Genomic DNA, 144,179 nt, shown 5'->3' with positions numbered 1-144,179 from the left:
ATCTCCTACTCCAACTCTTACATCTCGGCCAGTCAAGTAGACTAGGCTCAGTTTTCTATTAGTTGGGTTGGGTGTTACAATATAATTATGTAATCAATTTTGTATATATTCTACATAATGAGAATCTTTAGGATTCTAAGTTGTCCACATTTTGGAGGAGAGATTTGAAGACGGCCCCGACATTCAAGTGTGGACAACTTAAGGTGGTTGATAGCAGGGTATGCTAATCCCCTCTCTTCAAATAAATTGGATAGTCCCTGATAGAATAAGCCGAGCACTTGTTGGGTAATTTGGAGCTTCACTTAGATTGAGTCTTTCTTCCACTACGGGTGTGCGGATAGGATCTGTTGCCGCTGAAAACTGACTAGTCTCAGGTGCCGCAGTGATAGATATGACAATGTTGGAGAGCTCGATAGTTGCGGCTGAGATCCTCATCAAATAGCAGCACCCCGACCTAAAATAGCACCAAACAAGGAAGTCCTCTGGCTGGAACGTATTCGGCGAGAGACCCTTTGATGCTTAAGTCAGTGTAGTTCATAGGGAACAGAAGGAGGTTGTCTCTCAGGTTGTTATAGTATTTTCTATTGCTTACCTCTCTCCTTTTGTGTATGTTAGGAAGAGGAATTTACCTGCGACTAGAGGATGTGGGCACGTGGGTCGGCCTGAAGTGACTGGTGTGAGTACGGCCTGAATATCGAGCATGAATGTTTCGCACATGGACAACATCCTACTTGTCACATTGGTGGTGTCGTGATGATCACTAGGCCCCCCCATTAAGGATGCAGCCAATCCTTCTGATAGGTAAGCTCGGCGGCATGGCGCTAGGCCCATCCAGTGGACCGCTCCTCATCCGCCACGTGCTAGGGTTGTGGCATGCTTTGATTAGCAAGTCCTTCTGGTGAGTTGTAGCAAGATTGGAGGCAATCACTTGCCCCCCACTTCCACAACTGAGTCGAGCTATCCTGCTCGAGTTGCAAAAGTAGATCACCCATAAGGGCCTTTTTAATGAAGGTCGCCAAGTTGGACATATGGTGCCTTCTTTTTTTGGAAAAATGGAGTTTTTTTCAAATCCCGCATTTATGAAGGACGTGGCTTCGTTATCCTTCCTGGAGTGTTGTAATCATAGGTGAGGTGTCTGTGAGTTTAATTGGCATCCAAGTCTTGGCAGCGATCCGAATGGGTCATCCTGGGGCAAACGCCTAGGAGACATACGTCTGAGGGTAGGTGAAGTGTTTACCTTGGAAGGAGTTGCTCAACCCTCAATAAATAGCGAAGGTTGTTGTCATAACCCATTTATCTCACTCTTTTACAATTCAAAACATAGAGAGAAAGAAGGTGTGAAGTTGCAGGGTGTAACCTCTGCGATCCTGTTGCAACTTCCTCGTTTCTTGTCTCGATCAGAGTCTTGCTTTTGTTTCCTAGTCGGTTATTTTGCTTTTTTTCCCTTGTTGTCTTATTTTTGTTTAGAAGATATTCTTGGACCCATCTACTCAAGTCGGTCCTCCGACAATGAGGTAGTGGGTCGGGATTCTCCTGACCAGGTTTTTGTGGCCTCGGGGAAAGTTCATCTCGAGATATCTTCATGCCCGAAGAATGAAATAAGCTTTCGAGGGGAGTTTGATCTCGATCGAATCCAAATAGTATTCTCCATCTCGGAGGACTTTGTCGTTGAACGCCTAGGTCCTTCAGATCAAGTGATTTCACCTAGAGAGAATCTGATAGCCTTGTATGAGGAGCCTCTAAAAGTGGGTGTAAGACTCTCGATTCCGTCGGTTATTGCCGACCTGCTAGCCCAATACCAACTCATCCCTGCACAACTTGTCCCTAATGCTTGGAGGATGATTGTGGGCTTCCTTTGTTTTGTCCGGTTTTAAAGGATTATCCCTACTCTGGGGATGTTCCGACCTTCTTTCAAGTGAAGGCCCATCCTCTGAATAAGAGATGGTGGTACCTTTCTTGCAAGAAGGGTTACAACATCCTTCCTCTTGGCACTTCGTCCATTCATGGATGGAAGGGTCAGTATTTCTTTATGTCTTCGGCGATTCCTTGGGATTTTCCGACCCTATGGAGGACACCTTTTCCTTTTTGTCTGATGGAGAGCAGGAGTCCGTCAATCGGCTTCGTCTACTGAAGGCTTCACCTTTAGCCGAGCTGCTTTGGGAGTCGGCCTTGGTCGACGCTGGCCTGAGTCCTGCCTCTTTTGTCGGTATATTTAATCATCTTATTTGGCTTCTTTTCTATTGATTCGAATCTGTGACTGACCTACTTCTTTTTCGTTTTTGCAGCCATGAAGTTCAAGATGGAAGAACTCTTTCATACCTCGAGGAAGAGATAATCTGGCGAGGAGTGTACCCATGGGGTCGGTCATCGGGATCAAGAAGAAGTCCGCAGGTGGAGGACCATTAAAGGTGGAGGTGCTTACTACCCTCCCCATTGGCGTACTTTCATCTGCTTCGATGGTCATTTCTGTTCTGGGGACGACCTCTGCGACTATTCTGGCTTCACCGACCGCACCCAAGGCTGCCGGTCCTTCTTCAGCTCTGGAAGTGGGGCCATCTTCTTCTGTCGATTGCACCACCCCGGGCTGTCGGCTGAGCCGTTCAAGTCGGTCTTCAACCCTCCCGCTGGGGGGGTGTGCATGCGTCAACCTCTTCACTCCGGTCGACTTCCCAAAACACAGAGACAGGGACCTTTATGCTGAATTGGTCTATGAAGGTCTTTGATTCAGTATTATGCTAGGGCGATCCCCGCGTATGGGAGATGGTTCAGAGGTTCATACTCTCCAATGACAAGAGGGAGCTGCAGTGGAGATCACTGGAAAGTATAATCAACTCATCCTGCCGCACAGCCATTGAGGTAATCAGAATGGTTCTTCTGTTCTTTTATAGTATGTGGACGGTTGACTGCTGCATGTGTTGGACCGCAGCAGTAGTGCCTGAACTGGTTGAAAGAATGCTTGGAATTGTTCAGAGGTCACTGTCGGAGCCATCTGTGGCTCTGGTGGAGGTGGAGCCCTCTGCGGACTCTGTAAAGAGATGTCGGACTCTTTCAATGTGTTTGGCTGAGAAGTAGTAGGTGTTGGCTGAGCCCTTCAAGATTTCATAATGATGGAGAGACGAAACCTCCTAGGGTAGTCTAGGCTCTTCCTCTAGCGTCAATCTATTGCCGCTGAAAACTAACTAGTCCCAGGCACCACTGTGATAGAAATGATGATGCTGGAGAGCTCGATGGCCGCGGCTAAGATCCTCATCGGATAACGGCGCCTCGACCTGAAACAGCACCAAGCAAGAAAGTCCTCTGGCCGGAACATATCCGGCGAGGACCTTTCGATGCCTAAGTCAGTGTAGTTCTTAAGGAACAGAAGGAGGTTATGTCTCAAGTTGATAGAATATTTTCTATTGCTTACCCCTTCTCTTTTGTGTATGTTAAGCGGAGAAGTTTATCTACCACCAGAGAATGTGGGTACGTGGGTCAGCCTGAAGTGACTAGTGTGACTACAATCTGGATATTGGCCATGAATACTTCGCACGTGGACGACATCCTGCTTGTCACATCAGTAGTGTCGCGATGATCACTAGACTCTCTAGTAAGGATACATCCACCAGTAGATAGCTCCTGATAGATAAGGTCAGCGGTATGGCGTTGGGCCCGTCCGGTGGACATCTCTTGATCCGCCATGTGCTAGGGTCGTGGCGTCCTTTGATTAGGTGGTCCTTCTGGTGGGCTGTAGCTAGATTGGATGTGTATCAGGATCCATCAAGGGATTTTTTTTTATCAGATCCTACTGCTCACTTTTTACTAATGGTGTTTGGTGTATAAATTCACTATTTTAAAAATACAGGATTGTTTAACTTGCATCCCCAACTTCTTCAGTTGGTCGGATCAGCCATCAAAGACAAAGTCCCATTTGGAAAGGCATTGAACCTCTCAAAGTTAAGGGTTCCTTTGACTTGTGATCTGAAACAAGCTTCCTTTGGACAATTCTTACCCGGCTTAAAACAATGCAAAGCTTTCTTCTCAGCCAAGATCTGGGTTTGCATCAGTATCATATGCACCCTTCGATACAATACATTGAACATCTTAAGCTTATATATCTTAGGCTCTTAGCTGATATAAGCAGAGAAATTCCACCAATATGATATAAATATATCACCTTATCGATTGATATTTTTCAACCATATTTTTGCCTCTTCTAAATAAATTTTATAAAATAAATACAAATTAATGTTGTAATATAGTTGTTAGTTTTGGATTAATCATATTGGCCTGGATTTTAATATCTCGTCCTATAATATTGGCCGAGATGCTGGACCCCTAGTTCCCCTTGATCCGGTCATGGCCACCAACCAAGACACCTGAGATCCAGGCCTTCAAAAATCTTGCAATAGAATTGCTTTTCTGGGTTCATCAATTCATTATGACGTGTAGAACTGATTGCAGCTGCAGCTTGGATTTTTCCGGTTTGCCTGAGGATGCTAAAAATTTCACCTCTTATTTTTTTCTTTTATTCATCTACTCCCCTACCGTTGCCATTGTTGGTCCATGACTCCAAGAGCTCATGAGTTCGTTAATTGCCCACCGGTCCAAAAGTTCATAAGCTTTTCTTCATCTCACTAGCCTGATTCAGAGGCAGCACAGAATCGGACAAAAAGCGTTCGACAAGTCCATTCTAAACAAAACAAGCAGCACCACAAGCTGCAATTGTCGTCTGGACAAACACTGATCAGCTGATCATTATCAATAAAATACCTTTGCTCATGCTGCTTGGTTTACCGAAAGAAATTTCTAAGGATGAAAGCTCATCTGCAATCTTGAGCGAGCATGGAAAGGTTTGGGCAGTTCAGGAAAAAATCAGTTATAATTGGACGAAGCATTTTTCTGTTCCCGCTAGGGCATTTCCTTTACGGTTCTGGGATGCAACCGATGTGAACCACCCTCACATATAGTAGTAAAAGCCTGCTGACTACTGAAAACATTTCACAACTTGTGATATAATTCCTCCAGTGCAGAACTATAAATAATGTTACATTTAACTACTGAAAGGCCAAACAAAATTGAGAACCAAAATTAGGAGAACCCAAACAAAACAGGTGGAGAACAGTTCTTGTACAACAGATTAAGCATTTCCTGTGGCATTGCTCAAAATTTAAAACTGACTGGCAAAGCCAAGCAACACAGGTTGGCTTGCTTCATACAACACCAAGTCTTGTGTTTTCGAGTAGCATTGCTGAAGGATGGCTATCCTTATTGTGACTTGGGTGGAACAAAGGCATTGCAGTCAAACTCAGATCATAAATTAGCATCACATCACAGATCAACTGTCATGATACTGCTGCTCCGTCACTTGATTGTTTGAGAACCTGATGGACAAGTTTTTCTGGCAATCTTTTTGTTGCCTGGACTTTCCAAAAATAAGAAGAAAGAAGAAAAATATTAGGGAAATCACAAGTAGAATGCTTCAGTTGATTGCATCAGATAAAAGTTTAACAATGCGCTATGATCTATTCATTAGTTATAAATGAGATCCCAAGGGAGGGAACAGGATGTCAACTTCAACCAGAACATATTTATATTAAGTTTCATAATTTTCTCTCAAAAGAGATAAATTTCATAATTTTTTGAACAAGCCCAAAAATATATGGAAACATGTTTCTGATCTAAAGATTTAGAAGATTTAAGGATAAAGAGCAAGCAAGAGAAACTCCTTCACACAAGGACTATGATCTTGTCTTGCACATCAAAGTTCTTGATGCTGCCAGCTAAACTGCAAGTACAGAGTATAGACCATGTAATGCAGCTACACTATTGAGGGGGAACGGAGTCCAAAAACTCCGAAGCTAACCTGGAAGTGCCTCATGTGCAGAATTGGCTCACACCCGACCTCTGCAACTGATTTTCCAAGGGGTGTTGTTGCATTGAATCTGCTTGCTTCATAGGCCCATAGAGTACCGTCTTTGTCAGGAAGTTGGTGGCAAATTCTCAATAACGACCTAAGGGAGTTCATCTGCAAACCAAAGATAAGTAACTATATGTTTTTAAAAGGTCCTAACCACACAATGCTTATAAAATGGATGGTATCTCCATTCCTGGATTAAAGAATAATTACACCAGCAATGTCTTGAAGCAATATTTATTAAAGACAAAATATAATCATAGAAAAAAAATGGTCATGATATTATCTAGAAGAAAACCCTCAAAACATTCAGAAGACATTTTGGATTACATGATGACAGTGCTAAGAAACTAAATCACATGAAATGATTATTCGTGATGATACGGATGATGCATCCAAGTGTTACTTAGCTGTTTGTAATATTCTTCACCTTTAGAACATGTTTCACACACTCAAGCCATTACATCATATATCTCATAATAACGTAGGAAGTATCATGCTGGTGACTAATCAATAGTACTAGGTGTCTTATGCTCAGTTATTCATTCCATATGATGTCCCATACCTGGGTGAGATCAGTACTGTAAGTCTTGGATTCAGTTGAGGAGGTGGTAGAAGAAGAAAGGATTAGTCTAGTCACATGATCTCAAGATTTTCTGGATACAGCAGCTATCCCATCCCAATGGGGACTCCAATCTAGTGAACAAGCATCTCCACTACATCCACATTTCAAGTGCACCTCACATGATCCCAATATTTTTGGAGATACGACAGCATGGCTCAGCAGTATCTGACTGGAGACTCCAAACTAGCGACCAAACAGATATCTCCAGCACATAAACCCTTTCAGGTGCATCTCACATTTGTATAAAATAATCATTCATACATACCACAATTTGACACCCCTAACATAACCCTAAATTACAATCACCCTAAATTACAATCATAGGCCGAATATGAGAAAGAGTGACTAGTCTAGTACAGAGCAAGGGAGGAAAAAAAAAGAAAAGAAAAATAAAGAGGTAAAGATCCAATGATAATACTGAAAAAATAGAAGAAAATCTATGGGTTAAAAGCTGACAAGCGTCCCCCCCTTCACCCTTTTTTTAAAGCAAAAAAAAAAAAAAGAAGCTGACGAGCGTCCAGGCTAAAATACTGATTTCAGTGGCCTTAGCTGATGGTGATGATTTCTCGGACATGGTCGAACTTTGTATGCTAGTCATCCACATAAGTAGCTAGACGTCTTTTAGATATTCTTCCTTGAGAAGGCTATTAAATTGTATGTTGGGTATAAGCTAGCCGCACCATAGGAGGGTCCCCCTGTAATTCTATTTTGTAAGTCACAGCTTTTATTAAGGAACTAGCATATCCTGGTCGTCATGATGTGACAAAGTTAGACTAGCTTAAATACAGGGGATAAAAAAAAGTCTTGAACCAAAAAAAATTTGCATGCTGCTGCTACATGCCTCAGTATTTCCATATATAAGTTTCTATCATGTATCATTGGATAAGTAAAGAAACTGAGAGTTGATGCAGGTTATCACAAGTAAAGAGATGCTCACCTTCATATATGGACAAGAAGCACAACCACCATGAATGGAGCATCCTTCACCAGTTGCCACACCAGGAACAACAACCAGTTTAGCAAGATCATTTGCTGTAATAGAATCCAGCCCATGGGATCCATTCACTGAGGTTTTTGACACTGAATCTGATGAGACTGGGAACACAATCTCAACTTTAACTTTTGCTCTTCCAGAAGAGGACTCACTGGAACCTAGTAATCCACGAACTGCAGCCACAATGGAAGTCACCATGCCTGACTCTGTTCCTAACACAAACTGAAGGTGATCATCCCGGTTCCTGTCCAAAGCTTCCTGCACCCGAATTTTAATGAAATCTAATATATTCTGGGTAGAACCCACAACTCCCATTCCTCTCCTCTTTGCTTCCATTGCCAAAGAGAACATTTCTCCGGGAACTTCAAAGTGGGCCGTTAGGAATGCATCACAGTAGAGTTCTTTTATCCTCTCCACAACGTCATGCCCAAACATGTCATGTACAATACAGTTACCATCCTGTGAAATAAATTTATAAGCGATTTTACACAAATCGTACTAAAGTAACGAGAAAAGAAAATCAGATTCACTGTATAATAAATTTGAGATAGAATTTTCCACAGATTTCACATCAACAATTTTTTGTTAACTAAAATATCATCAGTCATATTAGGATGGTGTAGGAAATATCCCCATAGAAGTCTCCACCAAAAGTTTTAATACCCAATTAATCAAAGCAGTTCAACTCATCGTCAGTGGAGAACACCTAACTATATAGAACATCTTCCCCTACAAAAAACCTCCAACAATTCTACCTCAACTTTTGTCCATCTGTTTTTGTCACCAACAGTATTCAGGTATTCATAGCATGAAATAGAAATCATCAGAAATCCATCTTATCAAATCATTAAATGTAACTTGTCATTGTAACATTATGTTCAGAAATCTCTTAAATAGGAAAAGAATATCCTTGGATAAAGTCTTCTACCTGGACGCTTTCATCCGACTCCTGGAATCTGTGTCAAATACATATCCAAAACAGATATCAGACACGTCGATATTTACGAAGTTTTCTTAGGTGCAACTTTAAAGATTATTAGACATTTGGACTCTTCCAATAATGCATTTTCCCACTATAATGGTGTGAAAATTGATTTTTTATTCTTCGTTGAGATTGGCTAATAATATAGGTATTAAAATATTAAAATAACATTACAAAAATATCAATTTTCCAAAATCCTTGGACAAATTGGGAAGTTAGGATGAGAAACATGCATGTTGGAAGACCTTAATAAATAGTAATGAAAAATGGAGGTTATCACTCTATCAATGGTTAAGTGATGCACATAACAAAAGGAGATGCCAGAAGGCATGCACGAAGAAAAGTGTGATTTCGTTTGTGTGATTGTTATTGTTGAAAAGGATTCAAAATCAAAATTCTTAATACATAGGCAAGGTGTTTGGAATTGTAATATAAGGTTCCTTGAGATTTTCAGTCCTCTGCCAACGGAAAGTTTCCGGTTTGTCAATTACAATACTTCGAATTGCATTTTGTGTTTGTTCTCTGTAATTTCCAGTTCTATTACCACTTCGATAGTATACTAGAGTTCTAACATGCATCATCACATCAGCTTCGGGAACGAACAGTTCAAGCACCTGCACATTTTCTCATATAGGAACTCATTTCACTAACCAGACGATTTCACACCTTGTGTTCTCATAACCATAATGATCAAGCTGCACCTGCACATTTTCTCATATAGGAACTCATTTCACTAACCAGCCGACCTTGTGTTCTCATAACCATAATGATCAAGCTTTTTCCCAACTATTCACATGAGTTTTATGAATCACATGAGTTTTATGAATCCTCATTTGCCAAGCATTCCTATTTAGGGCTGTCTTCATGTAATTTAAGCTCTTACATATTCCTTCGCACAACTTCCAACCATGTCAGTTTAGGTCTTTCTCCTCTTCCTACAAACTTCCACAAAGACTGAAGTACTCCTTACTGGAGCTCCCGTAGTTCTTCGTTATACATGCCTATAGCATCTCAATCAACTCTCCATCACTTTGTGTTTAAATTCTGCATTTTTTATAGCTCCTCTCATCCTAACTTCTCATTCTAGGATTCCTAATTTTACCACATCCATCTCAAGCTTCTTAGTCCTACCACATCTTGTTTTCCTGAACCCTCATTAAGTTTTTATTTTCCAAAATTTGAGCCATACAATATTGCAGGCCTTGTTGTAGCTCTGTTGCTTTTTTGCCCTTTCAAGTCACCAGGGTATGTTTTGAACACATAATACCCTAAAACACCTCTCCGTTACACCCAATAATTTTTCAGTGGTACAAATATTACTTTGGTGTATATATATAGTCTAGAGCTATCAAAGAGTATATGAAATGTAAATATTTGATGGGAATAGTAAATTTTTAAAATATCAAGCCTTTAAAGACCCAGATTCATACTATTGCAACAAAGTCTGGTACAAAGAACTTCCATGTCAAAGCAACTAAGAATTAGGTGAACTAGGTCCTAAATTTTCAATTGGAAATGATTTATGTTCATTTCCATAAGCATTTCGAAATAACTTGGAAGAATTTGATTTGCATGTATAATCAAACATTAGAAATGTTAATAAGTATGTTGTGAAAATTATTCAAGAATTGCTTCCACGAAAGCACATTTAGAAGAAGGGCAACGTCAAAACCCCCTTCAACTGTTCACTATGAATAAATAAGTGATGTAGTTACAATAGACAGGTAGGAAGTAACATATCTTGAATATGCAGCAGAACATACGTTATTCAAGCAGATTGGTTGTTTGAAAGTAACAAACTGGAACTCCGAAGGAGCAAATGTATAATTGAAAAATATTAGATCAACTCTAGGAATCAATAAGGGAAGAAATGCAGTTATTACTGAAAATGCTAAAGTGATATATCGATTGAAAGTCACTTGACCGCAGATTGCCACGCAAAACGGGATTTGATTTACCTGATAATAATGCAGACGGGGTAATAGTGACTTTATGGAGTTCCTATTATGTTCTGGATGTATCTCTGCAATTTCTTCATCTGACATGCTAGCCATTTGGCGAAATAACTCTGCGATATTCGCACCCATGTAGGAATCAGGACCATACCAGACATCTAGATCTGGTATTTGAACAAATGCCTGAGAAGGATTTTATCAGGGATCTTATAGATGAATTAAAGAACAATAGTAAATACATATATCACATAATCAAGGAAAAAGCAAGTAATTGTTAGCCTACTTCAGAAGTGCAATAAACAAAGTAGGATATTCAACAAATTATGGGCCTTTTAGCAAAAACAAATAAGCAATACAGTCATGAAGTCTTGAAATGTGATCTAAAGCTTACCAACCTGCAATATGGTCGGCACAACATTAGAAGATGTACAAGTGATAGTTGGCACCAGTTCATGTCCTTGTGCTTTTGTCTCTAAGGAAGTATTTATGTAGATCACATGCAAGGAAGGGGGTGACTTTGAGGCTGCCTCAAGAAAATCCATATATGTTGGACTTGCTGCAGCATCTGCTAAAGAGCAACCAATCTGTTCATTTGACATCCTGTATACACCAACCTGCATGAAGTCTGTCATGCTTAGTATCCTACTTGGTGTTTTTCTATCAAGTGTCAATTTTGTTTGAAGATAACTGAATGATAAAGACAAAACAGAAGATAATTTAAACAATCTAAAGGGAGCTTTTGTCAAAGTATGTTGTCCTCCTAGATTACAATCAGAGTATGGTGCTTAATATATACAGCTACTGAATGGTATTTGTTGTTCTTAAAAATTGAATTTGACATGCCAGGATGTTTGCAACCATGATGACCAAGGTTGCTAAGGCAGGAAAGCATATGTCGCATATATTCTTGGTCGTCAAGACAGGCAGTCCCTAGTCGCTAGGGGCCCCTACCGCCTATGCACCATTTAGGTGATTAGGCGGATTTCCTTCTGTCTCAGATAGTCCTTTCAAAAAAAGACAAAAAATCATAAAAGGTTAGAACATAAAACAACTAATCCATTTTTTTTTAAAATCATGAGTATACATAGCCTAATAAACCTTAAGTCATAAGTACAAATAGCCTAATAAACCAATAACCTATAAGAGGAAGATTAATCAAAACCAAGGCATCATTTCATCACATATGAGACCAACTAGATAAATACAAGGGGGGGACAGGGGAAAACAGATAAAAAACCAAGTGAAAAAGTGAGGAAAAGAAGAAAAAGGCAAAAACCGGGGAAAGAATATGAGAAAAAGATGAAGACAGGAAGTGGAAGAAGAGATCTGGACGAAAGAAATGAAGGAAGGAAGAAAGAAAATAAGAAGGAATAGAAAAGAAAGAACAATCAAAAGAGAAAGAGAAGAAGTGGAGAAGAAGAGGAGAAGAAGAATGAAGAAGAAAAGGGAAGGTGAAGAAGGAAAGCAGAGGATATTGGAGAAAATGGAAAATTGAAAAATGGAAAAACTTACCTTGGGTAGTTGGATGGCAACCAGCAAACTGCTGGGTAAGCAGGTGGCAGAAAGTGAAGGGCAGCTTTACCCTAGTGTGCATTGAAAGAAAGGAGCAGGATAGATCAGCTGCATTGAGGGATTCTGAATTATGAAAGTTATAAGTTATGGTTTTTTTCACTCCCTATACTTTAAGTCACAAAAAAGTCAAAATTAATAAAAAAAGGGAGGGCAATTACAAAGTAAGGGGTTAAGTAATACTGTATGAACTTTCCTAAGCAGCCATTGCCCTAGCAGTTCAGCCTCTCTAGGCACTTAGGCAGACCACCCAGGTGCCTAGGCACCAAGTTTGACATCCCTGCATATATTATTGGATCTTGTTGAGCATGTTCTCCGACTAACATGGTAGTGGAGCCCAAACTTACATATGAGAGCTTGAAAAAGCATCGTCAAATATTCGCTTATCCATCTGGCATCTCTATATCCCAAAAGAGAAAATAGCAGCATCAACCAGGGTCTTCTATCATAGCTCAGCGAACTTCCACCTTAAAAGTTGAAAGCTACCTGGCCATCAGAACTGTGGACAATCTTCCAAAACCATCAGACTTCAGTACAGTATTTCCAAAGCATTATATGTCTCCTATTAGATGCCTGATAGAGAATTAAAATCCCATCCATTGGCCATTCTTCATATATACCACCAAATGCCTGATTTAAATATTTCAATCATATCTTTCCATATATTTTACTATGAGGTTGCAATTCTTAGGGCTGTTTTGACCTATCTCTTTTCAAAATAGTAAAAAGATCAAAACTATCAGCTAAGTGAGTTTGACCAATTCATCCACTCAGCTGACCACCCATAACCTACCAGTTGGATCCAAATCCAATCAGATTTAACAGTTAGACTTCTTCCCTTTCCATTCTGCTTCAAATGTTTCACTAGTTTTGCCTTGTAATTCTGAAACTTGTTGTGCTGTGATTCATGAGATTCAATTAATTCACAAAACAATTTCTAACAAAATCCAACAGTATGGACAAAATCTCTCTTGGAATTTTTTTTCTGGGATTACTAAATTAATTTGCCATGTAATAACTCTGGCAAAATTTTCATGGTGTTTGACCTCTTACAACCCATTTTACACCCATTTTTCATTTTTTCTCTCTTATTCTAATTTATTGGCGCTGGCTAGTCTTCTATAACCTCTATGGTGAAGTATTTTAGTTTTACTGTTATTGGAGGATTATTAAAGCTAAACTGTTATTCTTTGGTTTATGGGCTTTCTGAATTCTACTTTTTGGCATTTTGCCCCATCAATGATCCCCTATCAAATGACTTTCTGCAGTTATAAAACTACTTAGCCTATTTGGATGTTTTCTCTTGTTTCTACTTCTAATCTTATTTGGAGTTACATTCTTATTTGGAACCTCTTTGTTGCACCAACTGTTCAAAAATTGGAACACCCACACTTTGTTCCCCTTCTTATAGACTTGGCTGGACATGTATGCAAAGTTTCATCATGGCTGTGCCAGCCCCAAGTATCAATGTCAACAACATCAGCCATCATCATAATCAATGAGACCCATTAACAGCTCCTTTTGCCACTACCATACTGCTGGAAATATCAAGATGAGAATGCCAAGTTCATTAGGATGAGGTTGCACCAAAGCTTTGCTAATTTAGAAACTTTCTATCACTGACGGTTCTTCCAGAAGGAAATCATCCAAACTCCAATCGTTGCTTGTTTTGCTGCACCAGGGGCATTCAAGGTTCCTCTTCAGCCACAGAGTCCCTTTAAATGAATAATTTTTAGCACTTTCACTGCATGAAATGGATTATTTGTTGCCATAACTAACACCAGTGGCTTTGTTTCTAGCTCTATTTCCACCTCAAGCATGTTTATCTTCTTTGGTGTATCAGATCTGCTTGGCTTCTTGATTTGGATGTATTTAATCATGTGAATTGTACCAGATTAACTTTATCTCCTAACTTTCAGATTTAATATACAATTTATTTTAGTCTCTCAGAATGGCAGTACAGTTCCACTTTCTAGCACCACTCATTGTTTTCGACATTATCCACATTCCAAATTTGGCATGAATATAACTTATATCAACCAGCATGTAGTGTCATTGCACAGACTTATTCCATTCTTCTTGATTCTATAATTGAGCTTAGGTGTTGTGTTAGGCTTTGTGGACTTGAGCTATATTAATCGCATGCCTCCATCTTATTCCTAATCCAAGTCTCCTTCTCATCTTCTCCCTAATTTACATCAGACTCGACATGGGTAGTTGGTTAGCTCCAAATTGCCTAGGCCATGTTTCTTACTCTTATCACTTTTTTATGAATCGTAAGTTTCTACTAAAGAATAGAATTCTCCTTCCACTCAAGTTATTATCTTCTTTTGATCTTGTCTTCTAATCTTCTGAATAAATCTAAACTAGAACTGCATAATTATCCACTTAAAAGCAAAGTTAAAGATGTATTTTTGAAAAATAAAAACCAAGAAACAAAGGTCGATTTTTATATCAGCTGCTGCAACTGGAAAATCACCATATCTATTTTGCTATAAAGCAAAAATAGGGAGGATTATTTCGTCATATCTCCTCATAGAATGCATAAATCAAATATTAAGTGTGGGAACATTTCGGAGTTAAATGCCTGGGGTGAATGTCCATAACACCAAGTCTTTTGCTTTGTAGCATCAAATAAAAGAAGTGCTCCATATTCAACCATCCTCTTCTCAAACCCTTGATACCAACTCCATTTTACAGTTATGCAAGTAAAATAATAGACATCATTCACCCACTTTTCAATGGTCAGGTGTTAGCATGTATACTAGCATATCTACAAGCATGATATTTTCATACAAGACTACCTCTGTTAAGGTACACATAGAATCTAATCATGAATCATAAGAAATTGTCAGTCACTCAACTACTGCCAGACAGATTTTGAGCAAAGCATCTAAGTTTTTTTTTCCCTTGCAAATGCATGTGGTTTTTATAAGATAAGTGGAGGGCATACAATATTCATGTATTTATGTTAAACAACTGAATATGTACAAAAAGCAAAACAAGCAATGTTTTCTGATACACTTAAAATCAAAATAATATAATTTGGTTATAGAAATACCTTCTCAAAACCAGCTTGATCAAGTATTGCACGAACATTTTCTGACATAAAGTCCACACCAAGTACAGTGATATACTGGCATCCAGCTTCTGCCATCTTGACAGCTGTATCTGCCATTACTAATGAATCAGATATGTGGATGTGAGGCCATTGCTTCCGAGCAGCAGTTAAGATGCCTTGGACCTCTGGATCCATATAAAAGTGTGCAACAACACCAATTTTCTTCTCCCTCAGCACATTAACAAGTTCCTTAATCTTCAACTCATTAGGAGATAGAAACATTGCCTGCAATCACAAGCGAAGCTTTTGTTTGTGTTGGAACTAGATTGTAGTAAAACAGAATCTCCTTTTAACAGGAAGTTAATGTCTATCAGAGCTTTTGTTCATCTTTTTGTCTTACACTTAACACTAGGTATATGGATTTATGTTATGCTAAGACATAAAGATTATGGAAGTGCCAGCAAGAACTTTGTGACTAGTAAACAGCAGTAACAGTTATTGTGACAAACAAACCAAAACTCATGTCAACAGTATACAGACAAGAGACAGAGTTGAAAGTGAAAGAGGGAAATCTAACACAATATATCAAAAGGCAACAATTGTTCAAATTATCATTTAACATGATGCCTAATAAAAGACAAATCACATAACATATGATACAAGTCAACAATACATCTTGGTTGATAATAACATCTATTTCCATTGAAGACAATCTACGAATATGTACAACAGGTAATAAGGTTTCAGAATAATAGAGTAGTAATCATCATTAATGGATATGGTCTCTTTGATTGTGATGGAGCAAAGTCACACTCATTCTCTCAAGCTCCATTTCCAAAAAAGTGTTTCTGAAGGTTAGCAAAGAAATTTTAAGATGAGGTTGAAGAATAGTTAGGTTCCACTCATTCAATAAATCAGTCTGAAAAGATGATTTTGGTGCGCTAAACCTTCCATAAAATATCAAAATTTTAGGTTTTTCTTTAAACAATTTTGCTTTCCGTAATGCAAAATTTTAAGAAAGGTTGATAGCAGTTGCAACCTATAGCAGTAAAAAGACACCCAGAATATAAACAAACAAGATAAAATCTGGTGACAAAAGGTCATAGGGTTGCAAACAAATGATATCTCTGTATCAAAAAATCAAAATGGTGTCATATTCAAATAAAATTTAGTGTAAGGGATGAAATATGCAACCCAAATTATCATGCTAGTCAATTTACTGCGAGAACTCGAGAATATAAATAAAAGACAAACATATTACTGATATGTTGCTATTCTAAGCAAATAAAATTACAAGAAGCCAAAAACACAGTTTTCATGTAATACTCTTGTATCATAACTGAGCCTTCAATGCCAGTAAATAAATAGAACCAAAGATTTAGGGGTCAAGGCATGGACCCCCACAAGGTACAGTATGTACCATGTTAAGGGGGTGGTATGGGAAAAGTGAAGAAGAAAATGGAAAAGTGTACTGAGCAGTGCCACACAATGCGGACCAGTATGTGCATTTTAGGGTTTCGATCTCAAACAAGGCAGATTCCTAAGTGCCTAGATGGGTGCCTAGCTGCCCAAGGGCCGCTACTGTCTCAAGAAAACACTTTATTCTTTGATTTATTAAAAGCATTATATTTTTAGCTTGTTATATCTTTGAGTATATAAATATTACTTGAAGTGAAGAAGTGGAGTGCATTTTTTATTATAACTTGAAAGCGCATCTTCTAACCACATAAAATGATATTATTTTAGGATCACAACTATGGTCGGCGGAACCGTCCCGAACCGAACAATTTCGGCTGTTCCGAGCCATACTGGTGGCTTACCGGTACGGTTCCGAAGAAGGAGAAGTAAAGAGAGAGCAAGCGGGGGAGGGAGGGAGAGGGAGAGGGCAGGACACCGGCGGAGGGCCGGCGAGGTTGCAACAGGCGATGCCGCGGCCGGTTCCCTTATTTCGAGCGAAACAGAGGTCCGGCCGCGGCTTCAAAAATTTTGCGATTTTGAAGTGTTCAAAACAGAAGAACCGGCTGCGGCCTCGCCTCCCGCGGCCTCCGCCATCCCTCCACCAGCGTCCCTCCCTCTCTCCCCCTTTTGTCTCTCTCTTTTCCTCTCTCCCACGATACCGTGCCCTCTCCTCTATCGGTATAAGCCCGGCACAGTCCGTACCGACTCGTACCGCCAGAAAACCAGTACAGTACCCGATACCGGTTCCTCCGACCTTAATCACAACCATTCCTATATACATCTCCTAATCAAACAAATACATACAACATTTAACTCTTTCTAGCAGTCCCGTTAAACCCTCTCCATCATGTCTGGTTTCCTTTTTTCCCTTTTTTTTATTTTATATTTCTGCTCTCCAACCCTGTTTCCCCCTCCAGTCATTTTCTCTCATTTTTTTCCCTCTAATCCTCTTGCTGCTTCTTTCCTCCAAACACAAAAAAAAAAAAATGCAGGAAGCAGGCAACAGGTGGGTCCGTTATCACCTTCAGTTCTTCCCTTCTTTTTCCTTTTCGTTCCTTCTTTTCGTATCTCTATGATTCTATATACGGAAACACATGAAGCAAATTAATTCTCAGCACCTTTTTGCTTTAATCACCTGCTTGGCTGTCTAGGCATTCTGCTTTGGTCTTCAGGGGGGACGTTCTCAGGACCACCTTCAAGAATTGACAACCTTGAATGTATGTAACAAGTATCCTTAAATTACAATTTCACTGGTACCAAGATTTTATCTTAGCACAAATTAGGTCATCTAAGACTGAAAGAACATCAACCCATATGATCAACCATTCTTACATAAAAACATATAAATGGTAAGGATACTGATGAAGAAAAACGATGGATTGCTTACATTGTATGCAATGGGAAAAAATTGGAGCTGTGCAATTTGCACATCTCTTGGTGCATGTATTTAAAGATATGGACAAAATATTACTAGACTCCCAGATTCATAATCCAAGTATGTTTGATTGACATCTCAGAAGCTTCCAAGTTCTCAAACAGTCATGCTGTGGGTGACCATGTGCGTTTTGTGTAACATACGCTCTGAAATTAAAGTGCCTATGCAAATGAGTGATAGAAATCCCTTTGGAAATTTTCATCATGATTTACTTATATTTACCTCTACACTTCCAAACTTTCATCCTAAAATCCAAATTGCGATAACCATGCACAGAAATCAACCACAAGGAGAAGTTGTTAAATAGTTCCACTTACATAAGACTGTAGGATCCTCATCAAAGGCTTCTTGTTAGTGCTTCAAAAATAAACCTCGATGTAGGAAAGATCAGGTTTGGAACAAAAATAACTTTTTTTCTAGAATGTACAGAAAAACTTCCAAATGGCAATAACCCAACATCTAGATAAAGAACTTAATGATCTTCATTCAGCTCAATAGAATGACATCCTCCCAATTCATGATGTTATTTTTGGGCCCTTTCGAGCCCCCTCTCCTCCGGCCTCTCTATAACAGGGGCTCCGACCCTTTTTTTTTGAGTGAAGTCAATAGCAGCTGCTGACTTCGCTTTAAAAAAAAAAATCCAAAAAACAGGGTCGGCACCCCTATTTTGTTTCAAAAGAGGGGCCGGCCGAAAGAGAGGGGGCTCAAAAGCCCTCTCTCTCTCCCTCTCTCAGCCTCTCTCTCTCTCTCCTCCCGTCCCTCTCCCACTCCCTCTCTCTCCCTTTCCCTTCCTTTCTCTTTCCCTCTCTCTCTCCCCCCCTCCCTCATCAGTTTCTCGAACTGAGGAGTAGAACTGTGCTGGTCTACCCTCAATACAGCTCAGTATGCCCTGTCCCAGATGGTTTAGGGCGGTACCGCCTTCTTTGTATGCTTGTTAGTTAAAACTGATGTACTTAAATCAAGAGCCAGTTTGAGAAAATCTAGTTTCATATTTATGAAACTCTGGGTTTTTGAGCACTTAAAAATCTATATACTGCCGAGGAAATGGTTCTGGTAGTTCAATTGATATTCTTTAGTTTTATTTTACCTGCATTTAACATTCACATGTCATGTTGAGTGGAGTTTTAAGACACCAGCAATCTCTTCAAATGCCAGAAAGTTGTCCAAACAACACTGGCTGGCTTCAAGAAAATGTTAAATAGTAGATCAAATTTCCCAATACCTTTATTCCATGAGTCATACTTTGTCACTCTCCTTCCAAGACAAATCTTATCATCTATCATTTTCCAAATACATAAATGACAGAAATGCTTAATAGGTACATATTCAACAGATCATTCCATACCTTAACAAGTGTGAATTTCCAGGTACGTTAATATATAAAAAGCATACCCATATTCAATAAGTGCACCAAGTTTCAATTTTAAACTTCTCCCCTTTCTCTCCCAATCAGATGATCTGTTTGTCTAAAACAAGGTGAACAACCTAAAGTCCAGCAAAGGACTCAAAAGGATACAAAGAAAATAAACCCATAACTTCAAAGGATTGAGCTTGAAGGTAATCTTTGTGCCTGATGACAGAAGCTCAACCCTCCAAGCAATTAGTTTCTTATCAGACTTCAACTGGCATTTGTCCCTGCATTTCAGACATCTTATGAATCAAGTGTTTCATGAAATCTGTTAAATGGCATTTGATAAGTCACAACATGGCAAGTGGTTTCCCTGTATTCCATAATTAAGACCAATAAAAAGCGTTCCCTAGTTAATTCTAAGGCCCAACAAAAGTTCAAACACCTAAAATTATTATCACCTACCAACTTTTTGAGAGTCAAAAGCATCCACCACCTCAAACTCCAAAAAACCATCATGCAATTCCAGTGCTAAAATTTACTTAATTTAGTTTTAAACAAGCTTGTGGATAAAGAAACAAAATATATGTGAAGTTGGATAAAAATTGTTAACTATTTATTATTTAATGATTTCTGATATAAGAAATATAAACTAGAAAAATGAGGCAAATCAATAAAAAGCCACTATTTACCAGCTTATTTATAATACTGTAGCCAACAAAAACATTTGAATACATATATCCTTTTAAATACTATACTTGAAAGTTGAAACTAAGTGATATATCCATAACATCAAACATAAGGAAACTTAAAGTGGTGCTACCAATCTCCTTCAACCTCACATCATATTGATGTCTTATGTGCATGATGAACATGATTAACTTCACATCACCATCAAGAATGAAAAGAAAACCTCTATGCATATTACCATCACCAGCCCTCTCAAATTATCAACTCAGAATATCCAGGAAAAGAGTTACCTAGTCTTAGACCTCATATACAGATCCAGGATTTTAGTTGCAGCTTTGATGCTGGTTCGCTAAGGCGCCCATCAGTAATGTATAAATCAGCATCCTGTCACCATTTCGGCTGATACAAACTAAGATATTCCAATATATCAACCACACAGTACTAAATGTTGGCCAATATTTCCTAATTAATCTTTTTAAATCATAAATTACTTTTTTACTCTTAAATATTTAAATCAATATAGAATTGATTTACTATATTTACCGAGATTTTGATATCTTAGTTCCTAAAATATCAGCAGGGATTTCGGAAATCTTGGCCCACTTCTATCTTTTCCAACTTTCCTCCTCATGAGATAAACCCAAATATCTCAGTCAAAAAAGTTTAAGCATAAAGATAAATCACCTTACACAGGAGCTTCTTCAGATGCAAAGAGAAAATAAAATTTGTAAATAGAACTTCAAGGTTCTTCGTAACCAGGAGAGCTACGGGCCAATAAGAACCAGCATAGCCAGATATGCAAACATTATCAAAGATACTGTAGCAAAACTATGGTTTATAAAAGACAACTTTTTAATAGAGTTAAATTGAGAAACACCATGGTTTCAACATCTTAAATGGAAAATGGCTCATCCAAGCAGAACCATTACATAACAAGAAACACATCTGGATACTCATACTGAAAAATGGCTAATCCTAACAAATTGAACCATCTATTTGAATCAAATTGAGAATACATGTTACTGCTGATGGGTACAAAATCAACACACTGTCGCATATTAACAAGTTAACAACCATACAACAAGTACCTAAACTCTGAATTTTTTTGTCCGAGACTTAAAGAATTTTACATACAATAAAGGATCAGAAATAACAAAAACAGAAAACATAAAGGGATAATCATTCACAATCATCAGCAACCACGTGGCCCTCAAATTTATACAGATGCTCTAATGAAATTTTGGGTCCTTCCTGATTCTTCCTTGAAACCCTCCCTCCGCCAACCCCACCGCCGCCACCCCGCCCTCTCTCAACACACACACACACAAAAAAAGGAAATTTTGGCTTTTCTCATAGATGAAGAGCCAGTAGAAAGGACATACGAGATGGCTAACAGCCACAAAAGAAGCTAACATTATCTGACTGAAACTACGGCCCAATACCCCAACAGAGTATTGACAGAAAATTAGTAGCTCTGCGACAAATCCGAGAAAATGAAGAAGCACATATAAAATAAGAAAATAGATAAGACAAACTGCAAAAAAACTCCAGCATCAGTTAGGGAAAACTAGCGGCCATCCAAGACCTGATGTATAAAGCCAAACTTCTTTAAATGCACTAGTTTCAACAAAATTGAGAATAGGTAGTAATAATAGAAGGCCGTTAAGAAGTAATCATATTTAAAGAAAAAATGATATAGAATAACAACTGTCTCCCTTGGTACAAACAATAAAGACAGTCATCCCACCTTTGTTACTATATTATTCAAACTACTCAGGCACTATCAGACTAAAAGCATCCAATACAGCATTTATGTGTTACATATTTTTAGGCAGGAGTAAAAGGATATTTACTTGCTCTGAAATCCCATATGCTGAATTGAGAAATGGTTTAAACAGTAATAAATTAGAACATGATCCAGGTACGTAGTTGAAAAATTGTGACAATAATAACTGCAATTCCTTCTAAAGTGGTGTCTACCAAGGACTCGTTTGGTTCGTGAAAAATATTTTACCTCACTGAATTTTTTTTCTGAAAAGCAAATACCTGGATATGTGATACCTGAGAAAGTGATTTTTGCATGTTTGATTGACTATGAAAAAATGACATAGGAAACATACTTTTTAAAGTGACTTATGTTTGTTTAAGCATCTACTTTTTTGAAAAAATTATATAAAATACCTATTATATCCTCAATAAAGTTATGTAAAATACCTGTAAAACATCATATGAATAATTTTTAATAGCTATTTTAAATGTTTTAAATCTAAAATATTTAAAAATAGGAATTAAAAAATTTTATTGAGTTGAGTTTTGAGAGTTCTAACAACTTTTTTATATTGTGGTAATTTTTAATATTTATTATACTGTGGTATTTTTATATTTTTAATAGTTTAGGATTAACTATTAAAAATAGCTACTAAGAAGATCATGATGGCTTAAAGATATATTTGGTAAAAAAAATAAATACCACAATTTTCAGCCTGGAAAAAAGTAACTATTCCATATCCCACATGGGTTTTCTTTTCCATAAAATGTGAAAACTTATTCCTATAGAAAAGCTACTTTCCTATCTTTGTTCTTTGAAACCTCCAACTAAACATAAGACATTTTTTATTTTTTTATTGACCACACTTCCTCCTCTTCTTGTGAACCAAACGGCTCCCAAAACTCTTCTGGATATTTATTTCCAACAATCTACTATACAAGTCCATTTTCTTTCTTCTTTTGTCTAATTTAGCATGCACAGTTTATTGATTCTGTAAAGTCACATTTATAGGGGGAAAAAAAAAAGAAAGATAATATGCAAAAACCTAATTATTTTTAACCAAGCAAACTAAACTATCCAGCCAACTAACTTTTAAATAAATTCAATCAGCATAGAACAGCAAATACTGACGGTAACCTGTACTGGAGGGAAATTAATGTTTAATATTTGAATATTAACTCGATCTATTCTCGCAGCTTCTCTTTAGAAACCCACTTTTCCTTGAAAAAGATCATCTACTGGTGTCTTCCACATACATAAATAAACGTGATCACATATTTGCAGAAGCAATCTCAGATGGTTCAAACTTAGGCCTTTAACATTGCACTAAACATCCACACAGGAATCAACTTGTAACACAAAATAGATGAGAGGAAACATAGATGATTTATATTGAATTGCAGACAACAAAACATACACAAAACCCCGATCTGACTTCCTTTCCAAAGAACTAAAGGAAGAAACCTTTTAACTTTTAAGAGAACCTATGATAGCTCACCTGAGCTTCAGCGTAGCTCCCCTTCGCCTGAATCCCGTCCACCCCAATAACCAACGACGGGAACGGCTCGGCCGGCGTCCTCCCCTCCCCCTCGGCGATCAACGCCTTGGTCCTCTTCTGCATACTGATGAGCACGTTGTGCCAGGTGTTCACCCTCGAGTTGGCCCTCCCTGGCAGCCCGACCACGTTCAAGTCCCCGAAATCCTCCGGCTTCACGTCCAGCACCTCCTCCGGCAGCGCCCCGTCGAGCACCGAAATGACGCAGAAGCAGAATCCCTTGGTGATCTCCGAGTCGGAATCGGCAGCGAACCGCATGCGGCCGAGGTCGTCCAAGGAAGCCGTGACCCAGACCTGGGCGGTGCATCCCATGACGCGGTTGGAGGGCACCCGGTCGGCCTCGGGGAAGCGCGGGAGAGCGGAGGCGCGGGCGAGGAGGCGCTTGACGCGGTCGATGGGCTCGGGGAGGGAGCGGAATTCGTCGACGAGGCGGCGAAGGCGGAGGCGGGGGAGGTCCTGGGCGGCGGAGGCCTCCCGGGCGGCGATGGCGGAGCAGGCGAGGAGGGAGCCGGGGTTGGGGGGAGGGGTGGGGTTGGGGTTGGGGGTCTGGAGGCAGCGAACGGAGAGGGAGATCGGCCTCCGCCATGGCCGGCACCTCGTGGAGAGGAACGGAGAGGAGGAATTATGGTTAGGGTTAGGGTTAATGTTAGGAATCGGGCGGAGAAGTCTCCTCGCGATAGCGGCGGAGTCCATTCTCTCTTTCCTTTTTTTCAGTCGCTCGCTCCCTCTCTCTCTCTTTTATTACTTTCGTTCTCTGATCGATTGAGGAGAAAAAAATGGCGGGGTTTGTTCGCGAAGGTTGAGGAGTTTATAGTTATTTTTTTATTATTTATATGGAGGGAGTGGAAGGGATGAAATGTCGGAGGAAACCGGGGGGGCTGCGCTACCCTTTGGCTTTGAGCCGCTCGAGGTGGAGATAGGACTACTCTCTCGACTCTCGTTAGTTTTTCTCTCTCTCCCCTACTATTTTTTTTTTTAATTTTAGAGAGCAAATATCTCTTCCTCTATCTCTTTTTTCTTATTTTTAGAGAACAAATGAAAGTGAAAGGTGATATGAACCACTGATGATGAATAGGCGAAGAAAGAAAAGGTCCTGTTTGATCCAATCTTTCTATCTTTCTTCTTTTTGACTTCACGAGAGGGGAGGAAGCCAAGGCGAAGCATCTTTTGTCAGCTAGAAACATGGACGACGGGGAGGGTGACGTTGTTTTGTTTCTCCAGTGTCGATGCTTATCTATGTGTGGGGGCTTTTATGTGAAAAAGAATTTAGAATTTGATACAGTGGTAGTATTGGCCTTTTGTGGCGGCTTTTGGCAAAGTGCAGGCTGTGCAGGAGTGGGTGGCTCATTATATTTTAGTGATCGTTATTTTGTCCACGTTGGGTTTACTTCTGTTATTGTCTTAGATTGTTGACTAAAAAATACAGAAGTATACTAAAAAATCATTGCATTTTCATTGCTAATGTGACAATAAAAAATTATTGTTATAATATTTGAGAATAGTTTAGTCCCATCGGACACCCACCTGCCCTTTTATTTTGCACCAGTCCTTAATTGATAGAATCTAAATGAATAGTGGTGAAGGATAAATCTGGAAATCATATGGCATGAGGGATCTTTTGAGGCCCGTTTCATTAAAATTAATCTATTATGAAAGAATAAATTTTATATAAATAATTATATTTAGTTTAAAAAATATATTAAAAATAATAGAATAATGATGGATTTGATATCTATTTTTTAAAAAAGAATATAAAACAAATACTATGAGAGACAATGATATTTATTTTCTCATATTACTGATTAAAAGTAATCTAAAAATATCTTTTTTTAACAAAAATATACTTACTTTTATTATATTAATATTATAATAATTATATTATATAATTAATATTAATATATTGCATTAATATATTATCAATATATTGATTAATAATATTTATAATTATTTAATATACTAATATATTTATTAATAAATATTAATTATTAATAAATAATTAACAAAATATTTATTAATTATCAATAAATCTAACATAGAATTTATTAATAATTAATATATTTTTTATATACCAAAACATGCTCAAATTTATTTATAATGAGAAATATATCTTCTAATATATGTCTAATTAATTTAAAAATATTTTTTAATTTATATATATATATAATAATATTTGAAATAGTCATGATTATATAAGTGGGCCATAAATAGCCAACAAATGAATCAAGAAAAAAAAGCTATTATTTGAATTGTTTATTCAAAAGTATTATTAAAAATTTGACAATATTTTCGTATAAGATTATTTCCAAGCAAATATAGTAATCTTCTTCTTTTTTAGATTAATTTTTTCATCTAAAAATTAAAAAAGTTATGAACCACTTGATAAGATTAAAAAATTCGACGGACCACTTGATAACAAAAGACAGGCACGTGGAATTCAAAGTTGGGTCGCCATCATGATTGCAATATTAAGTAGGCTAAGAGACGCAAGCAAAAAAAAAATGGAAGGACAATAGATGGTGATGGATTCCAACAGTTTACAAATTCTTCTTGTGGGGATAGTGGCTAAGGAATCATTCAATTGTTGAGGATAGAACAAGACGAAGAGAATTGGTCAAGGCATATCAAATAGGAACCAATTTGGTAACTAGTATGATCTGCACAGGAGGCATAAGTCGAACTCAAAGGCCCCAATATAAATGCATTTGGAGGCCTCAATGCATAAATAAGAAAAGAGATAATAAATTTCTTTAGGTAAGAAATACGTCCCAATATAAATGTATTTGAGAGCATTAATACATTTATAGCTATAAAGATACGTAGTATTTGAGAGCCCCATATACATTGGGGGCTTCAATGTATTTGGATGCTCACATTAAAACTCACTATAATAAATACATTTGGGAACCGGGGTCTTAGGCGACCGCCTCAGTCGCCTAAGGGTTGAGCTAGCCCAGGATCTGCATAGTCTTCTCCTCCTATGAGTCTGTTAGAGGCTTGGAGGAGCAATGTAGAGGAGTTTGACCAAGTTGTAATAACATGAAGTGACACCCACAATCCCTTCTTACCAACATCCAAATAAAAAATTAATATATCTAAAATCTCTTCGATCGACATTGGTATTGTGGTGAAGAATCAAGTTTTTTTTATTTTGAGAGTTTTAAGAAGAAGAGTTTTTAATAAAAAAATTTAATTATTTGATAACTATATTTCACAACAGTGAAATTTTAATATATTTTCATAATCAAATAAAGTATTCTTAATTTATAAATTATTTATTTTATACATTTTAATTTACATAATATATTAAATCATATTAGTCAAAAGAGTGTGATAATATTATTATAGTATTACTATATTATAATAATATAATAATAGAATAATATATTATTATACTATATTATATTAAAATTTTTGCATGACCATTATCATTATTAAAATAATAAAATGAAAGAATATTATAGTTATTGATATATGTAGTAATAATATTGTAATATATTATAATTAATCATATTATTATATTGTCATACATTATGATAATTATATTATATTATATTATACTATAATAATATGTTATAATTATGTTATTATAATATTATTTTTATTATATTATATAATGTTATAATAATTCAGTAGGGGTGTTTTCATCTATTTAGAATTTTCATTAAAATGAAAACAACTTCTTGTGTTTTTCTAATTGGTGCTGTCACTCAAAAGCTCCAAATTGTAGCTTTCTCCTAACAAACTTTTTTCTACTTTTTGAGAGAATTGAAAAAATATTAAATACCTCAAAATCATTTAAAAAAGCTCTAACCCTCTAAGAAGTGTTTTATTAGCTATGTAACTGCAATACCAATGGAGCACATTAAGGAAAAGCTCCAATTTGGAGCTTTTGGAGAAAAGCTCTACTTGAGTTAGCATCAAGAAGTCCTAGAGAGATCTTGGATATTTATACTAGGCCAAGGAACCAAATAATATTTTTCAACCATTCTTTTTGAGTGAGATCTTGGATTGTTGCAGATAGTATCAAAAGATTCAAAACGGACTTAGCTTATAGCCTATATAGACTAGGACATACTGTAATAAATTTTTACTAGGTCTAACCATAGGCTGATTATAGTATTTTTAATTGGATTTGATTAGGCATGAATTCTTAGCATGGAAAAAATGCTAGGATTTCATCACCACACTGGAGAGCCTAAATCTCCGATCGAAGCCCCGGAATTCTTCGATTTTCTTCTAAACACCGACCACTACTGACATCGTTGCCACTGCAAATCGTTATCGGAAGCCACGTAAGAACTCAACAACCTCTGGTTAACTCTTCTCTCCCTCTTTTGTTACCTTTGGAAGCTCGATTCTAGTTAGCAATTGCTGGATTTTTGGCAGAAAAAGACGATGTCCTATTTTCCTTGTTTTCATAAAACCAACCCTTTTTCTTTCGATTTCGGTTGCCTTTATCGCTGGCGCTGATCGCCGAGGGCTTTTCTCGATTCCCCATGGTGGCTGGAAGCCATGGCCAAAGCAACAGCCACCAGGATGTGTTAGTTCATAGTTTAAGGGGTCAAACCCCTATTTTGATCGATTTTAGCGTCGCCCGCTGTATATTGTCGTCCGCTGCTTATTGGTTGGCCATGGGTTTCCTAACCCGTGCACCACCTGCAGCTACCCTCTTTCTTTCTCTTTCTGGTTAGAGAGAGAATTTTGTTCTCTCTTTCTTTCTCTTCCCATCCTTTCTCTCTCTTATTTCTCTCTCTACTTGAATTGTCTCTCTCTAGGATTGTTGGACTCGGTAAGGATGCTTTTTAGTGAATTTTGGATCAACCGTGGTAAAAGGGTCCTAATTCAAAATCATCGGGCGGTGTGCCAGCCCCCACTCTGGTTCTTACCAAACACTGATAGATTTGGTCACCCTCGATTTCTATTGAACCATCTGTACCCTAGTTCGAATATGATCAGATAAGTTTTTTCTTTATTAGACTAACTGGAGTGTCGAAAACTTCTGCTTGGTCGGTCCTATAAGGGTGTTGGAATTTAAGATTTTTATTTTTAGAATAATTATAATAAAAAATATAACTTTTGAATATTAGGCTTCAAAAGAAATTTTCAAAATTGTTTGGATATGGTTTCGTTTGCAAGGTAAGTAATATAACTTCTTTTCTAGATTTATCAACAAATTATATAATATTTATATTATTACATTTTTGAGTCATATTATTTGTGATTTATGAACTTGAAGCATAGTATTTATTTGTTGAATATCTCTTATTATGGAATATTATTGATGCATGGTCGAAGGCATTGATTTTATTATAGATTATGTTTAGTTAAATTCGATATCGAATGGTTTTGTGTTTTTCTTCAATTTGGAGCATGAAATCAATGTATGGAAAGAGAGGTTTGATTTAAGATGATTTTGCAGCCTGCTATGTATCAATACTCCGCTAGTGGGGGCTATGTGCTAGGACGTCAATACTCCACCAGTGGGGGTTATGTGCTGATACGTCGATACTCTGCTAGTGGAGGTTATGCACTGGTACATCATTATCCTGCCAGTGAGGGTTATGCATTGGTATATCGACGACCTGCTAGTGGAGATTATGTGTTAGTACATCGATACCCCGCCATTGGGGCTATGCACTGGTACATCAATATTTTGTTAGTGGAGGTTATACGTTGGCCTATAGACACTCTGTTAGCGAGGGTTACATGTTGGCATATCGATATCCTACCAGTGAGAATTATATGTTGGCACTTTGATTATTATTTAGCTCATATTCTGGCCCAGCCACGGAGTATAAATATGTCCATAGTTTATGATTGTCGAGATAAACTTGATATTTTAAAAGAATTTGAATTTATGAACGAAATTTGAATTTGAGAAAGATTAGATTTGAGATGCATATTGTTTTAATAATGCTGTATACTGAGATTTGGTCTTGAATTAATGCATTCCATATGCTTATTTTCTATAAATAATTATTTAATTTATTGTCTAATTAATCCGATTAAAGTGTTCATTGCTTATTAGGACTGTATAGCTCATTATTCTATATCTTACCATTTTTACAGATACTAAAAACTAAGATGACACGGGGTTATAATCGGAAGAGTAATTAGAAGCCGAATTTGAACATCTTTAATTTAGAACGGAATTTGACTAGAGTTTGATGTAAATTTTTTTTTTGAATATTATTGGTTTTGTAAGATATTAAAATTTAATTCTAATTATTTAAATTAAAATTTGAATATTAATTATTTAAATTTATTTTGTTGTTTGCTTTATACTTGACGAGATGTTTTGCGAACTTGTAGAAAAAATTTCTTATAAATATGCAGCGGTTGCCGCGACCCTCAACTCGTGATCTCGGATCAAGGGTGTGACACAAGCCGCTATAACCACACCACAAATGCCCAGGTCCTCTTGAACTTGACACTGCTGCATCATTACCCAGCCACAATGTGCGCATTTTTCATAAGAAACTATGACTCACCACTCCGTAAAAAATATTTCTGCAATCTATTCACCCAGTTTCCAAAAGCCACATACTGCGGCCTAACATTCTTTTCTCTTCCATTGGACACCTATTCCTCCGTATATTGCAACATTTACCAGATTCTAGACAGGTTAAGTGGCATGGCATGCGAGCAATCGTCTCTCCGACCAGCCTAGAATCTTAGAGCCAACAGTATTAAGATAAAGGAAACAAAAAGTTTTGGATAAAGGCAATTCTACATTGCTAATAATTAACACGACAAAAGGCACTCTCCAACTAATCATCTTCCAATGAAATTGTTTCACTCTCAGACTGAACAATTTCATAGAGAAAGAAACTCACCAGATATTGTTTATTGTTTATTAACTATATAAATGATTGATGCTGTCGATCACAGTTAAAAAAAAAGCAGATTCTCTCCACGAAGAAACTGCGTTAAGATGATGCAGCTGGGAAAATGACACAGTAAAAGAATATGTACCTACATTGAATGATCAGTAAAAAATTGCTCACCATACAAGGGACAACACAAAAATTGTCATATTCCAACACAGGACAGAACTTGAGCCTGATAAAATGATAGACGAATTTTGCTGTAAACTAACATAAAATATGTCACGCCCCGGACCCGGATCCGTGACACGGCCGTGCTATTGCCGACTACCGCCCATAATAGCACGCAGCCTCATACCTGGGTAACAGGGTAGTCAAACCAACCGAATCTTTTCATGTGAAAGCATTCTTAGTACAACCTGCTGGTCAGTACCCAAATACAGAGCTTCTATGTAGTTTATGTACATAATAGTATACTTGCTTTACCCCAAAAGAAAGAAGCTCTGATACCAGATTAACGTGTCTCTGGCAGCTATCAGTGGTAAGGATCTGAAAGAAAAAGTAAATGAACGGATATGAGCTACACGGCTCAGTAAGTAATCCTGCATAATCCTACCGGATCAACCAGTAGGCTAAACATGTAAATCAGGGTTTGAGAAGCTGACATGCATGTTTATCTAATAATCATCATGGCATAATATGTATGCAATTTAAACAAAGCAGTAGTGCAAATCACAAAATTTTCATAATATATACATATGAAACCGTGCCCCCCCGGCATGCCGTGGTCCTTTTTCTCTCGGATGCTACTGCGAAGTCAGACTCGACCACTGGCGGGGCCAGCTCAGTTACTATTCAGCCACTGGCGGGGCAACTCAGTTACTATTCAGCCACTGGCGGGGCAGCTCAGTTACTATTCAGCCACTGGCGGGGCAGGCCCAATTCCAATTCAGCCACTGGCGGGGCAGGCTCAGTTACTATTCAGCCACTGGCGGGGCAGCTCAGTTACTATTCAGCCACTGGCGGGGCAAGCTCAGTTACTATTCAGCCACTGGCGGCTCAGTCATTCTCAGTAGCATCTTTGAGCCCATTATAGTGCCTCTGGGCTAGCTAAGACTTTATAAACTTACATGCATAATTAAAATATCAGTATCATCATGTTGCATACATAGCCATAGCTTCTGGGATCATGCAAGTTACTTATGCATTGTAACATATCATGCATGAAACATATATACTTAGAATAAATGCGTAGGAAACATTAATGACATGATCCATAACAGGATTAGGACAGGTTACTTACATTCTTCACTAATCATGCATACAATTCAAATTGTATAAAGAAAAACACTGGTTCATCTTATAAAACGTAATACAAGATCTACGATAGGATTAAGACAGATTACTTACTTCAATTCGCTTTCCAAATTGCTCAAGTCCAGGTGACAAATCCTTAATCACCTAAAACAACATAATAGGGATTACATTATTCCCCATTTATTTATTATAAAATCTCTTAGTTCATCATATTATGAATTTACTTGCTTGGATCCCATCCAAGGATTTAGCCCAAGTCCAATTTGAAGCCTTTGGGGTTCGATTTAAAACCAGATTGGGTCTGCTGGAACTAACTCAATTTAATTGGGTTCGGACCCAAATCAATTTGGGCTTAATTCGGTTCGGATTTGACCCAATTTGCAGTTTGGGCTCGTCCAGACTTAGCCCAAATTTAATTAGGCTCGGGTTCAGGTTCAATTGGCTAAATCAATTTCTTATTATTGGGCTTAACGGGTTTCGGACCCGAACCCGATTCCGGCCCGTTAACCCACTCTTTTCTTTTCTCTTCTCTTTTTCTTTCTTTTTTTTTTTTTTTTCCTTTTTTCTTTTCTTCTCTTCTCTTCTCCTTTTTCTTTTCTTCTCCTTCCCGAAGCTTCCTCCCCTCCTCCTCTCTTTCCTTCCTTCTCTCCCGATCTCCCCCTTCCTCTCTTCTCCGACGATGGCAGGACGGCGAGCGGAGGGGAGGATGGCGAGCGGAGGGAGACGGCCCACGACCGGCGGCGTCCGCGGCCAAGCCCCGCGGCATCCCCGGCCGAGCCCGCGGCCGAGCTCTCGGCTTCCCCGGCCGAGCCCGCGGCCGAGCTCTCGGCTTCCCCGGCCGAGCCCGCACCGGCGACGCTCACGGCCGTACACGGCAAGTCCCCTCCTCCTCTCCTTTCTCTCTCTCTCCTTGGTTCCGATCGGAAGCCCTAGCCATTTCGGCCGGTCCTCCGGTCTTCTTCTTCTCCTCCGGCCGGATCTACGGCCTCTTCCTCCTCTCTCTTTCTTTCTTTCTTTCTTTTCTTTGGTCCTTCCCCTCCGGCACCACCCCATATTCTCTCTCTCTCTTACTCCCAAACCCTCTCTCTTCCTCTCTCCATTTTCCCCTGTGAAGGAAGAAGGGGGGTTTGGGAGGGCCGAGCCACAGTCGGCAGTGCCACCGCCGAGCTCGCGGCGTCCACAGCCGCGCCTGCGGCTGAGCCCACGGCCGCGCCTGCGGCCGATGCCCGCGGCCACACACGGGTGAGTCCCCTCTTCCCTCTCTCCTTTTTCTTCTTTCTTTCATTTTCTTTTCTTTCCTCCCTTCTTCTTCTTCACTGAGACCCCCTATCCCACTGAAGAAGAAGAAGGGGAATGGACTCCGGCCGACTGCAGCCCCCTACCGAGAGCCGGCAGTGACTGCAACTGAGGTCCATGGAGTCCCTCCTCTATTTTTATTTTGGTAACAGGAGCTTACCATTTCCGGGGATGACCTGCGGTGCCTCCTCTCCAACACCTCTGCCGACTTAGGGGTTCCTCCTTCCTCTTGGAGCTTCCGGGCTCTCTCTCTTTCTCTCGTTCGGTGTTTAGGGGGTCTGTCATTTTGGGGTTGCCGGCATAGGCTTAAGGGACTGTTTAAGGATGAGACCCCCTCTGAGAGGTCCCTTCCCTCTCCATTCCTCCATACCTCGGGACTGGCCGCCGCCCCCCTTGTCTCCGGCGCGCCGGCAGCGGCTGTCAGCAGGGGTGAGGGTCACCCCTCCCTGTCGGTCTTATCCCTTCGTTTTTATTATTTTTTATTTCAATCCTTATACAGCACTGCCCACAGTGGAATTTGGGCCCAACCCTTAACTGGGCCCATTTCTTATTGGGCCTAGTAGGTTCTGGGCCCGGACATTACATCCTACCCCCCTTAAAATAAATTTCGTCCTCGAAATTAAACATACCCTAGGTTCTGGTTTTCAAAAGTAGTCAACCATTGAGTCATCCTCTAGTTCTCGGTTAGTCTCCCTCTTAAAATGCTTGCTGATAAGATTTTGGCAAAATCATGGCACCTCAAAACTTGAACCTTTCCATCTATGACACGTAGGAGTTCTTTGATCTCTTTCAAAAGAGGCTTCCTGCCTTAGATTTTAAATGCTATGATTCTTGGCCCAAGAAATTAATTGCTCTCGATTAAGTCCACACAACGGTCGTAATCGGGTTAATAGAAATAGGTGAGAGCATTAGCATCACATACTTTTCATAATCTATAATCTTCTTTCTTCTCTTAACCTTGCCTACAATTTTATGATCAACTTTTATCCTAGCAAAACTTCAAACCCCTTTTAGATAGGTAGATCAAAGATGTCATAGCTAGGAGTAGGGAATATTTCAGGTCTAAGCCCAACCAAGGCACCATCAATCCGTTAATACTAAATTTAAGATGCCAAGATTCTCCCGGGAGTTACCAATAATAGAAAAACTCATGGGTGAAGATTATACAGCTCTCTCTCCAGATTATTCATAGAATCAACATCTTAATTCTGAATAAGAAGATCAAGTTTCTTTGTCAAAGTATCAACTGCTCTCGATTACCCGATCTATCGCAAAATTAGATCATAAACAACTTCAATCCACCCTTGATAGTTATTCATCAAAGTCAATTGACAACCTTAATTTCTTTCAATCAGATGGAGGGTTGATATTAATTAAAGAAACTCAAGCTTCAAGTTTAGGAGGACGGAGGTTTATATCAGCATATTCCAGATCTGAGATCAAAATTGATGATCCGTTAATTCTAGTCTCGAGATGCTAAGAATTTCTTAGCATGACATAAAACTGGAGAATTTAAGGTAGCACAGCGATATCCCAAAAAAAATCCGATCATTTTCTTTTCATTTATCAAGGAAAATCCTACTACAGAAGAAAACAGATCAAATCTTTTATTATTACAACTTTCCGAATCAATAGAATAATACTACAGACCAACTTAGAGAACTAATTCAGCCCACTATGTTTTCGCTGCGCACTCTGATTCAAAACATCAATTTTTTTTTTTTTTTTTTTTTGAATTCATTAATAACTTTTGATCGCCATACTATTTGTCTACCAACAGAACTATTTAATCCTTCATATGTATTTGCACTTCAAATCTTTCCTCCATCTAGATCATATGTTACTTAGCTAGAACTTCCTTTTACCTTTTCATGAACGAGTACAGAAAGGGTATCCCAACATAAGATCCCCTTAAATAAGTAACGATGCTTTAAATAAATTTTACATTTTCAGCAACTTCATTCATATAAAATGAGCCAAAAATATTCTTCAAGATTGGAAATTATCCCAGAATTTACTAAATGACTTTCAATCAAAATACCAATCTTGCATTGTAATTTGAAAAGATCTAATATGTCACATTCCAAGTAAACAAAGGAGAAACTCTTAAATGTCATTCTCAGATATATTTTCTTTCTATACAATAGTTTCATGCATAATTGTCATACCGATTTTAACCTCGAAGAATATAAAAGCTTTCCTTGTCCAAGCCTTAAACAACTTATGAATGAACCCTATCTTGCCATCAAAATAATTAACTTCAAACTAGAAGTATTATCCACAGTATCCGGTATCAAGTTAAACTTCCAAAATCACCTATATACTGATACACACTGTACTTTAATATTCCATGGCTGGTACTCCACTTAATATCAGTCAAAATATACTTTAATCATAATCCAAAATACAAATTACTCCATCGAGAAATCTCCAAACTAGCTTTTTCTTATTTTGGCATGGCTCGTTAGCATTCTGATTCAAAACACCAAAATCCTTAGTAGTCTTAAATCTTAAACTCTGATATCATACCTGTCACAATCATGCCCCGAGAATGATTTTGTATTAGCCTTAACTTCTTTCTTTTTTGTTGCTCATTGTCGTCTATCAAAATATTTATGTCAAGAAATTTTCGTGATTGACTGATGATACGACTAATAAAATCTTTTCTTTCCTTTCCGGTTATGCGGAATCTCACTAAATGAGACTTAACTACCCATTTCCTTATTAAAGCTTAAAATTTTTACTCATGGTTAACCTATTGCTCTGATACCACTAGATGTCACGCCCCGGACCCGGATCCGTGACACGGCCGTGCTATTGCCGACTACCGCCCATAATAGCACGCAGCCTCATACCTGGGTAACAGGGTAGTCAAACCAACCGAATCTTTTCATGTGAAAGCATTCTTAGTACAACCTGCTGGTCAGTACCCAAATACAGAGCTTCTATGTAGTTTATGTACATAATAGTATACTTGCTTTACCCCAAAAGAAAGAAGCTCTGATACCAGATTAACGTGTCTCTGGCAGCTATCAGTGGTAAGGATCTGAAAGAAAAAGTAAATGAACGGATATGAGCTACACGGCTCAGTAAGTAATCCTGCATAATCCTACCGGATCAACCAGTAGGCTAAACATGTAAATCAGGGTTTGAGAAGCTGACATGCATGTTTATCTAATAATCATCATGGCATAATATGTATGCAATTTAAACAAAGCAGTAGTGCAAATCACAAAATTTTCATAATATATACATATGAAACCGTGCCCCCCCGGCATGCCGTGGTCCTTTTTCTCTCGGATGCTACTGCGAAGTCAGACTCGACCACTGGCGGGGCCAGCTCAGTTACTATTCAGCCACTGGCGGGGCAACTCAGTTACTATTCAGCCACTGGCGGGGCAGCTCAGTTACTATTCAGCCACTGGCGGGGCAGGCCCAATTCCAATTCAGCCACTGGCGGGGCAGGCTCAGTTACTATTCAGCCACTGGCGGGGCAAGCTCAGTTACTATTCAGCCACTGGCGGCTCAGTCATTCTCAGTAGCATCTTTGAGCCCATTATAGTGCCTCTGGGCTAGCTAAGACTTTATAAACTTACATGCATAATTAAAATATCAGTATCATCATGTTGCATACATAGCCATAGCTTCTGGGATCATGCAAGTTACTTATGCATTGTAACATATCATGCATGAAACATATATACTTAGAATAAATGCGTAGGAAACATTAATGACATGATCCATAACAGGATTAGGACAGGTTACTTACATTCTTCACTAATCATGCATACAATTCAAATTGTATAAAGAAAAACACTGGTTCATCTTATAAAACGTAATACAAGATCTACGATAGGATTAAGACAGATTACTTACTTCAATTCGCTTTCCAAATTGCTCAAGTCCAGGTGACAAATCCTTAATCACCTAAAACAACATAATAGGGATTACATTATTCCCCATTTATTTATTATAAAATCTCTTAGTTCATCATATTATGAATTTACTTGCTTGGATCCCATCCAAGGATTTAGCCCAAGTCCAATTTGAAGCCTTTGGGGTTCGATTTAAAACCAGATTGGGTCTGCTGGAACTAACTCAATTTAATTGGGTTCGGACCCAAATCAATTTGGGCTTAATTCGGTTCGGATTTGACCCAATTTGCAGTTTGGGCTCGTCCAGACTTAGCCCAAATTTAATTAGGCTCGGGTTCAGGTTCAATTGGCTAAATCAATTTCTTATTATTGGGCTTAACGGGTTTCGGACCCGAACCCGATTCCGGCCCGTTAACCCACTCTTTTCTTTTCTCTTCTCTTTTTCTTTCTTTTTTTTTTTTTTCCTTTTTTCTTTTCTTCTCTTCTCTTCTCCTTTTTCTTTTCTTCTCCTTCCCGAAGCTTCCTCCCCTCCTCCTCTCTTTCCTTCCTTCTCTCCCGATCTCCCCCTTCCTCTCTTCTCCGACGATGGCAGGACGGCGAGCGGAGGGGAGGATGGCGAGCGGAGGGAGACGGCCCACGACCGGCGGCGTCCGCGGCCAAGCCCCGCGGCATCCCCGGCCGAGCCCGCGGCCGAGCTCTCGGCTTCCCCGGCCGAGCCCGCGGCCGAGCTCTCGGCTTCCCCGGCCGAGCCCGCACCGGCGACGCTCACGGCCGTACACGGCAAGTCCCCTCCTCCTCTCCTTTCTCTCTCTCTCCTTGGTTCCGATCGGAAGCCCTAGCCATTTCGGCCGGTCCTCCGGTCTTCTTCTTCTCCTCCGGCCGGATCTACGGCCTCTTCCTCCTCTCTCTTTCTTTCTTTCTTTCTTTTCTTTGGTCCTTCCCCTCCGGCACCACCCCATATTCTCTCTCTCTCTTACTCCCAAACCCTCTCTCTTCCTCTCTCCATTTTCCCCTGTGAAGGAAGAAGGGGGGTTTGGGAGGGCCGAGCCACAGTCGGCAGTGCCACCGCCGAGCTCGCGGCGTCCACAGCCGCGCCTGCGGCTGAGCCCACGGCCGCGCCTGCGGCCGATGCCCGCGGCCACACACGGGTGAGTCCCCTCTTCCCTCTCTCCTTTTTCTTCTTTCTTTCATTTTCTTTTCTTTCCTCCCTTCTTCTTCTTCACTGAGACCCCCTATCCCACTGAAGAAGAAGAAGGGGAATGGACTCCGGCCGACTGCAGCCCCCTACCGAGAGCCGGCAGTGACTGCAACTGAGGTCCATGGAGTCCCTCCTCTATTTTTATTTTGGTAACAGGAGCTTACCATTTCCGGGGATGACCTGCGGTGCCTCCTCTCCAACACCTCTGCCGACTTAGGGGTTCCTCCTTCCTCTTGGAGCTTCCGGGCTCTCTCTCTTTCTCTCGTTCGGTGTTTAGGGGGTCTGTCATTTTGGGGTTGCCGGCATAGGCTTAAGGGACTGTTTAAGGATGAGACCCCCTCTGAGAGGTCCCTTCCCTCTCCATTCCTCCATACCTCGGGACTGGCCGCCGCCCCCCTTGTCTCCGGCGCGCCGGCAGCGGCTGTCAGCAGGGGTGAGGGTCACCCCTCCCTGTCGGTCTTATCCCTTCGTTTTTATTATTTTTTATTTCAATCCTTATACAGCACTGCCCACAGTGGAATTTGGGCCCAACCCTTAACTGGGCCCATTTCTTATTGGGCCTAGTAGGTTCTGGGCCCGGACATTACAAAATATATACAAGGCAACCACTACCATGTAGTAATTATCTAAATTATACTATATGCCAGCATTCACATCTCTTGACTCGGATTTAAGTTCTCATGAGGCCTTCATCATGCGAAGCCCTCCAATAACTCCCACTTTCTCATTTAATCACGCACTTTCATCGAGTGTCCAATAGTTCTGTTTAATACTAGAATTCTTACAAGCGTTCTAGTAGTACATAAAAATTATCTTTAGGATATGACGAGGTCAATTTCCACAGTTTAATACAAATAAAGCACAGCCATGCTTCTCAACCATCATTGACAGCGTCTGTCCCACTGTACCAAAGTCCTTGCTGCTCCAAACCTCTTTGCAATTACAAGAAGCTTTGCTGACGAAGCTGCTGCCAAGAACCGCAGTCAAGTCTGATATTCTTGCAGATATTAGCGTCCTCCAAGAATTGAGGTTGAAAAATGAAAGGTAAATTTCCCCTAAGAAAATATTTGGAAGGATATTAGCAAAGAAAATTGATGACACAGATAACCTTTATTAAAAAGCATTAGGAAAGATGCAAGCATGCTATCTCACGCAATCGTGCGTGCCCACACACACACGGAGAGAGAGAGAGAATTTGCAGAATGACTTCGTACTCATCTCTGCAAATAGTTCAGTGGGTCTACAACCTAATCAATTGTTACTACAGTTGGGTTCCTCCAGTGAGGAGATTAACAACTCAAAACAGCACATGGCAGAAAAACATTCCACCACCTGTGTCGTGGCCCACAAACAGGTGGAAAGTCAGAGCCATGTATACCACTCAAGATTACTTGTTGTCCTCAATAAGAAGGCCACCTAATCTTGAATTATTATATTGCATAATCCGATAATCTAATAAAACCCATAAATTTTCCATTGATATGAATCAATTTACCAACCCAAAAGTACATTCTTTTTTTTCAGTCGACAAACTCAACATTTACTTATTTGGGAAGTGCCACTAACCTCTTCTTCCAGTCGCAATCCAAGATCGGATTCCACCAGTGATGGTATTAACTGCATCAAAAATTTATCAGTAATCTCACTTTGTCATATGTGTGTACAAAGTAATAAACAACTTGACCTGTCACCTTTATCCGAATTTGTTGTTGCACATAGACCAGAATAGGTGTTCACAAGGGTTCCATTGTCATTTAAGCGCCACATCTGCAGATCTAAGGTAGGTTAGCTATTGAACAGTTAACTAAATATTCTAAAGGAAAAATAAGTTATTGAAAAAATACAGATCCTGTTTTAAGCTCATCCTTTATGGATATCTTCATTCATGGTAAATGTAAACTTATTCAGCCTAGCAAAAATTTGATTTAAATCTTTGCAACTTATAAGTTCTCTGTTGACAAAAAAAAAATAAAGAAGAAAAGGGGAAAAAGGTCAGACTTCTTATTTGTCAGCTGAAAAGGTATCATCTGTCCAACCACTAAATTGATGCTTCAAAAAATTACACTCCCCAAACCTAAGAAAGTTGTATAAATCAGGGTAAAAAGGTCGAATGGTGACATTTATAGTCAAAAGCCTATATGTTCACTCTAGATTATCTATAAAAGAGAATTTAGTTAAAAGATAGCAAGCCATCTAAGATTAAGCAATGCAATTCATTTGAGCAAATTAATTTGCTGTTTTTTTGTCACTTTTCCTTCATGCTGCAGAGCAAAAATGGTCCCAACAACATAGTATACTCAAAAACAAGAAAAATTGATTCCATGAAAGCAAAGAAGTTCAATAAATGACAATTTCAATTTTCAAGTTCTTCAGTTCTGTTTTTGGGGATCTTGTCTAAATAAAAATATCTAGAATTAAAACGAGTGGTTGAAAAATCAAATTTTAAATTATACTCTTCTATCTAGTCTGCATTCATGGTTTTCATGGTTACCATATATCAGAATTGATACAAAACAATGATGCAGACACAGTTGTATTTACCAATAACTAAAGTGAGTAATAATAAAGCACTAGTAGTTGGGTATGCACATCATACTTGGGAGGCATGCCGCTTACAACTGGACAAAAAAGTGCTGTCTCTTTCTGATGCTGTACGTTTTCTGTCCACAGATGCATCTAGGCAAGCCTCCACTGACTCAGATGCCAATAAGTGAAAATTTTCTTGGTGATCTTGTTCATACATAATCTCTTCCCCTCTGCATTAGCATAGAAAATTCATTACAATTAAGAAACAAAATCATGCATATTACTCTGGTTTATGGTTTAGAAGCAATCATACAATGTCAAAAGAGGCTTCCTTTTATAAAAGCAATATGACAAACTATCACTGTTTTTCATGTCATATTTACAGCATATCTGATCCAGCTTCCGATAGTCTCTTGCAATAAACCATCCTTTCGCTTTTTCATTGCTGCAGCTGGTAAGACCTAGCACCTTGTCATCGGGTGTGCCCATCACTTGACTCAGAAACCTCTGAGTAGAAGCACAACTTGTACATCGGAGATCTTCTTTTGAGAAGACATAGGGAAACTGAACACAATAAAAATGGTGACAACATAGTCATTTTCCATTTTTGTGCAAAAAATAATTAGACACATATAGACTGATCAACATTCAGACTAATCAACTTATCTCTTGCTCAGGTAACTGGAGATTTTTTATGGACAGAATACCTCCATATTTTTTGTGCTGTAAGAATTTATTTCCAAAAGAGTAGGATTTGTGATAAGACCAAATGTCATCTCATCAATGTGCCTTAAATCTCCACCAAACATGAGAGGAGATTTAGCCATAGACCAAAGTGTCATCTGCATAATAAATATTAAGTAGCATCAATATAGCTTTGATTATTCCAACAGTATACCAGATAAAAGAATAAACATAAAGTTTGCACACCTGGGTTTTCTGTTCATCAAGGCTAAGGTTACATTTCCTGTAAGGACCATGCTTTGCATCTATCATTAGCAAATAAACAAATTATTATAGGGTTACATATATTAGAAAATATGAAACTATTAGGCAATGTAGAAAATAATAGAGCAATCAAAAGAAGATCAGCTGTATTAGAACATCAAGAACACTTTATGAAGCTCCAACTTGTAAAACCACTTCAATAAAATTGTTAAACCAAGCCACATAAAGTTATAAACCACCAGTATCTACTTTGAAGGAACCAATTTGGCTAAGCTAACAAACTCCTGTTTCTCGATAAAGAAACAAGAATTCAAGATGCACTCAGAAGAATGAAAATTCAAGCATATATGTAGTTTGGAAATAAAACATTCTCCACATTAGCTTATATTTTGTTCTCTACCATGAAGCAAAATAATCTCCTTCATATGTTCATTCATCCTATCAACCTCCCATAATTCTTCACACATAAGCAACTCAAGTAATTAGCCAGTTGTACTCAGCTCGTTCATGGAGTTGGAGATGTATAATCTAAAAATATCACCTAACTTTTTTATATTTATGTGAACTCTAAAGTTGGTTTCACTCAATGAATTGGAAAGATTACATCATACGTCAACCTAAAAGTATAGTGTCTACAATGCTTACTCTTGACCATGGCTAACATACATCAATTTGAATCCTATGCTTCCACTACACAAAGCGCATCCTGGAGCTTAACTTACAACTAGGGCTGAAAGCGGATCGGATTATATCTGACCGTATCCGTTTCTGTATCCGACTTGGGTCGTATTCGGATAACGTTCTTTTGGTCCGATCGAATTTGGATACAGATCCGGATAGTCTGTTCAAAAATCTCCTGAATACCGTGCGGATACACCTGATATTTCTGGATTCGGATCCAGATCCGGATCTGGATATCCATATAGCAAGAGTAATTGAAAAGAAGAAGTTTAAGTTAGGTTAAATCAGAGAACCAATTAAGTGGTTAACCAAACCTAGACTAAAAGAAACCCAGATATCGAATGACTATCACTTAAGACAGCAACTCGAATACGGAATACTCGATTCGAATAAAATCCTTTGAATCGCCCAACACGCCTGAAAGGCTCAAACTTCTTGTTCTTCGGTTTTGTTTCTCTTTTCTTTTTGTCGTTTTCAAGCAACTAGGGTCTCGTTGAATTTTACTCAAATTTGATTAATATCCAAAAAAGTATCCAATTTATATCCGTATTCAAATAAAAAAATATGGATATGTCTAATATCAGATTCGTATCCATATCCATTTATAACAAATATGGATTTGCTTAATATCCGATTTTTATCCGTATCCGTTTAGAACAAAAATAGATATTAATTTTGATATCTGTTTAATATATGTATTTGTTAAAAAATATGGATACAAATATGGATACATCAATATCCGATCCATTTTCAGCCCTACTTACAGCCCGATGCTAAACCCAAAACTCTAGAATCAAAAGCGGAAACTAACAAAACTTATCATCGTCATTATCATCACCATCATCGCCCAAGCCTTTTCCCTTCATAAGGTTGGCTATACTTAAAAATTAACAAGGCTCAGCCAAATAAATAGATTTTGCAATTGGTTGTCAACATGATGTCAACCTTCTAGATATTGCTACCACGTTCCTAGCCAAGGCAAACGTAGGAAGGAGAAGGGCCTGTTAATGAAATCTATATGGCCAATTGGCAGGTATTGCATCTTGCTAACAAACAAAGCCCATACAAAAGATAAATTCTTAAATCTAATAATTAGAAAAAACTTTTTCTTCATAGCCAAAATTGATGATGTCATCCACTGCAAGTAAGTTGGAATATCTACCAGGCTTTACCATATCCATTTATCAACTTGCATCAATTTATTGATCCACATTTGAAGCAGGAAATAGCCCTAGCATAGTTATAACATAATGCTCCATGTGGCGTAATGCCCTACAAACTTTTATTCATATCTATATAAAGAAACAATTATTTAAATTATTTTCAGTTAACAGTTTGAATTAGACTTAATTTTGAATAAGTTATAAATAGGAGTTGGGTTGGTTGCAATAAAATTTCTTGTTGAAAGTTGTTGCAATTGGGAATCAACCCGACCAAGGCATCGAGCTGGCTGAGCTACCGAGTGCTCAGATGATCAGCTACCAAGACCGCAAAAGTCGACTGAAGATCACGATGTCTCCGAGATGCGACATGGTGGGTGCTATGCTCGAGTGGCGATGGCTCCAACTCTGGTTGCTCCCGAGGTGATGCTAAGAAGAGGAGATCGTACTCGGACCTTCGCTCCAATGTTGGATCCGACCTAAAACAGTAATACGAAGAAGTCCTCTTGTCGCAGGAGATCCTCCGATGTCTAAGTTACATGGATTCTCAGAAAATAGCGGAGGTGCTGTGAGAGCATCAGCACAAGGTGTGGTGGGGAAGAGGCTCGGTGCCTTCTTCCTTAGTATCTTCCATTGCATCAGAAAGCCCCACAAATCTGTCGAGGTCATGAAGAAAAGTTTGGAAGGAAGGCTTAAGAAAAACATACCGAAGACCTACAAAAGCAGAAGAACTCCAATGAGGTGGCGAAACTCCGATGGAAGCACAGGAAGGAAATGGCCACAGAGGCTTGATCAGAATCTCTCGCTCTAGAAACCAGAGTGCAAGAAACTGAAATAGGGGAGATGCACCAGTCTCCTGCCTTATATAAAGCCTCGAACAACTCAAATCGTCACGGTGGTTCACCTATAGAGCCTTATATTGAGCCCCTGATGATCACTTGGATCACCATCAGCCTAAAGGTCTAATCATTGCGCCGATATTCCCGCCTCAAATGATACTGCTTTGGGAAGTGCGGCTACCGGCATGTCCTTCATAAATGTGGTATCTCAAAGATCTATGCAGCAAAACAAAAGGGACGGCCGAGGTGGCTCGGCCTGGCAACTTGATTTCACAATTCAACATCACGGCTCATCTCAATCGGTCGGTCTCACCAGGAAGTCTACTTCCATCACCTGAGCCAACAAATTAGCTTGACCTCAGAAGTGAGGGATAAGTGATTCGAAACCAAGGCCTGCTGAATCGGGCCGAACCGCCTGGTTCAGGCAGTTCCGAACCGAACCGGTGCGACATCGAGTCGGTTCATCATTTATATTCGATTCTGGCCCCTACCATCTAGAATCGATATTGGACCGGCTGGAACCGGTCCTTTACCGCCCGAAATCGGGCGGAACCCAATTCACACCAAATCAATCCGAATTTGAATCGGGTTGGATATGGGCCACCTACTACTGCCCTACCTGTTCGATCCGGTACCGAACCGTACCGGCCGTCGACTGGTATGGATCATGGTACCGGTTCAACGGACCTTGCTCAGAACCGACCATAACCAATGTGATAGACTGACCAATCAAAGCTTGCCACGTGGCTGATCCAGAAGCGCGCAGAGTTCTTCGAATTTCAAATTCTTCCCCCAGCTAGCGATACTTCGGGCATGATCACAAGCGGTTTCCATAATCACATGGATGAGATGTGTAAAGCGTGATGCGCGGATGAAACGTCCACATGTGATTGTCGAGATGTGCAATGGACTATCAAAAATGGCTGATCCACATGCCCGAATTTCTCGACGATGGGCACCAACCCTCGCCTATATAAACCATTCCTGGAGGATCCTCCAGGTAAGTGCTCTCAAGCCCTCTTACGCCCTTATGCTGCCACTCTACTGCTCTCACAAAACCTCCATTATTCTCTGAGAGTCCGTTTGACTTAGACATCAGAGGATCCCCCGCCAAACACTCTCTGCCAAGAGAATTTTTTCGTCTACATTGTTTTAGGTCAGATTCGGCATCATAGCAAAAGTCCGAGCATGATCTCCTCTTCCCAGCACCATCTTGGGAGTGACTAGCATTGGAGCCATCGCCACCCACGCACAGCGACCACCACCTTGCAACCTCGGAGGCACATTGCGATCTTCAACCAACCACCACAGTCTGAGCAGCCAATCGTCCAAGTCCTCCAACAGCTCAGCCAGCTCGGCATCTTGGTCGGGCTGATTCCTAGCGGCAACAAAAGTTATTCAGAGTCTTAGTTTTACTAAGAGATTCATTTAGCTTGTTATTAAATAAATAGTTAAAATAGAAAAACTAACTGAGCTTTGATTAATAGTTTAGGTTGGGCTCGATTGGTCGTTCGTCATTGCTAGATCCGAACTATATTATGATTAATGAGCATACCTATTAATCATTGATGCAGTCTTGATCATATAAGGCTTCAATGGGTTAAACTATGTTGTTTAGTCACTGAAGGTAAGGTCCAATGTTTGAGTCGATTCAGTGGATGTAAGAATTAGATGTGAGCACTCCTAGTGCAATTGGAGTTGAAGACTGTCAAATAGGAAAGAAAGACAACTCGTTGCTTGCTTCTAATCAAAGGTCTAGATGGGCACAATATAGGAGTCCTAACTCCTAATAGCAGTTGGAGTTTGAGATGCTGGGAGCCTAGGATGTAGTAGTTTATACTATATAAATAGGAGGCACAGGCTATAAGTGGAAATATGGGTACATTCTTTGTGGTAGCACGTCATCCTACATGAGGTTTGTATAGAGCTTTCAGTTCACTTCCAGGCTTTGGAAGGAAGATGTGTGAGTCAAAAAGTAACAGGTACCGAGTTAGCTATCTGAAGGTCTACTAAGTTTATATTATAAAACAATTTTCTGTAAACAGAATCTCTTTTGAATTTCTGCAAATAAATACCTGAACATCATATTATAGTTTTAAAATTTCTGTATATTAGAAATTATGTATTTTAAAATTATGAAACTAGGTTTTCTTTTAAACTAGGAATTCAGTAAATACATTTTGTGTAACAAACAACAGTAATCTTAATGTTTGATTACTAAACTTATTTATATTTTATCTTAGGAACTAATGACCATCTGAATATTACATTATTCATAATAACCATCTGAATATCCATATTTTGGTTTTAGAATTTCCTGTTACCATATTTATGCATATGATATTCTACTATAATTTCTGTGTCTATAAAATTCTGCATATTAATTCTTCTACCATAAAAAGTGTGTGTGTGTGTGTGTGTGTGTGTGTGTATAAAGAAAAATTTCTATGAATTATTAACCTGAAATTTCAGAATATAAACTAGATGGCCACTCTTTTTTAAAATAAACATAACAGAAATTGATTTTTCAGGTTATACTATTAAAGTTGGTCAATTCTAGCATATTTAGGGATTTTGTTGGCATGGAGCAACTTTTAGGCTTTGTTTGGGAGCTAGGGGTGACTTTTTATAGCCCTAAAAATTGTCTAGGTTCTATGGGTATCAAAAGCTTTAGAATTTTATTTCACAATTCATCATGACCATCTTTTGATCAAAATATAATTCTTGGGATACTACATTCTGGAAGTTTTTTTTTCCAAATTAGTTGGGCTTGTTTACTATTCATGCTTGCGAGATAAGTAATATTCACCTTTCCTAGAGAGCCATTAATTTATTTGCCTCCGAATAAATATTTGATGTCAAATAAATTATAAATTAGCCAACATGCAAATTTTGAATTTATGCATCTATGTTAAAATTATGTTTTATATGGAAAATAAATTTGTAAATTAAAAGTATTACTTTTGTTTGTATTTCCAAATGCTATGCATATTTTTGTTTAGAAATCTTTTGTTAAATATACATATTTTGTCTTAGAATTGACATCTGACCTATCAATACCTTTGACATGTTTCGCATTTTTAACACTCAGCCTAACTATATTATGGACACCTTCAATGGGGGTTATATATTGACACTTTGACTGTTCAAGAACTCATTATTTTGGCCTATTCCGTAAGGTATATATATGGTACACTAGTCCACCTTGCAGGGTATAATGCAATATTCTGGCGCACTCAGCAGGGTATAAATATGGCTTTCTAGCCCTACCACAAGTATAAATTTAGCTGTAGTCTCATAGGCTGAGTTAAAATGCAAATTATAAATATGAATATTTGAGCATATTTAATTATTTTATCATAACAGTTTTTGTTAAAATATATTAATTGTTCCATAGATTTTTTTGGTACTACCATAGATGTTTAATATTAGCAAAGAAAACTTATTAATTTATTACATGACCAAACTAGTTAAGGTATTAAGCACTTACTGGTTTTTCAATCTTATTATTTGGTCTTTTCCTTCTCTATAGATCTAGAGAACTAGTGGCTAATCGGGTATTGTCATGGGATTGTGACTAGATGAAGGAGCAGAATCCTCCGTACAGCCTGCAAATAGTCCTTATTTCTTAGTAAGTTGTTGGAACTATTTTATAGGTTTTCTTTCTTTGTTATACTAAACATTTGAAGAGTTGCTGAAGTTAGATTCTTGTGAACAAATTTCTTGAGGTTTTTGTTAGTTTTTGTGCTTGTTAATTATTAAATTTGGAAATTTAGTTGCTCTATTTTACCCCACTGCATGTGTTGAATTTATTACGTTATCATGTTTATATTGATCTAACACAAAGTGGATGTCTTGAATGCTTGTAAAGCAATGCCCTATGGGTATACTGCAGTTGCAATGTCTCTAGCTCGTGGTTTCAAATCAAGCGCATGATAAGAGGCAACAATTGGTTCAAAGATACTCCCTTGTTGCAAAAATAAAAATGTGAAAGTAGATACTAGTGGATCAAACTTTGAAACACATGTTTTGCCCCTTACTATAAAGGTGTCTGGCTTGAGAAAGAAAATAGAGGAGCTACTTCACGTAGAAATACTTGGACAAGGCGAGTAGCAAGACATAAATCTCCAGGTTATTTAGAATTTATAGTATTTTAAGTCTTCATGTGACATTAAATAAGAGTGTTGTACATCTATTTTCCTACTGTAATTATAACTATTGCTTATTAGTGGCTTTTCCCCCAACCACTGGATTCTACCTTGAGTTTATTCATATATCTTTTGTATGTCCTAATATATTCTTCAATTAGTTATCATGAGTATGATATTGCATGGGTTCCAATATGAGTTAAAAGTAGTTGAGTTATGCGAATCATCTCATCCTTGTAAAACTCTATACCATTTCATGGGATGAATGAACATATCTTCAACCACATGAAATGACTGATAGTCTGATACCATCTCAATATTTCCTTTGCACTCACCTTCCATTCCTAGACAGGCTTGGTACACCATGTACCCCTAAAAAGACCCATCAGCAGAAGGAAAAGGCCTTGTCTTGGTCATTCAGGAGACAAAGAAGGCATGTAAAGAAAAGGTGGCATGACAATAATCTAGATTTCCTAAACATAACATAGAAAGGGTGGACTATGGTACTCTATATTTCCTAAACATAGCATGACCATCATATGTTGCAGCTTTTGGGATCTTATCATGGATCCAGATGGTGGATGGACCTGGCTATACATGCAATGAACTTTGTGAAAATCCTTTCCAACCTTCGTACTTCCTTTGATCTTTGGTAGATTTGTAGATGGACAAAATCAATTCCTCATCAATAGTAAAGTGATCCACTACAAACACTATCAAGCAAAAAAAAAATGTGAAACCTTTTATCAATCAAAGGTAGTTGAATATGAAAGGATATAAAACCGAGCAGGAAGGAGAATTACTTCATAAAAATCCTTGGAACGTACAATATGAGATGTAAAGGGACAGATTGACCTTGTCTAGCAATAAAGGTAGTCTGTAGGAAATTTAAATTGACTCTACATTCAACTTGATTCTAGGAAATACAAATTGATATCAGTTTTTGGGCAAACTAAGCAGCTTAAAATGATTACAACTTCTTTTCAAGCAAACTGGTCTGTTCTGTATCATCTTTCAAGCACTTAAGAATTATTGAGTATATCATGGTAGATATTCTACAGAAAAGAAATATTTAATAGCTGGACAAATTTTCTATAAATACCAATGAACACATCTTGCATTTGAAGAAACTCACTGTATCATAACAATGCTTCCTGCTTGAAGTTGATTTAGGTTTTATTTATGATTGATAAGTTTGGTCAGCTCGGATGAGATCAACTAATCCAATATCCTCAGGAAAATTTTCTGGGTTGTCAACGGTAAACTATTGTGGATTCATACCACTGGAAAAGTACCCTCAAAATTTGAATTGTAAATAATCTTATTCTATATCAGATTTGGTGATGCCTTGAGTCTAGATCATTGCTTTGATCATTAGACAATTCATAGCTACCGGCAGATCAAATGATTGAAATTATATGGATGAAATTTGAATATTTTACAACAGAGTTTCAGAATTTACACAGCAGGACAAGTGACATCTTCCTTTTCATCATTCTACCATATCATGCAATCAACTGACCTTCATGCGATGGATTCAATAGATCCATTCTATGAAAACATTTCTCTAGTGGCAAATTTTCTTTCCAATTGGATAAGCACTTTGAACTGAAATATAGTTTTTGTGCTTAGATAGCTATCAGCACACTCTAAGACTCAACCTCATGAACAGGTGTAAATATGAAGACATGCATCTGACTCTATTTCCATTTATTTTTCTCATGCTCTTATAATTCTTATACCTAGATCAGGGTCGGCGGCAAGATGTTGAGGACCCCCGCAAACTGCGCCACAAGCCGAGCAACGACCAAGCACCAACCAAAGGCTAAAGTGGCCAAGTGATGTGTTTTGTGGCTGGTCGACCCTTGGCCAGCCACGAGGTTCATCCACGACTTCGGCACTATGTAGTATCAGCCCGCGCGCCAGACCTCGCCCCATCAACCCAACGGGCCCTGCCAAAGGCCGAGCCGACCTCAGCCAAGCCGACCTCAGCCAGGCCAACCTTGGGCCCTGCCAAAGGACGAGCCGACCTCGGAGCCTGCCAAAGGCCGAGCCGACCTCGGCCAGGCCGACTTCAGGCCCTTCCAAAGGCCGAGCCAACCTTGGCCAGACTGGGACTCCCGGGTTGCGCGACCCGGTCAACCGGGACACGCGTCCCGCGCATCCGGGACGCGTGTCCCAGCCAGCCTTGCCTCCCAGCCATCTCAACCGTCCATTCAGCGAAGGAAGACTAAGTCAAATTATCCGAGATGCGTGAGCCATGCATCCGGGATGCGGAATCTATGCAAATCCGGGAGATAAAGATTGGAGATCTTTTAGGGCCCCTCCAAGCCATTGATCATATGCCAATCAACGGTGGAGAAGCCTTGGATCCGTGGAAAGATTATTTACCATGTTTATCTTAGGAAGAGTTACTTAAGTTTGTCTAGGGTCTTGGGTCTATAAATAGAGTTGTAAGGGGCCACTGTGGGGCATCTCAGAATAATCGAGAGTTGAGTTTAGTCTTGTTCTCTTGTGAGAGAGTCGGTCGTAAGGGTTGGGCGACATTTGTGTCGATTTCGGTCCTTAGATCTTGTATTCTAGGATTTCGGCTAGTGGTAGATACATCAATCTCCACTAGATTGGGCTAGGAAGAGATCTCTTCAATCCCTTGCTAGATTTCTTTTGTTTTCTTTGTTCTTGTTATTTGTTCTTCAATTGAGTAGAATAAAATTCAGTTTGCTTTCATTATTGATCTTTGTATTGAGTTATTCCACCGGCGTTACCTACAATCAGTCCATCATCAGCGATTTTTGGAGGCGCACGCAAGGAGCGCGAGAAAAAGAACATGGTGAGGGGCTTTGGACCGTGAGCCCCCATCACAAGAGTCGGTATGGGCCTGCATCGTGCCGTGCCGGGCCTGTACCGATAAATGAGAGGGCGACACAGACCATGGGAGAAAAAAAGAGAGAGAGAGAGGAAAAGGGGAGAGAGAAGGAGGCCGGCGGACGGTGACAGAGGCCAGCACCTGGGCTGGAGGCAAGGCTACGGCCAGTTCTCCTGTTTCGAACGAAACAGGGGTCCGTCCGCTAAAAAAATTGCGATTTTTAAGTGAAGTCGGCAAATCGCTTGCGGACTTTACTATAAAATCGCAAAATTTTTGCCGACTTTACTTAAAAATTGCGATTTTTTTAGCAGCCAAGCCTCTATTTCGCTCAAAATAGGAGAACCGGTCGCAGCCTCGCCTCCCGCCCAGGCGCCGGCCTCCGCCGGCCCACCGCCGGCTTCCCTCCCTCCCTGACTCGCTCTCTCTTTTTCTCTCTTTCCTTCTTCTCCACCTCCAGCAATGATTTTCGTTTTCATTGCCGAAACTCGCCGGTACGGCTCAAAACGGCCGAAATCGTCCTGAATCGGAACGATCCCGCCGACCCTGATTTAGATATAAATGTTGCTCGAAACCAAGGTTTGCTGTGCCGGAACCGGAGCCCAGACTAGTTGTCCAGTGGCACGGGTCGGTACGCCCGCGTACCGTTCCATGTTGAGCCCATACCAACACAATAGAAGAGGCAGAGAAGAGGGAGAACAGGAGAGAGAAAAAAAGAGAAGAAAAGAAAAGAAGGGAGAGAGATGGAGGGGGGCGGAGGCCGGCGAGCTCGCGAAGGAGGCGGAGGAGGAGCTTTGCCTCCTCCGCTCTTCCTTCCTCTCCCTCCCTCTCCTACTCGCTCACCCTCTCTTTTCCTCGCTTTCCTTCTCCTTCTCCCCCTCCGACGGCTTTTCATTTCAATTGTCGAAACCGTCCTAGTCCGCCGCCGGTACGACTCAGTACTCTCCGAGCTGTCCAGTTTAGAACAGTTCTGCCGACCATGCTTGAGACAAGGTTCAAAGTTTAAGTAGTTCTTGTTATAAAGCATTTTCTCAACAGGAATATCTGAAATGTGAGAAGTACTTGAAACTTTAGCGGCACTAACAAATACAACTTTGGGAATGCCCGAACAAAGATTGTTGTACCAAATCAAACCATGTAGTTCGGTTGGTACGGTACAAACCATGAGCCAAGATGGTTCATGGTCCTGACATGAAATAGGGCTCAAACCAAGGAATGTTGTATAGCCCCGAACCGGACTAGCATAATTCCACCCCTCAGTTCGAGAAATCTATGAGGGAGGGAGAGGGAGAAAAAAAGAGTGGAAAAGAGAGAGAGGGAGAGTGAGGGAGGAAAGAGAGAGAGAGGAAGGGGAGGAGAGAGAACGAGGCCAATAGGAGAGAGAAGGGGCTTTCAAGCCCTCATCTCCTTTGGCGCACAAGAATAAGGGCTCCAACCCCTTTTTTATTAAATTTTTTTAAGTGAATTTTTTTCGAAACAAAACAGGAGCTCCAACTTTCCTGAAAAATTCAGAGAAAAAGAGGCTAGAGCCCCTATTTCATTTCGAAGTAGGGGCCATGCCCCTGCTCTTGTGCACCGGAGGAGATAGGTGCTTGAAAACCCCCTCTCTCCTCTCGGCCTCTCTCTCACCCCCTCCCTCTCCCTCTCTCTCCCTCTCTTCCTCCCTCTCTCTCTCTCCCTCTATTTCCTGTCTCTGTCTCCCCCTTCCTCTACCTTCCTCCACCCCTCTCTCCCCCTTCCTCTCTCCTTCTCGCTCTCCCCCTCTCTTGCCAACCCTGCTATGTCAATAACGGAATGGCATAGTTGTATGTTGTACTGTACCACTAGAAAACCGATACAACAAATCTTGGCTCGTATTGATGTCGGTCCTTACCAGGCCAAACTGTTCGATTTTAGCGGTTTAATCTCATAAAGGGATATGCTACCAGCATGATTAGCCTCTCCCCCCTCAGTTATTAAGGTAGAAAAGGTCACCATGCCCTTTGATCCCTCTGTCACGCCTATGAGCAACATAAAAGAGGAGAAAAGAGAGGAGAAAAAAAGAGAGTTTTGAAGGATTAGCAGGGAAGATATACAAACGTTCAGATAGGTATTTTTCTAAATTTCTTCTACCATGTCCCTTTTCTATTATATCCCATAAATGGGCAGGAAATAAAAAATATGAAAAATCATGCCAAAATTCTATACTTTGGTATGATTTCATGATATATTGTAGATCTTAAATAATAAAGTTTTTGATATTTATTTTATTATTTAATAAAAAAATATATTTTTAAAGAAAATAATAGAAAAAAAGGAGATGTTAGAGTCCAAAAATAAGTACTATGTTCAGGGTCTAGCATGCTATCTACTATCTTTTTTTGACAACAATTTGATTAATTTCTGACATATTAATTACTTCTCGAATAAAAGCCCAATTAAAAGTAATTCCTAAATTAATTAAGCTTTAGTGCTTAATATGGACAGAAAAAATATATGTGGTACTCCTATTAGAGGTTACATTAGATAGAATTTAAAATTTAATTTTCAATATTTATTTGAATTAAATCTTCTTTTAATAAAATTATGATTATTACAAAAATTTATGAAATTCCCGTAGCATGTAAGGAGATTTTAGACATGTTTTTTGGAGCATGTACCATATCTTTTTGATATTAATGCAATTTATTTATTTAATTGTAAATTTAATATAGAAAATACTAATGAAAATTAGTGAAAATCGGAATTATATACATATATTCAGAAGTAATTTTTTAGGCAACTAGCACTTTTTAGGAATTTTTTGAAATTTTCTACATTTTTTGAGTAATTTTAAATTTAAAAACTAATTAACTATGAAAAATAATGGATAATTTATAGATGCTTAATGATAATTAATGCAACTTTTTTCTGAGATTGATGATGAATGGTTTGAAAAATTTCAGGATTAGGCAGTCAACAAAGAAGCTGGAAAGCAAAAAAAGGAATTGTAGATCAGGTGACAATAGGGCGAGATAGTAAGTGGCCTTCACCATTGGAGGTGCAAATGGTATTCCTTTGAATAAAGGGGGTGGGTCACCAAATTGAAGCACCACCTGACTAGTCGACATTTGGAGTTTATGTCCTTAACACTCCAAGAATTTGGGAGATTATGAGGTCACAAACCCAAATAACATGGAGGAGGCCCAAATTCAGGCTCCCCTCCTAGCCAATAAGGAGCAATGGCGGATGGATGAGGTGGCTAAGTATAGAGTCAGCTTGGACCCTCACAATATGAGGGAAGCTTGAGATCCGCATCCTCTATACCAGATCAAGGTTTAAGGAGGACCCAATTAGTCAAGATTCTTGGTGCCAGTAGGATAGCATCCATGTTCGAGGCTTTCAATGGTAGGAAAGGCAAGAAGAGCGGAGAAGTGTCTAGATTTCGTGCAACCATTGTACATGCCTTCTCATGCAGAGACACAACACAACAAGTATTGATAGCATGTTGAAGGATACATATCCCAACAAGAAAAACAATACATGGAGGGCTATTGGAATGTGGTTCCACTTTACTCATATCCCAGCAAATGCTGCAAGCAACACATGCTAACGCATCATAATCTATGCCATTCACAAGCAAGATATTGATCCATTAGGTCTGAGGGACATATACGGGGAGCTACTTAACGAGCACAAGGATGAATTGCAGACATGGATAGGGTCCTATAAAAATAAGTGGCCTACATTTGGACTGACATTAATGTTGATGGGTTGTCTGTTCCAAACAAGCCAAGCATTATAAATCCTTAAATACCATAATCAAAAACATTCTTCTACAAGTCAGTTAATGCTTCGAATAAAGTGCATGATGGTTACTACATCATCAGCTTGATGGAGAAGGTTATTAACAACATTGGAAAGCGGCATGTCGTTGGTGACATAATGGAGCACAATATAAGAAGGCGTTGCTAAGCCGTTGATGATAAGAAGACCACATATCTTTTGGACCCTATGTGCTGCCTAGAGCATTGATCTAATTGGCGGGAGATGGGAAGCTTTGAAGAGTGAAGCAAATAGTGGAGACAGCCCAACCATACCAAATTTATATATAATGACACATGAGTGTTCGTACTGATGAGAAAGTACATTGGGGGAGACATACTGAGACTAGTAGTTACCCACTTCACCACATACTACATTGGCCTTGACAGCCTAATCGAAGAGACAAGTTGTGAGCCATGTTCCTCAATTAGGAGTGGTTGCAGAGCCAATACGTCTGTGATGGCACGGAGAGGCACCATGTGGAGGGGATAGTGATAGATTAGCGGTTCTAAAAATAGGCTCAGGAAAAAATTAAGGCCATTGTGCCACTTTACTAAGTGCTTAGAGTTGTTGACAACAAGAGATACCCCAGATAGGGTTCCCCTACCCCATGATGATGACGGCCAAGGAAGAGAACAAATGGTTGATCTCATGCATGCTGATGAATACATTGACATCATTCAAGAGAGATAGGATACCCAAATAGGTAAGGACTTGCATCTAGTTGGTAAACCAGCATTCCTTATTAAGCGTCACTAATATTATAAGTCTGATTGAATTAAACACAAATCCTGGTAGCTTATTACCTCAATCCAAAGTACATCTATACAATCCTTAAGATGGATATTAATGAACGGATCTTGAGTATGTTGACGCATGTGAGCTACAAGATGGATTCCGATGCATAGATTGTTGCTCGAGCAATAGCAAAGGTAAGTATTACTTAGATATCAATCACCAATTATAATGTCTTTGATTTGTGAATCTTAAACAATAATACCACAAGTTATGTGCATCATAGACCAAAGAATATAGGGAGGGAAATGGTACATTCTCAATGATGGTTGTATTTGTTGGTAATGGAGAAATGTATTATTCTATGTTAAATCTTGTTCATCCAATGTATCAATGCAAATTTGGGGCCGACAGGCAATGGCTATATTGATGTCAACAACTAAGTGGTGGTTTCACTATGATGGGACAAACTCACACTTGAGAAAATATGCAATCAAGATCCTCTCACCGACGGTCTCAATTAGTCAGTGAGATTGCAACTGGTCGACCTCTGCACTGATCCATAACAAGCAAAGAAAGCATTTTTGTCTCAAAATGGACAAAATGCATTGGTCTATGTGCACTACAAGATGCGGCTAAAGTTGAAATGTCTTTAGCAAGAAGTTGATCTAAAGTATCAGGACCTAGTCTTCAATGACTTTGTATGTGACAAGGAAGATCCTATGATAGGTTGGTTTGAGGGCTAATAAACCCAAATAAAGCTTGATGAGCTACCCTAAGCCAACCAGCCTTGTAGCCAGCAAAATAGAGTGAATGCAGAGATCTGAGCGAATCGGCATATGCCATGTCCATAGCCAGCCAATGCCCAGTAACAACAACCATTGCAAAGTTCGTGGAGAAGCCAGTCAAAGTCACGATATGGTTCAGAGTCGAAGATCTCCGGTCAAATATCGAAAGATGAGTAGAGGTCACCAGGGCACTAGAGCTAGCTAGTGCAATAGGGCCAACTAAGAAGGTAGAACCAATTAGGGTAAGCTGTCTATTCAAGCCAACTAAGAGAGACAAGGATGTAGATCGAGCAAGGGTAAGAATCTAGTTCCCTAGATATCCACTCAGGTAAAGCAAAAGAGAGAAAAGAAGAAGGTACATCCATTACAAAGAGTGAATAGGAGCCAGTTCATAGTAATTCCGAGATTACCAAGACATATGATGACAGATAGCCCAGGTCATATTGTGATACAAGCAATGATAACAATGATTCTTCAAGTGATGACAGATTTAATGATCAAGGGGGAGGCGATGGACAAGGAGGGGGTGGCATGTAGATACTTTTGCTTACTCCATTTACTGGTGACTCCTAGTTTAAGAATGCGATGCAGGATAGGGACAATGGGCATAGGGCTAGAAAGGGGCACCATAGCATTTAGGAGGAAGGGACCTAAAGGTGGTGGACTCGTACCAATATGGCTGATGAGGTGCCACATCGAGTGGGAATCTTAGATATATCAGGATCCTATGGTACTTAGGATCATCATCCTATAACGAATTATATCCTCTCGTGCTAGGGTATGACCTATATAGATATGCACCTCTAAGTCTCATGTCCGAGTGAGTATCATCCTCCCCGCTTAGTGAAACTAATGGATCAGACCTTTCGGATCCTTTTTTGGATTTTCACCACCGTACCTGACAGAGCAACAATGCCAACATGGCTATCCGGTATAGGCAGAATACCAGGATCCTAGGTGGGCATAATACCAAGGCCGAAGTCAAGTTCCAAGACTCGATTATGAACGCGACTCAGATATATATGAGGGACATCAACACTTGACCTGGAATAGAACAAATACATATATATTGTATTTTCAATTTTTAATATAAGTATTTTACATTTTCAATGTTATACTTAGTTAATTTAAAATGTATTATATAATCACACCATCCTTTAAGTTAACATAAAAAATTAAATTATATTACATTTAAACATCAAAAATGAACTCACAAAATCTTGTTTTCCACTCAAAACCTTAAAAACAAAAAATTGAATATATATATATAGGTATTTTGATAAGGTTCAGTACAGTACTGGTATCCTAGGTACGCAATCTAGTACTGAGACTGTGAACCTTGGTCCAAATCATTATTGCAGATAAAATGCAGACACCAAAAAATAGACTAGCCTATTAGTATTTCTGAATATTGAAATTTTGGCCCAAATATTACTCAATTTTCAATCCCTACTTTGATCAGCTAGCATGCTCCCATGCATGCATTTAAATTCCATATTGACACCTTTCTTCCTAAAGATCATTGAGGATTTAATGAATATTAAATAGCCTAGGAGAATCATCATGGGTCCATTCTCCTTCTCACTTGCCATTGTACCTTAAGTATAATGGCTTTAGTAAAGCTATGCATCCAAAGAGAATTCTTCATGGACGTTGGTTTATATGTATAACATTCTGATCAAAAGTGACCAAGGATTCAGTTTATATGTACAGTGCCCATGTCATCCAATAGTGGGCAAGGCACCTGCCACATGCTATGCTATGCCAACACAAAAGCCTAGCATGGCTCTGGCCCACTGCAGCCATAATGTGAGTTGCAATGGCTTTTTTAAGAGTTGTTCCATGCATTCAGTGTCATACAATCAAGAATAAGAATATGTATATGTGCTGAATACTATATATTTTGTTATTTCATCTAATAATGCATCCTAACGATGCCCTAATTACTTTAATGACTATCCTTGCTTAATAGATAGTAATCATTCAAAAAGTTTTGGTGAAAAAAAAGTCCACTGATATTTGAAAAGCATAAGGCACGTGAGCATCTCGATAATTAGCATATCTTAGATGATAAAAATTGTAGTCTAAGATTTACGATATTTCTTACTAAACCTTTTGGCTCTTAGCAATGTTTAGATCATGATAAAATTTATGAGCCAAGGTTCGTCATCTTGGTACCAGACTCCATACCGGTGCCACACTAGCATAGTGTCGGTACCATGGTCGGCGCAACCATCCCGAACCAGATGGTTCGGAGAATATTGAGCCGTACCGGCGGTGGACTATGACAGTTCTTTTAACCAAAATGAAAAGCTGTCGATGGAGGGACAAAAGGAGAAGGGAAAAGAGGAAAAGAGAGAAAGCGAACGAGGGAGGAAGGGAGAGGGAGAGGAAGGAAGAGAGAAGGCCGCAGAGGCCTGCGAGCCATGCAGAGAAGGCGGAGCCCCTCCTCTACCTCCTCTGTGCGGCTTGCCAGCCTCAGCCACCCTCCTCTCTTCCTCCTCTCCCCCTTCTCTCTCTCTCTCTCTTTTCCTCTCACCCGCCTCTTCTACTGCGTCGGTATGGGTCCGACATGAAACTGTACGGATGCGTACTGACCTGTGCCGCCGGACAACCGGTCTGGGCTCCGATTTCGACAAAACAGACTTTGATCGGTACAGTACGACACATGGTGTTTTCGGCGTCCGAGTGTCGGTACGCCTTCCGTACCGTATACTGATACCAAACCGGTACGAACGGTATGTCTCGTACCTTCCGGGTTGGACTGGTACAGTGAACCATGTTATGAGCTTTTGATATTTGAGATATTCCTAGCATTTAAAACAAGCAACTTTGACGCAACCCAAAAATTTGAAATTTGTTACTGATTTCGACTTTTTTTTATCAAATTTTGATTTTAACTTATTTTTGTTGAACACAAATGGCAGGTAGTTACATATTTACATGTACATTTACATAAAAAATATTCAGCCAATAAGGTTTGTTTTCAGTAGTCTACCTGAGAATCATAGTCATGTTAACATATGCCTACCTCTAAGACCTTCAAATAGGAGGAGTGGACAGAGGGGAAGGGATTAAAGTTTTAATCCTTGGTACAGTACTGAGACCAAGGTTTTGAGACCAAGTGATTCAATCCCGAAGCTCACTGCCCCAATGTCGCATGCCAATCAGAGCCTACCTCTGAGATCTTCAAATAGGCAGAGATGGGGGGTGGACGGAGAAGGGATTAAAGGTTTAATGCTTGGTACGGCACTGACCATGCGGTGGCAAAATAAAGTAGCATGGTTTTGAGACCAAGTGATTCAATCCCGCAGCCCAATGCCGCATGCCAATCAGAGCCTGGCATTGTACCAGTCAGCACAAACTGGACGAGGCCATCACTTTGATCCCTAAAAGCGAGTTAAAAAAAAAACAATGGATCAATAAAGAAGTTGAAGCTGCTAAGAATGTTAGACTACCATTTTATCGTATTGGAAGCTTGCAAAACAGCCCAAGTAATATCATGTTGATGTATTAAGAAAAGAGAGTCCGGTCAAGCTTCTAATCTACTATCAAAAATCAAGCCATGGAATCCAATCAAGAAAGTCAAGATTCTTCAATAAGCAATTCAGATCATGCCTAGGATCTATATGGCATTATCCTAAATCAAAAACCTGGTATATAGAATTGGAAGTTACCTCAGGGTCTTAATGCATTTATTTCTCACTCAATTCCATCCATCATAATGGTTTAAAAAAGAAAAATAAGGAAAGGAAAAAAAGAAAACAAAAAAGATGGGGTTTGACTTTGACTAATAAGCTGACAATCTGTTCTTGTCATACAATTCCACCCTGGGGTCGCTTCTGTTTTATTTAGTCATACTATAATATTGATCATGGGAACCATAAGATTAGTTTTTAATTCTCGTCTAGACTATAATAAGGATGGGAAAAGGAAGGTATATTAGACTTTATGTTGGAATTTAGCGGAAGCTTGTTTTCTTCTTCTCTATTCTTATCCCCAACTTTCCTGCAGTTTGTTCACCCTTCCTTCAACTGCTGCTTGAGCAGTCACCTCCAAAAGAAAGAAATATTCCACCTAGATCATGGATTCAGTGTGATGCACCCTAGTCGGCATAAAAATCTGAAGTAAATTTCAGACTTAAAAGGAAAAACAAATGCCAAATCTAAATTTCATGATCACAATGATATCCCCTAGCTTGTCAGTATCAATTCAGTATAGATATAATCTGGGAAAGCAGTGTTTCATTTGTTTCTGATGGAGGACAGACAGCACAGGTTGTTGATAGCTAACTTGGACTGCGGCACTTGCTTATGGACTATGACTTTTGCACATTGACATGCATCAAGATAGATATCCGACTTTGTTGGTCATGTTAATGCGATCGGGACAGAATTCAAACTCCAGCAACTTTTACTTTCAGCTTTCGTTATTCAAAATGTTAATTAACCCCAAATATCCTTTCTTGTGCATATTACTGCAACTTAATATTGAGTATTAGAGTTGCCTAAAGTGCTTTACCTGTGTCAGTTCAATAGGAGGCCATCAAAATTCTTAAAACCGTAGAATTTATGCTAATGAAGGTGCATAATGTTTACCTAGAGGTTTATCTACTCAAGTATGTAGCCTAACATTTTTCATAAAGCTAAAACCATGCCAGATCCACTTTCATCATCTAGCATTTGTAAAGTAATAAGTATATGGATAATAGGAAATGATAGAAGAAATTATCCAGCTGGGCAAATAAGATTACTTGGATCTGCAAGCCATCCAAGTGGTAGCATGTCTAAGTCAGGCCATGATCTTCCTTGCAACCCTGCAGCCCCAGTTTTCTTTGCAGCAGCAAAATCCCTGAGTAGAAACTAAACGTAGATTGATAAAATTTGATAAAAGAATGTTGGATTGTTGCAACCAGAACCAGTAAGGAATAAACAAATAGTTTCAAAAAATACAAAGGTCAAAACAAAATGTTAAACTAGAATGTTAAACTAGAAATATGGAAACTTCATGAAAAAACCATAAGGATTTAAGCGCACTAGTATCTACCTTGAAATGTCAAAATGAGAAACAACATCTGTCCACTTATCCCAGTCATCCCCGGTTATTCTGTACATGTTCACATAATTACTAATGCCCTCAGCCATGGACGGAGTCACACTTGATCCAGGAGAGATAGATAGCACAACTGGGCGCTCAAGCTCTTTTAGAAGCTGCAGGAGTTGCATATTAGTTAATTTCAGAAGTGCATAAATTTAATGGACTATTATCACTTGACAGGTTCTTTATATGAAACATTAGGTTTCTATAGGTACCTTTGAAACTGTTATTATTTCTTGTGTATCCAAATCATCTCCAAAGACACAGTCAAGCTTCACTGCAAAGGAAACAAAACAACAAAGATGACCTCAAGCAAAAATCTGGATGAAACAAGATATGCGGCTAAAGTGTTCAACCATGTTTATTTTCTCTTAAAGAACACTTTCACAGTGAAGACAGGTATATGGTGTTAAATAACATTACTTATCCTTCAGCTTGAGTACTGAACACTCAAAGTTTAGTAATAATAAGTTAAGGGAAGTGAGTTTCTTTCAGTATGAATTTTCAAATTACCAAGACTGGGACTGGTAAAAGATTTTACCATTTCTTACAGAATATACAGATATAAAGGACATCTACTTACCGAAATCAACACCCCATTCAGCATATTGTTGATAGAGAGATCTGAGGAAGGCTCTTCCAGCTCCCAGATCTGTATTAACACTCATAAATCCATGGCTCATCCATGCACAGGTCTTATATTTCATACCTATGTCTGCTGCATACCACTGTCGACCAGACTCCTCATATGCACCTTTCTATGAATAAAAATTTGCCATTCAATTAGCATACAAGGAACAAAGCACAATATTAAATAAAAGTTTTCCAAACAAAAACTATCTTACTGTAGCCAACACTCATGCATATTTTTATTTTAAAATATAGGAATGATAATGTAAGTTATTGTAATCACCCATGGGCGGAACTCTGCAACTCATTCTTGATAGTCATTGGTAGCATTAGAACATAACAAACAGATCCAATTCTGATAAAAGGATTGAGGTTGAAAATTATTTTGTTTGTGGTGATCCAATTCGATCAAGATTTTTATGATCGACCAATTTATGACTGATGAAGAAATTTTGGCCGATATAGGTGTAGCTGATATTAACCATGAAGAAAGATCAGCGAGTTGCCAAGAGGATTGTGCTAATGGACTGCAAAAAATACTCAAAAGGAGAAGTACGCAGCTGCAAGGAGAAAGTATACCGTGTAAACATTTAAGATGGGTGTGCTGGCATTGACTGCCTCTGTACTTATTCCTCTCATGACATGAATTCCGAACTTCAGACCCATTTTATGAACCTTGCGAGCAACTTCTTTGAATCCTTGGCCACCTCGGGAGGATGGCCACCTTTCAGGGTCTGGGAATGGCCGGCCCCATTCATCAATGCTGTCATAACCATAGGAATCAACATACGCTCCATCCACATTCTTCCGAAACCACAAGAAATCCACCACAGCATACTACACAATTTTTTGGAGAAAAATGATCAATGAACAGTTGGTCACCAGTCCTCCTCTACTGGCATTCTATATGTTTTCTATCATAATTAATTGCTTCTTCATTATGGATCTGACCTCATATCCATAAGGTAGCAGTCTCTGAGATACGATCTCAGCATTATCTAGGAATTCTTGTTCATTGATAGCCCATGAAAAGGAATCATAAGAATTCCACCCTCTAGGAGGCAATTTGGCAAGCCCCCATTCTTTGCTTGCTACAGATAGTGCCCTGAAATGTGAATTACATGAATCATGAAAGGAGTGAATAACTGATAAAATAACAAACATATATCTATCAACCCTAAAATAACATCCCGAAATGGGCACTACAGAACATAATTTTTCATGAAAGTTAATTCTTTTGAATCCAAAGGCCTAAAAATTGTCGGCATATCTACCAGCTGGAGAGAGGGATTTCTGATAAATAGCAATTAAATTAGCAACCATAACTGGAATTTAACAATATTAAAAGCCAGGGACCATTTCGCATACACATCCTCCTAGACAGAATGTTCCCCATAAAAAATAAAATAAAAGAAAGAAAGAAAAGAAGAAGAAGAAGAAGCAAATTAACTCCCACCAAATCATCTAAGCAGAATGATAGCAGAAATAAACTCTTGTGTCACTTTTAACCTTTTTTTTTATAACAAGCTAGCAGATTTCATTACATTGTTCTGAGAAAACTTGGCACTTAGGTTTCATTTCAATTTATACAGACCCGTAGAAGACGAAGGTGAAGAAGAGAACCACCAAAACTGATGCTTTCATGGCTACAGAAACCTCCAGCCTGTGAATGATCAAAACTTCAAGGCTAATAACTGATTCATTTGAGCTTCCTACTCCAATAAATACCCGGGTTCCGATTGGGAATGGGAGCCACCGTTCTGATGTCCGGTGGGAACATTCTAAGCCAACCAAGTCCATCTTGGCTGTCGATCTTCTAGCGGATCCGGTGCCGTTCTGACGTCGAGAGTATAAATGGTTACGTAGTTCCTACAGAGCACTGCACCAAGCGGTCCCCCTTGGGGGACTGCATAGGGAAGCGGTTAGATACGGCGTCTAGCCAAGTTGCTGGAAGGATTACTGCGACAGAAATCACCAAGCGACACGCAATTCAACGACATAGCATAGGACAGGATTATTGTTTGATTTTCTTACTTTTTTTTATACTATATTAGGTTTTCATATAACAGTGAACTAGATGTTGGCATGTACAATGTATACATCAGATTGTTGAACTAAATGTGATTAAACTTTGTTTGTGCATGCAAATGAAGAAATAATTTATTGCAATACGTTGCAACCACAATATCTAAATTAACAGTTGATGGAACTGAGGGATTAAGATCGGATATGCGTTTATAAATTATTTTCTTTTCTAATAATTTGGGAATACCTAACACTAATAAGCATTAGATTACATCCACACTTCATTGTCTTCCATCCATTGAATGGGGGCAATAGGAATATATTATGTTCTAATCCTTTTCCCCACAAGGGAAGTGGTTCATTGGCTGAATTTTATGTTGTAGATCCTTCAAATGACTAATTCTTGATGAGTTTTAGGCATCCTCAACCTTCATCCATTTTCAGCCCTATTATAGTGCACTGAAGGTCTTAAAGAAATTGCGCACTAGTCCTTAATTTATCCACAAGCATTATGACCATTAATTCTATTCAGAAAAATTATGATTTCATCTAAAATTCATGTGGTTGCACTATATTCTTTATTAAACTGCATGTTGTATTCTCGTAAAACCACCATGACCCAAAAGGTGAAGGAACAAATATTCTCTCTATAGAAGTTGTCCTCATTTTGGTTCATATTTATCTTTCGGTAATTCCACAACAGCATTCTCTTCTCATGTTCACCAACTTTTCTTAAATCACAATTATCTACTAAATCCTATATTGCCATGAGCTTTTTTTTAAACTAGCAATTTGGTTTCTTTTGGGTGAAACAATCTCATGGACATGTTATTCTTGGTCAAGAGCCACTCGTTAATAAAAACTTCTTTTTAGACTTGAAAACCATAGGACCCATGAATGCATACAATAATATATTTTATAAAATAAATATTTTAGGAAATAATGATGACCAACACTATGAAACATGAGGCATTGGATTTAGTCAAAGCCCATCAAATAAATGATAAATATGGTAAGGCACAAAAGTAAATTATCAGAATAAAAATGAGACTTCATTCCTTCATCAAAACTAAGCTCGCCACTCGATCGTTGGCCATTAAGACACCTCCCTAAAAATTTTAATAGTTGTTTTGTTGGTTTTTCCTTCTTGGATCAGACATACTCAATCCAAGATCTTCGTGCAATGGCTAAAAATAATAGAGAGAGAAAAATAGTAGAAAAATTAGTTTAAATGGTGAAGTTATTCAATGCATGAATAAAAGATTAAGATTTACATAAGTGACACACAATTGGAGGATTGGTTGGGGAGGAAGAAAATAAAGGCCATCATTCCTCTTCCTATTAGAACTTCAAATGAATAATAGATTGGAAATTAATGCCATGTTATGAAAGAGTTAACGAGAATGCAAGAGAGAATAAAATATAGAAATAATTATAGCTCGTTTGATTTGCGGGAAGTTTCTCATAGGAATATGATTTCTGAGAAGCAGATTTTTGGAAAAAAGATGCCTGAAAAAGTACTTTTGGTATGTTTGGTTGACCATGGAAAAGTAACAGATTTCTAGAGTGCTTATATTTGGTTGACCATTCACTTTTCTTCGAAAGTTATGTGCAATTTCTATTATACCCTTAATAAAAATTAGGTCTTTAATGCTTTGAATCAAATAAAGATAGCTGAAGGGCCTTTTTGAAAAAAATATAAAAAAGGTTTCGATTTTCGGCTCACGGAAAAGTAACTTTTCTATATTTCTCATGGGAAAGACTTTTCATGAAACGTGGAAATCATATTCTCACGAAAATACAATTTTTCCGTCTCTCATCTTTGAAAACTCCAACCAAACAAGAGGCTTCTCTCACTTTTCCGTTGACCATACTTTTCCCCCTTCTTTTCCCACAAACCAAACGAGCTTTTAAAGAGAGTGTAGTAACATAGAAAGAGAGAGGGGGAAGGGAAGTGAGAAAGTCAAGCCGTAAAGAAGGAAGTAGTCCCCTCTGCCTATCTGCACCAACTCCTACCCCTCTCCAATAGAGGATACTGCTAGGAATTCTCTACTTTTCTCAATACCTAAACCATGTTAATGCCTCTCCATAACTTACCCGCTTTTTTAAAAGAGATTATCTAGGCAAAGAAAGTGATGCCTAGAGTAGCAGAGTAGCGAAGTATCTATAGTAGGTATGGTAGGCATTCCATGGGTGGATCAACCCAAAATCCATTCAAAAATAAAAAATTTGAAGTCCAAATAAGATAAGGTGGCTTTTCTAGTCTTTTTTGTGCAAGAATTACTATCGAAATAATCAAATGGAAAGGAAAGAAATTGCCATCAAAGCAACCAAAATCAATTTAAGTTAGTTGTGATAAGATTATTTTAAAATTTTGAATCTGATGGCAAACTTTTATAATTAGAAGAACCTAATAGCAAGTTCCTATTATCTAAATGCTCAAAAATTGACTTAAAATGATCTAACGACAAGTTGCTGCCATCAAACCACTCTAACTGCAAGGAACTATTATCATAATACTTAATAAGGGTTATTTTGAGTTCTGTAAAATGCGCTGAACTTCTTACTTGTTGCCCTTGTCAACGACTATAATAATGACCATATATAGATAAAAATATTTATTAAAAAAAATTGAAATTGCAAACACATGTCAAATAAGTATTTCGGCCAAGGATTATGTGCAACACTTAATAATTTGAGCATATATTTTTTTTTCTAGACTCCAAATTGAGCTATGTTTCTTGCGTTGGATTTGTCACTTGATGCTCTTTCCAAAGTATAGTACCAACCATGTCTAGGCTTACAAAAAATATAAAAGCAAATGAAGAATCCATATATTAGAATCACATGTAGGCACTTACCTTTTTTGATACCATGTATATGGGAATCCCATATATAGCCACTTCCCTTTTTTAAGAGAGTGCCCAAAACACGTAATTAAGTTGGCGGGGGGAATCCCACGAGACAATGACATATCCTTTCCCTTATCCGTCAGGATACTGATATTCAAAAAGCTTTTCACCAAAGTCAAAATGACACGATCACTAACAAACGTCTCTCATTTTTCAAGCAACCGATCTCGACTTATGGAATTTAAAAACGGAGTCAGATTAATATGCATTAGCATTTCTACCTTACCCCAGCTTCGCACCTCCTTAAACATTTCAAAGCCATTCGACGAAAAAAATGAATGATTATGTTCCATAAAAAAGGGATAATCCATAACGTGACGAGTTAGAACTCGAAATAAGGCGTTCAACACCAAATCGTCACGCGCTCCAGGAAGACAGGCGTAACCCAAGTCGGAAGTACCTGGAAAAACGAATCGATATATATAAATTGAATCGAGCTCCTCCTTTGGAAGAACTACCAACTTCAACGCAGAAAATTTATAACAACCGGTTAGTTTTTAGGCTTTTTTTTTTATTCGGGAAAGCTCTGCTGAAGAAAACTCTAACTTATTAGCGAAAGCTTTAGATAAAAACTCGATTTCCTTCACCAACAAATATAACAATGATTTAGCCATAGCTGTCTCGACACAATCAAACTGAACTCCACATCACGTAGCCACTAGCGAAAAATGAAAATTCGAGTTTCCATTTCCACCAGCGTCTACTATGTGGGTTCACCTCTAAAGATTTAGCTAAGAAATTAAATTAATGTGACCAGATTTATATGCAAGTGAATTTTTGAGTCAATTCATATATGTATTATACATGGATTGTACAAATCTATCAAACCAGCTTGCAACTTGATGATAGCATGGTATACAGAAAATATATGGTGAACAAGGTTCTACCATGCTATTGGAACAATTAAAGTGTATGCAAAAATTTGTTGCCAACTAAATATATGATAGATAGAAATTATAACATATAGTATGCAAGTTGGATCTCGTAGCCATACTCCCAATGATGTTAAGGTATTACTCTAATCGTTTATACTCATGCTAAGCTCTACCGAATCAAGTTCGCTCATTCAAAAAGTTTGTCTCATGTCATCACACAAGCCCAAGAGAATTTAAGAGATTTTGGAGGAATTTCTCATTCATTTCATGGCCTAAGGTGTCACATGCACGTGAGTGAGAAGATAGGGGGGAGCACAATTAGGGGGCACCAGCCTCTCTTTCTTTCTTATATGCAGATAGAGAGGGGCCAATTCCTATAAAATGGGCCTCCTATTGCTTCTCAAGTAATTGACTTATAAAATTAATGGGCCTAAAGCTATTTGAAGCCCAATAATATATGATTAATTAGTCCACATACTCTATTATAATAGACCTATATCATATACAATCCAATAAATTCCTCCCGTAGCCACTTCTTCTAGAAAACTAGTCCATTTTGACAATCAAACTACCACTATGATCATTTGGAGGGCATACAAGTGAATCCAGATATATGTATCCAACAAAACTTGCCAAAATGTATGTATGATTTTCAGAATAAGCTGAATTAACCATGGATCATGTTGACCCACACCAATATGCTAGGTTTGTGATTGCAATCATAAGGTACTAGATGTATGATTAATTAACACTTGATTAATTGAACTTATCATGTCACATATAATCCTAAAGCCTAAGGTTATAAGTCATATAGAAAAATAGCGTTACAATGTATCCCTAAGATATGAAGTGGGATAAAATCTGTCCATATAATAGCACATCTATTTGCTATTCCATCCTTCCACTTTAACCAATAACTCATATCAACCCTCGGAAAAAATGAGCATGCATTGTTGGACTTCAACAAGGCACTTAGGTTAGACCAAATAATTGCATTAATATATTCTCAAAGAAAGGGGTGATTATTGAAGAGGATCAGCACAATCCATGGTGCACTGAAATGTGCTTGACCAAACTTCAGCGCTCCATGACATAATTCCTTTGAAACTATCAAATGACCCTAAATCTATCATAGAAGAAAAGCTAAAAGTCGATATCTAGATCATCAATAATTGCATGCACCATCCATAAGGAGGAGATATTATTGGTGTAAAGCACTAAAACTTTAGAATATTCCCACTAACCGATATAAAAAGATGAGTGTTTCCCTCTCTTTTTTATTAAGAGAGAGGTATGCTAAAAAAGAACTTGTTGGCTGGTGGAAAGGTGTAGATTTTTATTGGCCAGGTCTAATGATTGTGCAAGTATGCCACCAACATTGGATTAGCTAGAAAGGAGGATAACAAAAGGATGATGATTGTGGCATGGGTCCAGGTGCCCAGACCTTCAAGAGCTTTCTCTATTATTACACTGTCTATTCAGAAAAGGAGAAGTTAGGTTGTAGCTAGGATTATGAGATATTCTATTGCTACCACTATGGATAAATTAAAATTTTACTAGGAAACTAAAGTATATGCCTCAAAAGCTATAAGCAAGGATAACTTAAAATGAAGATAAAGTTTAAATGGTTTGATTGATCTATGAAAGAGTAAAGATAACGATAGTCTAGTTTGATTGATTAGCAAAAGAATCCCTTTCATAGATTTCATTCCGTTATTTATATTAGAAGCCAAACAATGCAATAACAAATTACTCATAGCAGTAGTAGCACATATTTGGCTTATATTTCTGATAATTCTGGCTATTGACACAAATTGGCCTCCACTTTTCATGTTGTCATAATGGTCAAACCTTGTATCATCTGTCAAATCGATAACCATACTTGATTAGCCTTAAACCTCTCAGAATTAGTTTTCATTTGGCCTGTCTATAATAATTCACCCTAGCTGTCTCTCTTTACATAGCTTATAAAATGATGTCCCATCCATGGCACTTTTCAACCAACTTGGTTAGCTTTTATACGATGTATGTTACTTCAGGTTTAGTTATCATTGGGCTGTTGAAGCCCCTTTTAGTATTATCATGCCTTAATACTGCCATATGGCTAGATGTGCATATATCCCTCAAGTGCCATCACGATTCAAGATGCATTGTAAATAATATAATCCACATTCTATTGGCTACAAATTAGAAAAGGATGATGGGATGTATCGAGTATGCTCATATTTTGTGCAAAATGCTAGTGTCTAGTTTTTCAAATAATTGCATCTATAGAGATTGCCATTTTTCTTAAATTCGTTTCTATTGTTGTACAGAAACCATGCAGAGGTGTTTCTTCTTCCTCAATGTAATGGCCACATACTTGCATAATATAGGTTACTCTTAAAATCCGCTGTGACCCAATCCTTGAAGATCTTACAATCAATACAATTTTTTTCAGATTATGTCTCAGTAAGGAGCACTATCTAGCTATAAAGCGGATGTCATTCTTGTCCTTTTCATTACCGTCTTCAATCTCTTGAATCCCCACTAGTATATATGCAAATCAATCCCATAAATTGCTCTGTTATCATGGATCAAGCAACTGGATTTTGCTCTATTGCTTAATAACATCGAGATGACCTTGCTCGCATCGATGTTCTCAAGCATGTGAATCCTTAAATACTTATAAAAAATTCTGCTTTTTTATTTTGGCATTTTTTTCACTCCAAGGTTCCTAAGAGGCTAGGGCTCTTTGTTCCTTCATTCCCTATTCTTCTAAAAAGACCTTCCTGTATAAAAGGCCAGACAATAAAACTTTGGTTTGGAATAACCCAAATTGCCATCGCCTATGGTTGACCAAAGTCCATCTTTGGGATCTATGTTTCGACCGAGTCTTATGACAAAAGGCCACCATCTGGGAGGCTAATGGTCTATTTATTACTCTTTTTTTCCAAAGTTTCCTTCCATCATCAATCGTCCTTTACTCATTGCTGTTTCTTTCTTCAGGTTCCCAAGTCAAATATCTTTCATTTTAACTTTGTTATGTACAACTCTAGTTTTCTAGATCTAGGATTTCCCTTAAACATTCATCTTTTTGCTGGCATATTTAATGCCAATACTCCCGTCAAAATTTTCATGGGCAACTTGGCCCTCATCCATAATGTTGGAAAGATTTAGCCTCATTGTACTTCTTGATAGTTCGATGTAACGTTGTCCATTGGATTAAACTCAACTTTAAAATAGACAAAATATAGATTGATAAAAACATAATCACTATTTTGGACTTAGGCCCTGTTTGGGAGAGCTTTTGGAGGGCCAAAGAGCACTTTCTGGCCCTCCAAAAGTACTTTTAGATAAAAAATGGTGTTTGGTAAAATTTCCGAAAAGCTGTTTCAGCTTTTGCGGAAAGCTGAAAACAGCTTTTGGAAATAAGCTCCAATTTGGAGCTTTTCAAAATGCTGTTTTCAGCTTTGTCGGAAAGCTGTATTTTTGACCAAAATGCCCATATTAAAATATAATAATAACATAATTTGTCCCTTATAAATCTAAAAATCTGTTGGAGCCAAGAACCCTAGCTGTCAGACTCCCTTTCGCAAGAAAAATTGTTAGAAAGATAAATGATCATTCGGAGGATGAAAAATTAATGTACACTAATAATTAAAATATTTTATATCTTTATTATTGTATTATACTATAAATATAATATTATATTACATTACATCATAATACATTAATATGTTATTTTAAATAATTTAATATTATATTATATTATGAAAAATTAATTTATACTAATAATTATAATATTTTATACCTTTATTATTGTAAGTTTTGGCTTTTCAAGTTGCTTACCTGACCTATTGCCGCTGATCCCCGAATAGCGGAATATTATTATACTATAAATATAATATTATTATACGTTATATCATAATACATTAATATGTTATGTTAAATAATTTAATGTTATGTTATATTATGGAAAATTAATTTATACTAATAGTCACAATATTTTATACTTTTATTATTGTATTATACTATAAATATTATATTATATTACATTACATAATAATGCATTAATATGTTATTTTAAATAATTTAATATTATGTTATATTATAGAAAATTAATTTATACTAATAATTATAATATTTTATACCTTTATTATTGTATTATATTATAAATATAATATCATAATACATTATATCATAATACATTAATATGTTATTTTAAATAATTTAATATTATGTTATATTATGAAAAAATAATTTTTTCTAATAATTATAATATTGTATACCTTTATTATTATATTATACTATAAATATTATATTATATTACATTACATCATAATACACTAATATGTTATTTTAAATAATTTAATATTAACTCTACTTTAGACAGCTATACTTCCAACAGCTCTATTTCCAACAGCTCTACTGCCCACAGCTCCCTCAAACAGGGCCTTAATTTTAAAATAAATTAAATTCAAAAAATGTGTGCCCCATGAGAGAACATTTCCTATCTTGCTAACTCTTTCATTGTTTTTGACATATTTGGTTGACTACGAAAAAATAGCATAGAAAGCTCATTTTCTGAAGTGACTTCTATTTAGTTAAGCATTTATTTTTTTTGAAAAATTGTATAAAATATTTTTGTGCTCTTAATAAATTGATTACAAAGAAAAAAAATTATAAGTCACTTGGATTAAGAATATTTTTGAATAAAAAGAAGTTTACCTTGATTCTTAGCTGAGGAGCAATTGGGTTTTCCATACCCTTCTACTTGTTATGGAAAATAAAAAACTTATTCTCATTGGAAGTTTATTTTTTTTTAATTTTAAACTTCCCAATTATATATAAGCTATTTGTTATTTTTACTTTTTTGTTTTTCGTTGGTCATGAACTAAATGAGCCCTTGGATAGCTGTCGAGGTCTTCTGTTCTTTGAAATTGACAGGACTTTTTTTTTATGAAAAAAAAATGAGAGTACTTAAAACCGGCATTCTGCCCGAGACTTGGCACTAAACGCCATAAAAAGCTAAAACCTCCGAGGGTTTAACACTAGCCATTGCCCGTCCTCTCCTGTCCCTTTTCTAATCTCCTCTCGTCCCATCCCCTTCCTCTCCTCCCTCTCTAGTCATGGCGGAGCCGGTGAGGCTTCGTCTGGAATTCGAGGATCGCCGCCTCCTGACCAAGTCCCAGCGGTCGGAGGGCCTGAAGCGCTGCTGGGTCCTCCTAAGGCCCGATCTCACCACCGTTGACGACCTCGCTGACCACCTCGCCGACTGCTTCGCTCTGCAACGCTCTTGCCCTCGTGGCCTTGTCCTCTCCGTGAGTATTTCAACTCCTCCCTTTTTTCACATGCCAGCATTTGTTTAGAGGTGATGTGGTGTTTTGGGGCCTTTCTTTTCCATTATAATGGATGGAAAATAGTTAGGTTTTCCTGGATCGTGTTCTAAGACTGTAATTTTAGATTTTTCTGAAGCTATCGGGGTCCGAGAAGTGATTTCATGGGTCTGATTGAAAAATGTTGCTGATCTTGAGGTGCGTGCAGCGAGATAAATAAGAAAAGAAACTTCTTTGGGTGTTGTAACTTTTCCCTCTTTTTCATAATGTACTTTGTTTGCGATAGCTGATGCCCTAGATTTTTTATTATTAAGCTACATTTATCTTAGTCTGTTCATAATATATTGTTCCTAAAAAAAGTCTGCCTTCTAATTACAAGAGATATAAATGTTAACTTGCAATCCAAAAAAATTCCTTTGTTTCAAGTAAAGCGAAGGAAGGATGCCCTCAGGCTAACCATTTGGCACTTAGTTTCCAACATAGGAGAAAATTAAGTTAGTTTGTGAACTATGTATCTGTTGAGAAAGGAGTCGAGGTTTAAGAGCTCAGTTCTCTAGATATTCTGGTCCAGCCTGGGGAAAGGGATTTTCCAACAGTCTTCTATTTTTTTTAGTATTTTGCAACATGGGATGTGATGAATAAGCTTATGCGAATTAAAATTGAGATGATAATATAAGAACAAGAAAGACTGATAAAAATGTTTAAAGAGAAATTTAAATGTAAAAGTTGCATTAAAAAAATAAAGATGAAGGGTGTCTTTGAGCTTAAGTTGGTACAATGATGTGCACCTTTGGGTATGTTATGGATAGCGGGAAGCAAGGAAAATATTTTAAAGCTTCTGACATATTAAGAGGCTGTTGGAGGAGATTCAATGATTAGGTTGATAGAATATAGTTCTTTCATGATTTGAGAGCAAATAACAGGGAGGAGATTTTAGAGGAGCATATAAATTTTGGTGAAGAGGGAGGAGATTTTTCAATATTTAAAATTTTGGATTTAAATGAACATAAAACACTGAATTATTTCATGGACATTTGAAGAGGTAGGTGGTGACTAATTGCATTAAAGACTTGATAGCAACCCTAAAGATATTTGTGAAGGAACTGTTATTTTCTCAACAGAGCATTTTCCCTTGAGTGAAGGTTGAATATAGTGGGATAGAATTTGGAATTTTATAAAGTGGGTGATGACAAGTCTTGGTAGTCGGAGATGGATTTCAAGAAGTTCGAGAATGTGGGAGAGGCTCCTATTCAATGCTAAGCAGAATAAACTAAAAAGGTGTTTGGCAAAGGCTTTCAGGACATCTGATAATATTGGTTTCTTGGTTGCTCGACATATCCTTTATAATCATTATGCTAAGGTAGGAATTACGCAAATATCAAAAATTTAATTAATGAACTAACTACAAGAGGCATGGAAGAACAAATTAAGAGCTACAACTCTTTGATTCAAAGAAAAGGTATATTCTTGTCTGTTGTAAGGATGTGCCTTATTATTCTCCCCATGATCAACATACTTGTGGCCAAAATGAGGCCCAGATAGAAATATGTTGTTTGTTTGGTGAAGTTTAGAAACCCTTGCTTTATGTAGATATGCAGGATTAAGGGGCTTACATTCTTATGAAATTAGTAGATTATTACATTATTGATGACTTCTTTAATATGGTTGCACTTACTTGATGCCCCAAAATTCAGATTTTTTTGAACTTTAAACTATAATTGTACAATGTAAGGACATCTTAACTTGTGGTGCGTGGAATAAAGGCATATATGTAAATATTTTGCTATATCAGGACCGTCCTACCTTTTGCAAAGTCTTACTTTACCTGAGTCATTAGGATTTGCAACAATGAGAAATTTTAGTTAATGCTTACATTTTAAGGATTTAAACTAAAACTCAAAAGCAAAATGCTATCCAAGGGTCTTTAGTAGAAATTGGGCTTTGAGCTCTCTTGTAGGGGTTTTATTTTTCATTGCTGTTATTCTCCTTTCCTTTCTACATTGAAGTGAAAATAAGGCCTTTTCTAGTGTTCAGGGATCACCATCTTTTAACCAAGTCCTGGTGCTAAAAAAGCTCAAGCGGTGCTGGTTCCTTTTGGAGCTTGACCATGTTGCAAAACATTAGGGGTTGAGCCTTGTCCTTTTCCTAGGCATCCTGTTATCATGAAAAAACTAATCTGCTATTGCAGTGATTTGCTTGGCTTAACTGCAACAAAAGTGCAAAATCATTTTTAAAAAAACTGACTTATGCTGCTTTTAGAATAACCAAGATGAAGACTTTTAATTAAAAGAAGCTTTCAAATTTGAGACAGTTGTTTTGCTAGAATGAAAGAAGGCTGGGAAGCTATATATCGAAATGCATGTATAAGAGGGGGAAAAATTATGGGTTTCTTTTTCTTCATCCTCGTTACTACAATCTTAAAAGCTAAACTAATGATGGTGACAATAGATGTCCTGTTCTTTATTAACAAGCTATACCAATACTGATCACTGCAACTAATGTGTTTTCTAAATAAAATTACTCTCTTTTATGCTAGTTTCTCTTTATTTGATTTGCCAAATCCAGAATTGGAAGACATCCTAGATGCTCATAAGTCATAACTCTTGCTAGTCTCTCTGTTGAACCATACATAATTACAAAAGCTTTGTAGATATTTGTGGTTCTGTAAAAAATATTTGAGAATCATTATTATTTTTTCAATTGGTGTATTTGGGAAAAGAGTTTGTTTACAGATAGTTATTTACTTTTTACCATTTTTTCTGTTCTATTGCAGATGGATGAATTTGTTCTGCCGTCATTTGAGTCAACATGTATTTTCAAAGATAAGGACATCATCAGGTAAATTACTTGAGTTTGTGGTGGCTCATGGTTAGGCACTTGCAAATAAACATTTTAGGAAGAGACAAACCCAAAGTTCGCCATCTCGGTATCGGACCATGTACCAGCACTATCCTATTATAGTGTTGGTACACGGTATGGTACAAGACGGCGAAACGTACTGAGTGTTGGTATGGCACAAGACCGTACCAGTGTGGTATTTGTGCATGTGGTATTTGTGCGGTACGGTATGTCCGGTACAGTATGATTCCAATCGATATGGCATACCATGGACTAACCTTTAATTATTTCTGAAATGGATCAAAATTTTCACAAACAAATTGCTTTTTCTAATGAAGAAGAGAATCATGCATGGATTGTAAGATGTTGTGGGATAGCCTTGCCGCGCAACATAAGATAGTACCTTTACTACTATATACTCAGCCCAAGAAAAGAAATGAAATTGCTGAAAGTCTAAATGTAAGTTGATGGGATTTAAAAAAGAAATGGGACATCTTTTAACAATAAATTATGCAAGGAAGTTGGAACTTTAGTACAAAACCAAATGAAATTTCATAGCGGATGACCAATTGTATTAAGAGAATTGCTTGAGAAGTCCTTGGATAATGAAAGGTAAAACATATAAGTAAAGAAACTTGGTTGTGAAATGAGCAGGAAAAATGCCTCACCAATTCACTCTGGAGTCTGGACTCTTCTGTGCATGGGGCCCTTTGCCATATATGGAAAAGAGTGAAGAAGGGGAAAAACTGAATGGAGTTGCCAACAATGGGAGATGTCTCATGAAGGGGCACATTGGGAAAAGTTGGTGATATTATTGTTAGGATAGATGTTTTAATGCAAATTTAAGTTTCTTACCATAGCTGGAGCTCGTCAGTATGGCTTCGATGGTAGTTAACTTGATGCCATTTGGTATCCTCTGTATCTCTTCTAGTGTCTCTGTCTTGTTACGCACATCTCTACTTCCATTATTCAACGACTAGCTACTCTTCATTACCTTTATGTTTATTCTTATGATATTGTTTTCTCAAACACCCTCTTAGTTAAAGCTTGCAGACTCAACACCTTGGTCACAGCTTATAAATTTTGCTCTCAGCTAGATTGCCATCGGACCGTAGTTTTAGTTTTATATTGATTGATCTCATGTTTAAAGCTTTGTTAAGACTCTGAAACTGGAAGTAATCTTTTTTTTTTCGGTTTTGCACAGAGCCAATCAGAAATTGGGGCTTTAGAGTTTTACTATCACTGACTTATGAGACCAAATTTTAAGTATAGATGGTTCTTTGGCCGTTCTTTTGTCACATCTTGTTATCTTTAATTTCCAAGAAGCATTTCTCAAAAATCAATCTTGGGCTAGTCAAATTTTGAGAAAATATGGAATCATGATAATTGCATAAACATTATGATTATCATGTGTTTAATTGTCATCACTTAATAAAATAATATATGACATTTTAGCTTTTGCAAAATTATTGTCTTTTGGCTGTTATAGCATGAAATCGTTGTTACCACACAGTCGAAGGTCAGAAACAATGGAATGAACTCTACGAGGATGTTTACTTCATCTTTTGACTTGTTTTTGTTTCCCTTCTTTTTTCCTGCTTGATTTCCCTGGGTGCATATTTTGTTTTCAATTAGTTTTGGCCAAAACAACCAAAACTGGATCTGAAACTATTGAGACCACTGCCGGAATCACAATGCATTTGGCCACAAAAAGTGCAGAAGCCGATGTGGTTGTCGATCTATATCTCGTGGTACTGCTGGGTTGTCATTCTTCTGTTGAAATTTTGGGAATCGGTTCACCCATAGTTTAAAGAGGTGCCAAGGATGTTAAAAATAACAGAGTTTTGTTGATCAAAGACGGATTTGGTATGTGGATGCACCCTTTTTGAATTGACATGCTTGTTTGGTTTAGTATATTGGTAACATGCCCTAAATTCATGCCAATCCTTAATCTTTCTTTTTATCTTACATTTAACATGAAAGTATTATTTGTGAGCTTGCACATAGCATGAATATATAGATGATGGGCAATATTTGTAATTTGGTTATCTTTATTGGAGAAGAATTACTATTATTATTGGGACCCCCCCCCCCCCTCCTTTTCCCCCTCAAGTTGGTGATTTCAACAAACACTGGCTTCTGCAAACATAAACTCAGTTTAATGAGCTGATGGTGCTGTACTGTGACATTGCTCTTTGCTACCAGGGTGAAAAAGAAGGTTGGCCGACAGAAGCAGGTTATTGAGATACATGATGCATATCGCACTAAAGATTCTGACATTGTGGACAAGCAACCAGTACTCTCAAATGATAGGCTTCTGGCAATTAAAGATTCTGAAGACAATTCAGGTGGATACAAAAGCGAAAATGAAGCGGAAATGTGTGCTCTTGAAGAGAATGCAATCCATAAGCAAACTCCATCAATTGAGGACACAAATTCAAAGAAAAAAAGGAAGAAGTCAGATAAGCCTCAGAGCTCAATGTACTTCTTTGTGTGCCTTTATTTTGATATTGTCTATGTTGCTTATTATTTTGTTATTTTTTCAGAAAATTTTGCATTGGCATTGCATAGTGTCTTGGCTAACAAGTTGATATCAGTTCACATTGTATTTTTTTGTCCATTCCATTTGGTCTGTTAATTCATCATATTTGAATCTGATAATGATGAATTTATTATAACATTTTCTTAGTATGCTAATTTGCTTATATATTTTGGAAGAATAGTCAACCTTTTATAAAGATACAAGTGATAACTCGAGGATTTGTGCTTGCATCCATGAACGTTCTGTATTCCTGATTTGGCTGTGAAATAATTTTCTGTTATGAATGCTTGCAAGAGCAGAAATATGATTTCTCATTTCTTTGATGTTTGCTAGGATTACTTGGCCTTTTTTTTAAAAAAAAGATTTTTTGAAAGAACCTTCATCATCTAACTATCTAAGTTGGAGAATAAGAAAGCACTGTATTCTTCAAAAGCATCTTTATGTCGTGCAGGCTTCGATAAGGCTTAATCAAATCCCATTCTCAAAATCCAAATTGCATTTGCTCCAATTATTCATGATCTTTTAATCATAATTTTCTTGAGATTTCATGGCATACCAGCGAACCTCCCCCCCCCCCCCCCAAAAAAAAAAAGTCCGAATGCACACATGTTTCTGACAATTTAACTAATTATTTACTAATCACTCGTTATTCGTCTATTATAAAGTTTGTTGAATAATTACCTAGCATTAATACAACATTCTTTAATCTACTCTCAATCTAAAACTTTTATTTCTGACTTTTTCCCAATGTTGACTGAATCACTATTGAATGCGCAAACGTATGCTGAAATGTGTTTCCATTCTTTACTAAATGACAACAGCAGGGATTTGAATATATATGCAAAATGTAATCTTGATGATATATAAAGTCTTCTATTGTTTTGAGTTTGTCATGATTCTAGGGGGATTAAAAGCATGTATTGGAAATTAACCTATTGTGCTAGATGGAATAATATGACAATTTGTCAGCCATTTTATAACCTTATTGTTCATGTAGCATAATAGGTATATCTAGTTATGGTTTCATGATTTATTCTTTATGGCATTTAGAAGATTAAAAAGGTGATGATAAATCACTAGTGTACGGATTCTTAACATGATGATTTAAGTAGAGTTTGAGATACAACAGACTATGAATAACTTACTGTCAAGGTGGAAAGAATAAATAGGGGATTGATATAACCTTTTAGCTTAACAAGATAATAACTTTTGTTCTGTCATTCAGAATTCACATGTACTCTCAAAAATGTGACAAGAAGATATTTTGGCAGGTTTGCAAGTGGGTAACATATATTTGTATTTAAATCAAACGCAAAATCAAAATCTCATGGATCGTATTTTAGGCCCCAAACCTGGACCTAATCTCACAGTGCATTACGTTGTTTAGGAAAAGCTGGATATCGTCTGAGCAAATCCTACAAATGATAGCTCAAAATCCTCAGTCACTTGGGTCCATGTGCTCAAGCACAGCTCATGGTGAACCTGCTCCCACTGAGTAGCTGAAATGGCCTAGAAACTTTAGTCCTAAAAGGATAATAGAATAGAAATTGCATTTCTTCTATGATGAACCGAGATCTGAACCCATTACCCACATCTTCTCTACCAGGAGAGTGACTATGGTGAAGAAAGGAAAAGAAGAAAAACTGCTCTCTCTTGCAGTTAGGTTAGGAAAATAAACACAGGCCTTTGCCTATTTACATATATAGCAGTGCATTTTGCAGGGTCACATGTATATCAAGCCCATGTAAGCTCTATGTGCGGGTATGTATGCGCATATAGATAATTACTCTTTAAGAAAAGATAATAATATTTGTATGGAAGGATGCATTTTCATATGCATTATATAACTATTATATGCATGTATAGGTAGATCTATGCATTGTGTACTGATGTCTGATGCCTGTCAGTATGAAAGACATTTCAACATAAAGTTAATTACAATATGTAGAGATGAAATAGTAATTAGGAACTGACTTGTTCCTTCTCTCAATTATAAGTTTGTTGGTGATTTATAAATATTGTATACTGACATCTGAGGCCCATTAAGATGAAAGAAATTGCAACATAAAGTTAATTACAAGATGTAGAAATGAAATGGTAATTAAGGAACTGACTTTGTCCTTCTCATAAATCCAAGATGTCATAGTATTATTGATTAATCAGTATTAGTTGATTTATAGTATAGTGAAGAATTTGGTGAATGTTACGAAGCATGCAAAACACTAAATATTCCTCATATTCTTTGTATACCTTTGGGGAGGATAGGCCTAGGCTCATGACTTATCTTGTGGATCCTATGTTTAATGCGTCAATCATTTTGTTTGTATCACTACCGATTTCTGGATTTTTTTCTTTGTTATTTATGTAGGACTCATTTAGTAAATAAACATGGAAATTTCTAGATTGATGGCAACTCAATTTAACTAAGCCTTAATCCCAAACTAGTTGGGGTTGGCTACAGGAATCCTTTTTCTCCATTTTGCTCAGTTTAGGGCTGTACTTGCTGAAAATGTCAGGGTGGATTCTAATCTGTTCTAGTTTGCCATGATAGCAGGAATTACACATGTAAAACAAGCCATAGTTCATATTTGCGGTTAGCTAACTAAATGGTCATTGGCTGTTTGAGGTCAACTTATAATACATTCCTCATGCTAGTTTTCTCTATAAACCCTGGTTCCTTCCCTCCGTTCCTACACTTCCACTCGAATTAGAGGTCTCACCATCTTGTCATGCCTTAAGACTCAAATTTATTTGAAACTTGAGGTTTGACTATGCAGTTGATCAAACATGGATGCAGAAATACCCAATGAATCAATAATTGAATGGCATGTACATAACGGTCCGGGCGCAGGGGTTGGGGGGGGGGGGAGTGTTCATCGGGAACAGCTGATGGCATGTGCTATGTATCCAAAGCGGGCAAGTGCTCTATCGGATGCAATGCCCAAAGTAGACTGCTAAACATATCAATATTTTTCTAGTTATCAAAAATCAATATTTTGCATCAACCTCATGCAAAACATAATGGAAAAAAATCAACAGCAGAGCTATAAAACATCTTTCACCTAACATCATAATATCATGCCAACGCCTGTATAATGTAAGCGTCCACAATCTAATGATAAGTATCATCTGCCAAGCATGATAACATCACTTATAAGATAAGAATGTCCACAATTACATAATATCAACTATAAAGCAAAGACATCCAAAATCGTAAAATCAACCATGGAAGAAAGATGTCTACAATCATATAGCTTAATTCACCAAACAGACCGGCCTTCTTCCTCACTTCTCTTTCGAATGCACTATTTGTCTAGGGCACACAATAACTAAACCAGCCCATACTTTAAACAACCTGTTGGCCCAGCTGATTATTGGACTGGTCCAATGGGTGACCGGTCCAGCCTACTAATGAATAAATTGCTGAATTTGAACATATAGTGTAGTGGCTGCTATAGCAGGTTGTTGTTTGATGATATTGGATGCTTTGGACAAGTGCCATGTAGGACTGCTATGATAGTGTAGTGGTTTTGGACTGAAACTGCTATAATGGCCATAGGGGCTGATTTTTGAAACAAAGTAAATATCATTAATATTAACCTTAACCATCACCAAAAATGTCTAATAGTAATGGGACTAAGTTCGTTGTTCCAAAAAGCACTTGGCAGACATCCAGCTGCTGAGGGATGATCCATGGCATGCAGCAGATGGCAGGCAACATGAACCCAAGGGGGGATGTTGAACTGTACTAGTAATTTATATTACTAAGTATTGTACATGCAATATTTAAGATTTTATGCAAAAAGGAAAATGGGAAAATTCACCAATAACTAAATATCTTGATTAAGTTGAGATTTATAGTGCTGTAGCATATGCTTCAAAGATTTATACCACTAGAGGGTGCCAACTAGTGTAGTTAATTAAATTTTTGGGGGTTGATGTCTAAGGCCTAGGTAATGTGAAAATTGACCTGACCCAACCCTATTTGGGTTGGGTTTGGGTCGAGGGTTTTTTAGATAGGGTGGTATGGGTCAAATTTTCTAACCTGAACTTTAAATACTGTTGGGTATGGGTCAGAGCTTCGACCCGACTTGGGTCATGATGGTAGAGTTCTTTTCAGGCTGAAATAAAATAGCTCAGGTTGTTATGATCTTGAATAAGAACTTTTTGAGTGTGTTTAGTATTTTTCTTACTACTGGTTGTTTAAATTATTTTGCAAATTAGCTGGTAACCATTGTAAGGCTTGGATTTGATAAGTTAGGTAGGTCTATTAGGGACCAAGTCTTGCAACTAAGATTAGATTAGGGTCAAAACGGGTGACCTGAAATGACCTGTGGATGGGTATGAGTTGAGAGATCTTAACCTGATCTCAGGTTGGATATGGATGAAGGTTTTGTATATTGGTGTCCTTACTTCACCCAACCCAAACCTGACCTGCTCCCTCCCTTTGCGCCAAGTCCTGTTCTCATCCAGATACCAGCAGGGATTTCTCCCGTTAGTTCTCAAAATACATAAAAAATTATACCACTGCCTTTGTATCTGTTAGTTATTTTTTTGACATATTTCAGGTTTAATACTTGGTAATTGTTATCTAGTGTTCCTACATATTGACTTCACTTAGTTTTGTGTTCCTTGATGCAGGAGGAAGAAAATAAAGCTGACCAGCCCTGAAATGCCAATTACTACCACTGCAGAAGATGAACATATCCGATCAGAGCAGAATCAACGATGTTCTCGTAAAAAAGATCGTCAGAAAAGTTTAGATAGGACAGCTAAGCCATCTAATGAAGATGGCAGATCAGATACATTGGTTTCCCCTCAAAATGATGTCAGTGTTAGGCGCAGAACTAGTTCTATACCAACAAAAGATGGGTACATTCGAAACTCTGATTTAATTCCATGCACAAGTAATTTAATAGTGTACTCCATTTATTTAAGTTTTAGATTTGACTTGTTATTTGTAGCAGTATAACTGTCTAAAATATGTGAAAAATTCAACCCTACAATGTTGTTCCAACAATAACTTATTGTTTATATGTGAAATGGATTATATGGTGCTGGAAAATATCTATAAGGTTATTAGTGATGGGCACGTTAGATGGCTATATTAATGGTTAAGAAGGACTCAGAAGCTATTGTTAGTATACCACTGAACTGTTTGCTCTTGTCAAAACCATGTGATTTGCCATTCAAAAAAAAAAAAGTTTTTGTACATGAAGACCTTTTAGTTGCAAGCCCCTCTAATTTCATATAATTCATTTTCTTTTCACCACAGTAGCATAAGCAAAAAACTAAGGAAAGTTTGAACAAGATATTTATTTAATATTGACCAAGGTTTGCCGAAGCAGAAGCAGTACCCAAGGGGTACTAGTCGGTGACCAGTTGGGCATGGTATAGGTCTGTACCATGCCGTTCTGGGCATACCGACACAGGAAGAGCCAGAGAGGGAGGGGGGGAGAGAGAGCAAAAGGGAGAGAAAGGGAGAGAGAGGGAGAGGGAGGGAGGAGAGAGGGCTCGAAAGCCCTCATCGAAATAGAATTCCCTTGTGGGAGAGAGAGCAAAAGAGAGAGAAAGGGAGAGAGAGGGAGAGGGAGGGAGGAGAGAGGGCTCGAAAGCCCTCATCGAAATAGAATTCCCTTGTTTTGTTTCAAACCAGGGGATCCGTAATTATTTTTGCCAATTCCAGTTCCCTATTTCGATTAGGGCTTTTGAGCCCTCTCTTTCCCCTCCCTCTCCTTCTCCCTTCCTCCCTCTCCATCTCCCCCCCCTCTCTCTTGAGCACGGCAGGGCATTGTTCCGAACTGATGAAATGAACCATGCCGGTAACTGACTAGTCCGGTTCAGTATGCCCCGAACCAGTTAGTTCGACACAGTTTAACAGACCTTGATAATTGAAAAAGAGGGATTTGTCAGAATCCACTCAATAACTCTTATACTATTAGATTGGACCATGTGAACTTAGTGTGCTTGCAGCTTCAATTTTGAGGGATAAAAGTAATCTTTTTGAACCCTGCTGTTGCTTTCCTGGTTTTCCCGCTACAAGGATGTGTCTCATTGTGCTAGTCTATAATGTGCTTGTAACACATTCAAAGGATGTGTCTCATTGTGCTAGTCTATAATGCTGAAATGAGTCCTAATTTTTAAAACTTTGGACCATTTATTGGTCTGAGGAGTGATAAGGAAACTCCAGGAAAGGCTGACAGTAATTCCAACTTAGTGCTTGGCTGCATGCCACTCAACTAGAAAAGCAAATTGTTAAGTGAGTCCCTCATGTTCAAGAATTCGTCCATTGACATTTCGATTAAGAGTTTTAGGGCCTGAAAAAGTACAGGAAATTGGCCTCCGTGCAGGATCTTCTGGTTAATATTCTCACCCATCTGATTTTGCCTCTATTATGACAGTTTCCCTTTTGTCCCGATCTTAGAATTGCATACTTGCTTGGGGTCCCACTTTGGTCTGTGTGTGACCAAAGGAAGATTAATATCCTTCTTTGTCTTATTCTCACTGCCTGTAGGCTTATGCCTTATCCTCAACTAGTTGCAGAGGAATAGTACTACAAGAAGAAAATATGGCTAAAGATTTCTTTGCTTTAGTGACCCATATGTTTACAGATAGAAAGCTCAGCAGCTGCTTGACTATGCTGTCTTTTCAGGCACTTCCAACATTTGTTCACCTTGTAACATGAATTAACATTATCTGTCATTTCCTCATTTCTTTCCCGGGCTTCCTTATGCAACCTCCCTAGTCCATAGTGGGAAAGATGAATCAATGTTGAAAGGTGAATCGGTGTTGAATCAGTCCAGATGCGTCTCCAGCAAGAGACCCTTTTAAGAATATCCAATACTGAATCCCCAGACATTAAGAGCTTACTAATTCTATGCAGAAAACCCATCGAGACTTCTGTAGTGTCTGAAGCATGCAGTTACCCCCTATTAGTTTCTTTTGTCCTAACAAATGATTTTGAAAATCACATATACAAGGAAAATATTGCACTGCACATAGTTCTTAACTGCCACTTATGAGCAATGAGCATCTAATTGATAGTTTCTGGGTTTCTGGAGCCCAATCGAGTAATTGCTTCCTTTTCATGTCGAGTAATTTTTTCCCTTGTTATCTGTAGCATATTGGATTGTATGTAACTTGAGCTTCTTTTTCTAGGCATGATCCAGTTGAGGGGGATTGCCAAAAGAATACATGCACATATCATGCTGATGGTAGCACAGGGAAGGTTAGTAATTATTTAATTGTTTCTGTTTATTTTGTCTTGATAGTTTAAGTTGATGCATAAGCTGCTAGCGATCCTATTGCCTCAATGTTCATATGTTCTCATTTTAGTAAGTTGGACTGTATCGTATAGTTCACATTTGCATGCCCATTCGTACACATGCACATGCATGCATCATTTGAAGAGATATGTAAGAAAGCACTGTATTAGAATGGTACAAAAAGCAACTGAAGATCGGCCAAGTTGGGACAACAAAAGAAACCATTAAGAAAAAAAAATGATGCCTTTTGTTTTCTGCTATATTAATGCCTCAATATTATGAGGGTGAGTCTTGGTGCGATGGTAAGTGACATGGAGGTCAGGGGGTCAAAACATGGAAATAGCCTTGCATATGTGGGGTAAGGTTGTGCACACATGACGTTTCTCAGATCCCGCAATGGTGGGAGTCTCATGCCTTGGGCCGCTCTTTATTAGTGCCTCAATAGTATAGCAATTCTTGAAAGCAGTTGCACTATAGCACAAACTCTAAAAACTCTTGATTGGTAGTTTGAACTATTTCAAATGCAGTTAAGATCTATAACAATTTCATGTTAGTCATCTTGTCTCGATTGGAAAACCAATGTGAGCATTATAAGCCTGATCTTGTTAACTAACCTTGAGCCCAGAAGCTTGATCTGATAGGGAAAGGGTCAACAATGTGTATCAGACCAAACACACCACTACTCCCTTGGAGGGCCAGGACTACGCATGTGGAGGGATAAGTAAGGCAACACAGACTAGAATTAGAACTCATGACTTTCAGCAAACCTGAATTGATACCATGTTAAGTAAGCAATTGACCCCTGAAGCTTAAGTTGATAGAGGAATGATTAACAATGTATATCAGCTTTTTCATTTCTAAAGTGGGTGCTTCAAATTTTCCTTTAGTGCTTTGTTCATCACTTCTTCTGAATCTATTTTATTCATGTAGTTTCCAGTATTTAGTTTATTTTTCCACAATTGGGTAGGTGATGATACTCTTCAAATAGTTTTTGAATTCAGTGCATTTGACTGGAGGGGAGTATTAGACCAATGACTTAAAACACAAACTATCGATCTAACCCCCCCAAAAATGAAGAGATTATGGTTCGCTAGTTCAATTGCTTGATCCATTGGAGAGAACCATGATATCATCGTGACATAATAGAATACTGTTTGTAAACTATTATAAAAAAATAGATAAAAAATATAGGTATAAGAAAAATCAGAAAAATTATATTTTTCCAATTTTCTGACAAAGCAAAACAAATTCTTGTCCCCTTTGTTTCCTTTTTACTATAATTTGTGAGGTGACATATTATGCCATCACTAGTGTGATGAAACGTAAGTAAAAAATGAATTTATTTATAAGAATTTATGGGGGCAGTATAAGTTTATTGATCAAATTTATATGCAGATACCTGTTACTGATTTTGGATGCAAACATTACTAGAACGGGATCAATAATTTGTCTAAAATGATTGTTCTTTAATTGGAGAGCAAGACCCAAACAACGGAAGTGACTAGGCTTCCAGTGGACATTATCCCACAGAAAGTCATTTGGTGAGGGAGAGAGGGGTGCTTAGTCCAGTGCTAACGGGTTGAACAAGAGCTATAGTATGGTCTTGTTGTGAGGTCTCATGGTCGGGGTGGCAATCAGTTGAGTTAGGTCCAGCTAGTATTGGGTTTGATAGACAAGTATTCTTAGATAATCGGTTACCTGAATCCAACCAATTTAATAATCCAACATGCGCTCAGCCTGTTCATTTAACAAGTAACCTGACCCAATCTGTGCACCTCATTTGATAAATTGGTAAGTTTGCGTTATGTCGAAGATGACATGATGGGCCTAACCTAACTGTTTTAGGTGTCCAAGTATCTGGACACATTAAAAAACCTGCATTTTAAGTGTTTAGATATCATTGCCAAATTTTCAAGTTCATAACATTTTAAGTTGTCACATGGTCCACTTGATCATTTAAGTGCTCAGATTACGAGAGCATGCCTGATAAATCAAGGGAGCATGGAATGTATACCAAGCATCTAGATCAGTGTATCCATGAAGGCTTTAAAGAAAATCCATGGCTCTCATGACTTCACTTAAGAATTGAGGGCTGATATGGCAATTTGAAAAATTGGCTCACTCTCTGCTTGCTCATCTCCTTGGTCTGTATGTCCATATAATATTCCTGTCTCTTTCCCGCATCTGTGTGTGTGCATGCATGCTTAGGCAAGCATGCAAGTGGATTTCCCTGTTTTAGTAAGTCCTTGTTAAACAAGGGGAAATGTGATGCTTTTCAAAGTTTCTAGGGCTGAGGAAAAAGGGACATTTGCTGAGATTTATGAGACTTGCTGGTTGCTGCCCTTTTTATCTATTTCATTGACAGTCATGGTGTTGGATGCAAAGACTTATTTCTAATTTCTCATTTTTGGGCCTTGTTCTCTGGGCACCTGCCTAGGCATTGCCTGGTCCCCTGTTCTGCCACCTGCAGTCTTCTGAATCACTGATCCTCATTGACTGTCCCTCTTGTTGAAATGATAGGTCAATTGATGTCCTTACCTTATGAGCTGGAGTTGGTTTGTTATATGCAAAAATGTTGGTTATGATGCACGATTAAGGTTCTTAAGATGAAATCTAATGCGGCCAAGGCATTAATAGTTGACTAAGAGTGCAAATATCAATTTTTACCTAATCAGACTTGGGGCCTGTTCACAACTAGAACTTAAACTTTTAATCTGACTCTAAAAGGTTATCTCAAATTGATAAATTGATCTCACTTTTTTTTGGGGTGGGGGGTTCTCAGTCTCCAAGTAGAAGTGCTCGTCGTAAGAAGGCTAAAAAACAATGGCGACGCAAGATGCGAGAAATGGGTATTCAGCAGATGAAAAAGGTATTTGCTTTTTTTTTTTTTAAATGATTCGACATTATGTAGTTTAATTATATTTGTCTGCAGGGTTCATTTTTGTTTATTAACAACTGTTTATATTTATAGCTGGTTATGATCAATTATTAAATGTTCTCTCTGGAATCATTAGGATATGCAGAGCCAGGTGCCTGCAAATGGCCCAAATGATGCATCAGCAAAACATCAGACAGTGGATCAGATCACTGAAGAAGAGGATGACATTGTTCCTATCATAGTTCGACCCGGTCACATTCGTTTTGAGTCTTCGGGTATGTTTCAGATGCTACTATCCCCAAATCTCTCTCCCTTCCTCCCTTCCTCCCTCCCTCCTACCTGGATGCCTCAAGCTTCATGATGTTGATGCCAAATCAACATTGGCATCGAATGTGGTGAATGATTAGTTTTTCACTAAAATCTGAATTGTCTTCATAGCATTTTTTTTAAATGTCTTGCTACTGCATATATTAATGTATATAATGTACGGTTGGTGTAATTATGATTTTTCTTTTACACGAATTGAAAATATCTTTTTTTTTCTTTTCCAATTTGACCTATCATTCAAACATTACATCTTGTATTGGAAATTTATGCTCTGTTGTCATTGTCATTGCCAATTCATCCCTATAAGTTTCTCCTCAATTTTATGATTTTTAAATATCTTTTTCGGGGCTTTGCACCCCAGTCCTAATTTATGACAATTAACAGCTAATCCTGTTTTCTATGGTTTTCATTCTTATTTTTAGTAGCTCATTTGATCACCATATTATATATCCTACCACATTATGAGGGAAGGCTGGCAGACAGGCTGTAGGAAATTGCAGTAAATCGTAACATGTTGATTCAGTTGTTTGATAACATCCGATGATGATCGTAAATGCAAGCATTACTTCATGGATGCATGAAAGGAAACATATTGAGTTACATATGGATATTGTTTAATTAGTTTATTGAAGTGATGACATATAGGAAGCCAAATAAATAGTATATAAACGTGGGCTTAATTTAGAAATAAAGATACATAAAGATAATTCTCTAGTATTTTTTTCTAAACGTATCTGGGACAACATTTGATAATTGATGAAATCAAGGACTGCAATCACAATTTATATCATAATTGTTGACATTGATGAGATCCAGTTGCTAGAAGCATCAGAGGATATGGTTGGACCATTAGAACCATTTGACAACCCAAATTGTTAGCTTATTAAGTATATATTTGGTTTAATATTTTAGTAGGGTCTTATCTACTAAGTTACTTTTTTTTTAAAAGTTGTTTGTTAACTGGTACTTAAGTTAGGGTAGGATGTACATGTGTGTGTATGTATGTCTGTATATATGTTTAAATATGTGTGAAATAAGATAGTCCTGAATCATGTATTGTGTGCGAGTTTGTTCATAAAGAAAGTTGTTTGTACTCCTATCCATCTCTTTCCTCCCTCTTGCTACATACATGCATGCATGCATTCATACATGTTGCAGGCATACAAATATATATACGGGCAAGTTAGATATGATAGTCTTGAAGCATGTGTTGTATTTGAGTTTGTTGTTAAGAAAGTTATTTCTTTCCTCATTCTCTCTCTTTTATTTCGAATACATTGTGTTTACAATCCTCCACTACTGAAATTCCTATTTTATTGTCCAATACATCATGCTTATGCTACCAAAACTCTATTTTGTTATGGTTAATATAGTTTTGATGCCATTATTGGAACTTCTTTGACCTGAAGGTATTTAAAGAAATAAAATAAATTAGTAAAGAAACCCAGTTGGTACCAGAATCAAGTACATATTTCACATTGCAATTGCAGTTCAAAAAGAAAAGAAAAGAAAAATACCTGGGAACCAAATGCCAGGAAGTTTGGTGCTCGTGGCAGAGAGTGGGAGGCAGGTGACAGAGGGAAGAAATGAATGTCGGAAGTTTGACATGTATCGTGGAGAGTTGGAGGCAAGTGATAGATTGAAGAAGGCGAACTGGATGGTAAAGGGAAGATGAAACGTGCAAAAGGTTGAATTAGAGTTTCGAAAGCATGGTCTTTGTGGTTATTACAAAGGGCTATTATTGGGTGGGGCTGGTCGAAACCTGACGTGGAAGAAACAGTCTCGGGCTCAGGTTTTAGGTCCACGGCTGGGCTTGGGCTTAGAAATGGTAGCCCGAATAATTATTAAGTTGGGCCTTTGTTGAGGGTTTTGGAAAAATGAACTGGGGCCTGACTAATTTTCAGTTGGGGAGAACTGGCTCAAGGACACGATGGGGAGAAAGAAGTTGCATCTCTTACCATCACCACCATTTCTTCGAGAGGCAAAGAACCTCTTTGTCAATGACTTGATGCTAGACCTGCAAGAGCAACCCCCCCTCTGTAATCAGTGCTAAGTCTCTCTGTGTGTGTGGTTGTTTTTAAGTCTCATGAGGAGGAGAAGCATGTGTCACGGTTAGTTCTTGACGCAAAGAAGCATTCAGCCAGAATATTGTTGCTAGTGCACCAAAGTTCCTAAGGTAGCCAATGTTCTCCTTTACTTCCTTCCATAGCTGCAAAGTAATTGGTGAATCTGGCGAGGATACATAGTAGGTCGATTCCGATTTTCCTAATAATTAGAGCTTTAGATTTTCTGATTGCTATTGAAAACAGAAGATAGGATCTTATATCTATATAAAAGTTGTTATTAGGGTGTCTGCAGTAGTAAGGTGTAAGAAGCCTGAGTCTTTGAATTCTTGGAGACATTAGCTAAACAGAGGGGCTCTGGTTTGACAAGTGATATCATAGATGTTAGTTGTTTAGAGTGAAAAATTAATTACGTGATTTGCTGTGAGCTCTGTTTGTGTATTCTTAAGAACAAAATAGCTTGGCTACTGTAGCAGCATATCCAATTCAATCAAACACATTTATAAAAGCGTAACAGGAATAATCGTGATTACATTAATATTCGTAATGGGGGCTAATCAAGGTTGCCCAAACAGGTATTGTGACCCATATCTGTCAAGTATCGAGTCAGTACAGTGCGGTACCATATTGTAAATGGTATGCAACAGTGTACTGGTCAGGTATCGGGTTCGCCCAATCTAGTTTTTCACCCATGAATCTAAAGAGATAGATGGATGGGGAGTCAGGGAGGCATAGGTGTCCAGTGTCCCACTAATGGCATTCGAGAAGATGGTGGTGGTGGAGGTGGTGAAGCCCATGGAGATCGAGGGCATTGAGGGTGATCAAATATTGGAGGTGAGTTTGGTGGGGTTGGTGGTGAGGACAAGGCAATTAAGGGTGAGGGTCCCATCATGGACATTGGATCTTTGTCATTGGATGGCATTGAGGGCTTCAAAGCAAGGATTGCTAACCGAATGGGAGTTGGAGCCAGTGGAAGCTGTGGAGATTGTCTTGGAGTAGTCAAACAATCCAAATATTATGCTCTGGAAATTGTCCATGAGATCATTCAGCATGGCGATGGTCGAGAGAGAGAATAAAGAGACAAGGAGATACAGGGGTTGGTAACCGAATCAATGGGGGAAGAGACAGGATTTCTATAAATAGCAAGGTCAGTTTACAAGGTAAACATAGGATAAGGAGACCTTTTACCTCACAAAGAACAAGGGGAAGAGCTTCCTATGTTAATTGAGATGTTGAAAACTATTGGCAGGATTGTTGGCAAGGTAGCATATGTTACCGATGGCTTTGATGGAGGAAAGGAAAAGAATAGGGGAGAGACAAGAGAATGGTGAAGAAAGCTCAAAGGGCAAATAAAACTAAGTCAAAAAATTAAAATAAATTTAGAAAAAAGTTGAACATGTAAGGGGGAGTAGGGCGAGTGATTGGTTGTAGGGGCTAGCCTCAACTAGAAACAATGTTTGTTAAAATCCTATGATTCATGGTTTCAGTCTTATAATTCAGATCAAAATGACCCTAAACAATCTAGATCTCATCCTTAGATCTAGATCAGTTAGGATTATAGAATCTAGATCCGCATTATAGATTTTAAGGTCCTTTGGCTCTTAAGGTCCAACTTGGTCATTGCTATGTGAAAATATAATTTATATAGCTTTTTTAATAATATGAGTTTTTAAAATTATTTTTCACTATTGACTCTGGGGAGTAAAGTTTGCAAGCCTGTTATTGGAGTTTATGAAGTTAAAAATAAGAGGCAAATATTCAGATGTTTACAACCAGACATTATGCCTTATTTTTCTAAAACATTAAATCCAAAAGAATAATTGAATTGACAAGTTGTACATAAATATGTTAATTAACCATACACAACATTTGTTTCATGGCATGCTATGGGTCTGTTTGTTTGTGGATGCTGTAGCTTTTGGCCAAAAAGCAATTTTTGGCAAAAGCGTCATTTTGAGATCAAAAGCTGTTTCTGGGTAAAACAGTTTTTGCTGTAAAAGCGTTTGGCTATCAAGATCCAAAAGCTGTTTTGAAATTATTGAAGTGGTTTGCTGTGTGTTTGCCTGGTAAACTCAAAAGCTGCTTTTGAATGACAAAATGGCCAAAAAGGACAAGTGCCTAAAATGATTCACAAATTGTTTAGAAATAAGACAAACGAGTACCGTGATGCAAATAAATTTAATAAAAATCATATACCAGAATTTTTTGCATATAGCTAATGTGAATAACATAAAAGAAAAATAATATACCACAATTTAATAACAGTTTTACCATGAAACATCCTCCAGAAAAGTAGAATTTTCTTGATTCCTAGACAAAAATAATCAAGGATAACTAAAATATTGAAAAAAAAATGATTTTGTCGAGTAAAAATATTGGCAGATATCTGGTTGTTGCATTTCCCAATCTAAGGTGCAATGCGCTAGCTTTTAAATTTTTAACATCATTGCAAAACTCAGTTGCAACTTAGTCTCAGGTTTGCTACTTGCAAGAGCAGAGGACACAGCCACATATGATTCTGAACCATTTCTGAATCTTGCTCTCCTTAATCTCAAATCTCTTAAAGGAATCTTTATACAAGCCTTGTCCAATACAAGTACATGATAAGCATCAGGTATTACAACCAGCTCTCACTCTGAAATCAACTCTGTTTTGGTGCCAAATTTACTCTGAGCTTCTTTAACACCGATCTACTCATGATAGCATTGAAAGATACTTGATCGCTCTCAAAATGCTAATAATCGCTCACATTCATCAATTTTTTCCATTTACCTGTTCCTGTAATACGGAAGACACTCAAATATTTTTGCATGGCATTCTCAACCATATGTATTGGCACATTTCAGGGATTATATTATGGAGGTAAAAAACCATTACTAAAGAAATATGAATGCTATGATTCAAACAGGACATTGAAGGAGCTGTTTAACTACTGTAACTTGATTACTCTGAAGACATTTCCCACTGTCTGTCACTCCCACAAGACTTGGATAAAATTGGCCACTTAAAAGATGCCTACATGAGTTGTTGGAATAAGCCACTTCAGTTATATCGCGTTCTCAAAATGCACCAGATAGCAAAATCAATCTAATTCTAAACCCCTATCACAATTGCTCATATTCTCTTCCTCGTCGTCCCCTAAAGGTGAAACCTTATATCACTTAGTTATTTGCCTCGCCAAGTAATCCAAATCTAAAACTTTGACAAAATGCAGCCATTGGCACCCTCATAGACATCATAACAATGCCATAGCCTAGAGAAATATGTGTGGGCACTTTTTCAAACAAAGGAAATTAATAATCACCAAAACCATACTGAAACAGAAATACTTTCTTTCAAATAAACTGCAAGCGTGCATAGCTGTATGTGTTTGCATGTTTTCAAATTTTTTGAAAGTAGGATGTCAAGACAAGTTCTTGAACAAGATAAGCGCTTTTTTTCCATTCAAAAAAAAGCAGCAGTAAGCCCTTTTTTTGATGCAAATTGGAGGAAGTGAGAAACTTCCACCAAAATTTTATTGAGTGATAAAAAGAATGTACAGAAGATGGTACAATGCAGATAGAGAAGTAAAAGTAGGGTGGGAGAGAGTACAATTAAGAAAACAAAGGTAGAAAGAAGATAGTACAACAATCTCAGAATGGAGAGCAATCTCATGGTGGAGCACTGCCAGATTATGTGCAGCAAGTTTCTAGTGTCCTGGAATGTAATAAGGACCACAACAAACATGTCTATGGAACCCTGTTCTTGTTAAACTGAAACTCCATAATAAAAATATGATTATCTCACCTAATCGGATGGGAAAAATTGGTATACACCATGAAACTATGGGGAAACAAGATAGGAAAAAAAAGGAGGGGTAGGCGTGATTGAGACAGACCTTTTGGATGCCAATGAATGCTGTGGACTGATTTACTTGCGAAGATATCAAAGAGATGGGCAGGGAGGAAGAGATTGGAGGGGTTTCTTTTGTAGGAAAAGAAATAAACAGGAGAGATAGATAATCTTGAGAGAGTCCTAATACACTTGGAGCTCGAAGAAGCGGACGTGCGAGGGGCATTGAGAGGCTGTGCACTATTTTCTTTAGCAAAAAAACTTCTGCAAACACGATATTCTGCTTGCAGGGCTGCATCTACGAGAAGCAGGAGGAGGTCAGCTTTACGTAAACCATGTTGGGGAGAATTTTCAGTGCAGTACAAAATTACTTTTAGGTTGTAGGCAAACACTTAAAATTCTGCGTTTAGACCCAGAATCACTTTTGACGAGCACAAACACCCCCCCCCCCCACAAAACATGCTCTATAAATGCAATCATAATGGTGAAAACTAGATTTCTTGTATCTATGGATTTATTCTCCATCTGCTTTATGTTTAACTAGCATGTTCATGTCCATGTTTCATTTATATTATATTTTTAAAAAGAAATCAGACCAAAATCTTGCACTCTGCAATCTGATCCATGTCTAAATCCGATCTGACCACCATCCCTCCCTCCCCCCTCCCCCCTTCTAAGATATACTCCTCAAACCCAATTTTGACAACTTTTGTAACAATGCCTGAAGCCCAGCACCTAAAGCATCTAAATATCCTAGCAACCTACCTAACAATGTGTGCGCGCGTGTGCAAGAGAGAGGTGCACAAATGAGGGTGGGGTATTGGTTGCGAGGTGTGGTGTCACAGGGAAGGCTGTGGTGAAAAGTCAAAAACTGTGATACTGCATATGGTTACTAGGCTGAAGCGGAGATAATGTTGTATGTTTTTAAGTTGGTCAGGGCTATTTCATTAAATAAATTTAAGATAATGTAGTTTGCTTGAATGCTTTAAAAAATGATATGGCCAAAAATGAGTTTGATAGTATACACGAATAATGATGAAGGTATTGGCCATGCTTCATATATAAAAGTCCTAATATAAAAGAACATTGTATGAAGTACTCATGGCTCATTGTTAAGGAAGTCCTAATAAGAGGATGGTCAATGCATAGAATCGTCAGAATATGTGATGTTAAAATGTTGCTATCTTCATTCCTTTCTATTGAGCCCCAAATACGGTAGCAGTTTTACTATCTAATTAATAGTATTCTGTTTTTATCTCAAGTAATTTTACAAAAACTTAATATGAGGTAAATTAATTCATGATTAGTACAACATAATTCAGGTATGTGCATTCATGCTTGGGGGAGCATCAACAGAAAAGAACATGAACTACTAAATAGAATTGTCAATGCAGTCTGTATTTTTTCTTCCAATGGATGGAGTGGCAGCTTGAGTCACAAATATATGCAAAGGACGGAAGCCCTAATGGTTGAAGCAAGATATGCCGTTTCGGTATCGGATCTGGTATCGGTACCATCATATTATAGTATGCCTGGTATGGTGCCCAGTTCGACATTCCAAGTGTCGGTATGCCTCCGTACGACATACCGGTTTGGTACTGTTACAGTATGGCATGGTCGGTATGCACTGGTATCAACCGGTACGGCAAACCTTGGGTTGAAGGCTTCAAGACTTAATGTGGAAGTATGGATAGGATGTCTATTTCCCTAAGAGAATCTTAACATATTGCAGTTAAGGTAGATGCTAGTTTACCAGTAATCTGATTTGACCACTTATGATTTAATTTTCTTTTAATGCTTTAAAAGTGTTAGGCATTATATTTCCATTTCTACTTTTTGGTTCCTGGTATTTGACCATTCTGTCCAGACGTTCTCCCCGCCTCTTTCTGACAGTTGCTAGGATGGGAACATTAAGGTAATGGATGCTGTATTTTATCTTGTTCACATGATTTGCTGGGACACGTGGAAGGACTAGAGCAACTGAAACCTGAGAGATGATGCAAGAGATCCTTTTGGTGTTATCTTTAAGGTCTGAAAGGTTTTACTATTACTTCTCATGAATACTAATTATTTTAGGCTTATGAGTGTTTAGAATTTTGCTTTCTTTGCCCTCTCTGCCTCTTTGATCAGGTATCACCTTGATATCTGGTAACCTTTAAAACCTCTTCAATCAAGCATGGTTGATTAGATATTTGATACAGGCTGGCTTCTTTTTCTTGCCTCAGCAAAGAGGAATTCACAATTTGGCAAGTGATTGAGAGGAAAAAGAAATATTAAGAACCAAAGAGAAAATTACGTCAAGGAAATTAAGTTGACTGACCATTAAATCTAAATTCATACATTTTTGATCGCATAATTTGCGCTACAAGCTCAAAGTGAAAGCAAATTTGACCCACAAACTAAAAGTTGTTCTACCTTACATCCTATTCCTAAGATTAATGGCTAAGAGAGCCTTGTATGATGTAGATGTAGACAAAATCCTTCAGCATTTATAGAGAAAATCTGGTTGTTTCCTCCAGCAATAACGACCCCTGGGTGGTTATTTCCAGCAGTAATCACCCTCAGTGATGGTTTCCATGTGCGATCATTGACCCCCATTTCTGTTTACTTGGGTAGTTTTTTCTGCTTGAAACTTTCTGCAAGTATTTCTTTATTATATGGTTGTCACTTGTCAAGCTAGAAAATGTCGTTTGCCACTGCCAGAACACTTTATCAGTTGATAAGGAAGCTGCTTACCAATCAATCAGAAAACTATTTGATTAATTGACTGCCAGTCAGAAAATCATTTTTGGGCCAAAGTGGCTCTTTGGTGGCTAGGCATCTGTTATCTCCGAGTTTATCTGAGTTCACTGAACAATTTCATCCATCTGTTATACTTTTTATCCTAAACTTGTTTAATTTTCCAGAAATTTATCAACCAGAAAAGGTAGCATGATCTCATCATCTCATCTCTCATTAATTGTGATCAGATTCTTCTGTTTTATGCTTATCAAGTTCTTCGACTTGTTTTTAATGCTTTAAATCTACCAAGTGAGTATTTCATTATGCAACATCGTTCTGTTTGTTTCTGTCATTTATCATGTGATACTAATTATTCAAGTGGACAAATGCTTGATGTGTGTATTTGCAGCAATGCTTTCTGTATTTATGTGTCTGGTCTTTTTTACTGTTATACCTCAGATTGAACATTTTTGAGGTGAAATCAATATCAAAGAGACATTGAGCTCAATTAAGTATCCATGCTTCTAATACCTATTTTTCAGCAACAATGCAGCTGACAAACATGTATAGGGTAGAAGCTTCAAAATCATATTATTTTAGTACTTCTATGGAGAATACGTTGTCGTTTTCTCCTAAATGATATTTATTTCATATACCTGAGGACCAATTTTTTGCAGATGCAGAACAGAGCAAGTTGCAATCAAGCGGACCTGTGGTATGTCTCTGTCCTTGTACCAATTATGTACCATTTAGGCTTTCAGTTTGTTCCTATGTTTTATTTATTTTAAAGTTCTAATTCTCCTTGCCAGTTGATCTCTATCATTGACGAAGGTACAAAGTTTGATGGGCTATATATGTTTATATGTTTATCACTGTATTTGTTGTCACTGGGAAAGACAACTGGGATACCATAACTAATGCAAGAACATGGGTATCATTTTGCTGATACCGGTGTTCTTCAAGCTTTAGATGTCAATCCTATCCTGTGGCTGGCGAAAACAAAAACAAATGTTTAATGCATTACCGATCATGAACTCCATCTGAACTTATATATTTATATTCTGATATTATTAATGAAAGAGTTCAGCATTACCTTTTTAATAAATAACTGATTTATAATGAACATCTTTTCATATTTGCATACAAAAATGAAAACAGCTATGTCTAAAGTCCTCTAAATTAATCAATTAATCTCCACTTGTTTGTGCATGTATTAATATAATATTCCAGATATGAGACATGCTTTAATCGACCTTTTGTGTATATGTCCACTTGTCACCTGGCTTCCTTCCACCCATCTCTCTCTCTCTCTCTCTTCCTTTATGTGTTTGAAGTGGCTCTGTTTTTCTATCCCTCTCTACTCCTGCTTTCCTCAAATTAAAATCATGAACGTGTGCTATCTGACTTGAAGGAGAACCAAATTATTGAATTAAACTGCTAGCCACATGCTTCCACCGCATAGAAAGTCAATGCTGTGCCTAGAGTTTTTATAATTCTGCTATTTAGTGATTTAAAACATAATTTCATAATGGGACTACTATCGATGGCTTCCTTGTGCAGAATGCTTATTTGAACTTCTAAATGATGGATTTCAGTTCCCTTTCTGCTTGTCCTTTGGATGAATCAACTTAATCCAAAAGTTTGTTAACAATGCATTAACATGCATAGTGAATGAACACTTGTATTTTCCAATTTAACAAGGGCCTTCATGATCATGGGGATAAGAGATCTTTGGTGAAGTAGGCAAGAGTTCTTGAACATGTGTGGAAGGAATAATATCAGTTTTCTTAGGCTGCCTGCATGACTTCAGGTTGCTGAGCTATAAAAGTCCCACATGTTTGATGTTTTTTTTTTGTTTCATAAATTCTCCATGCATACTATGACTGAGTTTGAGAGGTTGCGGACTGTTGATTGTATTTGTATATATTATTTATTCTTACATTCTTGGACATCCTTCATGGTGTTTTATTTATCGTTAGTGAGGATACTTACCATGTTGGCAATTCATCGGCTATCACCTTGTATATAAATTGGGGCAATGCTTTATAGAAATATAATTTGCATATGTTAAGACATGTCGTTAATTGGATGTGAGATGCATGGCCAAGTCAAGCTTCTGCATCACATGGCATCCTATACCCCACCAACACTTGGCTCATTTAATTGATTGAAGACTATATGTGTTGGCCAATCATTTTCATTTCTTAGTAGCATATACCGCGCCACTTCTACTGAGCCAAGCTTCTGCATCACATGGCATCCTATACCCCACCAACACTTGGCTCATTTAATTGATTGAGACTATATGTGTTGGCCAATCATTTTCATTTCTTAGTAACATATACCGCGCCTTTGTGCTCCAGGAAACTCTGCAATGGAATGGAACAACCAGCAAGAAGAAGGGGCAGAAGTGGGGCAGGGAGAAGACCTCAAGCAAGAGGAATGATGATAATGCTTGTAATGGAGCATCTATTGAAAAAATTGTTGCTGAAGAAGGGAAGCATGTAGATGGCCAGATAGATTTTGAGAGCCTTTATCCTTTGACACGCCTTCCTGAGGTTTGTCTTCATCATATGCCTCTGGTGGTTCAAGTTTTCAAAGAACTTGGATAGTTTTTACATAAATTTTATAATTTTCTTTGCACTTATCTTTTGCCATTCTGCCAGTGTTCCTTAGCACTATTATGTGAGCAAAAATGTTGTTTTTGAGCTTTTTAAATCCTCTCTTTATATGAATAATTTGTGCGATGGTAGTCCGTGATCCAAAAAAGCAAAACTGTCTATTCTGCTCTTTTTCCGTTTTTTCCTGCCCAAGTTGGGACCTTTTTGTTTATCATGGATTGGATAACAATATTTGAATTTATTGCAGGAAGGTGATGTGCTTGTGTATCGTTTAGTTGAGTTATCATCATCATGGTGCCCTGAGCTTTCTCCTTTTCGAGTATGATCATTATCTATATGTTGAAGAAAATTGATAGTCATATTAATTGTTGTTCAAAATAACAAGAATATCACAAATTGGATTAGATAAAAAAATTTTCTTGAAGAATCACTTAATGATTATCATAATGCACTTGAGTAATGTTCTGGTTTTGACTACTATTGTAGGTTGGCAAGGTTTCGTCATATGAATTTGGATCCATGAAAATTGTTCTGGTACCTGTCTCAGAGTATCCACTCTTTTCCAAACAAAACGACGACACAGAGGAAGCGGCACAGCGACCAGATGTCTCACATTACAAAGAAGATGGCTCTTTGGAGGTAACTTTTGAATTAGTGTTTGTTTACTTCCCTGTAGGCTTTACTGGTTATCTTGTCTAGTTTTTCTACATTTGATTTTGATGAAAGTTGATGACGACAACTGTTAATCCAGATTGAATATCCATCACTTGTTGATGTCCGTCTGTTGAAGCCAAATGAGTCGGAAGCAGAAAATATGAGGGCTCCTCAAGGTAAACGGACCACAGTAGCCGCACCAGCAAACAACTGGGAATCTGCCTTGGCTAAAAGTACTGCCATCGAGTCGGATACCCCATTTGCAGGTATCTATTGAAATTAGATGACAACAGCGTGTTATTTTAATATTTTGTTGCTTTATTTTATGTTGTGAAACTCTTAAATAAGTCCAAATTTTCCTTTCTAAACATCGTCATTTTATAATTTATATTCAAAACTCCTGCATGACCTCCTTTTGTAGAAAGAAGACCTAATATGGGCTGGGAGCAAATTGAAAAGGCTTTAAGTGAGAAAAAAGCCGAGCTTCAGCAGAACAATGGTTGGGGCAGTTGGACCCCAAATAAAAATACCAGCACTACCTCATGGTCATACAGAGCATTGAGGGGAAGTGCCCTAGGGCCGACTCTGGCATTATTAAGAGGGAAGGAGGCCAAGTATGCTAGCACAGTAAATGGTAGGCATGCTACTTCAGCCAATGGTAAGTATGCTGGTTCAAATGGGAAGTACGCTAATTCAAATGGTAAGCACTCTAGTTCAACAAGCAGAAAGTACAGTGGCTGAACCAAACAAATGGTGAGCATGAGAGGCTTTCTTTTGGCAAGGATTGTTAAGTATTCTAGTACAAAGTGAGACACTTTGTGGGTGGTAGACTAGAAAGGTATTTGAACTCGTAAGATCAGGAGATCCATGCTATTATCCTGTATCCAACTTGTTAATTAACAGAGTGCTGGCTTGTTTCTCAGCTAGTTCTTTATGTCTTCTGTGTTGCATAACAATGATCTGATTTGTGCTTAATCCTGATATTTGCATGTGGATGATTGCGCGCAGACTAATCATAGGGGATGTCTCTGCTTATGGATTCTTGGGATCGATCCCATCCTGTATAGTTTCTGCTTTTCTCCTGTCCTGCCCTGTCCTATTAAATTCTGCCCTGTTCGATCACCTCCGGACAGGTGGAGGACAGTTTTATAGGACAGGATGGAAGAGAAAGGGACAGGATCCTTAAAAGATTGTGGATTCGAAAAATGTAAGCTTTGGCTGCACTGAGACTCGTGTAGAGGTCAGCTTGGCTGTGTTTCTGCTGCACTGAGATATAATACTACGTGCTGAGCTTTCTTTGATGGAAAAACTGCTTTATTTGCGTGATAGCCGCGGCCATATTTGTAGTTTAAAAAATTCTTTATCTTGATATTGGTGAGGATGGGGATCTGAAGAAGATTGTAGATCTTTTAGATTATTTGGTTGCTGAGAAAATGAAAAAAAGAGAAGGATAAAATAGAAAGAAAAGAAAAAGAGGATAGAGAAGGGAGAATGTACTCTAGTGTCTGATCGGGGCGAAGGAAACTTAAGAAAAACTTGGGAAAGGAGAGTATTTTCTCTTTTTACTTTTTGACAGCGATTGTGGGGCCAAGTTTGTTGGGGTGATAAGTTTTCGGCAGGACTTGAAACCGCTGCCCATTCTTCTTGTTTTCTCCTAGGATCGTTCTGTCTCGGAGGAGAAAAATTTGAGACTCGTGGGGTTGAAATTTTGACCTTTCAATTTCTTCTTTAATTTTTATCCAAAATTTGTTTTTTTACAGTTAAAAATAGAAAACCATCGTGAAGGTTTTGGAAAGCACGTTGGTGGAAGGGAAATCGATCAAGATGGACCTCGATCGGCTGTCTCCAATAAGGGTTTCCTCGCCTGGTGCGTCCAAGAGGTCGGATCTATTATTCAAGAAGGTGAATGTCTTGCTTGCATGGTGTTCTTCACAACGAACTAGTTCTAAGGAAATGGAAGTAGGGAAATCTTGGCCCCATGTGGTTCAGGGTGCTCGGCACTTTGGATGGGAGACTTTGAAGGTCATCAACGAGGAGATTGTAACGTTTGAAGCTCGGTTCCATGACGTTTTGGTGTTTTTAGCGGAGGAAATCCACTCTGGGCTTCTTTAGTTGATGGAAAGCTGCTCTCTTGGGTAAGTTTTTTAGACGAGGTTTTTCCCTTGATTTTGTGCAATCTGAGATGCAAGCTTGGTAGAATGTGGAGGGAGACCTCTCAGTCTCGCCACTCTCTGAAGGGCTGCTACTTTTTGATCTACCTTCAGAAGAGGTCAAGAATCATGTCCTTGCAAAGGGGCCTTGGTCCTTAATAGGCCCACTCATGGCACTAGAGAGTTGGAGGCGGAACTTCCGGCATGGCAAAGACTCAATTCGACATGCCAAAGTATAGATTTGGCTTCCCCGACTTGCCACTGAACTCTGCTATTCCTAGATAAATAGATGGAGTCTTCAATTCGAATGGTTTTTGCTAGGGTGTGTGCGCTCATTGACACCACCAAGCCCGTCTGCCCGGGTGCGAAAGTGTAGGCGAATGATACTGCTCTATGGAAGCAGTTCAATTATGAAGAATTGCCAGAAATCTGTTACTCTTGCGAGCTCTTGGTGTGTACATGTGAATCTTGAGGATGTCTAATAACTGTAAATGTTGATGCTAAGTCAGTTTATGGGCCTTGGATTCATGCAACAAGGGTTTCTGTCACTACATCTCAACATGTCAGAAGTAGAAGATTGCCCACTTCGAGCCTTTCGATCGGCCAACAACCTGGAGGATGGGTGCAACCAAAACAACTATCAAAGAAACCGCAGCCAAAGGTGCATCTAAGGTCAAAGTTTCCACCTCAGGAAGACTTGAGGTCTCTGCTCCTTTTGTGGTTGCAAATATAGAAGAGGGGTCAGATCCTCAAAACATGAAATCATAGTGGCATCTACAATAATTGTTGAGGCTGTAGTTTCTCCATCAGCAAAGGAAAAAAGGAAATGGTCTTCAACTAAATCTCAAAAGACAATATCCTCTCTAGGTACTTGTCCTGGAGAAATCTGCAAAAGAGAGTGAAGGCTAGAAGAACATAACAACAACATATTTTACCCCTTGACAATATGTCTCCATAGTGTACACTTAGAAAACAATTGTGGAGGCGCTAATACACTCGGATATGAAATCTACAGAAGGGAAGAAGTTTGTCGCTTCCAATGTTATGGCTGGTAATGCTTTTTTATCTTATGATAATTATATCTAAAAATTAAAATTGGTGCTTCATTATAATGACGACCTGAAGGGTGAACCCAATCTAGTGTCACCTCCACCTAAGAATCTCACTTCAGGTGATCAATGTGAAGAGGCTAATACTGTGGCTGTTAAAATACCGACAATGGCTAGCAAGGATGTAGACCCTCCATTCTTATAGTCGTCATGAAAATTCTAGCTTGGAATTATTAGGGGCCAACCTAAACTCCTTTTGTCAACTATATTAAAACTTTATTTTGTCCGCACGGCCCTTCTATATGTTGCTTTTTGGAAACTAGATTTTTTGAAATTGCATGTATAGAATCAAAAAAGTGATGGATCCATTATGGAGGATGTATATGATTTCGGCAATTGGACTTTTTGGGAAGTATTGTTGTAGGCTGGCGTAAAGATGTTGGCAGTGTCATCTTTAGTCACTCTAATTGATAGGAGCATCGACGCCTTTGGGTTGAGGCTAGTATGGTAATGTCTTTGGGTTTAACCTTCCTTCTGATTGGTGATTTTAATTACATAATTTCTTCTAAAGATAAGAAAGGGGGTAAACTTTTTAAAATTAATAGAGAAGTTCGTGAATTTTGTACCTTCCTCTAGCAAACAGGCGTTATAGACTCGGGCTAGCGGGAACTTAATTACACTTGGCACAATAACCGCTTGGGTCTTGCTCGGGTATAGGGAAGGTTGTATAGGGCCTTTGCTTCCGATACTTGAATTGATCCCTTTCTTGAACCCCATCTCAGTCATCTAACCAAATATGCCTCAGGTCACCGCCCTATACTTTTATCCGCAATTGTAGAAACACTTAGAGGGCCCATAACTTTTAGATTTGAAAAGTTTTGGCTATTTTATGAAGGCATTCAGAAGGTTATTAAACAAGTTTGGCATTGTGAGAGTCATTATTCATCAAGAGTAAAGTTGACAAGGCTGTCACGCCCCGAGCTCGGAGCGCGGCAGACGCCGCACGCCCGCACGGCGGGCCGCACAGGCGTGCAAGGCATCGGAACATATCGGAGCAAATACAGATGTTCAAAACTTATTTAAGGATTAATCACAGATGCTTAAAATTGACATAAATAATTAAGTCGTTCAAAAACAGTCTAACAAAATTTTAAAATAGCATATGCCAACATAATTCAAATGTCCAAACTAATCTAACTAAAATGCCAATAACCGAAGAAATCCTCGGAAAATCTAACGCACTCGCCAATCCCATGCGATCAAGCCTCTGGATATGAAAAACAGAGAAAATAAAATAATGAGCTACACTAGCCCAGTAAGCAACAAAATACCCCAAAGTGGGGTCAGAGCATATCAGATCGAAATACAGGATAATGTCTGAAATAAATCATAAATAACATCGTTTTGCTATTTTCAAAACTTATTATCATTTTTTTGAGAACTCTGATACCAGAATCTCAACATGGTAGGCTAGGCCACGTAACCCAGTGGCATGGGTTGCACAGAGTACCAGAAACAACTATTGCTAGTCACCGATGGCAATAGTGTCCAAAAACCACTATTCTAATCACCGGTGGCGCGGTGTCGAAACCGGTTCCTCACAAATTACAAGTCGACAGGTCCAACGTATAATCCCTATTGGCGGGGCCAGAACAGAACAGATCAGATTATAGCCATGCTGAGAATGCATATATATATATAAATAGATTTCATAAACTGTACAGTCATATTTCACGAATTTCAGAGCATATAACATGATTTTTAAATAAAATTTAACATGCCAGACCCATTTTATTAAATACAAAACATATGTCGAAACTTAATCAGTTTATCAAACAATTTGGAAATCACACTTGAAGTATTAAGTTACTTACCTCTTCTCGCTTAGCCCCTACTTCAGATAGGCGGATCAGGTTCATTTGTTTAAATTTAATTAATTCTTTGTTAATTTTGAAAGTACATCCTAGGTTCTTCGGTGTTTAGCATGCTGAATTTTTTTTTTTTGAAAATCATGGCTGAACTTGATCGGGTTGCCTACGTACGCCTTCACAAGGGGGATCAAGCCACACGTAGTTCTTTTTAAGTTTCAAAAATGCAGCAATGAATCAAACAATTTAATTCATGCATGCTTACAAGATCAAATCTAGAAATCAGCACATTAAGAACACGTAGGATTATGCCGGAATCGTTTAAACAATTATGCTAAAACTTTTATGCATGATTAACTATTAGATCTGAAACTTAAGAACTCTATTCCAATTAATCTACGAATATCCATCGAATGAATTCTGGAGATATCTCCGTGAGGAGCCCTAAAAGAGGGTAAAACCTCAGAAAATCGGACCTAGACCTTGACACCATAATTAATGATTAATGCTAGATTAATACCTTTTATGATGGATGAAAGTTGTAGATCTGATTCTTGAATTCGTAGCCATGCACATGAATGGCCTCTACAAGAAGTACACGCGAAGCCCTGAAGGATCTTCTTCCGCAACAGTGCTAGCAGCTGCAGAACACTTGAAAGCTGAAATCTGTTCGCCGGAATTCAATCAACTCTTGATCAATCGTCTTGAAGCAGATGGAGATGAGGTTTGTAAAGAAAGTAGAGGACTCAGATCTGATCTTGAATCTTCTAGATATTCATCCTGAAAACCCTATCTAAAATGGAGAAGAAGAGGAGGAGGAGGCGTGTGAGGAAGAAGGCTGCAATGGATGTGTTGCCGATGCCCATGATTGACCCCTTTTAATGGCCTCCAAATTTTCATTCAAAATTCGAAAATTATCTTCAGAAAACCTCCTTTAGTTGGCACATGCAATGGAATATGAACAACCCAAATCAGATCTCAACCAAATCTGATTTAAATTCAAATTTTAAATACATGTGCAAGAGGGGAGAATTTGAAATCCATACGGCAGAATTTTTCTTCCTCTTGTTGCATATATTTCATTTGAAATTCGAATTTAAATGATTCAGAGGTTCACACGTCAGCTAGAAAAGTTATTTGATGGATGAAATCATTTAATATATTGCTTAATGTTTGAATTCAAATTCAAACAACAAACAATGCCGCCATGTGTCAAGCAATGGGTCCATGCGCCATGCAATAATTTTGGTTTATTTAAATTCATGAAATCCAATTCCATGTCACCACTAATTGCCACATCATCTGAGCCTAATCCTCTTGGGTTGCACCTAATCAAGTTTGGTCAAACTCGGATTAAAACAAAGCAATTTGGTTGAACCCAATCTAATCAGGTTAGACCCTGATTGAGCTCAAATTGAATCCAATTCAATTTTTGGCTCATCCAAACTCAATCAAATTGAATTAATTACTTTGTATTGGACCTAATCCAATTAGGTCAATCCCCAATTAAGCGCAAAATAATTTAAAATTAATTTGATTAGCTTAAGTCCTTTTTGGTTCCGACCTAATCCAATCAGGTCAAAACCCTGATTGAGCCCAAAGTTGAATCCAATTCAATTTGGCTCATCCTTAGCACAATTACTCAATCAAATTGAGTTTATTAGTAATTTAATTACTAATTAATCCTTCAATAATTACTTCAATTATTTTATAAGATAATTTGCCAATCAAATTGTTACCCTTGAATGAATCTTAATCATTCATCAACCTTCTTGATCAATCAGGAATCTTCTATGCGTGTGACCTCATAGGTTCGAACCTAGGCCGGTAGTATAGGAACGACTTCCTACACTAATCGATGTGACCATCTAGCAATGGTATCCGATGTCCGGATAGGCCGAATATATGCGAAGAAAATATTCTGGAATCCTGGACTATGGTTACTGTATAATTCAATCCCTTTGACTCCTAATGCCAGGATGACTTAGAGCTCACTGTCAACCCTATAATTAGTACATCCATTATATGATTAACTTTAGATATCCCGTGACTCCTCACTGGGATTATCCTGGCCAAGGTTTTGCTAAATTAATCATAAGACATTATCTCCTATTTTCAGGAGGGATCAATTCCATCTTGACTCACAACTGACTACGCAAGTACTTGACTGCAACCAGTGACCTTCCGTCACTAAATTAGAAATTCAAGTAGTCCGGTACCAAAGTACAGTGAGTTGCTTGCTAGTCACAGGTTGCGGTCTCAGGTCAGAGGGCCAAACTTATACCCATATCCACTCGGAACATCTCTCGATAGTAGAATGTTCCGGAATTGGTCATGTTCAGTGAAATGTACTCCTACACTTCACCTGTGTGGCATACCAGTATATTCGCACTCCTTGGTTAAGAGGACAACCAACGTATATGTCACACAACGACCTAATCTCGATAATACTGTCATCCTAGTAACAACATATCATTTGGTCGCGAACAAGTTTAAGGACTCAAAGATAAATCCTTCTTTATCATAACATAAGTCCTAAGAACTTCATCATATAAGAGTTCATTTGAAGATGAAATGATAAATAATGCCAAATAACACTTTATTAATTTATCAATTTATTTACAAAATTCAATCATCAATATGCTGACGATTGACATTTAGGATACAAATCCCAACAAATTTCAGAGCTAAGCAGAACTAAAAAAAATAATACTATTGTACATGGCCCAACTGGCCCAGAGTTGGCCCATAATGGGCATGGCTCGATAGGGCCCATATCAGACACGGCCCAATGGACCTGCATAGTCTCGGCCCAATAGGGCCCCCAAAGTCGGCTTCTAATTGGTTCATTTATGCAATAAAATTTATTGCAGGGACTAATACTTAATTACAAGATACTGTTCTATAATAAAACTTGAGTAAAGGGACCAAACAAATATATTTGAGGGTCTTTATGTAATAAATGTTTTCTATAGGGATCAAATACAAATTACAGAAGACCCTTTTGTGAAATAATATACTGCCAAGGGCTTAACTGCAAAATTTCATTTATTGGCCAAATGGGTTCGAGTTTCGGGTTCCGGGTTTCAGATTCGGGTTCGGGTTCGGGTTTTGGGCTCGGATATGAACTGGACCCAAGTTGGGCCCACAAGGGTACTGCCCAACTGGGCCCAAGTTGGGCTTGCAGTGGACAGGGCCCAACGACCCATCAAAGTGCTCACGGCCCACAGTGGGCCTTCTTCCTCAACAGCTCCCCATGGAAAGGGGAGATGGGAGAACGGAAGAGGAAGGGGGATCGGCGGGTGGCCGGCCTGGGTGGCCGGAGGCCACCTCTCGGTCGACGGCCAGCGGGCCGCAGTGGTGGCCGGCGACCATTGCGGTGGCCGGGGTCAAGAATCAACCGAGAATGGTCTCGGTTCATGGGGCCAAAACTAAGGGAGGAAAGCATGCTCCGGCTAAGATCGAAGGGCACAAAGGGAAGGAGGCTTACCGGTAGTTGTTGGAAGTGGCAGATCTCGGCCGAGGGAGGCTCGATCCGGCGGTCAAGCGGTGGCGGTGGTGCTCGGAACCGAGGGATGCGAATCTCCAAAACAGGGGAAGGCACGGGTGGTGATGGTGGTGGATCCGGCGGCACGCCAGCCACTTGGGAGGCAAGAGCAGAGGAACGAGAGGGAGAGGAGAGGGAGGAGAGGAGCTCGGTGGTGATCTGGGAAGGAAAGAGAGGAGTTTTTATCTTTCCCTCATAACGGCTCTCCGCCGCGAAAATTGCGGCGGCCGAGCTTGATCTGCGGCTGTGATTGGCCACGATTTGACCGGAGGGGGGGTGCTGCGGGATGCTCGCGGCGTCCTATCCCTATTGTTCCCGTAGGAGCCGGAGAGGATCGCCATCGCGATCCTCTGTCTGGTTCCTCCCATATTAGGATCGGGGCTGAAGTCGGCTGGGGCTGTCGACTTCAGCCCCGTATCTCACATTCTCTCTCCCTAAAAAAAAAATTTCGTCTTCGAAATTTGAGATATCAAGCCCTTTCAAATTTAAAGATGCTTGAGTAATATAAATTCAAGATCGTATTCTTCTCGATCAAAATCAGTGTAATAGATGAATTTGTATCAGTTGTCAAAAACCAGCAAGATTAGCAATAGCTAAGTGACTAACTAAAATCTAAGATTGAAGTCGTCATCTTGATGTAAGTTCATTCTAGATCGGATCAGGATCAATTCACGACAGGATTGAAATTATCATCTTTCAAATAGATCTCATACATTTATTATGGTAGTGTGCTGATCACTCAAAAGATATTGATCGACCTTAAAGTCAAATCATTATATGGCTAGGAATGTAATTCACAAAATGAACATGTACTGATGATCATTAATTAGCAACGGTCTATCTCAAAAATGATTTGCATCAATTATAAAAGCAGGTCTGAGAAGGCAAAGTATTGATACCATGATTCAATATGCCACAAAGCTTTTAACTTAAATTATAAATCATAAGATGGGAGCAAATAATGTATGGTTTATTCAGATACTTAACAAATTAGACCATATTTGGTCAACAATCAACTAATCTGAGTAAGATACGCTCAAATTATTATTATTATTATTATTATTATTATTATTTTCTTAGCATACCCAAAAATAGCAAAGTCTTTCCAAAATATAATATAATCATATCATGATTGACCAGAGAATCAATAGTATTCACCTTCTCTTATTAACAAAATCATTCATTATTGAACAACATAGTCTTTTATCATAACACGTTACCAAAACACAATCAATACTTTTGGCCAGTTTAAATTTACTCAGTCCATCATACTTTCGCTGCGCAACTCTCATTAATATTCTCAATTTTTTTTTAATGATCCCAGATCATCAACATTTTTTTTTAATATCCAAGCAAAATTTTATCCTTGCTTTCCAAGTACACTAGGTCATGATCAACCCTTAAGATAGTTGCCATATTTGTACCATCATATGATCAAGTAATTATATTCTAGATCCAATATAAACTAAACCAACTCTAGATTTTCTTGACAATAAACAATTTGCTATTGTCTTCTCTTTTAAGAATATCAATTCTATGCCCCGATGAATTAAAAGATACCATATTAACTTACTTATGAGCATATTCAACCATCTCAAATCTTTTTTTTCTGAACAACCCAAAAACATTTTAATCCACCAATATTCTCAAAATTTATTAATTGACTTTCTATTAAAATACATATTTTGATTGTAAACTGAAAAGATATAAAATTTTAAGTCTCAAGTAGAGCCAAAAAAAGAACTCTTAAGTCTCATCCCCAAATATATTTTCCTTCTATATAAGACTTTCATGCATGATCCACATACAGATTTCAATCCTCAAAGAATATTTCAATGAATATTATAAAATATTTTCTAGTCTAAACTTTAAACAACTTTTTATAAATGAACCTTAACTTGCCACCAAAATAATTAACTTCAACTAGAAAGCAATATCCACAGTGCCTGATATCAAGTTAAACTTCTAAAATAATTACGTTGCACGATAATATCCCATGACTAATATTCCTTCACTTAACTTAGTCAAAATCTAATTAATCATAACTTGAAATACAAATTGCTCCACCAAGAAAACTCTCATAGTAGCTTATTCACACTTTGGTTACGACCATAATTAGGTTGCATTCTAATTTTAGCATTTCAAAATTCAGATAAAATAACATAAATTTATCAATGGCAAAAGCAAATAATTCGTCTAATGGCCTAATGTTTACCCATCTCTCAAACTTTCCAACGAATCCTAAAGATCCTAAAACTTAAGCTCCATCCGACTTTTTCAAACACAGTCCATAGGAATCTCAAACCTGGCTCTGATACCACCAAATTTGTCACGCCCCGAGCCTGGAGCGCGGCAGACGCCGCACGCCCGCACGGCTGGCCGCACAGGCGTGCAAGGCATTGGAACATATCGGAGCAAATACAGATGTTCAAAACTTATTTAAGGGTTAATCACAGATGCTTAAAATTGACATAAATAATTAAGTCGTTCAAAAACAGTCTAACAAAATTTCAAAATAGCATATGCCAACATAATTCAAATGTCCAAACTAATCTAACAAAAATGCCAATAACTGAAGAAATTTTCGAAAAATCTAACGCACTCGCCAATCCCGTGCGATCAAGCCTTTGGATCTGAAAAATAGAGAAAATAAAATAATGAACTACGCTAGCCCAGTAAGCAACAAAATACCCCAAAGTGGGGTCAGAGCATATCAGATCGAAATACAGGATAATGTATGAAATAAATCATAAATAACATTATTTTGCTGTTTTCAAAACTTATTATCATTTTTTCGAAAACCTTTGATACCAGAATTTCAACATGGTAGGCTACGGCCACGTAACCCAGTGGCATGAGTTGCACAGAGTGCCAGAAACCACTATTGCTAGTCACCAGTGGCAACGGTGTCCAAAAACCACTATTCTAATCACCGGTGGCGCAGTGTCGAAATCGGTTCCTCACATATTACAAGTCGACAGGTCCAACGTATAATCTCCATTGGCGGGTCCAGAACAGAACAGAACAGATCATAGCCATGCTGAGAATGCATATATATAAAAATAGATTTCATAAACTGTACAATCATATTTTACGGATTTCAGAGCATATAACATGATTTTCAAATAAAATTTAACATGCGAGATCCATTTTATTGAATACAAAACATATGTCGAAACTTAATCAGTTTATCAAACAATTTGAAAATCACACTTGAAGTATTAAGTTACTTACCTCTTCTCGCTTAGCACCTGCTTCAGATAGGCGGATCAGGTTCATCTGTTTAAATTTAATTAATTCTTTGTTAATTTCAGAGCTAAGCAGAACTAAAAAAAATAATACTATTGTACATGGCCCAACAGGGCCCAGAGTTGGCCCATAATGGGCATGGCCCGATAGGGCCCTTATCGGACACGACCCAATGGGCCCGCATAGTCTCGGCCCAATAGGGCCCCCAAGGTCGGCTTCTAATTGGTTCATTTATGCAATAAAATTTATTGCAGGGATTAATACTTAATTACAGGGTACTGTTCTATAATAAAACTTGAGTAAAGGGACCAAACAAATATATTTGAGGGCCTTTATGTAATAAATCTTTCCTATAGGGATCAAATACAAATTACAGAAGATCCTTTTGTGAAATAATATACTACCAAGGGCTTAACTGCAAAATTTCATTTATTGGCCAAATGGGTTCGGATTTCAGGTTCGGGTTCGGGTTCGGGTTCCGGGCTCGGATCTGAACTGGGCCCAAGTTGGGCCCATAAGGGTATTGCTCAACTGGGCCCAACTGGACTGGACTGGGCCCAAGTTGGGCCTGCAGTGGACAGGGCCCAACGGCCCATCAAAGTGCTCACGGTCCACAGTGGGCCTTCTTCCTCAACAGCTCCCCATGGACAGGGGAGATGGGAGAACAGATGAGGAAGGGGGATCGGCGGGGTGGCCGGCCTGGGTGGCCGGAGGCCACCTCTCGGTCGACGGCTAGCGGGCCGCAGTGGCGGCCGACGGCCGTTGTGGTGGTCGGGGTCAAGAATCAACCGAGAATGGTCTCGGTTCATGGGGCCAAAACTAAGGGAGGAAAGCATTCTCCGGCTAAGATCGAAGAGCACAAAGGGAAGGGGGCTTACCGGTAGTCAACGGAAGTGGCGGATCTCGGCCGAGGGAGGCTCGATCCGGCAGTCAAGCGGCGGCTGTGGCGCTCGGAACCGAGGGATGTGAATCTCCAAAACAGGGGAAGGCACGAATGGTGATGGTGGTGGATCCGGCGGCATGCCAGCCACTTGGGAGGCAAGAGCAGAGGAACGAGAGGGAGAGGAGAGGGAGGAGAGGAGCACGGTGGTGATCCGGGAAGGAAAAGAGAGGGGTTTTTATCTTCCCCTCGTAACGACTCTCCGCCGCGAAAATCGCCGTGATTGGCCGCGGTTTGACCGGGGGGGGGGGTGCCGTGGGATGCTCGCGGCGTCCTGCCCCTATTGTTCCCGGAGGAGCCGGAGAGGATCGCCATCGCGATCCTCTGTCTGGTTCCTCCCATATTAGGATCGGGGCTGAAGTCGGCTGGCACCAGCCGACTTCAGCCCCGTATCTCACAAAGGCTCCTTCAGAACGCCCAGCCGACTTCAGCCCCGTATCTCACAAAGGCTCCTTCAGAACGCAAGCTATTAAGCATTGGAAGAGAAGTCTAGGTAATTTATTTAAAAAGAGGTAGCAGTTATTTAAGGAGATATATATGTTACAGACAATGAAAGCTTGATAAGGAGATCTTACTAAACAACAACACATGCACCTTATGTCCTTGCTAAGAGCTTATCATTGAAACTTTCAATTGCTGGAGATATTTTGGACACAAAAGGCCAGGATCATATGGTTAAAGGATGGAGATGCTAACACTGTATTCTTCATAAATCAATAGTTATTAGAAGAAGACAAAATGGAATCACGAGACTCTAGAGAAGCCAATGGGAACTAGTAGAGGAGCGAACTCAAATTAGTCAAATGCTGCCAGTTCATTTTTAGCAAAGATGGTCCGAAGAATCAGTGCACTAGGAACTTGATTTGCCTATAGTTATGTTGGAGATCACCATTGACTAGAATGTAGCCTTGATTAAGGATGTAGAAGAAGAAGAAATTGTCGAAGCTATTTGAAGCATGCATCCTGATAAGGCACTAGGGTCAGATGGTTTTCCAAACTTTTTCTTTCATAAATTTTGGCACATCACTAGAAAGGAGGTCATCCAATCTATTCAATCCTTTTTCAGAGTTGCTAAAATGCCTAATGCCCGGAAAAGAACACACATTACCTTAACACCCAATAAGAGCAATCCTGAAGGAGCTCAGGACTTTATGCTAATTTGCTTGTGTAATACCATTGATAAAATTGTAACCAAAATTGTAACAACCCAAGACCTCATCCAAAATGGCTAGCCGGAAGTTATTATTTGGGTTCCTTGATCCTGTATAAGTACCCAAGATCTATCCAGCGAATAATCGATGTGGGACTAAACACACGCCTGCACGGATCCTCACATACTCTCCCTGTTCAAGCCCGGACGTCCTCGTCAGGTTAAGGGTTCAAATCTATTCAAATCTAATCAGAAACACCACGATTGGCCCGTGGTCAGCCCCAATGGATCCGTGCTGCAGTGTCCCCTAGTCCACATAGGTTATAGGCCGGGTCCGCTCTGATACCATTTGTAATAACTCAGGACCTCACTCAAAATGGCTAGCTGGAAGGTATTATTTGGGTTTCTTGATCCTGTATAAGTACTTAAGATCTACCCAGCGAATAACCGATGTGGGATTAAACACATGCCCACACATGTCCTTACATACTCTCCCCGTTTAAGCCCTGATGTCCTCGTCAGGCTAAGGGTTTAAATCTATTCAAATCTAATCACAAATATCATGATTGGCCCGTGTTCAGCCCCAATGAATCCATGCTGCAGTGTCCCCTAGTCCACATAGGTTATAGGCCGGGTCCGCTCTGATACCATTTGTAACAACCCAAGACCTCACCCAAAATGGCTAGCTGGAAGTTATTATTTGGATTCCTTGATCCTGTATAAGTACCCAAGATCTACCTAGCGAATAACTGATGTGGGACTAAACACACGCCCGCACGGGTCCTCACAAAAATATTAGTGAGTAGATTAAAGCCTATACTATCTAACATCATTTCCTTGGAGCAAGGAGCCTCCATTCAAGGTCGGAACATAATTGACCAGATTCTTCTCAGCCAGGAGTTGATGCACTCATTAATGCGGGCCTTATCCTCATGGAGCATGATGTTGTTCAATTTTAGATGTGGAAAAAGTCTATGATTGAGTCGTTTGGCCTTTTTTATTTAAGGTGTTTGCCCAATTTAAGTTTCATTCCAAATTTATTCAATTGGTGAAGGCGTGCATGCTTAACTCCACCTTTGCTTTATTGATAAATGGGATGCCTAGTTCTCGGTTTTCTCCAATTCGAGGCCTTAAACAGGTATATTCATTATCCCTATACTTGTTCATAATATGTTCTGAGATTTTTTTTCAAGTTCTTACATTTTGCTATTCAACATCAAATGCTTAGGGCTTATCAACCGGTTTGGGAAGGGCCTTCTATCTCATATATTTTCCTTGTAGATGACTGCCTACTGATTATAAAGACAACTATGAAGGACAATATATGTTTATTTTCACTCATAAATGCTTTTTGCTCTCTCTATGGCCAAACTATTAATGTGGATAAATCACATATGATCTTTAGTCTTACCACCTCGAGTGCACTTAAATCTCAAATCAAGAGACTCTTTCAAATGACTGAATGAGGGGCATTTGGAAGTGCCTGGGAGTTCTTTTATCAGGTATGCAACTGGTCACTTCGGATTTCAATTTTTTCTTGAAAAGGGTGATGACCAGGATTGGAAATTGGAAGTGGAAGTCTTCATCTCTTGCGAGAAGAGCAACCATTATCCAGGCCATGCTATCATTGACTCTGTTATATTGCATGTCTTCAATTTTGGTGCCTTTGGCATTTCTTGCTAAATTGAAAAAGAAATTTCGAGCTTTCTTGTGGGGACACTTTTTGATCAAAGAGGGCTTCATTTAATTTCCTAGGATGATGCGTGCACACCAAAACCCAAGGGGGATTAGGCATTGTTAATCTGACCACTAGACGCAGAGCCTTCCATTGTAAGTTTGCTGCTAAGTATCATTTTTAGGATTTTTTTGCATGAATATTCTTCTAAAACTTCAAATTTCCGTGAATACCTTCTTCAAATTTATATTTATTTATGTACCCTCATAAAACACTATTTTTGCACAAATACCTCTAATATAATAACTCTTCCAATAGCATTAATAAAAAACATATTTATTTTAATAAAAAATAAAATAAAATTATGCAATTACTTTTTTTGTCTCCATTGCGATGGCCTTATGAATATTTCTTTCTACACATCTATCTATTAAGGGTATTTTAGTTATTTTAATTTGAAATCGTTAATTTTTTAATGATGTTAGATGGTGTGGGTACATATGTAAAAACAAGAATAAAAAAGGGTAGAATAGCAAAACAAGTATTTTACGAGGGTATATATGCAAATATCAATTGCGAAAGGGTGTTCATGCAAAATTTGATATTTAGGAGGGTATTCATGCAAAAAATCTATCATTTTTATGGGCACTTGGTATAATTATTAGAAACCATGAAGGTGCTCCCTTATTTGGAGAAGAATTAGCGAGTGCAGCCCCTTGGTTCCACCTTATTTTATATGGACCAAAGGGACGGGCTCGAGTATAAATATACCTAAGGACCCCTGGCTATCCACTAGACCACTACTCTCCTTTTCATGTGGCCTATTTAATTGAATGTTGAAGAGTGCAACACGGAAATTCATGTGCAAAATCTCTTTGGCCCCGACCATTCATGGAATCAGAACTTGTTGCCTTTATGTTTTCAACTGAGATGATGACCTAGATTTGTTGCATTCCCTATGCACAAGGAAACTGGTCTGATTGGCTTTGTTGGGGAACTAGTAGGCTTAATCAAGTTACTATTAAAGATGTGTATGGATTGATTAAGCCTTATGTATTGGCCGAAACTTCATATAATTTAATTTCAGATGAACTTGGAAATTGAATATACCGATGAGGGTGGAGACTGTTATGGGATCGGTTGCATCCTGGACTGCATCCTATACGGCGCGGTATTCTAGAAGGTTTATTTGGGACAACCACGTCTCGTTTCCATCTCTTTTGTATGTTTTTATTCTTTTTGACTTAATGGGCTGTACTCATTTCCGTTATGTGTAAGTCGCCGTCATACTGAAAAAAAAAAAAAAAAATTCTGCTTAGCAGGGGCTTCATTAATGAAGGATGGTTTTGTTGTGACCTTTGTCACTCAGTGGTAGAAGCAGTGCTCTTTTGCAGCTAGTTGCTGGGGTCAACTGCAATGCAGGTAGGCATTGCTTTCTTTCTCAGTCTTTACCGGGCTTAATAGAATATATCTTTATGGCCCAGGTAGAGGTAGGAACGAGGTAGGCCTTTCTTGTGTTGCGTGGCTGATTTGGGTGGCCCATAATGAAAGAAACTTCCAGCAGATTGCTTCTTAACCCACTCATCTGCTTAGAAAGGCCTCCTACTTTATAATTCCCTCTGTCCAGCGGCAAAATAAGTCGCCTCCATTAAGGTATTGGGATGGTGTTTAACATTTATCTACCGAGTCAAATAATATCTTGGTGACGTGGCTGCAATTGAGTATGTTATTGAAGACTATGTAAGTTGTGTGAGGATCCGTATGGGCATGTGTTTAGTCTCACATCGATTATTCGCTAGATATATCTTAGGTACTTATACAGGACTACGAAATCCAAAAAATACCTTCTGGTTAGCTTCTTTGGATGAGATCCTAGGTTGTTACAAATGGTATAGAGCGGACCCAGCCCATAATCTATGTGGACTAGTGGACACAATAGTACGGTTCCGTTGGAGCTGACTATGGGCCGATCATGGTGCTTGTGGTTAGAATTATATGGATTTGAATTTTTAGTCTGATGAGAATGCCAGGGCTTAAACAGGAGGACTATGTGAGGCACATGAGAGCGTGTGTTTAGTTCTACATTAGTTATTCGCTGGGTAGATTTTACATCAGTTATTTGTTGGATAGATCTTAGGTGCTTATATAGGTTAGAAGGAGATTCCCTAGCTGCCATTTAATGGATAACCAATGCTTCATTACACAGGTGTCACTACTTCCCTCTACTAAATGATATTCAGCACTGGAATTCAACTAGACGAGGGTTTGTGGTACCTCATATTTACTGCGAAGCCAATTGAGTTGCTGGCTTTCTGGTGAATTTAGCTTTAACATGAGATATCAACTTTAATTGCTCTGATGAACAACTTGCAGATTTACTTGCTGTTTTAATGGCTGATTGCAGAAGCGTGTACTATCTTCGCAATAGATGATGGATTCTGAACTTAACTATTACTCATGCCTCTCTAATCTTTGACAGCTACTCTTATGGTCCTATTGTTCAGGTGACTCATCATAAGTATCAGGTTCTTGCAAGCCGGTTGGTACATCTGCTGGATGATTGTTGCTTTCTTTGATTTTCTTTTTTTGCTACGACAGATAATTCATATATTTCTAGTATGGATATATCTATAAAAGTTAAAAAGTAACAAATCTCGGAGCGCTTTGCACAGTTTTCTCTCACCAACCTAGAGAGCTCCTCTAGAGTGGTTAGCTATATACAAGGCTACTCAATCCATAGCTCCATTTAGATATGCTTAATTTGGAAGGCAACGTCTCCACCAACCATGGCCAAAATATCTTGGAGCAATAGGTGACAACCACCCATACCGGTGGTGCACTCCTGGATCCAGCCGATCACCGTAGCCGAGTCACTCTCGAGCAGGACTGTGCTGGCCCGCAGAACACATTGAGCTTGACACAGACCAGTCCAAGCTGTCCTCAGCTTCATCTTAGAAAAAGAGATATCAAAGATCTAGTATCTACCAGCAACAACTATTTTTGAGTCTAGATCTCTAATTACGAAACCCGCACTACCTCTTCTACCATTATCTAATATGCATCCATCGAAGTTGACCTTAAAAAAACTCGAAGATGGAGGGTTTCCAGGTGAAAAATACCATCCATAGCATTCTTGAACCTTTGGCATTTTCACTCTGGTTCAACACTTCAGTTCACTGCAACTATGCATTATCAAAATTACTACTTTCTCTGCACTCTAGATCTTTTTAAGAGACGGTGTGTGTTTCCGCTTATCAACTATTTAATGGCCTGGGATGATAATGTACTCACAATGTCCCTCATAGTTGTTTTATTCTTAAGTAAAAGTTTCGACTCTTTCATTCAATGCTATAAGATATATCAACAACCTACTTTGTTAGCACAAGACTTCGGTCGATGCATCCGAAAAGGGATCGTTTTTTATTTCTAAGATAAATGTATCATTCCATTCAACTTCCGACACATCATATGGTTTCTACTATAGCTGGCTTGGTATTGCTTGTGGCCTAATTACCATGGCTTTGTTTGGGAAAGCGGTTGGCAGTAGAGTTGTTGGAAGTAGAGCTTTATAAAGTAAAGCTTTTATAAAAAACTGTTTGCTGTTTGATAACTACATTTCTAAAGTGCTGTAGCACTTTCACATATGTTTGGTAAACAAACTAAGAAAATATTTTTTTATGACAAAATTACCATAAAGGACATTGCATAGTATTATACAACATAGCATAATAAAATATAACATATATTAATAACTAAATATATAATATAGTATAATATTACTGTAATGTAATATAATATTATTATAATATAGTAATATAATATGGTATACTATAGCATAATAATTTAATATAATATTAAATTATTTGACATAACATATCAATGAATTATGATATAATATAATATAATATTATATTTATAGTATAATACAATAATAAAGATACAAAATATTATAATTATTAGCATACATTAATTTTCCATAATATAACATAATATTAAATTATTTAACACAACATATTAATGTATTATGATATAATGTAATATAATATTATATTTATAGTATAATACAATAATAAAGGTATAAAATATTATAATTATTAGCATAAATTAATCTCTCATAATATAACATAATTTTAAATTATTTAACATAACATATTAATATATTATGATATATTGTAATATAATATTATATTTAAAAATTCTTTCTCTTAAAATGTGATTCAAAAGATGCATATAAAAATAAAAAACAAAAATATCTTTTTTTGCACTGAAGGGATTTATGGCTAGGGTTCTTTGTTAGGGCTCCAGCAAATTTTTAAGTTTATAAAGGGATAAAGTATGTAATTATTATATTTTATTATGGGTATTTTGATAAAAAAATAACTTTCCGACAATGCTCAAAACAACCTTTTCAGAAAGCTCCAAAATGAAGCTTCTTTTAAAAAGATGTTTTTAGCTTTTTGGAAAAACTAAAACAGTTTTCCGAAATTTTTACCAAACACTCTTTTTCATACAAAAGCTCCCCCAAATGGGACCTGTTACGGGGGAATTTAGCCACCATGCCCCACGTAACCGGCACGCGCGCCCAGGAAGACTACGGCAGTCCCTTGATCCAGCAATCCGACCCCGAGTCGGATATCTTCGGCTCCGCAGCCCGACCCCGAGTCGGCTGCCCCTTGATCCAGCAATCCGACCCCGAGTCGGATATCTTCGGCTCCGCAGCCCGACCCCGAGTCGGCTGCCCCCTGATCCAGTCATCCGACCCCGAGTCGGCAATCTCTCGACAACAACAGACTGTTCCTCTGAGGCACGCCGCGGCCCCCTGCTCCACTACTCCCTGCAACGGCCGTATCCGGCGCTGCCCCACGATCCCCTGTAACAGCCGTACAAAGCGGAGCTCCACTATGCCCTGCCAGGGCCGTACCCAGCGCTGCCCCACGACGCCTTGTAACGGCCATGTCAGTGGCAGCCCCATCGTGCCACACGATGACGAATCCCCGGAAAAGCCCCCCAGCCTGATATATATGAGGCTGGGGGGGAAGGGGGAGGGTAAGCAAAGATTTTCCAGAGTATTCTCTTATCCGTTACTACTATCTCTCCTTCTCCTTCAATCTCCTCTGACTTGATCGTCGGAGGGCCCCCACTACCCCAGTGGTGGTGCGAGGCTTGCCTGCAGGTTTCCCGGTGGAAGGTGGAGCGCAATCAATCCAACTCCAAGGGAACCCCGTTCACACCGCTGTGCCAATCGTTCTCGGTTTGGACCACCAGCAACAGTTGGCGCTAGAGGAAGGGCCGGATCTCAGAGCGATCGTAATGGCACGGCGAGGTGGTCGTGGAGCTTCCAATGCTTCCGGTCGCGGGGCCTCTCGCGCCACTGGCCGGGAGGCCGCTGCATCAACACGCTCTCAGCAACACTCCACCGCCCCACCGCCCATTCAGATGGTCGAAGCCGCCCAGTTCGACCAGCTAACCCAGCAGGTTCGCACCCTCGCGGAGGCAGTGCGGAATCTGCAGGGTGCGATGTCCCGGGCGCCGCAGCAGGCTCAGGAGCCGCCGCTGTCTGAGCGTTCGCCTGTCCTCCCCAACCCGCGTTCCTCCCTCTCCCATGGGGAGGAGCGCCGACGCGAGGAGGATTCTCGAGCACGCTCCATTCTGCCGGGACCTTCCCACCGGAGCTGCGCGGGGTACGAGAGGCGGGCCCGGGCGCATTCCCAGACCCCCCAGTCCTCGAGGAACCCGCGCTCCAGTGGATCCCCCTCTCGCCGCTCCTTGTCTCCCACCCACCGGTCGCGTTCCCTGGACCGGCGGGTGGACGATCTCCACCGACAACTCCAGGTCCTGAAGGGTCATTCCAAAGATCCCTTCGCCGACTTAGAGATCTCCTCCCAGCCGGCGCTCGCCTCGAGGATCCTGCGGACCCCGAATCCGCCGGGGTTCAAAATGCCGGCGATCGAGCCCTATGACGGGGCGGCGGACCCGCGGGATCACGTCGAGAGTTTCAGGACCCTTATGCTCCTCCACGGAGCATCAGATCCCCTTCTCTGCAAGGCTTTCCCGGCAACCCTCCGTGGCCCGGCGAGGGCATGGTTCGCCGGGCTGGAGGCTGACTCAATCCGGTCCTTCGACCAGTTCACTCGCCTCTTCATCACTCATTTCGCCGTCAGTAGCCGGCGGCGACTGGTCTCCGACTCCCTCTTTGATGTCCGGCAAAACGAGGGAGAAAGCCTGCGGGATTATCTTACCCGCTTCAACAGGGCTACGCTGGAGGTCCGGAACCTGAGTCAGGAGGTAGCTCTTTCAGCCCTGAAGCGTGGCTTCCGGAAGGGCAGACTCACCTTCTCCCTGGACAAACGCCTGCCGCGGAGCTTCCCAGAGCTGTTGTCCCGGGCGAACCAGTATGCGGACGCCGAGGAGGCGGCCGCCCACCGGAGCAAGGAGGCCCCCGAGATCCCACAAAAGCTTGGGAAGAAAAGGCGGAAAGAGGCACGCCAGAGGAGGAGCCCGACGCCCCAGCGTCAGCGCAGAAGCCCGTCGCCGGCGAAGAACCACGGCGCCCCATGCCCTCGTTCTCCGCCCCGACGTTTCAACCGGTACACCCCTCTCCTGACTCCCCGGGCCCAGATCCTTATGGAGATCAAGGGGCGGGAGGACCTCCCGGCCCCGAGACAGATACGAAGGATCCCTGGAAAGAGGCCCTCCCGGGCGTACTGTGAGTACCACCGAGACCACGGCCACGACACAGAGGACTGCTTCCAGCTTCGGGACGAGATCGAGGCTCTTATCCGTCGGGGGCGTCTCGGTCGATATGTGAGCGACCGACGTCCCCCCGCAGACCCGCGTCCGGCCGACCCGGCTCCTCCGAAGCCTCGGGAGCAGAATCGACCCGTTGCGGGCGTGATCCACACTATCACTGGGGGCTGCTCTCGGCCCGTGAGGAACGCAGGGGGCTCGACGGAAGCGTCAGGGACGGCCGTCGTAAAGAGGCAGAGGGTCGGCAATGTAATCACCTTTTCTGATGAGGATGTAAAGGGGGTTCAGACTCCCTACGATGACGCCATGATGAGCTTGTCCAGACAGTTGTTGCACAAAATGTCCACCCCCCTCGTAGGATTCACCGGTGACGCTGTCCCGGCGGAAGGTGTCGTTGAGCTGCCTGTGACTGCGGGCGTCGCACCCACAGAAGCCACGGTGCGACTCGGGTTCTTGGTCGTCCGTGTTCCCTCGGCCTACAATGCTATCCTCGGGCGACCCGGGCTGAACGCCCTTCGCGCGGTGGTCTCCACGTACCACTTGCTCATGCGGCTCCCCACGGCGGTCGGGATCGGAGAGGTCCGAGGTGACCAACCGACCGCACGGCAATGTTTTCTAGCAACCCTCAAAGGGAAGAAGCCCGTGGAAGCCCTAAGCGTCGAGTCCCTTGATGCCAGAGACGAGGTGGCCTTGCGGCAGGGGGAGCCGGCCGAGGGTATGGTCGAAGTCCCCCTTGAGGAAGGCCGCCCCGACCGAGCGGTCCGGGTCGGCGCCAATCTCGACCCGGGAGCTCGGACCTGGTTGGTGGAATTCCTCCGAGCCAATGCCGATGTATTCGCCTGGTCGGCGGCCGATGTACCTGGGATCGACCCGGAGGTCATTTCTCACGCCCTCAACGTCGACCCGACCCACCGACCAATAAAGCAGAAGAAGAGACACTGTGCCCCGGATCGGATCCGGGTGGTCGACCAGGAGGTAGACAAGCTCTTGGAGGCAGGATTCATAAGGGAGGTAAGCTACCCCGAGTGGCTGGCAAATGTTGTACTTGTCCGGAAGGCGAGCGGGAAGTGGAGGATGTGCGTCGACTATACCGACCTGAACAAGGCGTGCCCTAAGGATAGCTTTCCGCTTCCGCGAATAGACCAACTGGTCGACGCGACTTCCGGATATCAGCTGCTGTCTTTCATGGACGCCTTCTCCGGTTACAACCAGATAATGATGGCCCCACAGGACGAGGAGAAAACTGCCTTTATAACAGACCGGGGGCTGTACTGCTACAAGGTAATGCCCTTCGGTCTGAAGAATGCTGGCGCCACTTACCAGCGCCTCGTCAACAAAATCTTCAAAGAGCAAATCGGCCGGAACATGGAGGTGTACGTGGACGATATGCTGGTGAAGAGCCGCCATGCAGACCAGCACATCGCGGATTTGGAGGAGACTTTCACCACCTTGCGGAAGTTTCGCATGAAGCTGAACCCAGCGAAGTGCGCCTTCGGCGCTTCGGCCGGGAGGTTCCTCGGTTTCATTTTCAACCAGCGGGGTATCGAAGCCAACCCAGACAAAATCAAGGCCATCCAAGGTATGTCCCCTCCGACCAATGTAAAGGAGGTTCAGGAGCTCGCTGGAAGGGTCGCCGCGCTTGGACGATTTGTGGCAAAATCGGCCGAACGCTGCCAACCATTCTTCAAGGTGTTAAAACGCCCGAAAGACTTCCTCTGGACGGCCGAATGTCAAGCAGCATTCGACCAGCTCAAGGAATACCTGGCGTCTCCTCCCCTACTGTCCAAGCCGCAAGAAGGCGAGATGCTCTACCTCTATCTGGCGGTCTCCCCAACCGCGGTCAGTGCAGTGCTGGTTCGGGAAGAGGCAAAGCTCCAGAAGCCTGTGTACTACATCAGCCGGGTCCTACGGGATGCCGAGATGCGGTACACGAAGGCTGAAAAGATCGCCTTCGCGCTGCTGACCGCGACCAGGAGGCTTCGCCCCTATTTCCAGGCTCATTCGGTCACCCTCTTAACCGATCAACCACTACGGCAGATCCTCAGCAACCCCGAGAATGCGGGACGACTGGTGAAGTGGGCAGTAGAACTCGGTGAGTTTGACATCCGCTACCAGCCTCGACCCGCCATCAAGGCCCAGGTGCTCGCAGACTTCCTCGCTGAGTGCACGGTGCAGGAGGCGGAACCTAGACCGCCGGAAACGCCCAGCCTCGACCTCCCGATTTGGACGCTTCACATCGATGGGTCGTCGAACCCCGAGGGTGGAGGGGCCGGGCTGGTCCTTACCAGTCCTGATGGAGTGATAGCCGAGTATGCTTTGAGGTTTGGATTTCCAGTGACCAACAACGAGGCGGAGTACGAGGCCCTAGTCACGGGACTCAAACTCACCAGAGAGCTCGGCATTCGGCGTTTGAAGGTCTTCACCGACTCCCAGCTGGTGGTCGGGCAGGTTCGTGGGGAGTTCGAGGCCCGGAGCCCGACCATGCAGAACTACGTCCGGAAGGTGCAAGCACTCATTCCCGACCCCGGCAGTGTCGACATTCAGCAGGTCCCCAGAAGCGAAAATGCCAGGGCCGACAGGTTGTCCCGCTTGGTGGGCACAGAGGCGCACAACTTGTCGAGGGCAATCTACCTGGAGACCCTGGATGCCCCAAGCATCGGCGAGGCTGGAGCGGTGATGGCGATTGATCCGGAGCCGTTCCAGCTCTCGAGGCGTATCCTCCCACGATCTCCTAAGCGTCGTTCTCCTTAATTGCATTCTTCATGCAGAACACTCCGGGCGGTGTGTATCCCACGGCCCACGTATCTCCGCTCGCGCCCAGGCCGCATCCGCCTCGAAGAACGCGCGTATCGCGGCCGCTTAACTGACACTCCTTGCAAGCAGCAACTGGCGATCCGATTCCCCAGGTAACGCCTCAATTAGCATTTAATACCCTTCTGGTGTTCCCCAGGCGACGCTTGGAGAAGAGGAGAAACACGATCGTAGCTGGCCACGGAGAAATCTCGTCGAGCGGCAAGCGACAGGCGCGTGACCAACGAGCGGAATTCCCCGAGGCTCGGCCCTCGGATGCCAGGCTAATCCGATGATCATCCCGGGAGCAGACTAGCCTGAAGCCCCGACCGGTCGCCTCGGCTTGCGCCAGCCTTGGCCGACCAACGAGCGGAATTTTCCCGAGGCTCGGCCCTCGGATGCCAGGCTAACCCGATGATCATTCCGGGAGCAGACTAGCCTGAAGCCCCGACCGGTCGCCTCGGCTTGCGCCAGCCTTGGCCGACCAACGAGCGGAATTCCCCGAGGCTCGGCCCTCGGATGCCAGGCTAACCCGATGATCATCCCGGGAGCAGACTAGCCTGAAGCCCCGACCGGTCGCCTCGGCTTGCGCCAGCCTTGGCCGACCAACGAGCGGAAATTTTCCGAGGTTCGGCCCTCGGATGCCAGGCTAACCCGATGATCATCCCGGGAGCAGACTAGCCTGAAGCCCCGACCGGTCGCCTCGGCTTGCGCCAGCCTTGGCCGACCAACGAGCGGAATCTCCCGAGGCTCGGCCCTCGGATGCCAGGCTAACCCGATGATCATCCCGGGAGCAGACTAGCCTGAAGCCCCGACCGGTCGCCTCGGCTTGCGCCAGCCTTGGCCGACCAACGAGCGGAATTCCCCGAGGCTCGGCCCTCGGATGCCAGGCCAACCCGATGATCATCCCAGGAGCAGACTAGCCTGAAGCCCCGACCGGTCGCCTCGGCTTGCGCCAGCCTTGGCCGACCAACGAGCGGAATTCCCTGAGGCTCGGCCCTCGGATGCCAGGCTAACCCGATGATCATCCCGAGAGCAGACTAGCCTGAAGCCCCGACCGGTCGCCTCGGCTTGCGCCAGCCTTGGCCGACCAACGAGCGGAATTCCCCGAGGCTCGGCCCTCGGATGCCAGGCTAACCCGATGATCATCCCGGGAGCAGACTAGCCTGAAGCCCCGACCGGTCGCCTCGGCTTGCGCCAGCCTTGGCCGACCAACGAGCGGAATTCCCCGAGGCTCGGCCCTCGGATGCCAGGCTAACCCGATGATCATCCCGGGAGCAGACTAGCCTGAAGCCCCGACCGGTCGCCTCGGCTTGCGCCAGCCTTGGCCGACCAACGAGCGGAATTCCCTGAGGCTCGGCCCTCGGATGCCAGGCTAACCCGATGATCATCCCGGGAGCAGACTAGCCTGAAGCCCCGACCGGTCGCCTCGGCTTGCGCCAGCCTTGGCCGACCAACGAGCGGAATCTCCCGAGGCTCGGCCCTCGGATGCCAGGCTAACCCGATGATCATCCCGGGAGCAGACTAGCCTGAAGCCCCGACCGGTCGCCTCGGCTTGCGCCAGCCTGGGCCGACCAACGAGCGGAATCTTCCGAGGCTCGGCCCTCGGATGCCAGGCTAACCCGATGATCATCCCGGGAGCAGACTAGCCTGAAGCCCCGACCGGTCGCCTCGGCTTGCGCCAGCCTTGGCCGACCAACGAGCGGAATCTCCCGAGGCTCGGCCCTCAGATGCCAGGCTAACCCGATGATCATCCCGGGAGCAGACTAGCCTGAAGCCCCGACCGGTCGCCTCGGCTTGCGCCAGCCTTGGCCGACTAACGAGCGGAATTTCCTGAGGCCTAACCCTCGGATGCCTGGCCTAGCGCCGGAAGAATTTCCTGAGGCCTTACCCTCGGATGCCTGGCCTAGCGCCGGAAGAATTTCCTGAGGCCTAGCCCTCGGATGCCTGGCCTAGCGCCGGAGGAATTTCCTGAGGCCTAACCCTCGGATGCCTGGCCTAGTGCCGGAAGAATTTCCTGAGGCCTAACCCTCGGATGCCTGGCCTAGCATCGGAAGAATTTCCTGAGGCCTAACCCCCGGATGCCTGGCCTGGTGCCGGAAGAATTTCCTGAGGCCTAACCCTCGGATGCCTGGCCTAGCGCCGGAAGAATTTTCTGAGGCCTAACCCTCGGATGCCTGGCCTGGTGCCGGAAGAATTTCCTGAGGCCTAACCCTCGGATGCCTGGCCTAGCGCCGGAAGAATTTCCTGAGGCCTAACCCTCGGATGCCTGGCTTGGTGCCGGAAGAATTTCCTGAGGCCTAACCCTCGGATGCCTGGCCTAGCGCCGGAAGAATTTCCTGAGGCCTAGCCCTCGGATGCCTGGCCTAGCGCCGGAGGAATTTCCTGAGGCCTAACCCTCGGATGCCTGGCCTAGCGCCGGAAGAATTTCCTGAGGCCTAACCCTCGGATGCCTGGCCTAGCGCCGGAAGAATTTCCTGAGGCCTAACCCCCGGATGCCTGGCCTGGTGCCGGAAGAATTTCCTGAGGCCTAACCCTCGGATGCCTGGCCTAGTGCCGGAAGAATTTCCTGAGGCCTAACCCTCGGATGCCTGGCCTAGCGCCGGAAGAACTTCAAGAGTTAGGAGTCGGCGAGACGCTACCAAGAGTTAAAAAGAGGAAGGATGTCCGCCGAAATCCGCAGACTGCCAGATCAGCGACAACCGCTATACGCCATAAAGGAGGCGGGGAGCTCGAAGCGCGCGCGCCTTTCCGAGGGATGGCGGCAATCTCGAAGCATCACTCCCTTCACCCGTTCCCCTCCTGGTTCCAGGCTCGGAAGTGGGGGGCTACTGTTACGGGGGAATTTAGCCACCATGCCCCACGTAACCGGCACGCGCGCCCAGGAAGACTACGGCAGTCCCTTGATCCAGCAATCCGACCCCGAGTCGGATATCTTCGGCTCCGCAGCCCGACCCCGAGTCGGCTGCCCCTTGATCCAGCAATCCGACCCCGAGTCGGATATCTTCGGCTCCGCAGCCCGACCCCGAGTCGGCTGCCCCCTGATCCAGTCATCCGACCCCGAGTCGGCAATCTCTCGACAACAACAGACTGTTCCTCTGAGGCACGCCGCGGCCCCCTGCTCCACTACTCCCTGCAACGGCCGTATCCGGCGCTGCCCCACGATCCCCTGTAACAGCCGTACAAAGCGGAGCTCCACTATGCCCTGCCAGGGCCGTACCCAGCGCTGCCCCACGACGCCCTGTAACGGCCATGTCCAGTGGCAGCCCCATCGTGCCACACGATGACGAATCCCCGGAAAAACCCCCCAGCCTGATATATATGAGGCTGGGGGGGGAAGGGGGAGGGTAAGCAAAGGTTTTCCAGAGTATTCTCTTATCCGTTACTACTATCTCTCCTTCTCCTTCAATCTCCTCTGACTTGATCGTCGGAGGGCCCCCACTACCCCAGTGGTGGTGCGAGGCTTGCCTGCGGGTTTCCCGGTGGAAGGTGGAGCGCAATCAATCCAACTCCAAGGGAACCCCGTTCACACCGCTGTGCCAATCGTTCTCGGTTTGGACCACCAGCAACAGGACCTATGTCTACTGCAAAGCCTCTTCTGTCTTCTGTCATTAAGCTGCCACTCCACTATGTCTTTTCTTAGCAGGATTATAGTTTTTTACATTAATCATGTTTTGTTATATTCTCCAAGTTGGGAACTATAGTTTTTTATGTGTAGATTTGTAATTCTATTTTCTTTGGGGTTGGTCGCTATACTAATGATATTGTAATTGCTATTATTATATATTAATGTAGTAGTTTGCTCTGTATCTTAAATTTGTTTTTCACTGCTAGCATTTATAATTAAAATCCCTTCTGAGTGATGAGCTGCAAAAAAGACGATCCAGTCAGCAATACTGTTTGTTTCTCGATAGACATGGATGGTTCGGAAGAAGCCACATTCTCCTGATAATCTTTATGGTTCGGACCGTAAACATCGATGTGCCAGCCTTAATGCAATGCATCACCATAGTCGTATCTTCTTGAAGATGAATACGGTCCGCACCCATAATATGCTGCACCACCAACCTCCTTTCACAGCCAAAGTACTCGCATGTGCAACAACCTCAAACCATACATAACGGCGTTACTCTTCTGGTACGGAATCTATCTTACGTTACGACGGTCAATTAACGGTTTCGGCGGCTCCGTCTTCTTTCAGGAATATCGGTGCCATTTTAACCGAACCGCCCCCGGGCTCGCCCTCTCCAAAACCAAAATCCCACCCATTTTTCACTCTCTCTATCGTCCTCGAACCCTCTTGCGCTCCGTCCTCGGCCGGTCGCCGGCGCTCCGATCTCCGACGCACGGCGCTCTCTCCGACTGTTCTTACTCCGTCGAGGGCATCTCCGACCCTCGGATCTCCCGCGGATCGATCTCATCTCCGGTTAGTTTCTGTTGCCCTTCCCCATTGTTTTCCTTCACTCAGACAGGAGAGGAAGTATCATGTCTGAAATAGTCTAGGGACACCTCGCGCTGGGAGCATAAAACGTATTAGGTCAGGCTAAAAAAACTGGATTTGAAAGGTATATCGGAACGGCAATCTAAATCATTAGTTTATTCTTAGATATTCTATTAAAATAATCACTTTGGTAAAAGAAGATTGTTGAATTTGGATTAATAACAAAATTGAAGTGGAATAACCATGGTGAAAAATGTCTAGCATGATTATTAGCGATAACGTGATATGGTGACAAAAATTTTGGATGTGGTACATATTTTGTGGACATTTTAATGTTTTTGATAGAAAAAGAAATCACAACATGCAATCAACCTCGTCCAAAATTGAATACTTGAAACCAAATATGAAAATGAATTTGTCTATGAAGATTGTGAAAAGAAAATCATCACTTTGAAGAAGACTTTTAAATATTTTGTTAAGTTTAAGAAGACTAGCAATGCAGGTTTGAGTCTTTGAGGGGAGAGACAAGAGAGTGAGCAAGTAATAGGGTCAGGTTTGAGTCTTCGAGGGAAGAAAGAAGAGAGTGAGCAAGTAATACGGTCAAATCTGTTTATTAAATCCATTTAGGAGTTGTTTAGGAGTTTTATGAAAGGGATCTAATTTGATTGTGAAAGGAGGAGAGAGGGTGCATGTGGTAGTTAATGCAAGAAGAGAGTACAGAGAAGAGAGAACAAGTGATAGAGTCCAATATGTTTGGGAGTTTGAGAGATTTGTGAAAGGGTTCGGAAAAGGAGAGGAGAGAGTGCATGTGGTGTGAAAGCTGGTGGATAATTAAGCTATTTTGTAAGATAAATAGGAGTATTCTTGGTATAAGAAATGATAGATGAAATCAAGAATTGGTATATCCTGATCTCGAAACTGTCATTTTTATATGTAGTGTAGATAGGATGTATAAAAAAAATAACAGACAGAATCAAGAAGGAATATTCCTTGATTTCAAAACTGTCATTTTTATATGTAGTATACATAATGATTTTAGATGCAAATTTCTGTATTATGTTATCAGCTAAAAATCTTTTTTGTTACAAAAAAAAGATGCTGCATTGGTTTGGCCAAAGTCAGCTAGAAAGGCAGCTTGCATAACATCAGTCAAAGTCCGGAAATTGAATTGCAAGTTCAAGACAAGTATGGAAAATCAATAAGAGATTAACATAGTAGTTATAAAGTAAATGAGGATATAGGCAATGTTACCTAACAAAAGCAGGCAAGGATGATGATCCGATGCCTCTCAATGAGTTCACGATACATAATCTTGAGAACTGAATGGATTTGAAATAGAAAATTTGTTAAGGTTATAACAACGTTTAAAGATGCTCATGGTAAATTTGAAAGCATAATCTTTGAGAAAAATAAATTGAAATATTCAGAGTTTGAAGAATTTTTGAAGGGTTGAAGTGCATCAGCCTTGAACTTAGAGGCGCTATTATCATAGAAGGCTCATAGCAACTCTAGTCTGTGTTGATATAACAGTCAAATTTGGAATTTATTTTGCAAGTCCTTGAATTGATTAGGAGTCTGAGGTCCTTAGAGTCAAGGAAGGTACTTTGATAGTGTCATGAAGGAGACTTAAAGTTCTTTAACCTTAAGTGAGTTTGAGAAAGGATGTCCAACTAATGGCATCACCATTAGATAATAATATAGTTTTCTTTGCATAAGAGCATTAGATAATGACATTGGAAACTTGCATAGTGCTTATAAAAAAAATGATTATAGATATGTGTCAAACATGCATGAGACATGCAATTAATTTTGAAAGTCCGATACAGTCCCTTTTAAATTGTTTTGTTAAATATAAAAAAGAAGCGTGTCTATCCCATGAAGAGAGAAGTCATTGTGGTTTCGATCACCTTTTTGTTACTGGACAATAGCCATGGTCTAAGTCAATTGTAGGTTATTGTAACAATGTAGCAGTTGCTCTTCTCAAAAAGCAATGTAACAATTGCTAAGAAATTTACATGACTTCCAAATTGTTTTATTGATATGTTGCAACAGTTATTATTAGCCAATATAGCATGTAAGTGTGATTTGATTTTATATAGTTGTATTATGAATTTGTATTTAAATAACAATAATTATGTAAATTTGATTTTAAATAACAATAAATTGTATAGACAATGGTATTGTCAAATAATGAGTGTTATGACTATTTCGTATGATGCCTTTATCTCAATCATAATGATCATAGAGTGATTCTAACAGAGGTGCTCCAAAATGCTAAATGGGCAATACAATTTAGCCATTGTTCAAGTATACTCTCTCACAGCTTCATCATACAACTTGTAGTTGACCCCTGTCCAAACATGTCATATGGTTCTAGACATGAAATAATCATCTCAATGAACCTGTTGTGCTCTTTCCAAATCTAAATTCTACAAGGGAGACTGCAACTAATTATGATTATTTTTGAATGAGCAGTGCACTAAGTAAATGGACTACGAAAATATTACAATCAGCTCTACATAAGATCCGAAAAATGATCAAAGAGATGGATTATACTCATGTCAATTTTGGATAGAAATTGATAAATAAAATTAGTAGAAAGTTTAATAAAGACATTCTATCATCATCTTGCACGCGGTCTCAAACAATGTTAGAGATTCATCTTAAAGATTATTCTTCAACAGTCCAACTCAAGTAATTATTTAGAAATCCAAGTCATTGATAATGTCTGCAGGCAAAATGAATATTGAAAGAGATTAAATACAGTTGCAAAGCAGGTGTAGAGTTTAGAATAATTTGTAGTAGAGTACCATGACCATGACCGTAACCATAACCGTAATCATCCAATCTTATTCCTACTGTAGGCAGTGTCTTTATCAATCCTTATAAGCACACCTATTCAGGATCACCCCTGATGTTATTTGTACAAGAATGAACATCCTATCATTTATGGAAATTGAATTTTGATCCATGTCATATTTGAACATTGTTTTTACAGCTGGCTGTCAAAGTATAACGGAGTCAAATTATAAAATCCAAGGTTAAGACATATAACTATATCTATTAGCCATTATATGTCATGACTGCATGATTAATCTCACACAGAATTTACTCAAAGCACATGCCCAAGAGATAAAAATCAAGAATTGAACAAACCCATATTTACTTCAGTATCAGAAGAACTTAGTCTGAACAATTTAACATTTTCTTTAATTGACCCTTTATTACTTTTATTTGTTTGTTAGGTTCTGATAACTTGTAAAGGACTCAATACTCATAGGCCATGGGAAACATGAGGACAAGGACAACAATACAGCATAATTATCCCCACATACAATGAGCGCCTTAACATTGCCATCATAATCTACCTTGTCTTCAAGCATCTTAAGTACACCCTTCACTCTTACTCTAATAGTTATTAGAGTACAGTCTCTGGTTTGTTGCTTTACATATTATAGTTTTCTGGATATTTGCCATGTGATTTGGTTATTCAAGTGAAAGTAATTGGTGATTATTACTATCCTGTTTTTAATAGATTTTCTATCTTTAGTATGCTTTGTGGGATAAGTATGCTAGTTGGGCAAATCCTTTGGGTGTCTGTGATGGATGAAGTTATATTACATTTTCGCTGACTTGTGATTGAGTGGTTTACATCTTCTCACCTTCACTATAATATTAATATATTTTCGTGTTTCGTCGTGGCTTTGAGTTGTAGAAATGGAAAAAAAACTTGGATATTTGTTTATAAGTAATGGCATTGAACTATATGTTCTTTGACTTCCTTTGTGCCATGAACTTTATATGCATACATAGTGCTTAACTTTAATTTTTTTTGGGCAAATTATGTCTTTATGTGTGATTCCTTTATCCTTAGTGTATTTTTATGCTTTTAAACTTGTTAGTTAAATGGAAAACCATTAAGGAGTGGGGTGGTAGGATGGATAATTGATATACTAGAGCTTTTGGCAAATAATCGTGATGGCATCCTTTGTCCAGAGACACGGATGTTTTATTGGAGTTTGACCTTGTGTAAATTCATTTAGAGTGCTGATAGCATGTTTTTAGGAAGTTGAGATGATGGTGAGTCTGGCTTTGGTGGCTAACATGGCAATTGCTGCCAAACCATTATATGAAAATGCTTGATGGGCTTTGATAGAGGTAATGATGAGGAGTGAAGTTTTTAGGATAAGAGTTAAATGCATTTCTTTTACAAGTCATGAATTAGTGTGTTTGATTTGCATTTCCTGCCATTACTGCTTTACTGATGAGAGAATGGTACTGAGATAGCTGTAGGACATTGGTTCTATCTTGAAGTGGGACACACCAATCATCTTACTTGGTACCTATTGGGATGGGCCAGGGATGGTTGTGTCACGAACTTGATACAAATGACCTAACATATATTCATGCAATTTTTTCCTCTTTTATTCTTTTTGTTAATGACTATTTCAATCTATCCTAGTCTGTCTCGACTTGTCCCGACCCCTACCAACTTAGGACTAGATTGGAATGGACCCTTAGTATGGGATTTAACATTTATTGTATTAAATATTAAATATTAAGTCTAAATGATTTAGTTTAGTGGGTTGTATTTTTCCTAGGGGAACTTGAAGTAGTTGGGTAGTGGTTTTGTTGGAAGTTGGAGATCCCTAGGCCAGTGGAAGCTGCCTTTGCATTTTTCCCCAGTGTCTCCTGAAGATGCTACCACTATCCACTTCCTCTCTTCTCCTTTTTTTTTCTCCTCTCTCCTTTCTTTTCTTTCGTTTTCCATTGTCCTCTCCATGATCTCCTCTTGCTTTGTCTATGATTATAGATGTTGGGTAGGGCCATTTTTTTCAACCCACCAATTGGTTTGGTTTGACTAATTGTCGGTTCAGGGAGGCCTAGATAGTCCTGGTCAACGTCGGCGGAATCGGTACTGGCACCGTACCGATTTTCTAGCGGGACGGAGTTGGCACGGGGCCTGCGCCATGCCGTGCTCGTATCGACATAATAGAGAAGAGGCAGTGGAAAGGCAGAACGAGAGAGAAAAAGCGAGAGAGAGAGCGGGGGAGGGAGGGAGGGAGGCTGGCGGAGGGGCCGACCTCACTTAAAATCACGAAATCAAAAAAGCAGCCGGATTCCTGTTTCGAACGAAACAAGAAAACGACCGCAGCGTCCCCTTGCCGGTCCTCCATCGGCCTTCGCCCGACCTTCCACCAGCCTCCACCCCCCCTCCGCCGGCCTCCCTCCCTCTCCCTCTCCCTCGCTCCCCCGCTCGCTCTCTCTTTTCCTCTTTTCCTTCTCCTTCTCCGCCTCCGGCATCGGTTTTCGTTTTTGTTGCCGGAACCGTACCGGTAGGCCACTGGTATGGCTCGGAGCGGCTGGAACTATCCGGTTTGAGACGGTTCTGCCGACCCTGGTCCTGATAGTAGAAGTTTGTCATGGCTTTCGTTGTAGGAGCATGTAATTAGAGAGACAAGTATGTTGTCTCAAGAATAGTTGGAAGAAAACTTAAATAAAATAAATTTCAATATTATTATCTGAGACAACCAATGAAGGTGCTGAATTAGATAACCAATTCAAATGTTTTCAAATCTGACAAGGGACACTTGTGGGCAAGTCACTCTCTGTCCATGGTGTCATGCATGCACAGAAGCAACGACCTCAACATGATTGGTAAGACTCGAACTATTGTTTGGATTTGCAATTTATCTGGTACTGTATGTAAGTATAGGGATGAAATTGGATTTGATACCAGATCAGATACTAGCATATCCATATTCATATTTGTTTTGTTTGACGAATATAGATACGGGTATGGATGTTAGTCGGGTACAAAAATTCATATCCATTATTTGTTTTAAATGAATACGGATACAAATTAGATGCCGAAAATATGGATATAAATATGGATGTAAATCAGATAATTAAACTTTATGACCACAAAATCAAAGATATTACTAAGTGGATGATAAATCAAGTTAATAGCATGTTAATGTGGTCAATTATTTTTCGTAAAAGTTAATGAGTGCCATATAAAATTAAGTGGGGTTACAAATAGAATCGGATATTCGGATACGATCGGATGTGTCTCTATCCATATCCATATCCATTTTCTTTGACGGATATGAATATGGATACAGATATTATCGGATGTTCAAATTTCTATCTATATCCAGATAGATTCAGATACAAAAACGGATCCGGATGGATATTATCCGATCCACTTTCATCCCTATGTAAGTGTCTTATGTCTGAAGGACATAATGATCCAACACTTTAGACTATTTTTGATATTTGACATTACTCTCATTGGGAGGAGAATTTATCATTGATTATGTTCCATTGCCTGCATGATTGTAATTATATTTATACTTTTGGAACTAATATTGGCATTCCATCCTTCTTGCTTTGAATCTAGGATGTTGATTTTGAAGTCATAGTTGTGGATGATGGAAGTCCTGATGGAACTCAAGATGTCGTTAAACAATTGCAGCAAGTGTATGGGGAAGATCGTATTGTAAGTATGTAGTTTAGTTTTTATGCTCGAAAAGTTTAATCTGTGTTTTTAATGTATGGAACCATTTTGCTGGTTTTAATTGCTCCTCCCATGCTTAACCATTTCATTTCTTTGTTAATACCAGCTGTTAAGAGCAAGGCCAAGGAAGCTTGGTTTAGGTAAGTGTCTAGAATTTCTTTCAACCAGGAAATAAAAACTTGGTTCCTGATATGGTGTACTGTTCAGGAACTGCTTATTATCATGGACTGAAGCATGCATCTGGGGAGTTTGTTATAATTATGGATGCAGATCTTTCCCACCATGTACGAGGTTTTTTCCTTTCAATACTAGCATATCTAGCATATCGAGTTTTCTAAAATGTTAGCTTAGTTTTTCTTACTTTATTTCCTTTAATATCTTATGTTCTTGTTTGCAGCCCAAATACTTACTGAGCTTCATCAGGTAAGACTTCCAACAAAATACGTTATAATAATTTCTACAAATATCCACATATTTCTCCATTTAGAATGTTCGCCCTCCATAGAGAATATTGTTATTGGAATCGGAGGGCCCAGTTCTTTTAGTGATTCCCTCATTTCAACAATAGAGGGAAAATGATTACTATAAGGTTTTCATGGACTTGTGTATGAGGATTTATGGATTCATCACCCATGTGCCTAGCATATTAGATACAAAGATTCTTCATTCATCTGTGCCTTATTTATTTGTCATAGAATTTCTAAGTTAGATTTATTAATGCCAAAATTTATAGACTCATAATGTAAATTGTTTTTATTTTATAATGAAGTCCTATATACTAGTTGTAAAGAAGTTTTCTCATGATTCGAAAAAGCTGATATGGTCATTCCATTTACAAGAATAATGATAATCTGAATGTAGATTATTGTAGCATAGAAAGATATATGTTCTAATGATATATCCAGGCGAACTAGCTTGGTATCACTGCAGTCATCATCTTACATCTTATTCTATTAGGAAACAAAAGGAAACTGGTGCAAATATCGTTACGGGGACCCGTTATGTTAGAAATGGTGGTGTGCATGGATGGAACCTTATGCGCAAACTGACAAGTAGGGGAGCAAATGTACTTGCACAGACACTTTTATGGCCAGGCGTATCAGATTTGACTGGTTCCTTTAGGTACCTTGTTTCAGCTGGGAAGATCATGCAACACTTTGGTCTGAATACCTAACCTTTGTTATTTCTTAAACAGGCTATATGAGCGGTCTGTTCTTGAAGATGTGATAAGCTCGTGCGTTAGTAAAGGTTATGTCTTTCAGATGGAGATGATTGTGAGAGCTTCGAGGAAAGGATATCACATTTGAAGAGGTAAGGACAATAGCCTTATTTTATTGCAGCATACTTTGCCTGTTGTGCTTGGCCATGTTTTGACTAAAGCAACTCTCATGTAAGTTTGAGCGCTTTGCATTAGGCTCTGTTTGGTTTCTGGATAGCTAACTAGGGGGTGGATAACCTTCACTATCGGTAACCACCACTCAAGCAGTTAACCATGAAGATGAACAGAAATTGCTGTTTGGTTGCTGCTCACTTAACCAACCCTTTTTGCTGACATGGCAAAAATGCTATTTCGTTGAAAAAAGTGTAGATCAAGTACCACGTATTGGGTTGGACACAAAAAAAACAGTGGGAAAGAAAGGGGCAGAAGGTGAGGAAAGAAGGGTAAACGAGGAGAAAAATAGAGGGAGGAGGCTGACTTTAACGACCCAGAAAGTGGTGTTTCTTTTGGCTGGTAATTGAACATTCAACCAAGGGTTTTCCAGGAACCAAATAGGCCTTAGAGAATAGTCATCTTGTTGTTTTCGAAATAACCTTGTTACTGCCATTTGTTTATTGCTGATTTCATTCATCAATTACTGAAGATGAGATTGTTATTTTTAACATACTAATTCATCTCAAGATGTTGAAAATGATGTTACATTGCTTTCCTAATGCTATAAATTCTGTAGTTTATTCAACAGCAGCAGTACTCTAGTTCTAAGATCATGTCAAAGTTTTGATGCTGGATTTGTTGCAGGTGCCCATTACCTTCGTTGACAGAATTTATGGAAGTTCAAAACTCGGTGGATCTGAAATTGTTGAATATCTTAAAGGCCTTGTGTACCTACTATTCACAACATAGGGGGAAGTTGTGAGATACTCTTCTTTGATTTTTCATCTAAATCTTATTTGGAAAACTCACCTTGTTTAAAAATCAAATGAGGCTTCTAATACATTTTTTTTGTTGGAAAGTGTCACTCACCGAACTTTTTCCTTGGGATCTTTCCCAGTGATTTCTAAGTTGATATTCATGAATGAGTTTCTTTCTCATAATTGTCAATGACCAGTTAATTCTATAGCTTCAGCTGCTAGTGAAGTGAAAGTTCAATACAATATTGGACTTAGGTGAGGGATGATTTTGATACCTGCAGATTATAGGTGCTATTTATATTTTTATTGCGTGCAGTAGCTCTTCAAAAAGCCAAGCTCTTCTAATGTGCGACGACATTGGAGTGTAGAGATATTTGTTTCCTATTCTTTGCAAAGACAAAAATGTAGTGTTCAAAGATCATCCAGGCAATAATAAACACTCATTGAAGCATATATTGGGTTCATGCAATTATTTCATTATAATAAAGAGCTGAGAGGCCTATCACAACCATGGGCCCCTTCGACTACTTTTTGAAGCCTCTACACTTGAATGCTGCAACTCAAGCAAGCTGCCAAATTAGTGCAAGAGTATTGAGAAGAGTTTGACAGCTCTCCCTTCAAATTTGATTTGACGAAACCTCGAACCTGTTCATCGGTCGACTTCTCAATGACTTCATCTCGAGTTCTAGTATCCAAGTCTACACTGAAACTATGGATGATCATGATGTCACCTACCACAGTAGTGGCAACATCGAAACCTTCACTCTAAATGGGAAGAGAATTATATATGCTTGCGCCAAAACCGATGAGGAGGTGAAGAGCAAGGCAAAGCTAGAGAAGTAGTCATTTGACCTCAAGTTCTTTCATTTGACAATTTGAGGAAGCGAAGGAGATCAGCATCATGTTTTGCCCTGGTAATCAAAGAAGCCAATGTACCATCTGAGGTTGAGTAGAAGCACACCCACCATGAAACTAGCAGCTCCTTTCAAACTTTGAGGTTGTGGTCCTTGATGGCTTTCATGGGTTCTTTCCTATGAGTGACATGCAATATGCCGTTAAGATAGTCTCAAGAACACCATTCCCCAACCTTCCACGCTACGAGGTGAGCCAACCGAACATAAAGAGCTAAAAAGGTTGATGGAAGAATGCTTTGAAAGTTTTTTTTTGAGAGCCTTGGGTTGTCAATCAATGACCCTTGTGTTTTCTATTGAGAATTATATAGAGAATATATATGTATCAAGTAAGCTGTACAAAGGCAAAATAATAGAAGATGTACATAGACAATTACAGCAGTACAACTATGTAGGCGATAGAATGCTGCGATTCTCTTTGTTGTCTTTCTATGATTGTTGAGTAAGAGATATTTGCTATCTTTTCATGATTGTTGAGCAAGAGATAAATGTGGAATGTGGCTGCTATCTTGTTGTCTTTCCGAGATTGTGGTGGAGCAATTGAAAAAAATGGGCAAAAATAATAGGAGATGTTATAGAGACAATTAAAGCAATACAACTATATAGGCGATGGAATGCTGCGATTCTCTTTGCTGTCTCACCATGATTGTTGAATAAGAGATAAATGTAGAATATGACTATTATCTTTGCTGTCTTACCGAGATTGTGGTGAAGCAATTGAACTATCATTTGTGCTGTCTTGCAGAAATTGTGGTGGAGCAATTGAAGGGATGTGAGTCAGACTTGTGACAACTTGGTTAATACCCTCCTGCAAGCTGATAGGAGGCGAAACTACTAGCAGCTTGGAACGTAGTCAAGCAAATCGATGGAACTAAGACCTTTTGTGAAAATATCAGCCACTTAGTCGAAGGTGCTAATGAATTTGACAACAATATCTCCATTGGTGATCTTCTCTCGAATAAAATGGTAGTCAACTTCTACATGCTTAGTCCGAGCATTGAAAAACTGGATTTGAAGCACGAGAAATAGCACTCACATTATCACACCAAATTGTCAGTGGTAAGGGGAAATGTAATTCGAAGATCACTCAATAACCATTCGTAGCTAATAGATTTCTACCGTGGCGAGGGACAATGCTCTATACTCAGCTTCAATACTAGAGCGTGAGACCACATTTTATTTCTTAGCCGACCAGGAGACCAAACAAGGCCGAGAAAGAGACCATAACCTGATATTGAACGATTGTTGTTGAGATTTTCAGGCCAATCATAGTCACAAAATCTTGAAATTTGAGATCACCAGGTTTATAGAAGAGGCCATGATCAATGGTCCTTTTAAGTAGCGAAGAACTCGCTTTGCAGTAGCCCAATGAAGTGAAGTTGGATGTTACAAATGTTGGAATAATTGGTTAATAAAATAATTGATATCAGGATGGGTCAATGTGCAGTATTGCATGGCACCAACAAGCTGATAGTATTCAGATGTTTCACTATTAAATAGAGGGTCACCAACATGAGGGGAAAGCTTAGTTCCGAGGAGGCATGGAGAAGCAATAGGCTTTGCACCAGACATGCAAGCATGCCTTAGTAAATCAGCATTATATTTTGACTGCCGAAGATGAAGACCAGTGGTATCGCGATATGCTTGAATGCCCAAAAAGAAAGTTAAGTTGCCGAGATCTTTCATACGCAAATTTTGTTGCAAAGCTGGTGATAAAATGTGAGATAAGAGAAGAATTGTTGCCAGTGATTAAAATGTCGTCGACATAGACAAGAATGAAATGTGAACATGTTGCTAATGATACATAAAAAGAGAGGAGTCTACTGATGATAAGGTGAAGCTAGCTCAAGAAGAGAGTCTCGAAATCTTGTGAACCAAGCACGGGGCGCTTGTTTTAGGCTATACAAAGCTTTGTGCAGATGACATACATGATCTGAAAATTGAGGATCACGGAAGTCTTGAGGTTGTTCCATGTAAACTTCCTCTACAAAAAACCATTCAAGAAAGCATTGGAGACATCTAATTGTCTCACAGGCCAATCGAAATTAACAGCCAATGCAAGTAGAATCCGAACTGTAGAAGGCTTGATTATAGGGCTAAAAGTTTCTAATGAAGTCGATTCCACTTTTCTGATCAAAGCCCTTTGCTACAAGCTGGGCTTTATAGCGATCGATGGGACCATCTTGCTTCTGTTTGAGTCGATATACTCACTTGTTTCTTACCACTTTTTGATGAGTAGGACATGGACATAAGGACCAGATACCAGTAGCAACTAAGGCGTCAAACTCCTCGCCCATAGCAACCCGCCACTCGGGTGATAATACTACTTTTGAGTAACAAGTTGGTTCAACAGGTATTGTGACAATGTTCAGTGTGACAAGAAAATGTTTTATAGCAAAGTAAACATAATAATCAAAAAATTGTTTGGGACGAGTAGAACCAGTTTTAGACCTAGTGACAACTGTAGAGACAACGAACTCTTGTAGAACAGGATCGCCATCTATGTGATCATTATCCATAAGAGGAATATCTGCAGCTACTACATTATTATGATCAAATTCAAGAGGTGCAATGTTGGGACAATATTATTAGAAGATGATGAAGAAATAGGTGGCATATGGTTTGACAAATACTCATGAGATAAAGATGGAGAAGTGGAAAAAGATGGTACCTGAGTTCCCGAGATAGGTGGTAAAATAATTGGGCTATTCACTGATGATGAAGATGCGAACAATGTTGTCAAGATAGTAGAGGTGGTGTGAGCTTTTGCTGCTAGAAATAGTGACTCATGAAACACAATATTTCTTGAGAGATAGACTTTGCGTGTGGTTGGGTCAAGACATCTATATCCTTTGGAGTTTGAATTGTTGCCAATAAAATGCATTGCTTCCTTTTGAACATGAGCTTTTGATTTGAATACGGTTTCGATAAAGGATAGCAAGCACAATCGAAACTCTTGAGTAAAGAGTAGTTCGAATCATGACCAAATAGTTTGAAATAAGGGGAATGATTATTCAGAATTTGTTAGTAAATGATTAATGATATAAATGGATGTGAGAAAAGCATCAACCTAAAAGGATAAGGAGAGTTTGATTCAGCTAAAAGAGAGAGTCCCATTTCCATTATATGTCTATGTTTGCGCTCAGTAAGTCCATTCTATTGATTTGTATGAGGACAATGAACCGATGTAAAATGCCATATTGGTCCAAATTTTTTTTGAAATTATTTGACACATACTCTCCTTCGTTATCCGATTGGAGTTGTTTGATCTTGATAGAAAACTAGTTTTCAACTAAGGCTTTAAATTTGACAAAGTAAGAAAAGACATCCGACTTATGTTGTAGATGATAAAGCCAATTGAAATGCGTAAAATCATCAATAAATAGAACATAATTGTAGCAACCGTCTATGGATTTGATGAAACAAGACCAGACATCCGAATGAAACAATTCTAGTGGAGCATGAGTAACTCGAGTTGATGGAGAGTAGGGCAATTCCTTGCTTTTCCCCAACTGACAATGCTCACATTTTCCAACTTTATTTAAACTACCAACATAAGAGATTATATTGAATAAGACTAGAAACAATAAAATGGAAACATGTCCGAGCCGTGAATGCCACCTAGGAAGAGATGCCTTGATACCCAAAAATGTAGTAAAGCTATTGTGTTTGAAAGTCACCGATTTTCTGAGGTGGATAGGATATAGACCACTTCACTTTGTCCGTGGAGCAACATTTGTCTCGTCTGCAAATTATGGACAAAATAATGAGTTGCTATTAAATGAAATAGCAGTTATTTTCATGACAAAATTGATTTATTGAAATTAGATTGGCAGAGGCAGTGGGCAATGAAGAACCCTTGACATGTGAAGAGGAGAATTAGAGGCTTTGATAAACACTGAACCAGCATGAGCAATATTTAAACTAGAATTGTTACCAACAGCAATATTATCATTTTCGGTGTATGGCTGATACATGAAGAGTTGCTCAAGATGTGCCGTGATATGCTGATTGGATCCACTATCCACATACCATATTTCCTCACTGAAGTAGGAGGAGCACGAGCTAGTAAGGTAGTATTGGTTTGAGCAACCATGG

At 39.5% G+C, this 144,179-nt stretch overlaps 4 protein-coding genes across 7 annotated transcripts; 2 read left to right on the top strand and 2 right to left on the bottom strand.

The window, feature by feature from the left end:
- Positions 1 to 4,964: 4,964 nt before the first annotated feature.
- Positions 4,965 to 24,277, bottom strand: LOC103709953 (quinolinate synthase, chloroplastic). Its single transcript, XM_008795506.4, has 7 exons — positions 23,277 to 24,277; positions 15,080 to 15,364; positions 10,845 to 11,063; positions 10,453 to 10,632; positions 7,456 to 7,971; positions 5,843 to 6,004; positions 4,965 to 5,396 (listed from the first exon to the last, which is right to left on the bottom strand). Exons 1-7 carry the CDS (start codon positions 24,024 to 24,026, stop codon positions 5,322 to 5,324), a joined length of 2,187 nt encoding a protein of 728 aa, XP_008793728.2. The 5' UTR covers positions 24,027 to 24,277; the 3' UTR covers positions 4,965 to 5,321.
- A 6,128-nt stretch (positions 24,278 to 30,405) lies between these two features.
- Positions 30,406 to 63,853, bottom strand: LOC103709952 (alpha-galactosidase mel1). Of its 3 annotated transcripts, none has more exons than XM_008795504.3 (15): positions 63,639 to 63,853; positions 62,996 to 63,149; positions 62,624 to 62,881; positions 61,998 to 62,172; positions 61,630 to 61,691; positions 61,364 to 61,527; positions 61,071 to 61,168; positions 41,303 to 41,361; positions 41,080 to 41,214; positions 40,686 to 40,936; positions 40,443 to 40,602; positions 39,538 to 39,613; positions 39,413 to 39,463; positions 38,441 to 38,901; positions 30,406 to 30,441 (listed from the first exon to the last, which is right to left on the bottom strand). In XM_008795504.3, exons 1-14 carry the CDS (start codon positions 63,842 to 63,844, stop codon positions 38,678 to 38,680), a joined length of 2,073 nt encoding a protein of 690 aa, XP_008793726.2. In that variant the 5' UTR covers positions 63,845 to 63,853; the 3' UTR covers positions 30,406 to 30,441; positions 38,441 to 38,677. The 3 variants fall into 3 exon arrangements, with proteins under 3 accessions (XP_008793726.2, XP_038989771.1, XP_038989772.1); XM_039133843.1 differs by lacking the exon at positions 63,639 to 63,853 and adding an exon at positions 63,501 to 63,523; XM_039133844.1 differs by lacking the exon at positions 30,406 to 30,441 and having other exon boundaries at positions 38,516 to 38,901; positions 39,538 to 39,621.
- A 9,008-nt stretch (positions 63,854 to 72,861) lies between these two features.
- LOC103709951 (coilin-like) lies at positions 72,862 to 101,889 on the top strand. Of its 2 annotated transcripts, none has more exons than XM_039133842.1 (13): positions 72,862 to 73,159; positions 75,948 to 76,012; positions 78,218 to 78,493; positions 83,196 to 83,426; positions 85,713 to 85,782; positions 88,602 to 88,688; positions 88,834 to 88,972; positions 98,323 to 98,354; positions 100,003 to 100,197; positions 100,508 to 100,579; positions 100,747 to 100,899; positions 101,012 to 101,180; positions 101,336 to 101,889. In XM_039133842.1, exons 1-13 carry the CDS (start codon positions 72,968 to 72,970, stop codon positions 101,653 to 101,655), a joined length of 2,001 nt encoding a protein of 666 aa, XP_038989770.1. In that variant the 5' UTR covers positions 72,862 to 72,967; the 3' UTR covers positions 101,656 to 101,889. The 2 variants fall into 2 exon arrangements, with proteins under 2 accessions (XP_038989770.1, XP_038989769.1); XM_039133841.1 differs by having other exon boundaries at positions 98,317 to 98,354.
- Positions 101,890 to 130,368: 28,479 nt separating this feature from the next.
- On the top strand, positions 130,369 to 139,335 carry LOC103719093 (dolichol-phosphate mannosyltransferase subunit 1). Its single transcript, XM_039133840.1, has 10 exons — positions 130,369 to 130,505; positions 133,766 to 133,908; positions 136,106 to 136,179; positions 136,924 to 137,022; positions 137,147 to 137,180; positions 137,248 to 137,324; positions 137,438 to 137,463; positions 137,998 to 138,162; positions 138,236 to 138,351; positions 139,058 to 139,335. Exons 3-9 carry the CDS (start codon positions 136,144 to 136,146, stop codon positions 138,345 to 138,347), a joined length of 549 nt encoding a protein of 182 aa, XP_038989768.1. The 5' UTR covers positions 130,369 to 130,505; positions 133,766 to 133,908; positions 136,106 to 136,143; the 3' UTR covers positions 138,348 to 138,351; positions 139,058 to 139,335.
- The last annotated feature ends 4,844 nt before the right edge of the window (positions 139,336 to 144,179 follow it).

Source organism: Phoenix dactylifera, chromosome 14 (genome assembly GCF_009389715.1).
Source record: "Phoenix dactylifera cultivar Barhee BC4 chromosome 14, palm_55x_up_171113_PBpolish2nd_filt_p, whole genome shotgun sequence".
Lineage (NCBI taxonomy): Eukaryota > Viridiplantae > Streptophyta > Magnoliopsida > Arecales > Arecaceae > Phoenix > Phoenix dactylifera.
Note: the sequence above shows the minus strand (reverse complement) of the source record. Positions and strands in the feature narration are given on the sequence as shown.

What these genes read in the sequence shown, in the direction of transcription:
- LOC103709953 (XM_008795506.4), bottom strand. Translation starts at nt 24,026, where the DNA reads ATGGACTCCGCCGCTATCGCGAGGAGACTTCTCCGCCCGATTCCTAAC. An exon ending in GGAGCTACGCTGAAGCTCAG is followed by an intron (nt 15,365 to 23,276) that starts GTGAGCTATCAT and finishes TTGTGATTGCAG; the next exon opens with GCAATGTTTCTATCTCCTAA. An exon ending in TTGTGCCGACCATATTGCAG is followed by an intron (nt 10,633 to 10,844) that starts GTTGGTAAGCTT and finishes AATCCTTCTCAG; the next exon opens with GCATTTGTTCAAATACCAGA.
- LOC103709952 (XM_008795504.3), bottom strand. Translation starts at nt 63,844, where the DNA reads ATGGACTTGGTTGGCTTAGAATGTTCCCACCGGACATCAGAACGGTGG. An exon ending in TTCACCTTCGTCTTCTACGG is followed by an intron (nt 63,150 to 63,638) that starts GTCTGTATAAAT and finishes TTCACATTTCAG; the next exon opens with GGCACTATCTGTAGCAAGCA. An exon ending in TCTCATTTTGACATTTCAAG is followed by an intron (nt 61,169 to 61,363) that starts GTAGATACTAGT and finishes GTTTCTACTCAG; the next exon opens with GGATTTTGCTGCTGCAAAGA.
- LOC103709951 (XM_039133841.1), top strand. Translation starts at nt 72,968, where the DNA reads ATGGCGGAGCCGGTGAGGCTTCGTCTGGAATTCGAGGATCGCCGCCTC. An exon ending in GATAAGCCTCAGAGCTCAAT is followed by an intron (nt 78,494 to 83,195) that starts GTACTTCTTTGT and finishes TCCTTGATGCAG; the next exon opens with GAGGAAGAAAATAAAGCTGA. An exon ending in CTTTGACACGCCTTCCTGAG is followed by an intron (nt 100,198 to 100,507) that starts GTTTGTCTTCAT and finishes AATTTATTGCAG; the next exon opens with GAAGGTGATGTGCTTGTGTA.
- LOC103719093 (XM_039133840.1), top strand. Translation starts at nt 136,144, where the DNA reads ATGCATGCACAGAAGCAACGACCTCAACATGATTGG. An exon ending in AACGACCTCAACATGATTGG is followed by an intron (nt 136,180 to 136,923) that starts TAAGACTCGAAC and finishes CTTTGAATCTAG; the next exon opens with GATGTTGATTTTGAAGTCAT. An exon ending in GATTTGACTGGTTCCTTTAG is followed by an intron (nt 138,163 to 138,235) that starts GTACCTTGTTTC and finishes TTTCTTAAACAG; the next exon opens with GCTATATGAGCGGTCTGTTC.